The 143857-nt window shown below is 36.0% G+C and overlaps 10 protein-coding genes and 1 long non-coding RNA gene across 17 annotated transcripts; 8 read left to right on the top strand and 3 right to left on the bottom strand.

Moving 5' to 3' along the window:
* Window positions 1-2115: 2115 nt before the first annotated feature.
* LOC116114014 (heavy metal-associated isoprenylated plant protein 28-like) lies at window positions 2116-2663 on the top strand. Its single transcript, XM_031400161.1, has 2 exons — window positions 2116-2183; window positions 2304-2663. Exons 1-2 carry the CDS (start codon window positions 2117-2119, stop codon window positions 2645-2647), a joined length of 411 nt encoding a protein of 136 aa, XP_031256021.1. The 5' UTR covers window position 2116; the 3' UTR covers window positions 2648-2663.
* A 2771-nt stretch (window positions 2664-5434) lies between these two features.
* On the top strand, window positions 5435-7290 carry LOC116114023 (14-3-3-like protein D). Its single transcript, XM_031400174.1, has 5 exons — window positions 5435-5565; window positions 6159-6465; window positions 6551-6638; window positions 6813-6922; window positions 7027-7290. The coding sequence occupies exons 1-5, from the start codon at window positions 5493-5495 to the stop codon at window positions 7193-7195; spliced, it is 747 nt and encodes a 248-aa protein (XP_031256034.1). The 5' UTR covers window positions 5435-5492; the 3' UTR covers window positions 7196-7290.
* A 9323-nt stretch (window positions 7291-16613) lies between these two features.
* LOC116114022 lies at window positions 16614-17220 on the top strand. The gene is made up of 3 exons (XR_004125499.1): window positions 16614-16732; window positions 17014-17070; window positions 17152-17220. It is a non-coding gene; the product is annotated as an uncharacterized LOC116114022 (long non-coding RNA).
* A 17782-nt stretch (window positions 17221-35002) lies between these two features.
* On the bottom strand, window positions 35003-36031 carry LOC116114054. Its single transcript, XM_031400209.1, has 2 exons — window positions 35926-36031; window positions 35003-35454 (listed from the first exon to the last, which is right to left on the bottom strand). The coding sequence occupies exons 1-2, from the start codon at window positions 36029-36031 to the stop codon at window positions 35003-35005; spliced, it is 558 nt and encodes a 185-aa protein (XP_031256069.1).
* A 9520-nt stretch (window positions 36032-45551) lies between these two features.
* Window positions 45552-74721, top strand: LOC116114019 (brefeldin A-inhibited guanine nucleotide-exchange protein 5). Of its 4 annotated transcripts, none has more exons than XM_031400166.1 (34): window positions 45556-45722; window positions 45807-45951; window positions 46315-46381; window positions 47376-47586; window positions 47822-47943; window positions 48026-48084; window positions 60989-61046; window positions 61120-61204; window positions 61323-61520; window positions 61738-61796; window positions 61908-61977; window positions 62055-62123; window positions 62832-62954; window positions 63048-63101; window positions 63224-63312; window positions 63480-63576; window positions 63688-63786; window positions 63899-64099; window positions 64237-64347; window positions 64417-64601; window positions 65439-66056; window positions 66205-66622; window positions 67555-67794; window positions 67945-68068; window positions 68173-68321; window positions 69057-69413; window positions 69861-70027; window positions 70099-70328; window positions 70647-70822; window positions 72526-72642; window positions 73129-73265; window positions 73369-73702; window positions 73991-74086; window positions 74259-74721. In XM_031400166.1, the coding sequence occupies exons 2-34, from the start codon at window positions 45849-45851 to the stop codon at window positions 74319-74321; spliced, it is 5286 nt and encodes a 1761-aa protein (XP_031256026.1). In that variant the 5' UTR covers window positions 45556-45722; window positions 45807-45848; the 3' UTR covers window positions 74322-74721. The 4 variants fall into 4 exon arrangements, with proteins under 4 accessions (XP_031256028.1, XP_031256026.1, XP_031256025.1 ...); XM_031400165.1 differs by having other exon boundaries at window positions 47364-47586; XM_031400167.1 differs by lacking the exon at window positions 64237-64347 and having other exon boundaries at window positions 47364-47586.
* Window positions 74722-74853: 132 nt separating this feature from the next.
* LOC116114049 lies at window positions 74854-79607 on the bottom strand. Its single transcript, XM_031400204.1, has 11 exons — window positions 79433-79607; window positions 79269-79353; window positions 79011-79076; window positions 78229-78345; window positions 77963-78154; window positions 77206-77684; window positions 76909-77008; window positions 76661-76720; window positions 76475-76567; window positions 75875-75994; window positions 74854-75489 (listed from the first exon to the last, which is right to left on the bottom strand). Exons 1-11 carry the CDS (start codon window positions 79540-79542, stop codon window positions 75151-75153), a joined length of 1761 nt encoding a protein of 586 aa, XP_031256064.1. The 5' UTR covers window positions 79543-79607; the 3' UTR covers window positions 74854-75150.
* A 2007-nt stretch (window positions 79608-81614) lies between these two features.
* LOC116114051 (glucan endo-1,3-beta-glucosidase 5) lies at window positions 81615-83792 on the top strand. Its single transcript, XM_031400206.1, has 2 exons — window positions 81615-82063; window positions 82543-83792. Exons 1-2 carry the CDS (start codon window positions 81720-81722, stop codon window positions 83663-83665), a joined length of 1467 nt encoding a protein of 488 aa, XP_031256066.1. The 5' UTR covers window positions 81615-81719; the 3' UTR covers window positions 83666-83792.
* Window positions 83793-99108: 15316 nt separating this feature from the next.
* On the top strand, window positions 99109-102498 carry LOC116114037. Its single transcript, XM_031400191.1, has 6 exons — window positions 99109-99535; window positions 99925-100022; window positions 100850-100874; window positions 101528-101648; window positions 101732-101866; window positions 102086-102498. Exons 1-6 carry the CDS (start codon window positions 99184-99186, stop codon window positions 102288-102290), a joined length of 936 nt encoding a protein of 311 aa, XP_031256051.1. The 5' UTR covers window positions 99109-99183; the 3' UTR covers window positions 102291-102498.
* Window positions 102499-102940: 442 nt separating this feature from the next.
* On the bottom strand, window positions 102941-116102 carry LOC116114036 (alpha-aminoadipic semialdehyde synthase). Of its 4 annotated transcripts, XM_031400187.1 has the most exons (26): window positions 116088-116102; window positions 115861-115970; window positions 114677-114938; window positions 114509-114595; window positions 114304-114433; window positions 113661-113834; window positions 113431-113513; window positions 112673-112783; window positions 111908-111983; window positions 110970-111141; window positions 110314-110410; window positions 110039-110205; window positions 109734-109794; window positions 109399-109539; window positions 108773-109117; window positions 108237-108317; window positions 107819-107884; window positions 107337-107454; window positions 106363-106492; window positions 105671-105750; window positions 105155-105313; window positions 104673-104910; window positions 104441-104549; window positions 103808-103969; window positions 103659-103728; window positions 102941-103360 (listed from the first exon to the last, which is right to left on the bottom strand). In XM_031400187.1, the coding sequence occupies exons 3-26, from the start codon at window positions 114923-114925 to the stop codon at window positions 103308-103310; spliced, it is 3159 nt and encodes a 1052-aa protein (XP_031256047.1). In that variant the 5' UTR covers window positions 114926-114938; window positions 115861-115970; window positions 116088-116102; the 3' UTR covers window positions 102941-103307. The 4 variants fall into 4 exon arrangements, with proteins under 4 accessions (XP_031256047.1, XP_031256048.1, XP_031256049.1 ...); XM_031400188.1 differs by lacking the exons at window positions 115861-115970; window positions 116088-116102 and adding an exon at window positions 115633-115814; XM_031400189.1 differs by lacking the exons at window positions 115861-115970; window positions 116088-116102 and adding an exon at window positions 115315-115474.
* An 11438-nt stretch (window positions 116103-127540) lies between these two features.
* Window positions 127541-130784, top strand: LOC116114029 (pectinesterase-like). The gene is made up of 3 exons (XM_031400181.1): window positions 127541-128182; window positions 128256-128712; window positions 129831-130784. The coding sequence occupies exons 1-3, from the start codon at window positions 127610-127612 to the stop codon at window positions 130520-130522; spliced, it is 1722 nt and encodes a 573-aa protein (XP_031256041.1). The 5' UTR covers window positions 127541-127609; the 3' UTR covers window positions 130523-130784.
* Window positions 130785-133349: 2565 nt separating this feature from the next.
* On the top strand, window positions 133350-136905 carry LOC116114031 (pectinesterase-like). Its single transcript, XM_031400183.1, has 3 exons — window positions 133350-134111; window positions 134196-134652; window positions 136158-136905. The coding sequence occupies exons 1-3, from the start codon at window positions 133533-133535 to the stop codon at window positions 136847-136849; spliced, it is 1728 nt and encodes a 575-aa protein (XP_031256043.1). The 5' UTR covers window positions 133350-133532; the 3' UTR covers window positions 136850-136905.
* Window positions 136906-143857: the final 6952 nt, after the last annotated feature.

The raw sequence follows: 143857 nt of genomic DNA, 5'->3' as shown, positions 1-143857 counted from the left end.
AACCTAGCACAAGCTAGTCGCAGAGAACCCGAATGATCATTCAATCAATTCCCAGATAACTTCAGATCCCAGATATTATGGGAAAGATTAGATTAACAACAATCTTTGCGCAATCTTAGCGCCTAATCGCGAGAATATCAGAGTTGCAGTCCCAATCAATTGTAATCCCTTTATTTTCGCTTTTTCCTTTATGTAAATCTTGTATATATATCCCCTAAAACGATGAGAAGGGGGATACCAAATTCTAGTTTAGAAGTTCTATTGTAAGCTCTCACAACAAATAAGCAAAACACAGTGGATGTAGGCTGTTAAACTTCGCCGAACCACTTTAAAAGTCCTTCTTGCCATTTATTTTCTAGCATTTTTGTTTACTCATAACTGATTGCCCATAATCACGCACACATCCGTTCTGATCCCGACAAGGTCGATCGGATCTTGTTGGTTGGTAAAGATTTTTGTATCAACATCATGCTATTACGTCATTTAAAATTAAATTATGATGAAGAGGTGCTCTGGTTCATCTTATTAATAATTTAGGAGGTCGGCGGCTTGGAGTTGGAGATGGTAAAGATGAGATGTCAAAAAGCCATGTGAGCACATGTACCACAGTATCAGTGTTATTAATTTGGTACTTTTACTTATTTAGGCATAGCCGTCAACTTGAAGCCATGATCTGAAGTCTGAACAATAAGTAATCTCCATTTGCTTATAAAGATTACGTTTATACTACTAACTGCTCTTCTTGTTGGATTAAAGAAAAAGTCACATATTCTATTTGCTTATAAGTAATCTCTAATAATTGCTTCTGTTTGTACTAAATATTGTTCTTTTTTCCCAAACTGTCCGCGGAAAGATTAGGCATGATCCGATTATAGAGGGTTGCTACCATGTGCACTAATTCAGCTTTAACAAAGGGAGAACGGCATTTTTCCACCCAAGGTTACCCTTTAAGTTTCAAAATGACACTTTTTCACCCTTTATTAGGTTATGTTATGTCTTTTGTTAATATTTTATTGAAAAAATAAAAATACCTGAAATATTTAACTTTATAAATTTTTTATTATTTTTTAATTAGCTAAAAAGTTAAATATTAAAAAAAAAATTGTTAACCCTACCTAAAAAGTTAGAAGTAATTCTATAGAATTGTTTAAAATTAAATGACCTTAATATTTATTTTTTTATAATATCATCAATATCTCATAACTATTATTCAATAATCTACTAAATTTATAATATAATATTTTTTATTTTTACTAATTAACATAGAAAATTAATATTCTTAATTAATGAAATAAACAAAGGAAATAAGATATCTTTACATTTGAATTAAAAAATAATCGAGTAAAAACTTTGACTTAACTAAATTTTAATTTATAATAAACTAATTAAGAAATAAACTATTTTAGGGTATTTTTATCTTTTCAGTTAAATATTAATAAAAAATACTAACAGAACCTGACGCAGGATGTGAAAGTGTTATTTTGAAACTTGACAGGTGGGAAAGTGTCGCTTCGCCAAACCTTGGGTGGGAAAATGTTGTTCTCTCTTTAATTAATTAACTTAGTTTTGTATTCATGATCGTTGAGTGTTTTATTGTACAAGTCTAGAAAGTCAAGGTCCTCCTGTTGGGAATGTAACGTTATATCAAGTGCTACACGGTGGATGCCCATGCAAGGTATACCATGTGGCAGTCTTCTATTGGAGTATAACTGGGTCAACTACCATCCAAAGAAATTAATGTCCCCTTAAAGAAAACAGTCGGTGCCATAAATCATAAACTAACCAAACCACGATAAGGAAAAAAGGAAGAAGAAGGAAATTAACCCATGGAAAGGAGAAATAGACAGAGTGGACATACGCTTTAGAAGTAGTGTATATATATACAAACATTACCTTAAACGTCTCTCACATTTATACATCCATCCATCCCTCATTGTGAAATATATAGATCACACACAACACAACTTTGTAAACCTCCAAAAGGCAGTAAATTCTGTAAAGCACTTCCAGCCAGCAAGATGTCGACGGTAAGCAACATCTATCCTTGAATCAGTCTATAAGATTAGCTTATAAAATAGGGTTTAATTGAATTGCCTGTTTTACTCAGATCACAGAGATGAGAGTACACATGGACTGCGCCGGTTGCGAGAGCAAGGTCAGAAGTGCTCTTCAGAAACTAAAAGGTATACATATATATCGCCAATCAAACACAATATATATACGCCACACCGACATGCATATTATTCATCTTCATTGAGCTGCGTAAACTCTTTTTTTGAACTAATCATTTTATTTCTCCTCAGGCGTGGAAGACATAGACATAGACATGGCAATGCAAAAAGTGACGGTTACCGGATGGGCTGAGCAGAAGAAGGTTCTGAAAACAGTCCGGAAGACCGGCCGGAGAGCGGAGCTATGGCAGCTACCATACAATCCAGATAATAACAGTTTATTTAATCAACACGAATGTAATGGTCCAGTGAACCACTATGCCCCCCAGCCTTCTTCTTCTTACAACTACTACAAACATGGATATGATAGCCAGAATGCCGCCTATTACAATTATACTGCTCAGTCTTCCGTCTTCTCTCATCAAACAGGCGCATCGTTTAGTGATGAGAACCCCCATGCTTGTTCTATAATGTGATCCATCAACTATTCAAAAAGAGTGATAAGTTATATTGTACCCTTTTTTATATTTTCCCCCAAAATTGATCTTGATTGAAGAATTGATAACCGCTTACAATAATACTATGTATCTCCTTTCATCTTGATCGAATCATGAATTCAAAATAATATATGAGTTGCAGAGTCCAGAAGCTGGAATTTTATTGATTCCTTAGCTCACAATATAAATACTAATTAGATGTAGATCTAACATTTTTTTTTTTCAATTTAACTATAAGTTCTAAGATGTTGATGCTAGATTTTAACATCAATTATTCACACGTGTAAAACGCTAAACTGACTTAGAAATTACACGTGAATAAAAAATGCAATGAAGCAAATGGAAGATGATTTTTAAAATGGTTCAGATGTTTAAAGTGAATCCTATGTCCACTGTTCTTATATATATATATAAGGTTACAAGAGGTCGCGTATAATGAACAGCGAGTAGAGGTACAAATGACTGATTATTCAGAGAGAATATCAAGTCAATCTCTTTCTCGTAAGTTATCTATGTTCTGAGAATAAAATGTTACAATCAAAATGCATGTTTTTTTTATCAGAATCCCAAAAATGAGAGGGGGAACCTTCTATTTATAGTAAAAAGATTTCAGGGTAATGATTACAAATCTGCAAGTGGGCATGTGTAGTACAATTCTTACCGCACTTCCCATTGGTTGATTACATAGGAGATATCCTTAAATTGCGTAGGGCTTAGACATGTGGGCGACTCCTATCCACTCATAGACAAAACCTGAGTCCGCCAAGTTGATAACAACCATACTTTTTCTGTCTTTGAACGATGTGACAACTCCTAGACGGCAAAAAACCTTTTTGAACTCTGATTGACGTTTGTTAACGTAAGCTCGCATCGACTCTGATTTTTTAAGCATACATATATATATATATATATGCTGAAAAAATCACAAGTGAATCGATATAAGATGCACTCTTCTTACTTAGTTGAACCAATCATTCAATTTGTCTTAATTACTATTGTTTGTAACTTGTGTATATATATACATGTACATACATGATTTCACTAGTTATCCTTAAACCTAGGTCAATTTTTAATCTGACAACAATACTTTAATATTTTTCTCGTCTCAAGCAAGCCCTTGTATGACGGGCAAAAAAAGTTCTGAAAATAAAGATAAGAGAATGATGATTCCTTCATAAAATCCAAAACATATAATGATTTATGTACCTCGCACATAGAATCCGAGTCAGTGCTCAACACGGCCAAGAGAAAATGACCTTTTCCCACCCAAGGTTTGCCTATATAGCACTTTTTCACCCAAAAATTTTTAAAATACCACTTTCTCACCCAAAGTTAATATTCTGTTACTATCTAAAGCCGATTTTGACTTATTCCAATGGCAAAAATTCTCTCTGTCACCATCATTTAAACCTCCAATCTCCTCTCTATAAAACCTCTCTCATTTTGGTACCTGATTTTTCGCTGATTATCGGCCACCGCAAAGGTAAGGTTTCCTGATTTTCGATTGATTTCCAACTGATTCTAATAGAGAATATTCAATCGGTCACCACTATTCGATCCATTGGTCTCCACTCTACAAAACCTTTCTCACCCTGGCTCATGGTAACTCATCAAACGTCGACTGAGAAAGTGAAATGTATTTTATATATTTAATGGAATGTAAACTTTGGGTGGAAAAGTGGTATTTCAAAACATTTTCTGTGGAAAAATCGTTAAAGCAAACCTTGAGTGGGAAAAAGTAATTTACTCACACAGCAAATGGCCAATCACCTCACAAGTGGCCCAATTTATCATATCTGAAACCAATTTTTTTTCAAGCCACCTCATAATATTACCATTGACTCGTCGCTGCTCACTCACGGCACTAACACCCCAAATCAAACAAAATGTGGCCACCAAGGTTACGTCAAATCCTCCGCTCGTTTCAGAAGGTGCTATTATTAGATTTTTCATTTACAATAATACATTGTCCCAAGTATTCATACAGAAATTAAGTCCAGGATTAGTATACTATAGTTTTTTCATTTAATTTATATAATTATATGCACACATTTTCAAAGTGGGTACAACAGATGAAAAATTGAGTAGCTTTAGATGGGTGTGACACTGTAAAATACAATCCCTTTCATTCTTAAATACGAGTCTCATTATATTCAAGCGAATGTAATGACTCGGCACCTACCATGTTTGATCTCTTGTTTCACCTACCATTTTGTCCAAACAATCAATTTTCTATTATTTTCAATTTCAAAAGCCCACCTACCTTTATACCATATATTTTATTTATTCCCGAATTATCTTATCAACTGTTACTATTTTAATGTAATTATCATTTATCCAACTACTGCCCTTAAAAAGCAATAGAAAGTGCCTCTTTTTAATGCCATTTATTTATTTAAACCGATAATATAAAATACACTGAGAAATACAATTCAAAAACACTTTCAACCAACAATTCTAATAATGAATTTGTGAAGTGGAATTGGTCCACGGCTATCCCAACGAAGGAAAGAAATGATGATTGGACCATACCATATACTCGACGGTAAAAGTACAAATTATTATTTTAATTCAATACTGGTAACGAACAATGAACGTGCCATGTTGTGATTCGCTGATTCTTGTCCTAATCCGCAATTAAGCATCAACTTAAATTCAAATAATTGTACTAAACGAGTTAAAACCGGAAATTAATTATATAAGTAAACAAAATCTCGAACGTAAAGACTTATGCAACAACACTGGTTCTAGCAATAGCAAAGAAAGAGAGAAGAATCTCTAGAGACCTATATCAAAACCCTAATCTCTCTCTCAGAGATCGGCCATGGCTTCCTCTAAAGATCGCGAAAACTACGTCTACGTCGCCAAGCTCGCTGAACAGGCTGAGCGCTACGACGGTTAGAATTCACAGCACTTTTCTTGCTCTTTCTCTGTGTGTTTTATTTTTTTCGGCTGTTTAAAGTCAATATCGATTTTAGTTGCTTTGATTTTGATGAAGTTCAAGGAAGGGAAAGTTAGTTGAAATTTTGTGTTTGCGGTTTTTTTGCTTTTAATTGTTGAAAAACACTTACAAAAAACTTGAATGGATGTTATTGAGTGTATTTTGGAGTTATGCATGGATCAACTGTTATACCTTTGCCCGATTTGACAAGAGATATCGCCTGAAAATAGATTCTTTTTGAGGCTCCTTTTATCTGATGCATACTACACTATTCTTTATTAGGATCTGGATTAAAATAATTAATAACAAAAATTGTAGCCTCTTTTTTTTTTAATAGAAAATAGCTTCTGGAAAGTTTTTTTGCGTCGATGAATTTCACCTGTGTTTCCGTGTTATGCTATGGTGAATTGCTCTCTGCAGTAGAGTGATCTCTCATCTGAAGATAAAATCTGTTTATTTGCTATATGTCCATATCTATAAATTAGAGAATTAAATCTTGTTATTCTTTGATTTATTTGTACCTGTTTTTTTTCCTGGACAATTGGGCAGAAATGGTGGATGCAATGAAAAATGTTGCAAAGCTTGATGTTGAGTTGACCGTTGAAGAGCGCAACTTGCTCTCTGTTGGGTACAAGAATGTGATTGGTGCTCGAAGAGCATCATGGAGGATACTTTCATCAATTGAGCAAAAGGAAGAAGCAAAAGGAAATGAAGTGAATGCAAAGCGGATCAAGGAGTACAGACAGAAAGTTGAATCTGAGCTCACAAGCATTTGCAATGATATTATGACTGTCATTGATGAGCACCTCATCCCTTCAGCATCTGCTGGTGAAACATCTGTGTTCTTCTATAAGATGTGAGGGATCATACACTGCCAAGGTTTTGGTTGTGTAATGTGTATGTCTGTTTCCAGAGTTTGAGGATTTTGTTCATTGATGCAGGAAAGGAGATTATTACCGATATCTTGCTGAATTCAAGGTTGGTGATGAAAAGAAAGAGGTTGCTGCTAATTCAATGAAAGCATATGAGGTACTATTGAACTCTTAATAACTTTTTACAGTCATGGTTTGAGTGTGTAAATAAACTAATGGTCACTCCCTTCTCTTTTTCCTGATTTATTTTGAGTGAACTATAGTATTGCCGCATTGTATAATGTTTCTCCCATTTGAAGTAAAGTTTATTTCTATTTTTATCTATTTGCAGAAAGCTACAAGTGCTGCAGAGGCTGATTTGCCTCCTACACATCCTATCCGATTGGGTTTGGCATTGAATTTCTCAGTCTTCTATTATGAGATCATGAATTCCCCTGAAAGGTTTGTAAGAAGCTCTTCTCGCTGTAGTTAATATAGAATTCTGTTCTTGCATCTTTTTGTTCGACATAGAAGCTGATTTTTTAATTCTCCCCTTGTTTTCTCAGGGCTTGCCACCTTGCAAAGCAAGCTTTTGATGAAGCTATTTCAGAACTGGACACCCTGAATGAGGAGTCGTACAAAGATAGCACCTTAATTATGCAGCTTCTTAGGGACAACCTCACTTTATGGACTTCTGATATCCCAGAAGATGGAGGTGATTTGTTGAGGACTTAGTTGCAGTTAAACTTTAGTTCAGATGTGTGATTACTCTTTGATAGTTTCGTTGATGAAGTTTTATGTTTTCTGATAGTTGCATCTAGATTTGGCTCTCTTTTTTTTTTTTCAAGTATGATTTCTTCAAATGATTTCAAGCTTCATTTGTTTTGAGACTTCTTGCTTATACAGTTTTCTATATTTTTACCTTATTTGATTGTTTTAAGGTATATGGATTTTGTGTTGTTTGTTCTCATGCGTGTGATAATTTGTGGAGACTAGTGTTTTTTGTGTTATGACATATTTGCTATGTCATCTCACAAAGAGTAAAACTTGGATATGTGGACTGATTTAATAGAATGAGATGCAGAAGGTATACAAATTTGCTATCTGTGAACTTGATGGAGATGATTGATTTTTCAATGTGCTATATGTTTACGTGAGTTNTTTTTTGGGTATTCGAGGTGTTTAGACCAGTTTGCGAGCACCTCAATTAATCCCTCGAGACGTTGAAGTTAATGACCAAATAAACCTTCAATTATTATCTCTTATTAATAATCCTAGGATTCGAATTTAAAATAAACATTTCCCTATCTTTCCCAGCTATGAATCTTTTTCATTTATAACTATTAACTCTTCTTCATCTTTTTGGGCCCTGGCATATGGCCTTAACCCATTATGTTTTTGGATTTTGCCCCGTAGACCTTGCATAAGTTTTTGGGCTTTATTTATTTTATACCCAACATAACCCATCAACTTGTAAAACTTATTCAATACATTTTACTGTTGTAAAAGAAGAGGGTGTCCATCCACTGCCTTTGTTACTTTGAGGCGGTGAAAGTGGTAGGGCTGTGCAAAAAAATTCGATATCCAATCCTAATCCATTCCGCTCCAGAAAAATTGGATATCCAAAAATTCGGATCGGATACGGATCGTAATTTAAAAAAATCTGAATATTCGGATCGGGATTGTTAAAAAATCAGATATTCGTATCCGATCCGGATTTTGCTAAACTACGTCGTTTTGAGTTTTAAAAATTAAAATAACCCTAACACTAACAGTCTAACACAAATACACAATTAAGTCAACTCTCTCACTCTCTGTCTCTCTCGCTCGAACACGCAGTCACGCACAGCCTCAACCAGTCTCACTCTCTCAGACCAGATCTCGTCTCAGTCTCTCACTGTCTCTCTCGCTCAAACACGCATAGCCTCTCACTCTCTCAGACCATATCTCATCTCAATCTCTCACTCTGTCTCTCTCGCTCAACTCTCTGACTCTCTCGGTCTCTCTCGCTCGAACACTCACAGCGGCACAGACACAGACACATAGTCACTCAAAACTCTCTCAAACTCAGATCTCAGTCTCTCTCGCTCAACTCTCTCGGTGTCTCACTCTCTCTCGCTCGAACACTCTCAGATCTCAGTCTCTCTGACGATTGAAGCCCCAAATCGATTGTTGTCACAGCCTAGTGCGACTGCCGCCACACCGTAATAGCCTGGTGCGATTTCGTGGTTCTTATTTCTTTATTATTGTTGGTGATGGTTTGTTAATGGTACAATTTGATGGGTGTTTTTGTTTTTATGTTGGTTTGAGTTTGATGTTAATGGCACCGTAATATGGTGCCTTCTCTCTTTGTCCCGGTTACAAACCTTCTATTGTTCATTAGTATTGATTTGCGTTTTAAACCTATTACAAGGTTCATGGAGGCTGGGTTTGATTCAAACTGGCAGAGGATGCAGAGGTGGGTTATACTTGTTTCAAAGCAATAATTATTGTTGTTATTTTTCACTGTTTGACATAATATTTTTCCTTTTGTGCAGTGATGAATTGGAGCACCTTGGTCTTGCTACGTGTTTGGGTGGCAAGGGGCAAGACTTGATGGTCAATCTAGCATTTACTTAAAAAGTCCCCTTGTTTTTCGCTTGCTGTCTTTTTCTTTTTAAATTGCCATATTATGGTGTGGTTTATTGTTAGCATGATATGTCCAAACATGATGATTGGTCCTACTTGTACTCATCCACGCGTTTACTTACTGTGATGGCGAATGGAGTGTAGAGGCTTGGCCTGATTACTCTTAAGGTGTTTCCCTAATTTGATGTAAATGCCACAGGAGCATTTCTGCTCTTTGGGTTTCCTCTGTGCTGCTTATGTTTGAAGTTCATTGAAACTACTTGCATCTTGGATTATTATTATTGTTCACTTTGATGTTGTTCCTATGAAATGTGACACATTCTAACTGGTGACGGATTGCATATGTCCTTGCAATATGGCTTTGGAGCATTATTAGCCTTAAGGATTGAATTATTTGATTTTAATAAGAAAATCTTAAAATTCGGATCAATTTCGGATATCCGATTATCCGATTTGAATAATCGGATATCCGTAAAACCGGATATCCACATAATTCGGATCAGATTCGGATCAATATATAGCCTGATCCGAAAATTCGGATCGGATCAGGAAAAGCCCTATTCGGATCGGATATCTGGATTTCAACAGCCCTAGAAAGTGGGGAGTTGTGACGACTATAAATATTCCCTCAATCCCTTTCATTCCAATCAATACAATTCATTCTTTTCAATCCAAAACTTTTGAGGGATTACGCAATATCAATCACATTTTTCAATTCTCTCACTTTAGTCCTAGTTATAAATTTACTTTACTTTTCTTGAGTTATTACTAAATAGCACCACTAAAATTGCAACATGTTATCAACACGAAAAACTTAACAAATGTAATGTTGCACTTCTATTGAAAGTACGTACTTTGACCTTACATGTGTTCTTTAATCTTTGTTTTTGTCTTTATGTCTAGATTTATTTATTATTATTAAAATTTTGTCTTTCTGGTTGGATTTATTTATCATTGTTAAATTTTGTCTCTGTGGTCGAATCTATTTATTATTGTTAAATTTTGCCTCTATGATTGGATCTATTTATTATTGTTGAATACCGCCTTCATGGACGGATATGTTTATTCTTGTTGAATACAACCTTTATGGTTGGATATGCTTTTATTATATTTTCGATAACCAATGTTAGTAATTATACTTCCATCTTATTTACGATAAATGAACTTGAAGTTCAATAAATAAATATCGTTTTAAAAGTTGAAGTTCTAAATACTAATTACAAGCATGAAGTTTGTAAAACAGAGACAAAAAATGGACCTGAAGTTCCATATCATAAAGATAAAGTTCTGTAAACATCTTTACCAATGTAATTTGTTTTTAGATGGACTTTGAAACTGAGACATCGGTATCCGGTAATGATGGAGACATTTGTATAGTAGACAGTGCAACAAAGCACACCATCCTTCGGGATAGAAAATATTTCTCAGGTTTGACCTTAACTGAGGTTAAAATAAATACTATATCAGGATCTGCAAACATAATTGAGGGCTCTAGAAGAGCAACACTCATGTAACCAAGTAGAACTAAATTAAATATCTATGATGCTTTATATTCCAGCAAATCCAAAAGAAATTTGCTTAGTTTCAAAGATATACGGCTCAATGGATACCACATTGAAACTTTAAGTGAAAAGGATGGAGAGTTTTTATACATCATTGCTAATATTTCATGCTAAAAGCATGTATTAGAAAATATTGAAATTTATGCAGTCATAAATTAGAAGTTCACTAATCCTGAACTTTTTAAAATTTGGCATGACCATCTTGGTCACCCAGGATCTACAATGATGCGTAGGATCATAGAAAACTCACATAGACACCCATTAAAGAACTTGAAGATGTTGTCACCTAGTGAGAGTGCTTATATTGCTTGCTCACAAGGGAAATTGGCACTTAAGCAGTCCATCACTAAAGTTGGTCTAGAATGCCCATCATTTTTATAAAGAATTCAAGGGGACATATGTAGACCTATTCATCCACCAAGTGAACCTTTCCGCTATTTTATGGTATTGATTGACGCATCGGTATAATGGTCACATGCTTGTCTACTATTTACCCATAATGTTTCCTTTGCTAGATTGTTGGCACAAATTATCAAATTACGGGCACACTTTCTTGATTACCCAATGAAAGCAATCCGTTTGGACAATGCTGGTGAGTTTACTTTAAAGACATTTGATGACTATTGTACTGAAAGCTGGAATGCATGGAGAATGATACATGTGATACTATAATATGTATATTAGTATTTTGCCAAAAAAAAAAAAAAAAAAGTCAATCAAATTAAAAACAAGTAAGGTATAACTTGTTACCTTAAGTCCTTAGCAATCTTGGAGACTTTTAATTTTAAGAGAAATTAAACAAAAGAGTATCTACACTAAGGTAAAAGAAGAATTAAGCCAAGAGAGATATTTAGGGTTTTTAAAATTTTTTTTGATCTCTTTTATTAAAATTGATATATCATTTTCTTTATATACGTAGCCTTGTAAATAATTCAAAAATTATTTTTGGACTTCTTTAAACAATTCCATAATTGTTTTGGAGTTGTAAATAATTCCATAATTATTATGAAGTTATTAAACTTCTTTAAATAATAACATTTAATCACAATTAACAATTTAATTCTTAAATTGTTTACATAATAATTTAACCCTTAAATTGTTTATTTGTTTACAATTACAACCCTTTGTTAAATTCAATTTAATATAAAGAAAATGATTAATATAAATAACTTTATTATCCTTTGTAGGTGTTAGCCAACCTTGGATAATCAACTCTCTTTTATTATTTCTCTATTCTCCTTAGTTTTTATGTGTGACCTCTTAGGTTCACTGTGGCCTAGCCATGTGCCCAATATCATAGTCTATTCTGATATGTTTTGTCATAATTCTCTATGACCAAAACTCCCACGGATTATGGTAGGCATCTAGCAATGCTCTATAACCCCTAAGTCACAATGAAGATATACTCCAACGAACCATTTCATAATCATATGCGCGGTGTAATCAAATCCTTTCGTTGTTTAATCCCAATTAAGAATGGATTCATGTTATGTCAAAATCATTATCTTAATTTTATTTCAAATTGACAATCAATACATATGAAATGTGTCACCATGAAACAACATTTCAGGTAACATTTTATATACCTCGGCCGAAGATTTCCCTTTTCCAATGTATCTTGACATTTGTCTAGGAACTTGATATGAATATACACCAAGTCAATGGATCCCACCTTGACTATCACTTGTTTTCACACATAAACAACAAATGGCCAAATCGACTTATTAACACATGACATGATTAGCCTCGTGTTTATACACCATATGAACCATATGTGTCTATATAGAATCCAACTGTGATATCTCAGGTCTAAGGATTAATAATACACTAGTACGATTTTATGATGCATCATTGACTACATTTTAAATGTCTATGTGATTTATCATAAATGACCATATTTGATAAACAGTTCACTAACCGCTTATCCATGCTAATGCCCTAGTGATATAACTTTTATAATCACTCATACTAATACCATCACATGATATTTAGTAGAGGCATTCAGCATGCTTACTATGTAATATTATTGCCTAATTAACATTACCTATGTAGGGAATATTTTGATGATTTTGATCTTCTAAAGATTTGTATAATCTAGACATTTCACATGTAATACATATATATGAACGAAGCAATAAACCGCATGTAAAATAAGAACACTTTCTTTTATTAATAAGATAAAAATGTATATACAAAATATATACATTAATATATATATACAAAACATAATACATTGGAACCGACGACATGATTGGTTCCTAGGACATATACTAACAAAACTCCTACTTGCACTAGAGTCAATCGGTGTGGTATATAATACCCATTTTCTCAAGAAGATGATCTGATTGCTTCTGTGTTATTGATTTAGTAAGTGGGTCAGCTATATTATCCGCTGAAGGTGTTTTCTGCACCAAAATTTCTCCAGCTTCAACAAGCTCTATCAAAATATGATACTTACACTGAATATGTTTTGATTTCTGGTGTGCTCTTGGTTCCTTTGCTTGTGCAATAGCACTATTATTGTCGCAAAACAAGGTTATCGGATAACTCATGTTCGAAACTATATCAAGTTCAGCTACAAATTTGCGTATCCACACACCTTCTTTTACTGCTTCTGAAGCGACAATATATTCAGCTTCTGTAGTGGAGTCAGCAGTGGTCAATTTGCTTGGAAATTTTCCAACTAATTGCTCCTCCACATCTGAATGAAAATCAGAGTCTAAGTATCCCTGGATTTTCAATTTTGAACCTCCATAATTCAGTATTAAATCTTTTGTCCTTCTCAAGTACTTAAAAATTGTTTTAACTGCTAACCAATGTTTCTCTCATAGATTTCATTGATATCTGCTCGCAACACTTACAACATAGGCTATATGAGACCTTGTACATAGCATTGCATACATAAGACTACCTACGGCTGAAGCGTAGGGTATATTATGCAGCGACCGTTTTTGTCGCTACAGTGATGGAGTGCGGCTTGGATGGATTGTTTTAAAGCCTAGTCTGAATTTGACTTATTCGAGGCATTTAATTATTTACTGATTAACCTCCAAACCCTAGCACTATAATTAAGGGTCTTTAATTACTTTTTAGAGATTAAGAATAAGAGAGAGCGACTACTATTTTGGATTTCAGAATTCTTCAGTTTTTGTTCACCAATTAGAGAAGTTTTTTTATTTTCTTTCTTGAACTCATGTTATTGAATACAATGTTTGTTTTTAGTATGGAAAGTATGAACTAAATTTATTGTCTAGGGCTAAGATGTAGCCCAATTTTATGAATATGCATTGAATTAGTTGTTGTTAATTTTTATTAAGTTTTGTTCTAAGTTTTATTATTGCACTCAATACTTTCAATTTTTAAGGGCCTGAGAGTTGAATGATTTTATGAGTTAGGTTGAGATTGAGAGATGAAACCTAATTAGTCCATGGTAATAAAACCATAGATTGAGTGAACGCTAGAGATAGGTTACCATGATTGGTGAGGCTCTGGTAAATTCCATAGAACTTAATGATCTTTTAACTTCTAAATCCAACTTAGAGATATTTTGGATTGTTGCTTAAGGGTTAATTCACTAATTGTTCGAGAGAAAGTTAGTGAAATATTAGGGAATTTGACCTTTAGAATAAGCTTAATTAGGTTAACGATAATTATCAATGCATATGATTAAATTGGTGTGAAATTTGTACCCTAAGTTTAGTCATATTGATTTTTTTTACCAAAGTATTAACAAAATTCTGCTTTTGTTTAGTTTTTAGTTAGTTTTATTTTCCATTAAACCATTCTTAAAATCTGATTAATCAAATAGTAATAAGATAGGTTAGTTTGATACTTGGTAGTAGTAGTTCTCTTGGGATTCGACACTCGTTATTCCAACTTTATTAGCTATGCAATTTTATACACTTGCAAATAGCTTGTAAAAAAGACTTAGTTGTGAGTGAGGTGGTGGCTGGTGAAGAAACATACAATTTATATATAATTGTTTCATGTTTGTTTAAAGAAGTGCGAATGTTATGTTTGGTGAGAAAATGTGGTTAATTCTTTTTAGACAGAGATTAAAAAATTGGATTAGTAGAATCTTAGTTTCTTTTCATAAATTGAATATTCCTTAATAGCATGTGCTTAAAATTTTGCTTAATAATATCATCAATTCTTAGTTAAATGCATGTTAGGGTTCATAGTGCTTTCTTTTTCTCATTCTTAATATTATTAATTTGTTCTTGCATTTTATATAAAGTTTTAGTGGTAATTCTCTTGGCGTTATTTTGTCTTTCCTGATACTGTTCCTAATTTATACATACTATGGCTTTGGGCATGCAGCTATTGAATCGAACTCAGAGGGGCATGGTGACCTTAGGTATGATAAGCTGCATGATGATGCAGGTATGAAGAAAAGAAGGGAGAGCCGACAACTACATGACAACAAACGCTGACTAATAGACCCATTTTGGGATATTGCACATGATGAAAATGAAGTGGTGGCTAGGGCGGTGGCGACGACAGTGGTGATGGTGGCGGTGGTGTTGATAGTGACGATTATGATTACTTAATCAGATTAGGTGTTCCAAGTGACGTAAATAAATGATAAGAGTGAATATAAAAAAATTATCCAATAAAGGTCTAAGGATGTGTATTGTACATTATATGCAAATTTGAATCAAAATTTAATATATGATGAATAATCTTCGGTGGAATGATGCATGATCGGTCGAATCTGACCAGTCGTGCATCGATCTTGCCATTTTCAACTAGATCCACCATGATCTGGCCTGAAACGGCCAGATTTTAGCCGTCGTCGACGACTTCATTTTTGGAGGGTATTTTTGTTAATTTTTAAAGTTTCATTGTGAGGGTGTTTTTGTTGATTTTTAAACTTTTTTTTTGGGGGGGGGGGGGGGGTGTTAGCTAAATTAATAAATATAAGGGGTTACACAATAATCTAAATATTTTCAAAAAATGTACCAAACAACTATTGAGCAGTTTATCTAATATAATTTTTAAATATTATACCAAACACGTTCTTATAATCTCGTCATTTTATATTTAATCAAACTCAACTCAACTTAAAATAGTTTTTCTAAAATATCATATTTCAAATAATCTACCAAATAAGCTCATCATATTACTCTTACATTCATTTTCTATCATATCACTTTGTATAGAAATCTTTGTAAGATTTATTTGTACGTGTAGTATTACTATTATTTTAAATCATGATAATAGACGATACCATACTTAGAGTATCTTCAAAGGACTCTTTATATAACCTAAACTCTTTATTATAAAGAGTCTATCCATAAAAACAAAAGTCCAACATACTCTTTATCTTTAAAATATAAATTAGAGAGTGAGTTTGACTCTCCATATTTAGATAGTCAAATTTCACTCTCTATCCTAATTTTAATTAATAAACTACAAGTTTCTATGCATTTTATTTATTAATTCTCTCTCCCATTAAGTCTCTTTCTTAAAAATAAAGAGTATCTTCATTAAATTTAAAGAGTCTATTGGATTTGAATAAAAATTGTGTTATTTATATTTAAAAATTAATGAAGATACTCTTTATTTATATGAAAGATGTTCTTCAAAATAAAGAATACCATTAGAGATGCTCTTACAAGTTACAACCCAATCTCACAAACTTTCTCTCATTTCGTAATTGGTCAGCTCGTAAATGGGTCTCGCTTGTTTGATATAAGTTTTATTTGCTTATTTACGAATTAACCAATTACAATCTACTAAGTTAAGGTTACTATAGAAAGTTTGTAAAATTAAATTGCCCATAAATTTTGATTGTATGATAATTGGTGTTAAACCGGATCAGACATTCATATTTCATACTCGGGTCATCACCAATCTGGTCAGCCCGCAGATAATACTTGGACTTTAAAATTAAAAAATTAAAAAATAGTATAAAAATCTAAAAACCCCACCATTTGTTCGATCGTTCGCCCGGAATATATTGAAAACAACGAATCAGTGGCACGGTGGGACATCAGAAATGCCACCAGAGCCCCCTCCTTTCCAGGAAGCAGCACGCTGCGACGTTTGCAAATGCAGCTTCAACACTTTCCGGCGTCGGGTACTTTTTTTCTTTTTTCTTTTTTATCATTCCTTCAATTTAACCAGCTTTATAAATGCTTATTAAGTATTAGCCAATTTATGTTGATGGATCCGATAGATTTATTACGTTTGTACACAATCCAAATTTTAACATCCAAATAAAATTAGAACGTCTGGATTTATTAACAGATTGCTGTGAACTGTTGTGATCCCATAAATCTAAAGTAAACGTTGAATGGCTTTTGGATGCAATTCTATTGTACAATTGGGACTGAACTCTTACTCTTTTTTGTGTGGCAGCATCATTGTCGATGTTGTGGCAGGACATTGTGCCATGAACATTCTGCGAATCAAATGGTTTGAGTTTGGGAATTTAAGTGTATTTTTTGTTTCTGAAATTGAGCATATGTTTATTCTGCTTTCTGTGATTGAATTCAGGCTTTACCGCAATTTGGCATTCACACCGATGTGAGAGTTTGCGCTGATTGTTTTAATAATTCTTCTCGGTAAACCAATCCTGACAGACCTTGATAGTATTTCTATTAGTTGTTTTGTTGATTTTTTACATTGTGGTATATTTTCGGAAAACTTTCATGTCTTTAAAATAGGATAAGATACTTGATATAGAGCATGCCCGCATTTTCTTAGGCTCTTTTTGCCGATAAAGGGGAGAAGGAAATGATTAGTTACAGCTTTGAATTTGTTTTCCCTTTTGTATGTTCTCAATCCTAGTTAGTTTGACTGGAAAATGGCTTCTTATGGCTAGCAAAACTGGATCCCCTCCTAGTTGCAGGGAAGGAACTAGACAGCTTTTTACTAGGAAAGAATTTATACAATTAGTAGATACGAATAATATTATACAGTAAATTAATGCTTAAGTTTTATAAGCCTTCAATTACCATAATCACTCATGTATCATCATTATCTACTCAAAACAGCTTCAATTGTGTAAGTGTACAATGCATTTTAAGTTAATGCTTAATAAATTGAAATAGAGCAATGCAAACACGTGTGTGATCCAGAATTTATATAGGGCTTGGCTTTTTTTTCCCTTCTTTTGATAATGTTTGCTAGAAATTTCTTTCATCAAACTTCAACTATACTTGAAATTTTTTTAAAACTTATGAATCTAGGTTTGGAGAAAGAGGGAGAGAAACTTTTAGAAATTAAAGAATATACATGAAGGATATATAGATTGATGTATAATGAATTTAAAAAAAGGTATACTAAAGTAAAAGCCCAAAATCTCATGTGCAAACGCAACTTAACCATTCGAGAAAGACATGCAAATGAAGAAACGTACAATACACATATACTATTTAGATGATATGAAATTAAGTATCTATGTTCATCTAAATAATTACAAATTTCTTGGGCATATCTTATTTTAGTGTTGTAGAAATTGAGAACTGTTTTCCTCTCTTACTCATTTGAGGATTTTTTTTTTTTTTTTTTTTTTCTCTTTTTGCTTTATTTTATGCACCCTCTGTCTCTAATATCCTGTTTCCTTAAACCCTTAGGAATCTGGTAAAATTTTGCTTCTGCAGATTATTAATAACTAGGATTGAGTGTTTGGTTTACTTTGTTATGGTGTTTTAAGAAATATAAGATATCTGGAAGTAAGTTTTTCATTTTCACTAGATCACAGATGACCTCATCCTAAGGTTCGGAAGTTATTCATGAGTCAGCTCTTTCTTCTTCTTTGTTCTTTGAGATATGATGTTTGTAGCATTATTCTTCTGCTTTTTGACTCAAAATAAGTTTAGTGGCAGCATTAAAAACATGTAAGAAAAAGCAAAACTTAGTTGGAGTGTTTAGTCTTTGCTGGCAATCAATGATTTTGAAGCAAACTCTAAAGATTTAGGGGATGTGTTTGTTTGTTATGAAGGGATTTGCATCTCTGTGCTTCTGACTCCATTAATATACTTAGCTGATTTTTTGCAGCAAAGATAAGTCTGTTAAAATAAAAGCTACAACAATGACAGTCTTCCATAAAAAAGGGACAAGCTGTCCCAAAACCCCCAAGGTCCAATAATCTATACAAAATGGGAAAACATCTCTTGTTCCAAAATAATGAATGCTAAAAATAAAAAACCAATAATCAAATTTTGCAGAAAACTTCCAGCTTTTGTTTTTCATTCTGCTGTTACTCTGTTTTCTTGTTGTTACTGTTGACTTTGCTACCTCCTGCATGTTGGGTGCAATGAAGAACCTTTCTGTTGTCTCATAAGTTTTGATTTCTTGTACAAAACTAACAATTTGGTGGATTATTTTGCGAACAGAGCTGCGAATGATAACCTTCAGACTCTCCAGATGGAATTAATCCTGTAACAGATACATTCGCTAGATTAGACATAGGTGCTGATGGGGATGAAAAGATGGAGACAGTGGTGGAGCATACCCTGTTTCAGGCGTTGTAGAGTGCAAGTGTGGGATGCCGTTGTGCATTTGTGAAGCTCCAGCTCCAGCTCCAGCCCCAGCCCCAGCCCATCCACTGAGTGCACGTCCCCTGCCGGTATGATTCTACAATAATTTTATATTTGTTCGTGCTTCTTGCTACTCACAGAATATTATTTGATGCAGATGAAAAACGCTTCTAGCTCTACGGCTAGTCAAATCGAAGCCAAAAAAGACAGACACTGTTCAAGAAATAGAGGTTCCACCTCAAACAGCAAAGTTAGGTATGTATCTCTGGTTTTGAGTCATTTCTGTTCTTCCAGGACATGAATGAATGAGTTTTTGCAATAGATATTGTTCTCATAAGTAGTTTGTGAGCAGGTTAGAATCAAAGGTGAGTAGTTTAGTTATGAAACAAACAATCTGTTTTGAACCACAACATCATATAATCGGCATGACGTGAGAATCTGACTAGGGTCCATTGATTTCAATGTGATAGCAGAATGGTTACTCCGAAGTCATTATGGTGCATTATCATTCAAAAGTTCTGTGTATTCATTCCTGTAGAGTGCTTCTTTTTACCAATTCTGTTTCTGTTCAGTGCAAGCTAAAGTTCATTAAGTGGTGTCATGGGCTTTCGGTTTGAGGCATAACTGGAGTCCATGCATGCTAATCTCATGATTATCTTATGCTTTTCAAGTTCAAGTGGCCCATATTCTCAACTTTATTGCTTCAAGTGCAGAAATATAATTTTGTTTGCAATTGTTTTAGACCCAAGTTTTGAATATGAGTTTTCCTCTTCCTCACCAATTTACCATCTCAATTGATCATCTTGCTTAATGCTTTTCTTTACACCTCCAAAACAAACTCACTAATGTCCAACTTCATCTGTGGAGACCATCATTTCACTTCAGCATAGGCACTAGGATTTTCTCTGATGCAGCAGGAGAACTTGCCTCAAACTAGGATATTGGGCAATCTTCTTTGTATCTATTTCACTTTCAATGGATGAGTTTTTTCCTTCTTCTAACGCTCATTACTCCTTTCATATTCAGTACTTTCTTTCCTCTATTATTTATATGTAAAGCTATAATGTCTTTATTTTGTTTTACATTGTACTTTGTAATATGGAGTTCAATGTCAAATCTGCTCATAAAACCATGTGGCATTTTTAAGTGTGTAATTGACTTGTACAAACTTGGCAGTTCTGTTTTCAATCCTGGTCAGTGACGCATATTGCCATGGATACTCCTCAGATGGATTATGATGTCAAAGGAGAGGTAAAAACAAGATTTTGCCTTAGAGGTTCAACTTTGCTGAAGTATTTATTGGCTAGATCATTTTATTTATGCATTGTAATTGTAAATGCATGTACTGTCCTTAGGGTTTAAGAAGAAATAAAGAATGTAGATACTGCTGCTGTCAAGAAGCTACTGAGTGAGGTATTTGTTATTGTGTTTAGAACTGTCATTAAAAAATTACTTAAAGAGGTCAAGTCAGAAAATAAACTTAAAACATTGACAATGGTGGCAGGGCGGTGGATGCAAATTTTATTACAAACAAGGAATGTCTCTGCTACATCTAGTAATCACACTTCTCCCTTTTTCTTTCTCTTGGTGTTGCAGTGCATCACGTTGCATGTACATGTTTCAATGTGTAGCACTCTCAAGCATGAGTATGTTTGCATGATATTGATTCTTTACTTTAAAAAAGTGTATCCTGCAAATTGCTACGTGATTAATGTGGCAGGCGGCACTTTTTAATCGAACTGATATAGCTTTATCTCATGGAATGTGGGCAAGCATGGACTACAGGAATGCACAAGGTATTAATATCATTGCATTAGTATTGATTATATTGGGTTATTGATTTGTGGAGGTAATTACTAAAAACAGTCATGGCATGGCAATAATGGATGACTAGCTGAAATGTCAGTATGTCCACCCAAGAAGCCAGATATGTTTAATGTTCTTGACAGTACAAAACCGGCTAAAAATCCTCTACTGGACCAATCAAAATATTTGGGACTTTGGTTTGTTAGTCTAGTTTTTTCCTATAACACAATGTCACCTTCCATCTTTATACGAATACTTTTACAATTATTACTGCTAGATTATGGTTTAGTAGAGAACATGGCAGTGGTTCGCTTAAGTTGTGGTGTTGGCTGTCGTTGCTTTGGCTTTCTTCTCCAACTTCAACTCTTAACTAATTTCCTACTATTTCAGGGGAAACACCTCTGGATTGTGCTCCAGCCACTTTGCAGTACAAAATGCGTCAAAAGATCGAAGAGAAACAACTGTGAACAAGCCACAACAACATGAGAGAAATTGGTTACGCAAGTTGTCAGTTTCGCTCATGGAATCGTTGTATACAAGTTCTGCCTGGATTTTTATGATATACAGATACAGGCGCAACTCCTGGAGTGTGAATCAGAGTTCATTTCCAAGGTAATAAAAAAAAGTTATCAATATTCCTGCGGCAAAGGAGCAAATATTTGTGCATGACTTTAAGTGTGTAGTGGATGTGTGAAATAATTTTTTAAGCTTGACTTTGTATATACAGATAAGGTGGAACTTATATGAGGCTGACCGCCCCTTATCATTTATATTTTTGATATTATTCTATCCTTTAGAAAGTATCATCTTCATCTGGATGTGTGTTTGCCGAACTTTAGTCTTGTTTAGATTCGAAGCTTTCTTTAACCGGTGTGGTCATCCATATTTTTAATTTAGGGCTGCCTTTTTCATTCTTTTGCTAAGATCAAGAACATCATGGATAAGATCAGTCGATTCCCCACGTTTATATTTATTTGATATATAGCTGAAGCTGGTCAATGTAAATAAATGTCGGTGTATTTTCTTGACTAATGGAATCTGGGGAAAGTTTATGCCTAATCTGCTGGTATAGTCCTTATCCGAAACATATAAAAAAATTTAAATACTGTTGTTATTGTGATAGATATCTGAAATTAGAAAGTTTATGTCTAATGATCTAATCTGCTGGTTTAGTCCTTATCCGAATTATACAAATAAATGTAAATACTGTTGCATTTAGTTTTGCTGTTATTGTCATTCATACATAGATATTAGAAATTATGTTTCAAGCATGCATAATAGACGTGTTGTTGATGTTTTTAGTGCTTACTTTAGAGTCATAAAGATGGTGTTATCTTTAAAGCTAAGAAAACTAATTTGGTCATACGACTGAAGGGAAGGGTGTCAGCGTTATTAATTTACATATTATGACCTAAAAGTGAAAGAATTGATTAATGTGTTTACTTGGAATGCCCATTTGTTAAAAGAATGTGGAAAGTGGAATGACGATGCAGAACACGTAGGAACAATGTTGCTTACTTTGGATGGTTGGGTTATTAGAGTAATGAATGAATAAGTAAAAGCAGATTGGCTGGACTCATGATAATGTTAATGTGGGTTTCTTTCTTAATCTTAGGTGTGATTACTTTATAATTAAATTATGAAATGATTTGGTAAAGGGGCAACCGTGTATTGTAATTTAAAGCTTTTATTATTAACTTTTGGAAGTTAAGAGAGAGAGTTGGTGGGATGTGAGTAGGATGATGGTGTCATGACAGGACCCCTTTCGTTTGTTGATGTGTTGAATGTATTCCTATATTCCACACCTAATAAAATTTGATTTTTAATTAATTAATATTCATTGGAATGATGAAATTGAGGTGACCATTAAAGTCGATAGGAGGAAGAAACAGACATCCATGATGAAAAGGATCACATGATGTGATGTGATGTGATCAAAGTTTCTGTAGCCGACCACCCTTCTTCTTTCTATTTGGTGATTTAATAAACAATTGATCCATCACAGTTCACAACCTCCCTTTTATTATTTATTTCATTAATAATCTTTATTCTACAATCATAATGTAATAAAACAATGAGTTTGAACAATTAAATCAATAATTCTCATTTCTTAAAGTTGGAGTTAGAATGATTAAGGACTTAAATCATACAGAAAAGAAATTGATGTAATGTAATTGACATAGAATCAAATGGCCTGCTCCAGTTAGCTTTTAACTTTAACTTTAACCCGTCATATTCTCTTTATCTAAACAAACCAGTGGTCACTTTTGCTTTGGGTTGTCTTGTTTTGACATAATTAAGATAAATCCAACACCCAACTCACTAATACAAATATAAAGACACTCACACCACCCCCACTTGTGACTTCACCAATCCCCCACCACCACCCCCTCTCTTCCCATTTCTCTAGCAATAATGCTTGGGTTACCGATTAAACTACCGATTTAACATACTGACTCATGTGAATTGAGTTAAATTTTGAGATTTGGGTAATTGGGCAGGTGGGTCGGTATGTGAAAATCGATAGCTTGATCGGTAAGTGTAGTATTACTGTTTCTCTAGGGGTGTTCAAAAGCGGTTAACAGCTTTTTTGAACCGAACCGATTTTTCGGTTTGGAAAAATTCTCGAACCAAAACCAAATCAGTTTGGAGGGAAAATCGGTTCTTTGGTTTTTTTATTTTATTTTTATTTTTTCCTAAATTAAATTGTAAATATAAACAATACATATCCAAATAAAAATTAAATATTCATACCGATCCATTGACCACTATTAACAATATATTAAAAATATTATTATTTTTTATTTAATATATAATATATAATATTATTTTTTTTTTATTTAATATTTATATATATTTGTAAAACCGGTTTCGGTTAACCGCTTTTTATTTTTTCCCGAACCGAAAATCCGGTTTTTTAAATTTTTCGAACCGTAACCGAACCATTTTTTCTGTTCGATTCGGTTTTTTCATTTTTTTGAACACCCCTATATTTCCCCTTCTTCACAAATTTTGTACAATACAAATATGTACAATTTATGAATATAGAATCCACTTTTATGGTTTGTGTACATATAACATGCTTAGAGTCTTGTAATGTGTCATTCCATGGTATTAGGTAATGTATGTGAGTGACATGTGTGTCTTTTGTTAGCAAGTTTTTATTGGTTTGGGAGGGTGCAAAAATTGCTATATAAATTCCCCTCCTGTTTGTAATTTTCCAGAGAATCTTTAACAAGAAGCACTAGCTATTTTAAGCTATCAAACTTTTGTTTGATTTCAGTTTAGTCTCTCTTATTTTGTACTCTTACAATGTTCTAAAAGAGGGCAACTCAGCGTCCTAACAAGACCGTGCAAAAGCAACAATATTCCTTTGTCATCATATACACGAAGGATTGAGAAGTGAATATCCAGTTGAGTTGTGGAAACATTTGAAAGAACGATTTGATTATCATAAGTCGATAATGCTTCCTAGAGTACAATACGACTAGACAAATATGTGACTTCAAAACAATCAATGAGTATAATTAAATATTATTAAGGATTGTTTCTCTATTAAGGTTATGTGGAGAAACATTTTCAACTTTTCATCCCTCCAACATGCTCATGTATTAACAATATAGGGAATGTAATTTCAGAAGATATTCTGAATTAATATCATTCTTGCTTATTGTAGAGCAAAATAATAAACTCTTATTAAGGAACCATTAGACTTGTCCAACTAGTAGTGCTCCATTCCCTGAAGTGAATGCCACTAACAACGGTGGTACTTGTGGACAAGATCATGGTAAAGGGCGAGGATGGGGTTGGAATAATTCTCGACCTCAAGGTGGTTATACAAAGAAATTCCCACCAAGCCACCAATCAAATAGGCCTAAAATAGAACAAGAAAGGGGGAAATACTCACACAATAGATCATCAAAAAATGATGAAAATATATATGTTATAGACGTGGGGGTAAAGGAAACTAGTCTTATAACTGTTGTATGCCAAAACACCTAATGGATTTATACTAAACATATATAAAGAATAAAGAAAAGAATTTTGAGAGATCCAAATCTTGTTGATCTTAATTTTTTTACTTTTAATGAATAATTAAAAGGATTGTTGTTGATCTTTGTACTCAAAGGAATAGAGCAAAAGTAAAAGGGTTAGAATGTTATTTCTTTACTTTCTCTAGTAACCCAATCCGGGTGTAGTGGGTACAAATCAGAAGAATCAGAGTCTATTATAGGAGTTCTTGAGAACATGTGTCAAGCTTGACCATAACCTCTTATACAAGTGGTGGCTTTAGTGATGGAATAATCCACACATGTACTTTCTTTGAATTTTCACCCTTTATAGATAATTGCATTTGAAATTATTGGGAAAAAACCCAATGGAACAAAAACCTAAACAAAAAAACACAATTATTTGATGAACATTATAATGGTGCTACCCAACACAGCTCTAATAAATAATTTTGAGAATAAGTCAATGCATGACGGCCTGCCCATAAATCGGAAAATAAAATTAAAAAAGCAAAAAACAATAAAATATAATATACCTCTTAACTTAGATTATCAATTTCACCGACACGTGTCCATCTGACTCATTCTCTCTACTTAATTAAAAAACAAATAAATAATGAAAGCATTTTACCAGCTTTGCCTTTATAAACAGCCTGCTGCCATCTTTAAACTTCCCCCTTTCTCTTTTTCTCCTTCCTCCTCTTTACTCTTCTTCACTTTTTTTTTTTTTCTTGCCCCGTTCTTCCTAATTCCTTCTCCATTCTCACTTCCTTCTTCAAATGGGTTTCTTTCTAGACGACGTCGACGCAATAGTATCCCACGTTCTCTATCGAACTGCCGTTGCCATTACACTTCTCAGATGGCTCGTCACTTGGGCCATACGATTTCGCAACAGAAACCGAGACTCCTCGAATCAACTCCGTCCGTCGCTCACCTCAGAGACGGTAAAAGAAAACCTGGTTCTCGCGACTTTTGGCGACGTGCAATGGAGGGTTCCGGAAGTTTCCGAGACGTGTGCTGTGTGTTTGAGTCACATCGAGGAGGACGATCTAGTGCGTGAGCTGAGAAATTGTTGCCATTACTTCCATAAAGACTGTATTGATAAATGGGTGGATTACGATCGGCAAAAAACTTGCCCGCTTTGCCGCGCCCCGTTGTTGAATCACTCTCAGACGAGACGGCTGCCCAAGAACGAGCCCAGTTGGGCGGTGGAGAGATTTCTCTATCTTTTTGGCGACGATGTGCATATGCAAATGCGTAATAATTAGCTGAATTTTGAAGTAATTGATTAAAATTTAACGTGGTTAATTAATGATTAATTAGGATTTGGTGTTGGTTATATTATTAGGAATTAATATAATCTTGTTGGCGAAATGAAAATGCCAATTTTGTAATGTAAACAAAAAATATATGTGGCTCTTCACTTGTATATATGTATCAATATATCTTGTTCTATTATTCTTCATTGATGACAAGATTCTGGATTATATTTGGTTTTGCATAAGTATTTTGTTTTGTTTTGGTTTGGTTTTGTGGGAACAGAATCGTATGAAGTTTTGGTAAAGTTGTTATTGGAGTATAATGTCGGTTTCTTCAATAGAATAAAGGAAAAGTGGGAAAATAGTATATGGATTGACGTCAAATTTACAGGAGCTCAACCCATTTCAACCATTAAAATAATAAACTTTTATTAGATTAAATATCATATACAAAAGGAGTGAATATAACAAATGCATAAAATGTGACATTGTTGATGCAAAAATGCATGATGATCTGATCGACCTTGATGGGATAGGAACTGATGTGTGCGTGATTATGGGTAACCAGCAATATGTAAACAAAAATGTAGTAAAGTAAATGACAAGAAAGTTTCTAAAGTGGTTCGGCGAGTTATACTCTTAAGTCTACGTCCACAATTTTTGTTTTTGCTGTGAGAGCTTACAATGACAATCTTAGAATAATTTACTAACTCATTTCTCATCGTTGGAGGGGGTTTATATACAAGTTCTGTACAAAGGAAAAAACAAAAAATAAAGGGATTACAATTAAGATTGAAATGCAACTCCGATATTCTCGTGATTGAGCTTTGAGATTGCGTCAAAATTGTCGTCGATCTGATCCCTTCTGAGATATCTAGGAACTGGAGTTGTATGTGAGCTGGTTGAATAACTGTAAGGATTGGTCGCGACTAGCTTATGCTAGGTCGAGCTACAACTCGACGAGCTTATGTTGGGTCGGACAATTGGTTGAGGCGAGCTAGTTTTGGATCAAGCTATAACCTTGCAATTCTCCGAGCTTGAAGGAAAAATCACACACAACATCTGCCTCCTAGTGTTCGGTGCTCATTTCGAGCTTTCAAGACTATTGTTTGATTTGATATCAAGTTTGATATTCATCGGTAGGGCACTGAATACATATTCGGTCGAGCTTCATGAGTCAGACTTATCCCCAGTCGACGTACTTAACACTTGACATTTTCTCTTCTGTGATATTCTTGACAAACCAAATTCGAAAAGAAAGGGTATTTGTATAAATTCCATGCGGTCATGTCGCATTAAATGTAGCAGCCTTTGGCAGTTACTTTTCGTCACGCGTGGGCAACTACAACTATCTACTCAAAAAGTTGAGGCGATGTGCGGCTACAGTTATGATTATGGCCGCCTAACGGTTGATCGCCCCTCGTGGATGATTGACGCGTGACCATGTCCAAGGGCCGAGATTGCTCGACGGATGGAGGGTCGAGATTCGCTGTAGATCGACGGTTACGATCGAACCCCGCCCTTTCGTCTCCCATGCAAACCACTATAAAAACAGGCGAACTTGTCAGCCTTCACACTTTGCAAAAGTTCTCAGGCTTTCTTGCTTATTCTGTCGCTGCTTCCTCGTCTTCACGGTGCTTTTTCGGCTAGTTCATTCCATCTTTCAATTCAGTAAGACTTATTTTCCCTCATTTACTTGCTTTTGCAACATTTTGTGGTTGAGGGTGGCCATTGCCATGGCCACATTGGGCTTTTTAGGGCTTTGCTAGGGTTTTTTAGTGTGTCTCTGGCGGTCCTGGGTTTAAGAAGGGTTTGTGGTGGTGGCTGCCAGAATCTTGGTAAGTCGTGTAAGCTTGTTGTCTGACGCGAGCTACTATAGGTGCCTAAACTGGAAGCAAAGTGTTAATTGGTCGTCGAGTACTTTTCGATCTCTAACATATGTTCCCTTCTGTTTTAGGTACCTAGAGGCGATAGGGTTATGCAAAATTACCCGCTACTCGAGCCAAACACGGTAACCAAATCGATTTTTTCGAGTACCTAAAAATTTGGGTAGGGTTCGGGTAGTGCTTCATAAGGTACCCAAATATTCAATTCGGATACCAGGTTATATTTAAAAATCAATTTGGGTACTTGAAACCTGGTTTATTATTTAAAAAAAAAGGAGTAAAAGCGTAAAACTAAAAGTCAACACGATTTTTCTTTACTTCACTCAAAACAAAAAAGCCCCAAATTCACTGACTCCACTCAACTTTAGTTCGTAATTGCATCTTCTTCTTCTATCTTATTCCTCCACTCCACTCTAATTCGCAATTGCATCTTCTTCTTCAACTCTTCACTGTCGTCCGTCGTTCTCATTCCAGCTGGCAGCCTGCAGTCAGTCGTCGATAGTCCTCTATCCTCAAGGTCTCACAACAGCCGACAGCCACACATTGACGTCGTCAGTCCTCTGTCCTTAAGGTATGTTTGTTAGTCTTATTCTCTCAAGACTCAAGCTCTCTGTTACCCAAATATGACGTGACATTAGAGGAAAGTTGGGAGTTGATATTTTGATGGAATTCAATTCCAGAAGAAAAGGGAACACTAGTTGGGTGAAATATAAAGGTTTTTCAAAGTTCATGAACGATGAACCAACTTGGACCTTTCCTTCCTTCAATATGTTAATGTTCAGGTGGGTAAATTATTTAATTTAAAATGTGTGAAAATGGGTATAAACTATGCAACCTCAATGATTGTATAGAGAGTGTTGATTTTGGGTTTTGGAAAACGAAGAGTGTGAAACTTTTCGCCCTTCAGAATTTTCTAAATAGATGGCAAGAAAGAAAGCAATTGGGATTAGTTTATTCTTTGGCCAAATTAGGAAGTATTAGCAAATTCAGGTCATCAACCAGGTAACCGAAAATCGACCCGAATATTCAGGTACCCGAAAATCTGGTTCGATTTTTGGGTATCCTTTTAGGGGTACCCGAATATTCGATTACCCGATTAAAATGGCAAAACCAGTTCCAGTACCCGATTTTGCACAGCCCTAAGAGGCGAGCTATAGTCATGTCTTCGTCAAGCAACCATACCATTGATCGCATGTTCGACTCCCCAACGGGCTCGGCAGTCCTTAAGGGCATAATCGTTGAGGTTTTTGAGGATATCGTTGCATAGAGTTCGGACCCCAATGAGACGGGCTATTTTGACCATGCCTCTGCGGAGGTCGCTCAGCCAAAGAAGTCTCCGGCTTAAAGGCCATGCAAGGAACCACAATCCTCGATTGATGTCGAGGATCTTAAGCGCATAAATGAGACTTATGCACCTCAACTCAATTTGAGGGTTCCAGGACGTTTCTCCCGGAAGAATCCCCCCATAGGCTGCGTGGCAGTCTCTAAGTCTTTTATGAGGTGCAGATTGTCTATCCCTGCCTATCATTTCATCGATAGCGTTTTGAGACGGTTCGACATCGTCCCTCTCCAGTTGTCTGCGAATTCATACATCATAATCGTAGGTCTGTACATATCATACCAAATAGCTGAGCTGGGTGAGCCATCTATTGAGGAGCTCGTCCATTTGTATAGATTAAAGAAAGGTCAAGACCAGACGTACCACCTTTCCAAGGTAAGGAAGGTACACTTTAACGGTTTGGTCGACGTTTCAAAAAAGGTCCCACATTAGGACTCTCAGTTTTTCTTTCATGTCGGGGAGACCAATGTTTTTGTTTCGGAAGCTAGTAAGACTTCGACTCCTAGTGTGTGCGAAGAGTGTTTTCAAGCTCGACTGTCGGGCTGATTGAATTTCTTTATTTTGCAATAAACGTCGAGCATAATTTTCTCCCCGCGACAAGCTTACAGAGGCTTCAGCGCTTTAGCAATCTCTCCAATAGGGAGCACAACGTTAACGAGATTATCTCACTTCCTCGGTTGAGGGCATACGACTTTTGCACGAACAACACCAATTTCAACACCATCCTTGAAAAATATAGTGTTTATTTGCTTGCATTTTTTTTTTTTTTTTTTTTGTTTGCGTAGGGCATTGATTGTTTGCTTCTCCTTTCTTAGAAATGAGGGCTGAGAAACCAAAAGGCTTGAAGAAGAAAACGACAACGCCTGGGGCTACCATGAAACCACCGGTTGCTTTAGCGAAGAAGTAGCCTACAAATGCTATTGGCATGGTCGGGCAGGGTGCGTCGCACCCGACCCTTAAATGAAGCGATGGTGAGCTTGGGGAAGGCCCAAGTGCCAAAAAGCCTAAGACTGCCTCCAAGGCAGTTGGAGGGAAAGGTGCCCTCGAGCCCCAAAAGGGGCCGACGAAGAAGACTTACAAGCCAATTTGAGGCTTGCAGAAACAGAAGGCGCTTGAACAGCATGATAGCTCCGGCAAGAAAAAGTCAACCGAGCCGCAGAGGGGCACTGGAAAACAAAAAGTTGCTGAGCAACAAGGTGGCTTGGGCAAAGAGGTCGCTAGGCAAGCTAGTGACCCAAAGAAGTTCGCGGCCAAGGACTCAACCAAGAAGAAATCTGTTCCCACGAGCGAAGCTGTCATTTCCGTGTGAAACAACTCAAGCTCGCTTTAGCAAGGAGGCAAAGTTATGGACGAGGTAGCTTAAGCTGTGCTCGACGCACTGATCGACCAACTCCCTGAGCGTATTGACGTCGGGACCTCGGCGGTCAGGGGCACCATCACCCCGCAAACCTACGCAAGCATTAGGGATTCGTCTCTTCCACAGCTGCTGGCTTGGGTATGTAGCTACATGACTAAGGTATCAGTAGTTCGCCCCCCTCTCCCTTTTTTATATACGCTTTTCTTTATTCCTCACTGACTTTCATTTTTTCTTTTTTAGGCCTGCGTGGCGAGCAGGCTTCTTTATGATGAGTGTTACCCCACATTGGAAGGCACTCACAAGGGATGGTAGGAAGCATAAATGCTCAAGGAGGATGACTTGGCTAGGGCCAAGGTAGTAGAGAGGAGAAGGACTCGAAACAGGTCGAGCTTGAATGGCTTAAAGAAGAAATGGCAGCCTTCGATGTCAAGGAAAGGGAATTCCTTGACAAGATTCAGGCGAGTAAGACCGCTCGGGCAAAGGTTGATGCCAAAGAGATCGAGGTGCAAACAATAAGCTAAACTCCGAGCTCACCTCGGCTAAAAAAACTATCTCAAATTGGGAAGCAAAGTTCAAATAGGTCTCACTCGATCTTTCCCAAGAGGCGGAAGGTCGACAAAAGGTCGAGGCTGAAACTGAGCAGCTTAGGCTCGAAGTCGATGAGCTAAACGAGGCCATCACGAACCGAGCTTGGGAGTCATCGGTCTTTCTTGTGCAGAAGTTGTAGGTGTTAGAGTAGGTGCCTTAGAGCCAATCAATTACTGTAGAATTGACTCTCTAAAATAATGTTTATTAATCAATAAAAGACAACTTTCTTCTATATCATATAAATTATTATTGTGTGTATTGATATATGTCGATATATGTCCTTACGATGGAAGAACCGTGATGAGGGTATCAAGTGTTTCAAATCTTGATAGTGAGAACCCTATGATAACATATGGTGGCCATTCTAGAAATGTCCGTAGCCCCAGTATTATTCCGACCAATGACATAGATAATACGGTAAGGCTATCATAGTGTTGAATGACCCTGTTGAAAGATAGTGACTGATTTTACTTGTCAAGGTTATTTACCGACAACCTGGTGTGACACATAGGTGCTTGCTGTAGGTAAGTTTACTGGACAGACCCATCAGAGGATTCCATATGGATGAAAGGGTATTTTGGTAATCTCACAGTGCAATTAAATTTACTGAGGTTGTTGCCTATATTTAAATTCATATTGAAATTAAAATTAGTGAGATTATGTATTTAAATATATTCATATATTTAAATATTTAAATATAAATATATATTATTTAATATTAATATTTGATGATATTAATATTAGTGAAGATAATGTATATGAAATATGAAATATGAAATTCATATCTGAATTTAAATATATATTCAATATTAATATTTGATGATATTAATAAAGATAATATATGGATATGAAAATCATATTTGAATTTGAATAAGATGTCATGTGGATTATTACCTTGTTTGGTAATGAGGATTTACTATTCTAGTCATGGAATAAATTTATTCCTAACTAGATTAGGGTTTTAATTTTTGTTGCATATAAAAGGCAACTTAAAAATAAAAATAAAAATGAGAGAACACATTAATAAAATCCAAGCCACTCACCTCACTCTTTCTCACGTTTTTCACTTGGTGGAGAAGAGAATTTTTCTTGAAGAAAAATTATGCATCCTTTTTGCTTGTGTGTCTTGCTAGTACTTGAGACCGCAAGTCGATCGCCATCCTGTCTTTGTGTCGATACCGAGAGTTCACTCTTATCTTAAAGTGGGAGCAATTCGTATCGATTGAAGGAGTCTCCAAACGCTGGTATGAAATCTGAAAATTTTATATTCAATATCATTTCATATGTAAATAATGTAAATCGGGTATAAGGTTCTTAGGTTCAATGTTGTTGTTGATGATTTTATTTTGGTTTTCCACTGCATAAACCCCATTAGCGACCAATAGTAGGAAGCTCATCCCTGGATCGATTTCTCCTTTCTTCTGTGGGCTTATCAGAAAAAGGTCGACAAGATGAGGACCGAGGCTCAAGGGATGACCTATGTTTACTTGGACGACTCCGAGCCCGAATGTGAGGGCAAGGAGGAAGTCAATGAGGGAGAAGACGATGCAGGCGTTAAGTAGGAGGTCAAAGATCTGGCTCCCCTGGCTATGCTCCCGCCTATTGCTGTCGACCTTCCTCCGGTCAAGGCTCCGAAGGATGTCCCAGCTTTCAACCTTGAAAAGGCTGCCAAGACTCCTGCCATTGACAATCCCTCTACCCAGATTGGCAATGATCTCCCTGATCCTATTGGCAATGATGCCCTCGCTCCTCCAACTGTTTATAAATCTTTTTTTTTTTTTTTTTTTTTTTTTCTCTTTTCTTTTTCTAATTTAGTTTGTAACTAAACTTTACAATTAATGAAAGACATTTTTTGCATATATCTGTCAAACAATTTTTAATTTCTGCAGAGTCGCTTTGATTGTCCTAATTAGACTTATCATGAATAATTCGAATTTGCTCCAAGTTACACATAGCTCACTTTTTGAGGAACTTTTTCAAATGCATACAAGAAAATTTTGAGTGACAACTCTGAGTTTGGATTGATTGCCTGTCTCGAGTCTTAGCTGCTGGCTTATGACAATTTTCCTTCGATGTGTTTTACTTGAATTTTTCCAAGTGTAACTTCGTCAATTAGGGAAATTTCACCCTTAATGAGTTGGATTTTGGTGTGGCTTACCAAGCTAAACTGCATTTTTTTCAAACTCTTGACTCGGGTTTTTGGATGTGATTGCGTAGGTTGCGATTTTTGAAACTAAAAATAATGAGCGATGGATAGGACATTAATAAACAAAGAATGCCGAACAAAGTAAAGTTCATTAATAATGCCTCTTTTTATTGATAGCATTTTGACCAGAAACAACCTTACACTAAATAATAGTGAGAAAATAAAGCATGATTAGAACCTGAGTTGCTTATTGGTAATACCTTCGTAAATGCTCAGCATTCCATGCTCGCAGTACAGTTTCACCGTTGAGGTGTTCGAAGTGGAAGGTTCCTAGTGCGAGCTTTTCAAAGATTTTGAATGGACCGTCCCATTTGGACCCAAGTGCCCCCAAATTCGGGTTTTAGGTACCCTGGATGACGTTTCTGAGGACTAGGTCGCCCACTTCAAGTCCCTGTTCCTGACCTTGGAATTGAAGCATGTCTGGCTCACTACTGGTATGAGGCAAGCCTTAGCTGAGATTTGACTCGATGTTCTTCGATTAGGTCTAGCCTCAGTGGGAGAAGATCTTCGTTTGTTTCTTCGTTGAAGACTTTCCTCCAAAACAAACTAATCCCTACTTCAACTGGGGCCATTGCTTCACACCCGTACCATAGAGAGAATGGAGTTTCACCTATCAAGCTTCTGGTCGTCATTCTTTAAGACCATAAGGCCTCGGGCAATTCCTCAACCCATCTTCCTATCAAGGCGTCGAGCTTCTTCTTAATTGTGTGCTTGATCACTTTGTTCACAACCTCTAATTGACTGCTAGCTTGAGGTCGATAAACAGTGGTGAAATTTTTCTTAATTCCAAGTCGTTCATAGAAAGATCTGAAATCCTCACTATCGAACCGTCTCTCATTGCCAGTTATTATTGTATGGGGAATTCTGAATCTACAAATGATATTCCTGTAGACGAAATCCTTCAACTTGTTCAATGTGATGGCAGCCAAAGGCTTGGCTTTTACCCACAGTAGCCACTGCGAACTTAACTCCCTTTTTTCCTTGAGGCAAATGGCCTATCAGGTCAATGCCCCAAATTGTAAACGACTAGGGGCTTGTCAACGTAGTTAACTCTTAGGTAGAGCTCGCGAAACATCTGCGAATCTCAGGCATTTGTCGCATCTACACACATAGTCAGCTGCATCATAAAAAATTGTTGGCCAGTAATAGCCCTAACGAAGTACCTTGTATACTAGAGATATGTCCCCTGCATAGTTTCCACGGTTGCCTTCATGGATCTCTCTCAAAACATAGTCTGTGTCTTCATGGTCAACACACCGCAAGAGCAGTGAATTGTACCCACGCTTATACAGTTTGTCATTGATGAGCATGTATCGAGCTGATTTTGCTTGGAGTGTTTTGGCTTCATTTCTTCCTTTAGGCACTATTCCATCTCTTAGGTAGACAATTATTGCATCCATCTAGTTGTATCTTTACCCTGTTACTAAGACTAGTTCCTGTGGAGCGAGGATGTTTGGACTTGGGAGGAATTTAATAAGTATCAAATCAATCTTCTCTTGGCTCATTGCAGATGCTAGGTGAGCTAGAGCGTTGGCCACTGAATTCTTTTCCTTTGGGATTTGAAGAATAATAAAGGACTTGAGCTGCTCAAGCTCGGATTTTACTTGTCGGAGATAGGATGCCATTTTGTCCTTTTTTGCTTGATATTCCTCGGTAATCTGATGGACTATGAGTTGGGAGTTGCTATAAATCTTAATGGACTCAGCCCCTGTTTTCTTAACGAGGTGGATCCATATGAGCAATGCCTTGTACTCAGCCTTATTGTTGGAGGCGGCAAACCTGAATTTGACTGCGGCTTTGGGTTTCCTTTGGGACTTTCGAGCAAAGACCCTAGCTCCTGCCCCCTTTTCATTTGAGGACCCATCTACATACATAGTTCATTGCCATAGACTGTCAAGCTTTGGTTTTTGCTGTTCGCTTACTTCTGAGGTGCTTGCCCTTGGTGGGCTTACTTCTCCCTCGGGCTAATAGGAGAATTCTGAAATAAAGTCCGCCAAAGCTTGACCTTTTATTGATGTTCTCGAGATGTATTTGATATCATGCTGACTCATTTCCATCATCTATTGAATCAATCTGCCTGATGACTCGAGCTTCTGCCCGATGCCTCGGGTTTCTGCATTATCTTCCACAATAGAAAGTTTGTTAGCACATGCATGGAGTGCTTCTAAAAATAAGGCCGCAGCTTCCGAGCGGTGATGACAAGTGCATAAGCAAGCTTCTCCATCTCAAGGTATCTTGTCTTTAAGTCGAGCAACCTCTTGCTCACATAATACATTGGCCACTACACTCCCCCTTCTTCACGTACCACAGTTGCACTGATCGTGAACTTAGATACCGATAAATATAGCAGCAGCGGCTCGCCCTGGACAGACATTGACAAAAGAGGGTGCCCCAGATGTTTCTTCAATTCCTGGAAGGCTTTCTCGCACTCCCCAATCCATTTGAAAGCCTTTTTCCCCTTTAGGGTCTTAAAGAATGGTAAACACATGTGTGTGGCTTGGGAAACAAACCTGCTAAGTGTGGCCACACGCCCTATCAAGCTTTGAACCTGCTTTATGTTGGTCGGACTTTTCATGTCCAGAAAAGCTTGAATCTTTTCTGGGTTGGCTTCGACATCTCGCTGATTGACCAAGAAACCTAGAAACTTTCCCGAGCTTACTCTAAAAGCACACTTAAGAGGATTGAGTTTTATTTTGTATTTTTCTGAGGATGTTGAACATTTCTCCCAAGTGCTCAACGTGGCTTTCGGCGACCTTCGATTTAACGAGCATGTCATCGATGCACACCTCCATTGTCTTGTCGATTTGGTCGATGAACATCTTGTTCACCAAACGCTGGTAGGTCGCTTTAGCGTTCTTCAAGTCGAATGGCATAACCCTCTAACAATAAATAGCCCGGTCAGTAATAAATGAGGTGTGTTCTTCATTGGGCTGATACATCGGGATTTGGTTGTATCCCGAGTATGCATCAATGAAGTTGAGTAGTGGGTTCCCAGTTGTCGCATCTACTAATTGGTCGATCCGAGGCAGTGAAAAGCTGTCTTTGGGACAGACTTTATTCAAATATGTGAAGTCAATGCAAGTCTGCCACTTACCATTCGACTTTTTCGCCAAGATTAGGTTGGCAAGCTAGGCTGGGTATTTCACTTCCCTGATGAAGTTGATGTTCAGAAGCTTGTCAACTTCATCTTTGAGCGCTTTAGACTGTTCTGCATCCATAGATCTCCTTTTCTACCTGATCTTCTAGGTTGACATTCAATCAGTGGCACCTTACCTCGGGGCTGATCCCTACCATATCCGCATGTACCCATGCGAATACGTTGAGTTTTTTCTTTAAGAACCCTACTAGATGATTTGCTAGCTCGTCGGTCAGACTGCTGCTAATTTTCAGCACGCGATTTGGGTTTTGCTTCTTGACAGATACTTCTTGCAGCTCTTCTGTTGGTCCTGCTACAGGCTCTTCCTTGTGAATGTGAGGATATATGGTGTCCTCCGGGGGTCCGGGGTTTGGCTCGGACTCTGCAATGACCATGGTTCTTGGGAGTGACCATTTTAATGTAGCATTAATGGCCCGGTTGTAACATTCCCGAGATTCTTTTATGTAGCTTTTGATCATCGCGACCCCGCCTGGAGTCGAGAACCTCATTGCTTGGCAACGCACTGAAGTGACTGCGTTCAGATCATTCATGATCGATCTTCCAATGATGACATTGTAAGTGGTCAGGTAGTTCACCACTAAGAATTCTGCCATCATTATTCTAATCTTGGGTTCTGTCGCCAGATTCACGAGCAAGTCAATCGTTCCCTTGGGGACTAGGCTATCCATGGTGAATCCATAAAGCGGCGATGGACACGCCTTTAAGTCTCTCTCCATGAACCTCATTTCTTGGAAATCCCCCAAGAAAATGATGTTTATTGCACTGCCATTGTTGACCATCACCCTTATTACTCAGGCGTTGCCAATCCTGGCTGTGATTATAATTGCATTATGATTGTGATGAGGAGATTCTTCACATTCTTCCACTGTGAATCCTATCACCTCGCTCTTTTGTCTAGGTTGCTTTGGAGGCTTCTGTTCACAACTCATTACTCGGGGGACCAAATCTGTTATGGCCTCTCAAGCATATTGCTTGCATGAGCGTCCTGAGCTCCCTACAATTTCGGGACCCCCGTAAATCATTCCTACCAAAACTTCATTGTTGGCGTTTGTCGGGGCTTGTTGGATTTGATTATTCTGCTCACCAGTATTTTCGCGAGTTGATGCCTCCTTAACAAATTCTTTTACGTGGCCTCTTCGGATCAGATATTCAATGGCGTCCTTTAAAGCCTAGCATTCATTGGTGTTGTGCCCAATGTCCCCGGTGGTATTGACAATACTTATGCTGATCTTTTTTGCCCAGAGACCTCCTTATCCTTTTTGGAGCGGGCAGTCTCTTAGCCTCACGAGAGACTTCATTTATATGAGTTGTATCTTGAGTGAGGGGGTGTATTCTACATATCGCGGGAAAGGCTGCCTATCCCCGCGGTTATCTGTTCTCTATCTTTTTTGGGACCTGTTTTGGTCCTTGTCATTGCGGTCTTGGCCCTTCCGCTTGCCTGTTGGGTGATCCTGCCGTTTGTGTGGGGCTCTTCTTAGCAAGCTTCTAGCTAAGGTGGCTAGAGCTTTCTACTTGCTGATGTTTTGTAGCCATTTGGTAAAACTTTGCCAAGCTCACATGATCTTCACTTTGGAGCTTTTTCCACAGCTTCGTTTGAAGCCTGATGCCTACGATTAGCAAAGTCCAGATTGACTCTTCAGTGCATCCACAACCTTTGCTTGCTCATTTTGAAACCTCGTTAGATACGAGGTCAGTGTTTCGTCTTTCTCTTAACGAATATTGCTCAAGTAGTTGAGCGACATTGCAAACTGTCTCCTCGCTTGGAATTGTTGTAAGTATAGCGAGGAGAATTGTTGACAATAACTAATGGAGTTTGCCTTAAGCCTTTTGTACCACCTCTTAGCATCCCCTACCAATATGACTGCGAAGCAATGACACTTTGCCAAGTCACAGACCTGGTGCAGCTCCATCAGGTCGTTGAAAGTGTCGAGGTGGTCTCTAGGATCTGTTTTCCCATCGAACTTACTTTCTAGTGCCCTGAATCCCTAGGGAAACGGGGCCTGGCGAACTTCCTTTGTGAAGGGAGAGCTCACTATTTCTTTCGCTACATTGTTCTGGCCGGCTTTTAGATCATCGAGCATTTTCTGCACTAGATTCAAGTCTTCATTGTGATGGTTGCCCTGGCTGGCTCTGTTCAGCCGTACCTCGAGCAGGTGAGTTCGCTAATTTATTGCTTGTGAGCCCCCTCCATTATGCACATTGATACGTGAGGTTGAGTCATGATGGTTGGGTTGGTCGGTGCTATCATGCTCATCATTATGTTGCTCGTGACGTTGGTTATAACCGGAACGTCGGTCATTGCCAGATTGACGCACATGACTTTTCTCGCTAGCTTCAAGGATTAAGCCTGTCTTGGGCATGTGTTAAAACCAGCACGCTGATGTTGGGATACCGCCGAGCAGGTCGGGTATCCCTCTGGCGACCATTGTCTTTGTCTTCTTCTATTGGCTGTTTGCTCGGTCGCCTCCCAAGGTTAGTATGCTCGTGGGACTCTCTTTCTTGTGTAGAAGGTTCTCGGCGGTGCCAGGGTTGTCTATCGTGATTTGGTGCCGACGAACCAAATTGGTCGTCGATTGAGTGTCGTCCTGTTGGAGTGACATCTGTGAAGCGCGGTCAGTCAGGATCCTGGGGGGCTAGTTTTTGCTTTCTCAGCTCGGCCACATTCTATTGCACAACTTGTGCGACCCGTTCTGATCATCTCCACCAATTGGATATTCTCGGGATTTGATGTCCCTGCCCTCAGTTGGTTTGTGCCTTGCTGCACTAACGGCATTGGTGGTCGATGCCCAGTGACATCTTGATGCACCTCCTGGTGTGTGGTTTCCACGTTGTCGTGGTTTCTGGTGCTGATTTTCGACCTTGTACGCACCATTATGGGCCTAGAGTGATCGGGTCAGGTCACTGGAATTACTTGTCGAAAATTCTGAGATTTTGGCAGAGGCTCTCCTTCTAGCACCAAAATGTTGATGCAAAAATGCACCAACTAGGGTGATCCGATCGATCTTAACGGGATCAGAACTTATGTGTGCGTGATTACAGGTAACCAGCAATATGTAAATAGAAAATGCAGTAAAGTAAATGACAAGAAAGTTTCAAAGTGGTTCGGCGAGTTATACTCTTGAGCCTACGTCCACTATTTTTGTATTTGTTGTGAGAGCTTACAATGACAATCCTTGAATAATTTGCTAACCCCTTTCTCATCGTTGGAGGGGGTTTATATACAAGTTTTGTATAAAGGAAAGAACGAAAATAAAGGGATTACAATTAAGATTGAAATGCAACTCCGATATTCTTGCAATTGGGCGTTGAGATTGCGTCAAGATTGTTGTCAATTTAATCCCTTCCGAGATATCCAGGATCTGGAGTTATCGTGAGCTGGTTGAACAACTGTAAGGATTGGTTGTGACTAGTTTGTGCTAGGTCGAGCTACAACTCGACGAGCTTATGTTGGGTTGAGCAATCTGTTGAGTCGAACTGGTTCTAGATTGAACTATAACCTTGCAATTCTCTGAGTTTGAAGAAAAAATCACTCACAACAAACATTACATAAGAGGAATGAAAGAATAAATTTACAGATCAGTTTTATTAATAAATAAGGTAAATAATGTCTTAGTTGATTGCATCGAAAACATCGGTGTAATATAATTTGTCTAAAAACTAAGCCAATAAAATGGACTTTTTCTTATACAAACAAAGTTCATCATATAAATCAAAAGTAATATTTAGGGGAAGTGTTATTAATTTAGGTCATTTTTTCAAAAACCTAGATTAATAAAAAAAAAAAAAAAAAAAACTCTTTACGGACTTGAACTAGTTATCAAGCTATTGAAGAAAACATTCAACAAGTAACCCGTCTTCAAATTGACATATCGTCACTCTATTTATTGTACATCTAAACCATAAATCAATTTGTGATTGTTTTACATGATCTGAACTGTAAATCAAATAAACAAACCTAAATTCGTCATGCTACCACAATATATCAATACAATTTGTGTTTGAAAAGAAGAATATATAACACGAATGAAGTTTGTTAAGGGATGATTAATGATTATTGTGCTTTAAGATCGAGTATGTCAATTTTTTTTTCTTTTTTTTTTTTTTTTTTCAAATAATATACTACTCTAATTTTTATTTCAATCCATATTAATTTGTGCCATATATTTTCTCTCTTCTACGTGGGTTTTAACATTTGTTTTTAAGACAAACTTGATTTACGTGGTTTAGGGTTTAAAAAAAAAAATTCCTTGCGATCCATAATTATATGCTTCTTAAAGAGTATCATATCGAAAAACAAACTCCTCCAATAAAATAATTTACCATAAAGTTTCATTCGTTATAAGGTTGACTATTGAACGGCGACAATAAAAGAATTGAAAAAAAAAAAAAAAACAACATTGAGTAGAAACTACTCCCAAAGGAGTGCCATTTGCCCATCTCATTTTTCTTCCGGAGATGTTCTGTTGAATACTGATACATCATATAAAAGCATAGTCATAATCTTTTATTTTTATTTTTAGGTTATACAAAAGTATATGAAAAAAAGAAATAAACAAACTTAGGTTATACAAAAGTATATGAAAAAAAGAAATAAACAAACTTATCTTTATTGTAATACTAGAATCCTTACATGGATAGTTGTATTCTCTGATTATGCTTTATTTCCACTTTGTCAATTGCTAATGTGCTTAGATTTAGATGAATAAGACCTTAAAGGCCCATACATCTATCGGTCTCCAAGCCCAATTTATTCTTAAAACTTGATCCTTATTTGTATAAAAGGGTACCTTTCCAATAGTCCAAGCATTATTTTATTCTGTTTGTTAAATAAATTATGAATAATGTTACAGTTATCGAAGAGTGTATATCGAATGACGTGATAAAATTCTTAACCGTTGATTCATTATAAGTTAATATTAATTAACAGTCAGGATTTTATCACGTCACTCGGTACATAAATTCGGTGTGTAACTTTCAGTAACTCTATCATTTTCCATAAATTATATGACTGTGTTTGGTTTCCTATATAGAATAGTATTCTATTACCTACTTGTCAAAAAGTAAACGTGAACATTTGTTTTAAAACAATTTTCAAAATACTATTTTATTATTATTATTATTTTCACCATTGTCTCTCTCATCTTTTATCTGTTCTATTTGACAACTATCTTCCTTCTTCTTCTTTCTACATGCATTTACGACCTAGGCAAACGTCTTCAGATATATATTAATAGGGTGTTCTAACATGTTGTATTAATACTTGAAATTAATATGGAGAATTTGTTTTTAGTGATTAAAAAATTACCAAACAAATATTTAATATTATTAAAATGTAAATTGAAAAGTTTTAAGCTATAATAATAAATTATTTTAATAAAGTGCACCAAAATATTCTAGCAATAAATCCTTTATAAAAAAAAAATACACCAAACAATTATTCAACTTTAACATAATATTAAAAAAATTTACCAAATACATTTTCATATTCAGCTCCTATTCTCGTAGTAACAATCCAACTCAACTCAACTTTTAATAAAAATACTATTCTAAATATTCTACCAAACACAGCGGTAGGGTGCATTTGGTTTAGGAAAAATTGTATTACTGGGAATGTTATATAAATACAAAGTTAGATTACCTCGAAGATTATTGAGAATGTTTAGATAAATGTATTTGATTAGGTTTAAATAAATTGGTAGGTATATTATAAAGATTACTAAATTACTCTCCTTTTTAAATATTAATATAATATTATTTTTATTATTATTTTCTGAATCGTTTCTTTTAAACCCCTACGTTTGAGATATTGCTAAAACACCTAAGCAACAAAAAAAGTTTAAAACTTAACAAAAACACCCCCATTCACCCTAAGCCACTGTTTGTCGCCTGCCACTACCATCGGCCACGTCGAAAGTGGGCATAATGGCGTACGACTGGCTAGATCTAGTCATCCGTGCGTTGATATGGCCATTTCCGGTTAGATCCATTATGGATCTACTACAGCCAGAATTGGCCAATGACAGCCAGAGATCTGGCCATCGTTAACGTCCAGAAATCTTAGATCTAGCCGAAAACGGCCAGAATTGATCTGGCCATCAATATGGTTGAAAACGTCCATATTGGAGCACGATGGTCATTTCCAGCTACTCTAGGCGACAATTGGTAGTGGTTGGTCAACTGCCAACGGTGGTGGTCCTAGGTGGCCTACAATTTATTTTAAATATAAATGCATTATTGTCCAAAAACTTAATTAAATAGGGGTAAAATTGTAATGGTAGATTAATTAAATTAATTTCAAGATAAGGGCATTATTGTCCAAATTTTTTATTAATAAGGGATAAAATTGTAACAAAAATAAGATTACCAAGTAATCTTAAAATACCTAAGAAACTTGAGATAATTATATTACTTCTTATATTACCAACAATAACTACTTTTGGTTTTAGAAGATTATCGGAATTTTTTATTACTTGACAACCAAACGTGGTAATCAAATAATAAAATATGATATTACTTTAGTAATTGGGGATTACCCCCAACCAAACACGCCCTTATACAATCTTTTTGAAATTTTAATTATTTGAATGATAATTCATTTTATATGTCACTTTTTGTTTTTGATTACCAATCTCTTTAAACTTTTAAGATTAAAATAAATCCTAAGTTTAATATTGATGGCAACGATTTTTTTTTTTTTTTTTTTTAATGACTGGGGTGTCTGGGCCAGCTTACGGACACCTCAACAAATCCCCTCAGATCCCAAAACTACTGGTTGGGTAAGAGTTCCAATGACTACCCTTATTAGTAACTAGAGAAAGTCGAACTTCAGACCTCTTAAATAATACACTCAAAAGTCTCTATCGAATCACTAGATCACTCAGAGGTAATTGACGGCAATGATTTATCACCATTTAATATATGTTTATTTTAATGCAAGTTTTACCGCTCAATTTGGACTTACTATGAATGGATCACAATTCACAAACTGAAATTCCTCTAAATAGCGAAATGAACGTGGTACATGCCAATATCGAGTAAAATGGCTTTAACCGTAAACGTGATTTTTATCCCATTTCCTAATATTAGACTTTACAAAATACTGTCAATTTATTTTTTTAAACTGTTTTACAACTGGATATGACACAGTGTATTATTATGATGAGTTTTTTTGTTTATTTGATATACAGACCCCATTAAATAATTAGTTATTTTTTAAATAATATTTACAAAGGTTCATAACAAATGAGATTTCGGGCGTTTGATTTAGGGTTATATGAGATTATTAGGGTTATATCATTTTATATTACATGATTACCACGTTTGATTGTCAACTAATATAAAATTTCGGTAATCTTCAAATATCAATAGTAGTTACTATTGGTAATATTGGAGGTAATCTGATAACCTTTATTTTCTTAAGTATTGTAAGATTACTAAGGTAATTTTATTTTTGTTATAAATCTATCCCTTATTAGCAAAATTTTAGGACAATAATACCCTGATTTTTAAATTTATTTAGATGAATCTGGCTTTTACTATTTTATTCCAATTAATTAACTTTTGGATAAAATTACCCTTGAAATCAAAACAAATTGCAGCTCACCCAAGTCATCACCCCCCACCCACCTGGCGCCAGCCAAACCGCCATCGACCGCAACCGTAAGTCGTTGGAAGTCGCCTGAAATAACCATGAGTAGCTGAGAGACACCAGGAAGCTACGATATGGTCGAAAAGGCCATATCGGAGTAGATCTGGCCCGAAATGGCCAGATCCACGACCTTTATCGGCCATATCTGGATAAGATATGGCTGTTAACGACCAGATCTATTCTGGTCTCCATCTTCTCTACGTCGATCTCCGCCGTTGCTCTATCACCTCTCCTCTACGTCGATCTACTCTTCGCCGTCGACAAAGAGCCCAAGGTTGCTCGATCTAAACGATGCGTTTTCCAATTTCTTTCGACGACTTTCGGCAGTGGGTAGTGGCTTGGGATGGTGGGGGTGATTTTGTTATAAATTAAAGTTTTGTGTAAGCAGGGGTGTTTTAGCTAAATTTGAAATGTTGGGGGTTAAAAAAACTGTTTAAAAATTAATAATAAAAATAATATTATATTAATATTTAAAAAGAGGGCAATTTAGTAATTTAAAGGACATACCCATCAATTCATTCCTCCCAACCAAATATATTAATATAACTTATCCACCAATTTATTCTAACTAACCAAACACATTTTCCTAAAGATTTCAGAATCTTCAAGATAATTTAACTTTATAGTAATCCAACACTCTCTGAACCAAACGCACCTTTAGAGAAGTTTCTTTTTCTTATTATTAGGCCGAATAAAATTTGACCTCTAATATATTGTGAAAAGAATTTCCCCTTGGTTTCAGAAACACCCGTAATACCTTCATTTTTTGAATTTAGACATTAAAACTTAATCGTGAAAGAACAATATTTATAAGTTCTCACATATATAACGTTATGGAGATAGAAAACGTAATCTAACATTTTGAATCAACAAAATTTCCCCTTTCACAGTTAAGCTTTAACACCTAGTTTCTAAAGTTGGGGTAACATGAGTGTTTCCAAAATTAAGGGGAAAATATGTGTTTTTTAAATTCTTTTTGTGATAGATTGAGGGTAAAAATGTCATTAAGCGTTATTATATTATTATTATAAATATTGACGATGTTATGGGGAACAAAAGAATTAGACTTAAAATGAGGGATTATATAAAATAATACCTTGCGTTTCAATTGGACCTGTGTTTTTTGAATTCATATTAACCACTTGCAATGAAACCCAGGCATCGTCCGGGCTCATCGCAAATAACCCAGTAGCACATGCACATACCAAAACCAAAAACATATACACACAGTGAGAGATCAATAGATCTACTCGCTTCTCTATCTAGATCTTGAATACTCCACTTAATCACGCACACATTTCTCCTCTTCATCACTGCTCAAATTAAGGTTTAATCATCACATTTATCTACTCCTTAATCTCAGATCTCATGCGATCTTCGTATCTTCTTACTGTTTTTCTTTTATTCGCAGGCGGGAGAGAGAGTGTGGCGTTGTGTAATTAAATAGAGAGAAATGGCGGCCGGTGGATTCATGAGCCGAGCGTTCGAGTCTATGCTCAAAGAGTGTTCCGGCAAGAAGTATCCTGATCTTCAAAAAGCTATTCAAGCTTATCTAGGTCTGATTTTGTATTACATTTCTCCTTGAAATTTTATAATTGTGTAATTCTCTTCTTGAATTGTAAATGTCGAGTGATTGTACTGCGTTTAAGTTAGTTAGTGTTTGTTTAGTGCTATTAAGTGATACGCCAATGCATATGAGGATTGTTTGTATGTAGGGATTGGAAGGTAGTGTTACGAGTGGAATAAAAGAATATTATTCTTCTTTTCATTAGTGATTATTCGACCAAGCCTTTCCGATCTTTAATTGTTTTTTCTTTAACTTGATTTCTTGTTGTGCGGTGGTAATCTCGTTGCTTGTTAGTTTTCATCTAAGCTATACGTTCATTATGTTTATCTTTTTCTTTTTGATGATTCTTCAGATGGTGCAAAAGAGGTGAAACAACCCAGCGAAACAAATCAAGCAGCTTCTCCAGCTGGAGACGGAAGGTTTTTATCTGTTTTTCTATTTTGCTATTTGCTACTCCTTGTAGTTGCAATTAGAAGTGGTTTTAATGATTCTAGTTAAGGTTGTAGACAATTCTTCTTTGGGAAACTTTGAGTGTCATTCTTGGTTTGAAGTCAATGTGTTGTGTTCGTGGCACTACACAGGCCTTTATAAGCAGCCAAGTACTCATGTCCTGTTAAGGACTTGATAATATTTGTGGTGTTTGCCTGGTAAAACGATTGGATCTTTAATAACTTTTTAGTCTTTATACGATAGGTAGTTACTTAAGTATAGGTGTCTAGGGGAAGTTTTGCCTTAGATGTTCTATAAAATAGTTACTTCTCCCATGTCTTGTGCTAGAGTCATTCCCCTCTATCAGGAAAAGTAATGAGCCTTTACTCTCTTGTTATATGTAATCATTTGTTTGTCTCTGAATTTTATTTAAATTATATCTCTTAGGTTCCTAGTAGAGTGTTAGCAGCTATCTCTCCTCAATTCAAGTGCGTTTTGTTGTTTATTCCCTTGCGCTCCTGTCACATTCTTTAATTCTCAATGAAGTTTCTTATTTCATTGGAGGATGTGTTAAAACTATTTTTTATTCTTAATTTTAATTATAAAAGATATTAAGTATGTAGTACTAGTGAGACCACACCGTGAATTTGCAAATTGCAGCATCCCAATCAGGGTTTTTTTAATTTTATTTTGTAATTATGACCCCACCCAACCCTCTTTATATATGTTCACTAGTTAACTAGCTACCATTTTGAAGATTGCATGCTAATTAGGGCTTTTTATTTATAAATTTAAAAAAAAATTATATTGTAATTGGGCTATTCTGAAAATACTGCTGAGTCAGTGCTTTGCTTCTTCTTCTTCTTCTTCTTCTTTTTAGTGTTGGGTTAAGTTCGTAATTTATACTTGAAAAGTCAAAATCTCAATTATTTTCGTTTTCATGTATCTGTTTGTTTCTTTTCTTACTTGTAGTTCACTTGATAGTGAAGGTGGAGCTGCAAACACTGCCACAGAAGCTGCAGTGGAGGCAGAACATGTTGGTAGGAAAGCAGGCAGTGGAAGCTTTGCAACTACCTTAGCGAATGCTGGTTCCACCTTGGAAGGAGCTGATGTAGAGCTTGTTTTGAATCCTCTTCGACTTGCATTTGAGACTAAGAACTTGAAAATCCTGGAATCTGCTTTGGATTGTCTTCATGTATGTGCTTCCTTTGTTTTGTTGTCTAATTTTAGCAGGCTTCTGTTTCTGGAGAGTGGTTTTCTATGATGTGTGTAAAATAGTTCCAGGAAAGCTTGAGTCCAAGTCCTTATTAGATGTCATTATTTATTTTCTACAGCTGGCTCCCCGTTTTGCAACATGCTTTGGTTATTTATTATGCAAGCGCCTGCTTGTTGTAATTGCTAGCTTCATTTGTTTAAACTACAAATTGCAGAAACTCATTGCATATGATCATTTAGAGGGAGATCCTGGCTTAGAGGGTGGTAAAAATGTTCCATTGTTTACAGACACTCTGAACATGGTTTGCGGTTGTATTGATAATTCATCACCTGATAGGTATGTTTCCTTGAATTTTGAAACCTCTTTGCTTATATATGTTGGTTGGTATGTCTATTTAATTTTGATGAATAACATGCAGTACGACACTGCAAGTGTTGAAGGTACTCCTTACAGCAGTGGCATCCACAAAGTTCCGAGGTATGCCTTTAGGGATAAAATGTTGTTCTTTTGTATTTTAATTCTGGTTATAAATTATTTGTGTTTAACTGTTTATTGATGTTTCTAGCTATATATGCTTTAGTATTAGGGAGGTGGATTTTTTTAATTAGTGGATTATAATGTGTCTCAAGATATAGTGTACTGGTATAGGACAAAGTATTACTCTTGCGGCATGCTTTACTCTTTGGATGTGCAACTAAGTTTTCTTGATGGGATACTCCATATTTTTGTGAGGTTGAATTTTGCTTTGATTGTGGATTAGTTTGGTAAATCGTAATGGACTGCATTTGGGCGGTCTGGTGTGCTGGACAGTTTGTAATTTAGGTGGGTGTCCCTTTGATGGTCTTGGGAGTGTGAGTTATTCAAGGCCTCAGATAAGTGACTTGTGAGTTGCATGTGTGAGGTGATGGTTGGTTAGGACAATAACTGGGAACTAAAGTTTGAGTTACCTTACAAATTTGTGTGAAAACATTGTGTGACCATAAAGTGCTATAGTTGATTGAGGTGCAGTTACTACAAAATTTGGAGTGCACCATTTGGTTGATCAGCCGCCAAATTATGAGTGAAGCATACTATCATCAGAGCTACTATGCAACATTTAGATCTCTATTATAGTAAGTAAATGGTCTTTTATGGTTCATCAGAGGAACTATGCAACATGTACATGTGGTGTGTCACTGTAAGGGTTGATTTTGATGACCTTCTGATTTAGTGCAGAGGAGGAATTCATTACTACAATCACTGTCACCATTTCCTTAAGGTGTGATGTGCACATAGCTTTGTGAATTAACTTCCTTGCTTACATGGCAGTTGAGTTTTATTCAAGCTTGATATTGTAATAGTTCTTGCCACAAGGTTTTTGTTGAGATTGTTGTCTTAGGAAAATAGGATTTACTGGAAGGGTTTCCATAATAGAGGGTATAACTGTAATATATTCTCTAGCTAGTAATTCTTTGAGAGATATATGATAAAATCCACTAAATATTTCTTAGAAAACATATATATATATATGATGTAAAAACCAAAAACACTTAACTTTAATTTATATATCTCTACACAAAACAACTAATATACATCAGCAAGTACAAAATATCCTTGGACAGTGCTACCAAACTCCTCTGCCTATTGATGTCCCATCCAACTGTATTTCACCTAGTACCTGCAAAAAAAAAAAAAAAAAAAAAGTAAAATAACGGAGTGAGCATTAATTGCTTAGTAAGTAAATCAAACTACACTACTGTTTTTCCTTCGTTACTCATTTTCTGGCTTTCCTTTCTCACTTCATTCTTTTCTATTATTCTTCATTCTCATACTCAATTTGCTACCTCTCAAATTTCTCTTCTGTCCCTTCAGATTCTGTCCCATACTAATTTGCTACTTATCAACATGCAAGAACAATTAATATAAATGAATATAGTCGGGCACATATAAAATTCTTATTAATGCAAGTAGCATAATACATATGCAAAATAAATAAACTTTTTCTAAGAAACAAATTTTCTTTTCTGTTTTTTGTCTCTTATTTTGTTTCTCTTTCTTTTTCTTTATTCTATTATGGTTTACCGATCAGACTAGGCTGAGACATAGATTTGAAACCCTGGCCGTGTGAGTGTATTATGAAATTCTTTATGGGTACAGTCCTCATTTACATGCACTTCTAACGGACTGTACAAATTCTGTTTTTCTATTCTGAGGCCGCTCACTGATGGTGGCGTGCATGTAGGAACTTTCTGCATTTCTGTCACTCACGGGTTCCCCATTGCAACAACCTTCTAACATAACATTCTATACACATTTCTAAATATATTTCCAAGTTATGGAAATTCTACAATTATATTCTTTAATAAATAGGAAAATATACATATTTACATGTTAGCTTAAAATAAATTTACAAAGCAATTTTCTTTTCTTTCTTTCTCTCACTTTCTGCTAACATTCTCCTTAATATTCTCACTTGCCAAATCAAGTATATATGGATGATATGTACAAAATATGTATGGCCAAGCCCATTCTTTGATATTCTTTCCAAATTCAAGTACACAAACTTGAGAATTTATTATGGCATATTGATATGGCATGACATAATCCACCATTCTCTACTATCAACAATGCCATATCAAAGTAACAATTTAACATACAAATCCCTCTAGTATTTTCCTAAAGTCATAAGTTTCACAATTTCTAGTTCAATAACTAAATACAATGTGCTATTCAAAGAAATATTAAAGGTTCAAGTAACTTGAACCATGCACTAAAAGTCATTTATCTCATTGAATTAACATGACCAAGTGATATTCTAAATTTTGGCATAACAAAATGCACTATTGAATACTAAAACTTACACTTGGTTAAGCCTAACAAAACCTTTCAACTCCAATTCTTTCCTTTCTCAAACAATTTCTTCAATAAGATTTAACAAACTCATGCATGTATTTCTCTTTGAATTTTCATCAAACAATTCACATGCACATGCAAATACTTGGTTGGCCACACTTCCATATCTCTCCAAATCCACTAAAATTGGAGTAGAAGCTCACCAAAACTTAACTTCAAATCTGGCCAAATTCAGCACTTCAAAATTCCATCAACAATTCTTCCATATTTCATCCATAATTCCACCAAATCACCACATACACATGAACTACTCTTCATGGCTGGAATTTTACACATCATTCAAACATTAAAACAGCCAATAATTCCCACCATACATCACGTAAAAACACACAAGAATCAATCTACACAATTATTGCTCAAATCAAAACTAAAATTGGATTTACTTACCTTGAATTTGTACAACACTAGTGATATAACCTCCCTTTGCTAAAATTCTCTTTCTTTTGGACCTTTGGATGCTTTAGGATTGAAAATCTACAAAAATTTAAGCTAAACCCTATGAATTCTCTTTGAAATTTGATGAAGAAGCTTGAGAGACAATGGATGAGAGGTGGCATGTTCAAGGGATGAGAATGACTAGGGTTTTGTCAATTGAAGCCTTATAACTAATAAAATATATATACATTCCCATTTTGCCCTTGCACTTTCTATGAAATTTCATTTATGTCCTTTAGTCATTTACCTAATTACCCTCATTTGTATCATCTTCTTTACATTATTTTGCTTCCTTTTACTCCTTACTTTTTCATCTAAGTATGAGTGAAAATACCATTTTACCCCTAATGAAGTTTTAAAGCTTTTCTTTATATTTTTCTAAGATAAACTTCAGAGAAATGCACTTTCTAAGAAGTTCCATATTTCAACCCTAAAGGAATTGGGGTATGAATAAAATTACGTACCTTGATGTGAGTGTTACTATTCTCCCCCCTTAAAAGAATTTCGTCCTCGAAATTCAGATGAACAATTTAGGATAGTGGTTACGCATGTCTGGCTCTACTTCTCATGTAGTTTCTTTTACTTTATGATCCCTCCATAGAACTTTTACTAATAGAATACTCTTGTTTCGGAGCTTCTTAACCTTTTTGTCCAATATCTGAACTGGGCGCTCTTTATAAACAAGATTCTCCTTTAATTCCACTTTTTCTACTTTTAATATATGGGAGGGATCGCTGACATGCCTTCAAAGCATTGAGACATGGAAAACATTGTGCATCCTATCCATATTTGGTGGCAGCGCCAACTTGTAAGCTACCTTTCCTACTCGTTGCAATATTTCAAAGGGGCCAATGTATCTAGGAGCAAGTTTTCATTTTTTGCCAAAACGCAGTACCTACTTCTAAGGGGAAATTTTAATAAACACTTTATCACCCATTTCAAATTCTACATCTTTTCTCTTTAAATCCGCATAGCTCTTTTGTCTGTCTTGAGCTTGTTTCATTCTATTTCTGATCAACTTAATGTCTTCTATCATTTTCTGAGTTATCTCCGGTCCAAGAGCTGCATTCAAAGCATCTTTCTCTCCTACTTCATTCCGGTGCAGTGGGGATCTACATTGTCTAGCATATAGGGCTTCATAAGAAGCCATCTTAATTGTAGACTGATAACTGTTGTAAGCAAACTCTATCAATGGTATCATCTCATGTCAGGTTATTTTATAGTCCATACAACACGCTCTCAGCATGTCCTTAAGCACCTGATTGGTTCTCTCAGTTTGACCATCTGTCTGTGGGTGGTAAGCTGTACTAAATGCTAACCTGGTACCCAAGTTTCTCTGTAGACTAGTCTAGAAAGCTGAAACAAATTTGGAATCTCTATCTGATACTATTGTCTTAGGCACCCTATGCAGTCTAACTATCTCTCTGATGTAGATCTGAGCCAACTGATCTGAGGTGGTATTGTCTTTTACTAGAAGAAAATGCGTTGATTTGGTTAATCTGTCTACTATCACCCATAGCGCATTATAACCCTTTTGAACTCTTGGAAGGTCTAAAATGAAATCCATTGATATATCTTCCCATTTCCATTCAGGAATATTGAGTGGCTGAAGCAGTCTTGATGGCCTCTGATGCTCTGCTTTAACTTGTTAACAGACCATACATTTTGGTACATAGTCTCCAATATCCTTCTTCATACCTGGCCACCAATAACTCTTCTTTAAATCTTGATACATTTTGGCTCCTTTAGAATGAGCTGTGTACGGTGTGTCATGAGCCTCCATAAGAATCTTCTTTCTCAATTCAGCATCTTGAGGAATGCATATGCGATTCCTGAAGCGGAGGACATCTGAAATTTGATACTCTGATATCTTGTCTTAAAGCACTTGTTGACTCATTTTCTGACACCACTCGTCGATAGCTTGTCTCTTTTTAATCTCTTCTAGTAAAGTAAATTGAATTTCCAACCTGACAATTCTTCCTAGTATCATCTCTAACTGCTCCGTGATATAGTCTTCTAGTAATTCTTTCTGCACTGTGAGCTGAGACAAAAAGGATTTTCTACTCAAAACATCAGCTACCACATTGGCTTTTCCAGGTTGATACTTGTCTCTGAAGTGAGGCATCAGTATATATATCATAATCTACCCTACTATGGTAACACCAGAATAGGAACTGTGATTAGCCTTCTTTTTAACTCTTGGAAACTCTTTTCACATGCATCTGACCATATAAAAGGAGTTCCCTGCTTGGTAAGAGCTGTAAGCGGCTTAGCTAATTGAGTAAATCTTACTACAAATCGCCTGTAATAGTCTGCTAGCCCCAAGAAACTTCTAACCTCTTTTACTGTGTTTAGCCTCCGCCACTCAAGGATTGCCTCTATCATACTGGGATCTACTGATACACCCTCTTTTGAGACAATGTGACCCAAGAAAATAACTTGATCCAGCTAGAACTCACATTTAGAAAATTTGGCAAACAACTTCTTATCTCTCAATCGTCGCAACACAAATCTCAGATGTTCTTCATGCTCTTCTCTTGTCTTAGAATAAACCAGGATGTCATCAATAAACACCACTATAAATCGATCAAGACAGTCATGAAACACCCGATTCATCAAATCCATAAAGACTGCTGGTGCATTAGTTAACCCGAAAGGCATCATTACAAACTCGTAATGCCCATATCTAGTCCGAAATGCAGTCTTGGCAATATCTTGCTCTACAACTCTTACTTGATAATAACCCGACCTCAAATCAATCTTTGAAAACACTGTTGCTCTTTTAAGCTGATCAAATAAATCATCTATGCGAGGTAACGGGTATTTATTCTTCACTCTCACTTTATTCAACTCTATGTAATCTATGCACATCCGTAGCGACCCATCTTACTTCTTCACAAATAAAATCGAATCACTCTAAAGAGAATGGCTGGGTCGAATAAAACCCTTGTCTAGGAGTTCTTGGAGCTGCTTCTTCAATTCCTGGAGCTTGGCTGGGGCCATACGATAAGGGGTTTTAGAAATCGATGTTGTCCCTGGTGCCAACTCAATGCTAAACTCCATTTCTCTCTCTGGAGGTAAACTTGGTAAATCGTCCGGAAATACATTTACAAACTCCCAGACTATAGGCACCTCTTGGATCTCTGGTCGAGGAACATCACTACTCTGCATCACATGGGCAATATACCCGGAGCACCCTTTTCATTAACATTTTTCTAGCCTTCACACTATTGATTAACATGCTAAGTTGATGGCCCTCTCCGAAAATGAATTTATCACTGTTATCGAGATTAAATCTCGCTTTCTTCTTTGGACAACCAATCTCCACTCCATGTCTCCCTAGAAAGTCCATGCCCAAAATAATATCAAAGTCGGGCATATCAAATACAATCAAATCTACTGCTAATATCCTTCCATGGATCACTACAGACTCCCTTAGAAACATCTCTTGAGCTACCACACTATCACCGTCTTATAGTTCTATCTTAATGGGCTGATCCACTGTAATAGGTTTCAAACCTAATCTCTCTATAATCCCATGTGTAATAAATGAGTGTGTGGCTTCAAAATCAACTAATGCATAAAAGAAGACTGAATGAAATAATAACTGACCAGTAACTGCAGATGGGCTGACCTCGACTTCACTCTGTGTAATTGTAAATACCCGAGCATTAGTACCTCTGGATGTTTGTGCTGCAGGTGCAAGAGGGGTCTTGCATTCTTTCATCATATGTCTCAATTGTCGACATCTATAACACACATTTCGGCCCGAATCTTTGAGACATTCTCTCGGATGATATTTCCTACATTTTTGACATTGGGGAAACTCAATAGTCCTCGGCCTTTTATTCTTCCAGTCCCTCTTGTTCTTCTTTGGCTGAAATCTTTTCTTATTCTTTGCTTCTCTATTGTTGGGGGCATCAAATCTGTCTCTCTATGGAGCGGGAGGTGGAGTATTGGGCGTTGCTGCTGATGGAGTCGATGGAGTTAACTTATTCACAAATACTTCAGCTTGTAAAGCTCGCTCCAAGGCCTCACTGTAAGTCTGAGGGGGCTGGGCACCTGCTATCACATCTCGAGCTATTTCTGGATTCAGCCCATGAACAAACTTATTCATCCTTAATTCTGGTGTGCTCACTCTACCTGGTGCAAACCTCGCCAAGGAATTAAATTTGGAGTATTCTTTCACTGAACTGGTTCCCTGTCGCAAGTGAATAAATTCTTGCGTCTTTTCATGAACTCTATCAGTTGTCTTGTATTCTGCCTCAAAAAGTCGTATGAAATCTCCTCAGGTCATAGTGGTTACATCATGAGTATCCTCCATCAACTCCCACCATATCCGGGCATCATTCATAAACAGAAAACTGGCATACCGGATCTTCTCCTAATCTAGCATGGGAAAAAGTGTCGTCGTACGCTTTACAGATCTAATCCATTCTTTTGCCACTAATGGGTCAGTTGTACCTTTGAATTCTGGCGACTGATGCTGACTAGGTAACCCATAAATAGTCTCAAGACGGCTCTGTACTATTAGGGGTACCGACCTTTCTCTCTCATCTCTGGTGGTCGCTACAACAACTGGTGTTTCAACTCTCTCCGATATAGGTCTCCCCTGACTCTCCTCCAATACTTGCTGAATGATGTTACGAATCCTTGTTTCATCGAGAACAAGAGGAGTAGATCCTGACGGGTTGGGTGGCTCACTTGTACTCGATGCATTCTTATTACCAGATCTAGTGGTACGTCTCATCTAGAACACATAGTAACAATACTATTAGTTAACTAAATTAACTCATCTAGCACAAGAAAAAAAATAACTTACAACGATCGGTTATGGTATGTCAACGCGGTGGGAGAGGCACACTGTCAATTCTGATAAAAAGACCTTGCTTTTCCCAAAACCGTTTGCTCTGATACAAAAAATGTAATATATTCTCTAGCTAGTAATTTTTTGAGAGATATATGATAAAATCCACTAAATATTTCTTAGAAAGAGATGTTATTGTAATATATTCTCCAACTAGTAATTCTTTGAGAGATACATGATAAAATCCACTTAATATTTCTTAGAAAACTTATATATATATTACAATAACATCCTCCTTAATGTACCTTGCTACTGAAGGGAGCACGTAAAAGTAAATTTTTGAGAAGCTGAAGGCACATTTGTTATTTTTTTAAGAAAATATTTTCTGATTTACAAATCCAAAAACCGACACATATGTTTTCCGTATGAGAAAGCAATAATTAGAAAGCATACAAATTTGATCTACTTATTCAAAATGCTAATTTCAGATGTGTTTTATTAGAAAATCAGTTTTCAAAGTAAGCTACCAAACATGTATCTGAACTTGAAAATGCAAAATCCAATTTCATATTTCCATTTTGTGAAATGATTTTTCAGAATAATATTGTTGGAAGTTACTGACCAGACCCTAAAATTTTGATTATATGAAAAACTTTGTCCTTAATAATGTTTGATGTTTAAGTGGGATTCGAATAGTATTAATCATTTTATTTATTTATTATCTTGGTTCTCTATATTTGTGGATTTTTTTTAAGTTGCAAATTCATGTTTTGTTTTCGATTGCTTATGGAGAGATTTGATGCATTTGAGGGAGTCGAGGAGGTGAAGCTCTTGTGGAATTGTATTGTGAGGATAACCTTTTGGGTTATTTGGTTGGAAGATTGATAGGAACCCACTCCAATAATTCAACAAGTTGGGCTGGGCTTGGGTAGAACTTTTCTTGGAAAACCGGCTTGCTAAGGGAGAGTGCCCAAGCCTTTATAACCCACATGACCACCCTTTTCCCTTTCTATATGGGATCCTAACATTCCACCACGCTTCAAGACCCAACGCCCTCGTTGGTCTTCTTTCTAAAGAGTGCCCGCCCTTATCGGCTACCCCGCCCTCATCGGCCTTTACTGCCTTCCCTTTGGGTCTTACTTCACCTAGAAGTCTGTCAGACCCTAGAAGCCTGTTAGCAACTCTCCTTCTCGACCCCTCGAGGGGCCCACTGGGCCCTGCTGTGTGGGCTCCACGTTGGCCTCTTTACCCCTTGGGCGACTTCGTGAATCCCCTTTCCTTGGGGTAGCAGCCCGGGCTCAAGGTCAGCTTGTCATGCCTGCGCAGGATCATGCTATGATACCAGTTGATAGGAATCCACTCCAATAACTCAACAATTTCGGTTGGGCTATGGGTCTTTCATGGGCTTGGGTAGAACTCTCCTTGGAAAACCGGCTTGCAAAGGGAGGGTGCTCAAACCTTTATAACCCACATGCCCACCCTTTTCCTTTTCAATATGGGATCCTAACATTCCCCCACGCTTCGAGACCCAACGCACTCGTTGGTCTTCTTTCCAAAGAGCGCCCACCCTTATCGGCTACCCCACCCTCATCGGCCTTTACTGCTCTCCGTTTGGGTCTTACTTCGCCTAGAAGCCTGTTAGGCTCTAGAAGCCTGTTAGCAACTCTCCTTCTCGACCCCTCGGGGCACTGGGCCCTGCTGCGTGGGCTCCATGTCGGTCTCTTTACCCCTTGGGTGACTTCGTAGATCCCCTTTCCTTGGGGTAGCAGCCCGAGCCCAAGGTCAGCCTACAACGTGTGCGCAAGATCATGTTTTGATACCAATTGATAGGAACCCACTCCAATAACTCAACAATTTGGGCTGAGCTATGGGTCTTTCATGGGCTTGGGTAAAACTCTCCTTGGAAAATCGGCTTACCAAAGGAGGGTGTCCAAGCCTTTATAACCCACATGCCCACCCTTTTCCCTTTCAATATGGGATCCTAACAGAGGTAATAGAAGAATTTTTGATCATGTGACGAAGGAAGATGGTGTTTTACGGGATAAGCTCCATTTTGTTGCTTCTCTTTAGGCGTTGATCTCTAATGAGTTTAATGGCATTCAATTTTGTTTTATCCTGGAAAATTTTGAGGCTNACATATATATATATTACAATAACATCCTCCTTAATGTACCTTGCTACTGAAGGGAGCACGTAAAAGTAAATTTCTGAGAAGCTAAAGGCACATTTGTTATTTTTTTAAGAAAATATTTTCTGATTTACAAATCCAAAAATCGACACATATATTTTCCGTATGAGACAGCAGTAATTAGAAAGCACACAAATTTGATCTACTTATTCAAAATGCTAATTTCAGATGTGTTTGATTAGAAAATCAGTTTTCAAAGTAAGCTACCAAACATGTATTTGAACTTGAAAATGCAAAATCCAATTTCATGTTTCCATTTTGTGAAATGATTTTTCAGAATAATATTGCTGAAAGTTACTGACCAGACCCTAAAATTTTGATTACATGAAAAACTTTGTCCTTAATAATGTGTGATGTTTAAGTGGGATTCGAAGAGTATTAAATCATTTTATTTATTTATTATCTTGGTTCTCTATATTTGTGGATTGTTTTTAAGTTGCAAATTCATGTTTTGTTTTCGATTGCTTATGGAGAGATTTGATGCATTTGAGGGAGTCAAGGAGGTGAAGCTCTTGTGGAATTGTTTTGTGATGATAACCTTTTGGGTTATTTGGTTGGAAGATTGATAGGAACCCACTCCAATAACTCAACAATTTGGACTGGGCTTGGGTCTTTCATGGGCTTGGGTCTTTCATGGGCTTGGGTATAACTCTCATTGGAAAACCGGCTTGCAAGGGAGGGTGTCCAAGCCTTTATAACCCACATGCCTACCCTTTCCCCTTTCAATATGGGATCCTAACAAAGGTAATAGAAGAATTTTTGATCTTGTGACGAAGGAAGACGGTGTTTTATGGGATAAGCTCCATTTTGTTGCTTCTCTTTAGGCGTTGATCTCTAATGAGTTTAATGGCATTCAATTTTGTTTTATCCTGGAAAATTTTGAGGCTGTAGTTAGCTGATGTTGGGTTTGATTTTCGTTTTTATCCGCAATGGATTCCTTTTCTGGTGGACCCTATTTTTATTCGTATTTATAAATTTTATGTTTCTTAGAAAAACCAGGAAAAAAAAATAACAGCATTCTTAAGCTGTAAATCTAAGAGTGCATTTATTTTCCTAATTCTTAGCTTATGGTAAATTTCAGAGTTATTGCATCATTATTGCTTGTGATAATGTCACTGTACATGATTTGAGAAGGCTGTTTGGTGCTGCTCTTCAGAATTGTTTTTGGTTTTCTGTGTACCATTTTTCTGAAAATGTAGATTTAATCCAAATTCCTAAAATTCAACAGATGCTCTTAAGCTGAGTGTCTCTTCTATCCCCTAAACCAGTAGCTCTCATTTCCTTTGGTCTAACAGATTGTCCCCTTCACTGAGTTTACAAAGAAGAGTGTGACCATCAAAAACAGTCTGGCAGAAGCAAGATGGAGCCCCAGAATACCATAGGAAGTTGACTAGCAACTTGACCAAAAAAGGAGTGTAAGATGGTATGTGGCAGACATGAAGAATGTTGAAGATAGTAGGTGGGGATAAAGGTGCCATGAGTGAGGGAGCAGGAGAGAGGACTGAGTCATTGAGCTGATCAAGTTGAATGAATTTTTGTACTTAAACTTTCTGTTGGGTCCATTGAGGGAGAGTTAGAGACTTATAGCATCAGAATCTTGAGATTGAAGATTTCCAGAAATGGTTTACCAGGAATATATACGACTGTGTGGTGGTTGTATAATAGATTGGAAGAGAGATTGGGTGCAGGCACTTTTCTTTTCTGGTTAGTGATTGGGTTTGAGAATTGAAGGAGGTTCTGTATTTGAGAATTTTTTAGATGAAGATTGTAACTACTGGAGGTTTAAGGGAATGACAGGCTAGTATATTACTGTCTAATTAGAGGACTGTTAGACTATTGGACTTCCAAGTTTCTTAATTGTGATAATTCTTGGTTGTTGGCGTCGCTGATTTTGGACTTCTGGTTTGGTTGAAATTTTAGAAGATTCTTTTGCTATCGTTGCTGATTGCTATGTAGCTTACACTGTCAAGTTTACCCATTATTCTTACTTCACATATGAGTTTGAGATTTAAAATCTGATTGATAGAAGATACGCTTTCGAATATATATTAATTGGCCTAATAAACAATTAGTGTGTTACTTGTTTGGTTATATAATAACAGTTGGGCGAGACTAATTTATCAAAATATTTTTAGTGGACATATTCATTTTTTTTTTCCTATTTCTAGATTTTAATGACAGACGCCCTTTCCTTACTTTTTTTTTCGTGAAATTGTTATCAAAATATGTTAAAGTTATTGTAACTCCCAAGAACAAACAGTTTGTGAAGCTATTGCACAGGCTCATGATACTCTTTGTAAAGCTCTAGCCCCTTTTTAGATGGGTTATTTTTGTAGTAGTGGATTCCTGATCCACTACCTAAGTTTTTTTACATTAATATACATATCTAGGTTCCTATAAAAATAAAAAACTCTCAAGAACCTACACTCCTGAGGTATAGCATAGAGTGCTCCAGATGGATGAAGTGAGGTCGGGTTCAAAATCTCACACTGCTAAGTTAGAGAGGGTCATCGAGCTATATATGTAAGAAAGTCCCTCCCATTTGTATCAGGCCTTTTGGGTTATTTTAAAGACAAAACCATATGGGATAGTCCCAAAGTGGACAATATCATTCTATGTGGGATGATCATTACATATATATCATTGGATCTTAAAAACAAAAAATTCTTTAGAATAGTTTTCCAGAAACAAAATCTAATGGGTCCTAAATGTATCAAAATTTAGACTTTATTCATGTAATAATGATGATTCATGTGAATTCTGACTGTGGGCTAGGTATCTGAATCCAAGTATTAGTTATTTTTGTTGTTGAGAATGAAGCCATTAAATATGCTTTGGTGTTTTCCTGAGCTTATATTTTTGCACAATTATGCCAGCAAAAGTCTGAATGCCACTAATAGTCATTTTTGGTTTTTATTTTAAATATCTTTTTGTTTTCTGGAAGTTGTCTTTAATATTTGAAACGCAGTTTTCTCGGTCAATTTTTCTTGTATTTTCTCTCAAATGCTTTAAGTTTATCTTGGTAGTCTTCTTTCATGATATGCTTGTTTCAATTACAGTGCATGGAGAACCTCTGCTTGGAGTTATCAGAGTATGCTATAATATTGCGCTTAACAGGTAGTCTTTTGTACTTATTAATGAGAAGATTAATAAATCCAGAAAAGTCATCATTCATAGTTTGGATGTGTAGCAAGAGTCCCATAAACCAAGCGACGTCGAAGGCAATGTTGACACAGATGGTCAGTATTGTGGTCAGAAGGATGGAGAACGATCAGGTTTGAAAATTAGAAAGTTTTTTGTTTGAAATGTTTCTGTTTTTCAACTGTGGCATGAAAGGAGGAAACAATTGAGTTGCTTACACTAGAAAATCATAACATTTTGTGGGGAATCCAGGCCTCGACCTCATCTGGATCTTCTGGGCATACAGAAACTTCATCAGCAGATAATTCAAGCCCCAAAAAAGAAGAGACAACCTTGAGTGACCAAAATGAGAATGGAATGACTTTAGGAGATGCCCTTAACCAGGCCAAAGACACATCTCTTGCCTCTGTTGAGGAACTTCATAATCTTGCAGGTGGTGCTGATATCAAGGTGTGTCTATTTATCTATAAATTCATCAATTCATTTTGTGCTGTAGGGATAGTCAAGTGCTTTTCTTTACAATCATGAATGTTGCCAGACATTTCTCTCTTTCCATTCCAAGCATTCATGCATGGATAATGCCACCTTTAGAGGTGTTCTTTCTTCTTTCTCTTTTCCTTTCATTGGTAGTATTCACTGTCACCAGATGAACTTTTTACATGTATAGGGTTTAGAGGCGGTTCTGGACAAAGCAGTGCATACTGAAGATGGGAAAAAGATCACAAGGTATGGACACGCAGTACTTTAGATACTACTTTTAATATTTCTTGGTCAGAATGATAATTGTTTTTGGATTTCCTTGTATGCTTGGTACATTATGTATTTAATAAATTTTAGAGGGATTGACCTTGAGAGCATGAGTATTGGACAACGTGATGCTTTACTGGTATTCCGCACGCTTTGCAAGGTTGGTATTTTTGATATTGTCCACATTGTTGTTAGGATTCTATGACTCTTTTTGATTTCTTGAATGTACCATCGCAGATGGGGATGAAGGAAGACAACGATGACCTCACAACCAAAACACGGATTCTTTCTCTTGAGCTTCTGCAGGTTAGTTATATGAATTTATTGGTGCATTAGTTTGCATGCCTTGGTTGGTAAACTCTTAGCATAAAGTAATTATCCCTATCCTAACTACTTGTATTCTGCTTATCAATTGTTTGATTCCACTTTCTCTAATGAAAGGCTGCCGGATGTGGTCTTTATTCTCTTGTTTGTTGAACTTATTTAAAATCCTTGCTGTGGTTCTGCTTTGAACTACTGGAAGTTTGAAATGTTAGAGCCAAGAACCATGCAATAATCAGGTTATTTGGTGTGAAAGGAATAAAATAATTTTGAAGATTCAAGGGAAGAGGCTTTGAATTTGCTTTGGGATTCATGTTATTGCTTCTTTTTTGGGCTTCGGTTACAAAAAAATTTAAGGGGATTTCTTTATTCGGAAGGATTGGAAAATTGTAGTGACTTGATTTTCTTTATTCTTTTCCTTTTTCTATTAGCTTTGGTGGGACCTTTGACTACGAGGTATTTTCTTTGATTAATGAAAATTTCTTCTTTTTCTTATAAGAAAAAAATTCCCACAAAAGAACTTGCAATATCATTTTGAATAAAATGATTGAGAAAGATCTTATTATAATGTTGTATATGAAATTATTTATTGTTTTAGAAATTGATTTCTATCTTGGTACTTGCCTTTACTAATTGATTTAGTTCCTTAGCTTCACATTTATACAGATGATGACTTATAATATGGTGATGTAGGGTTTGTTGGAAGGGGTTAGCCATTCATTTACAAAGAACTTTCATTTCATTGACTCTGTAAAAGCATATCTTTCCTATGCTTTGTTGAGGGCTTCAGTTTCACAATCCCCTGTCATATTTCAGGTTTACCTCTCACAGTTTTTCTTTTATTCATACTGTTTGACAGCTCTCTGTTAGATTTTTATTAATATTTGAGTATGCATTTTTTGTTGGCAGTATGCAGCTGGAATTTTCTCAGTGCTTTTATTGCGATTCAGAGAGAGTCTTAAAGTATGAGATCTTGACAGATCATCTGAGCTACTCTTTTTTAGGGTTGAACTGCTTGCTTTGTTTATACCCTTGTTTTTTAATGCTTATACCCTTGCTTTTTTATGTTTACATTTTTTGCCTAGGGTGAGATTGGCATCTTCTTTCCCTTGATAATTCTACGATCATTGGATGGAGCTGAATTTCCTGTCAACCAAAAAACAAGTGTTCTTCGGTACAATATTCATTCTGAACAAGATGTTGAAATAAATATGCACACATTGCATCTGGGTGTCTTTTATCTTTTTATTTGTGCATGCACTCATGCAAATTTTGGCATATTGTCATTATACTAGTTCAGATATATCCTCTGTATCATCTGATTAAGTTTAGTTTTGGCAGGATGCTTGATAAAGTTTGTAAAGATCCTCAGATGCTTGTTGATGTGTATGTTAACTATGATTGTGATCTTGAGGCACCAAACTTGTTTGAACGCATGGTATAGTTTCTCTTATTACTCAAATATTTGTTGAGTTATATATTTTCTTCAGTTTGAAAGTATCCGTTGTGCATGTAATGGATCTGCATTGTCTTCTGACATACTATATAGGTGACCACTTTATCCAAAATAGCTCAAGGGACACAAAATGCAGATCCCAATTCTGTTGCTGTATCCCAGACAACTTCTATTAGAGGTTCATCACTTCAGGTAGGTGCTTTGTGTCTACTTCCTAGAAATTAGCCAGTTTATTGATGTTCATGTATATAAGATGGTAGCAGGAGTTGCTGATGAATCTTCCTTGATCACTGTACCACTGTAGTGTCTTGTGAATGTGCTTAAATCTCTGGTTGATTGGGAGAAGTCACGAAGAGAATCTGAAGAGAACAGTCCAAATAGCCATTCCCTGGCAGAAGAGGTTAATGCTAAAGAATCTGTTCAGATAAAAAGCAGGGAAGATATGTCTGATAACTTTGAGAAGGCAAAGGCTCATAAATCTACCATGGAAGCTGCCATCTCTGAGGTAATTGATGGGGCTTTATGTTAACAAGAGAAGCGTGGGGATGTAATATTTGAACCGTATTTAGTCCTTAATCTTGTTTTTTCCTTTTCTAGTGCTTATGCCATGGTCAGGGACTTATAGTTGCAAATTTATTGCAGTTTAATAGGAAACCTGTAAAGGGTATAGAGTATCTGATATCAAATAAGTTGGTGGAAAATAATCCTACTTCAGTTGCCCAGTTTCTAAGAAACACTACCAGTTTGGACAAGGTAGAGTCTCTAATGTAACTTTGATTCCATTCTTGGTGCAGAATTGTGTAATGTTCTTTGGTTTTGCAGGCTATGATTGGTGATTACTTGGGTCAACATGAGGAGTTTCCCCTTGCTGTCATGCATGCTTTTGTAGATTCAATGAAATTTTCAGGGACGAAGTTTGATACTGCAATCCGTGAATTCCTTAAAGGATTCCGACTTCCAGGAGAAGCTCAAAAGATAGACCGCATTATGGAAAAGTTTGCTGAACGGTATGAGGAGTCTGCACATGTGTATTTGTGCATGATAAATGCCTGTGTTGGCACTTGAAACTTCTTCTGTTCTAAAATATTCTCTAGAATGTTATGCATGACAGACCTAAAACGTAGTTTAAGGCCTGCTTGTATTAAAGACTTGACAGTTCAAATGGATATAGTCTTTCTATTTGTTGTAGGGACGACACTAGTAATCTGGTTTGATCATGCGCCATTCTTTTCTATTTGATATTCTTCTCCCTTTGTGCCTTGAAACCCTAGTGGGTGCAGTGAAAGTTTTAAGCCCTCTGTGAAAGTTACAGCCAGGGGGCTCATTCTAGAGATTGTGCAAGAATACTTTATTCATGAAAGCCCATGATTCAAATCCCATGTCATGCATCAATTCATGCGATATGCATAATATATCATGCCAAAATTCAATAATCTGTGGTTAGCATTTAGATTTATGGCACCTTTTTTTAAAGGTAGGTGCTGCAGTTATTGTCTATATGGAATTAGTTTTGTAAATTAGATTTAGAGACTTACTGTTCATGACAGATGGAGAGAAATTTTACATGGGTACAAGGGAATCTCTATTGATGTTCAGTGCTATTTTATTATAATGCTTGAAGATAAGAGTGTTTTATCTGAGTTTTACAATTTTGTTCTATACAATGAAAGGAGAAAGAAACATAGTGAGCATTTACCTATTATCATTTTTTTGTATTGATGTTTGATAATAAGTATAGTTCGGATGGTAGAACATGTTATGCAGACATTCACATAATACATAGATCTGATTCCCCTATGTATTGCTTGGTGGTGATAGTCTTTCATATGTTGTGGCTCTGGCAGATATTGTGCAGATAATCCTGGTCTTTTCAAGAACGCAGATACTGCTTATATTCTTGCATATTCAGTTATAATGTTGAATACTGACGCACATAACCCTATGGTCTGGCCTAAAATGTCGAAGTCTGATTTTGTACGTATGAATGCTGTGAATGATGCTGAAGAATGTGCCCCTACAGAACTCCTGGAGGAGATCTATGATTCTATTGTTAAAGAAGAGATAAAAATGAAAGATGACTTGACTAAAAGCAACAGACAGAAGCCAGAAGGTGTAGAGAGAGGAGGCCTTGTCAGTATTCTTAATCTTGCGCTCCCAAAACAGACGTCTTCGACTGATACTAAGTCCGAAAGTGAAGCTGTCATCAAGCAAACGCAGGCTATATTCCGGAATCAAGGAATAAAAAGAGGAGTTTTTTATACTTCTCAGAGGATTGAACTTGTAAGGCCCATGGTGGAGGCTGTAGGATGGCCTTTGCTTGCTGCTTTCTCTGTTACAATGGAGGAAGGTGAGAATAAACCTCGGGTTGTTCTTTGCATGGAAGGTTTTAAAGCTGGGATACATATTACACATGTTCTTGGAATGGATACCATGCGTTATGCTTTCTTAACATCTCTGGTCAGGTAAAAAAGTAGCATCATTATTTTCTTTTAAATGTTATGTGCTATGCAATTATGATTGCCCTTTAGTTCATTGAAAAATTTGTCTGATTTGCTCTTGATCACGGGGAAGAACTTGAGTGTTGTAATTTTGCTTTTAAATCTGTTTCAGATTTACTTTCTTGCATGCACCAAAGGAAATGCGTAGTAAAAATGTGGAAGCATTGCGAACTTTGCTGGCTCTGTGTGAAGCACATCCTGACTCCCTTCAGGATACATGGAATGCAGTGTTGGAATGTGTTTCTCGGCTTGAATTCATCACGTCAACTCCAGCTATTGCTGCAACTGTCATGCTTGGATCAAATCAGATTTCCAGAGATGCTGTTGTTCAAAGCCTAAAAGAGTTGGCTGGGAAACCTGCTGAACAAGTTTTTGTGAATACTGTTAAATTGCCCAGTGATTCAATCGTGGAGTTCTTCAATGCGCTGTGTGGTGTGTCAGCTGAAGAATTGAAGCAAACTCCAGCTCGTGTCTTCAGCCTGCAAAAACTTGTTGAGATCAGCTATTACAATATGGCTCGTATACGCATGGTATTTCCTTCTTACTGACACCAATGCCATATTTTGGGCTTGTTTGAATCAATATTAGTTGAGGAATGATGGGTGGTCATAGAATTCACTTTGGTGGATTGGCCCTTGTCCATTAACCGTTGCTGCTCTTGAACAGAAATTAAGGTTGTCAAACACGAATTGGCTGATTAAAAGTTGATCTTATCTGGCTGAAAAAAAAAATAGCTTGTGCCCATTTAATTCCTGCTGGTCTTGAAGTAATGGAGAATATCTAACAGAAATAAGTTGGCAGATTATAGTTTATCTTATCTAGCTGGAAAAACTTTAGTTCATTGGCCTGTTTCCATTAATTTTTGCTGCTCTTGAACTGGAATAGAGAATGTCTAACAGAAATAAGTTAGTAGAATAAAGTTTATCTTGTCGGGCTAAAAAAAATAGTAGGGGTATTAATGATAGTGCTCTTGCTTAAGGTGTTTCTGTCATGCTCAGATTAGAGCTTTACTCTTCCACTATTCAAGACGCCTTTTAACTTGCTCAAAAGTTAAATTGAGAGAGAACTAAATACTAGGAAAGAAAAAAAAAAAGGATGAAGAAGATAGAAATTTTGACTCTTTACATTTTATTTATGGAAATAAATGAATATTTGGACGTTAGTTTCCTTTCTATGGACTCTTGTAATCGGTTTTCAGTGTTGTATTGCCTTTGTGCTTTGCTTTTATTCAACACAGTTGACAATACTATAAGGCTCATTGAGAAACTTGAGAAGTAAATTAAAGTTATTGTAGCCGATAGTTCTATGTTTACTGTTAATGGAATTGTTTCATGTTTCTTATAATAATAAAAAAAAATGTTTAGCTGGTCTAAATGCACTACTTAAGGCAAAGTTATATTTGATATCTCCTGCCAATTTTATTGTAGTTACATTTTAAAATTGGTACTGATGTGTCGTATAGGTATGGGCTAGAATATGGTCTGTCCTAGCAAACCATTTTATTGCTGCTGGAAGTCATCCTGAGGAGAAAATTGCTATGTATGCCATTGATTCTCTGAGACAGCTTGGAATGAAGTATTTGGAGCGTGCTGAACTCACAAATTTCACTTTCCAAAATGACATTCTTAAACCATTTGTTGTTCTTATACGGATTAGTCGAAGTGAAAAAATAAGGAGCTTGATTGTTGACTGCATTGTTCAAGTATGTTCAGCTTTCTTCCTAAATGCTTATTTTTTCCTAAGTATGTTCAGCTTTCTTCCTAATGCTTATTTTTTGTTTCTTTTTTCTCCACATTTTTATTAGTAATGGCTATATCATGATGCAATTGGCTAATGCTGGTGTGCACTGCAGATGATAAAATCTAAAGTTGGAAGCATAAAATCTGGGTGGCGTAGTGTTTTTATGGTTTTCACAGCTGCTGCTGATGATGAATTGGAATCAATTGTTGAAAGTGCATTTGAAAATGTTGAGCAGGGTAAAAATTATCTGAGTTGTTGCTGTAATACTTGACATGACTTGTTGATGCTTTTCATTCATTTTTGCCAATTTTAGTTGATCTAACGCCAAGGGTATTTGCAGTTATATTGGAACACTTTGATCAGGTGGTTGGAGATTGTTTCATGGACTGCGTCAACTGTCTTATCAGGTTTGCCAATAACAAAAGTTCTCATCGAATAAGTTTGAAGGCTATTGCACTACTCCGTATATGTGAAGATCGTTTAGCAGAGGTTTGTTTTCTATTCATCATCTTCATATATAATTTAGCCTATTTCGTCTTCTTCCTTTTACTTTTAAGATAGGGTGCACATTTATCTTTTCTGAAGCTTTTATCATTTGTTGTAGTACATATATCTTCTTCTTCCTGTTGGATACTTTATCTTTTTGTAAATCTTTTAAATCAGCATCTGGAATTGAAAATTAGCTGAGTTTACCTTTTTTACATCAATTTTAATAACTATGCAAGCTTCATAAGCTCTGTTCCTTCCTTAAGGTATTGGTTATTATGATACTCAAAAGAAATCTTATAATTTCAGCTCTATGACAGAATGGGGTCTCTATATGATTAGTCTGTAATTCCCTTAAAGTCAACACCTTGGGTTTGAGATCTCTGATTTGAACGTTCTAATCAGAACTTTCTAACCATTTATGTTTAGTCAAACTGTTATTTTCCTAGGGCACAAGTCTCAACGCAACGCTATATAGAAGAAGACAAAATTTTTGGACAGATCTGTGTCCATATGAAGGAGAGAAGCTAGAATACTAATGTAGATTCGTATAGTGTGTATGGCTAATGCGGTCTGGTGACTTTATTTCTTCGGTTCAAAAGGATACTTACGTGCTATGGTTGCTGCATCCTATATACATCGTTTTTGTGTAGATCTATCATGTTTTATCATCTTCTACTGCATTGATTGCTTTTTGAAGTAAATTGCCTGGCATAATTTACATGCTCTTTGATTTAGGGGCTTGTACCTGGTGGGGATTTGAAGCCCATTGATGTTAGTGTGGATGCAACTCTTGATGTGACTGAGCATTATTGGTTCCCAATGCTGGCTGGTTTATCTGATCTGACATCAGATCCTAGACCAGAGGTCAGGAGCTGTGCACTTGAAGTTTTGTTTGATTTGTTGAATGAGAGAGGTAGCAAGTTCTCATCATCATTCTGGGAGAGCATTTTTCATCGCGTCTTGTTTCCTATTTTTGATCATGTGAGACATGCTGGAAAGGAAAGCTTAATTTCAACTGAGGATGAGTGGTTTCGTGAAACCAGCATTCATTCCCTTCAGTTGCTTTGCAACCTTTTCAACACTTTCTACAAGGTATTGATAAGCTTAGTGTTGGTATTTTTGAATTGTTTTAGTTTGTACCTGCTTGATCAAGCATCAGAAATATCAAGGGAGGGAAAATACGGTTCTGTAAATCTCAGAATTGGTATTGCAATGTTGCATTGAGTTGTTGAGGATGTCCAACAATTTTTTTGGATATTATGTATATTTTAATAAAAAAATTATTGGATGTTATCCTCCTAATAAAGAGAGTAACTTATTGGTCCTTTCAACTTGATTGAGAGAGAAGGGGACAGATAAAATTTTAGATTATTTGTTAAACATTTAATTCATTGAAAAACTTACCTGTAAGGACCATTCATGCAGAGTATGATTGTACGATATTAACTTGTTGATCCTTTCAGCTCTATTTTTATGCTTGTCATTAGATTTCTGATATTTTTGGTGATGAGAAGTTTCTTTGCATTCCTTTCCATGCAGGAGGTGTGTTTTATGCTGCCACCACTGCTGAGTTTGCTGTTGGATTGTGCCAAAAAGCCAGATCAGTCGGTTGTTTCAATTTCTCTTGGTGCACTTGTGCATCTCATAGAAGTTGGAGGACACCAATTTAGTGAAAGTGACTGGGATACATTGTTAAAAAGCATAAGGTGCCTATCTTGATAATTTGGTAAAGTTTAGTTTCTATTTTCTGTCTAACTACATTTATTTTGATTTACAGAGATGCATCATACACTACTCAACCACTTGAGCTGCTCAATGCTTTGGGATTTGAGAATACAAAAAACCTTACAGTGGTCATTGGAGATTCTGAGGTCAATGCAGGTGAAGTGGATAGCCAGCCACTTGCTTCCCCAAGTATTGGTGGTGATGGCATTGCAAGGACTCCTAATGCATCAGTCTCACTGGATCATAATCAAGCATTGGGGCTACATTTGGATGGATCAGAAGGTTTGCATTCCAATTACTTTTCAGAAGTATATGTTCATTAGAGAACTTTTAGACTACTGAAACAGTATAGTTATGCAAGTTGCTTTTTATCTTATTCATTTGATAGGAAGGTTGCTTTTATAGAAACTAAGTTCATTGAAAAATGTGATTAACGGTAGATGCAGTTCAATCACGCAGTAGCCCACAAAGTCAGCTCCTTCCCTACACTTTGGATGAATAGGCTAACTTCTTTACACTGGAGTAGAAACAGCCCAAAGCAGACATTAAAGTGCTGTGTTCAGGGGCCAACTTTAAGTGTGAAAATTTTTGTTCTTGTAGGTGTTCCATCACCATCAGGAAGAGCTCAGAAATCTTTTGAAGCGGAGTTCCTTCAACAGAATCAGAGCTTAGGCCAAAAGATCATGGGAAATATGATGGATAACCGTTTTCTTAGGAGTTTTACCTCTAGAAAGACTCCTGTACCAGATGCTTCAGTACCATCTTCTCCACATAAGGTACTATACTAGGAGATTCTTAAAGTTACAGATTATGAATTTGAGGTTTATCATAAAGATAGGCATTGTGTTTCTTTTGTCTTTTCCGCTTCTTTTCTTTCAGCGTTGTTGTTGCTTTCAATACACTTGTGTTGATAACTATGTTTAAACCTTGAACTGTTAATTTGTGTTATTAAGCTCCTTTGTGAAATTTAGGTTTTGCCTGGTGTTATTGGCATGAAATATCCTTTGACCATTGGTTGTTTGAACTGCTAATATGCTACTTATGGTTCTGGTGCTTTGTTGGTCTGTGTTATGTCAATGATTTTAAAAGAAATCAGTTTATGTTTTGTGGAACATAGCACAAATACACATTTATGCGCAAATATAGGTTGCATATCCCTTTGTTCTTTGTTTCTTCCAACAAATGCATATTTCATATATATATTATTTCAACGATACACATAACTACGCCTTGAATGTTTTGGGAAATTTGATGTGGATATATAGTATTACATTTGATGGACTTTCCATTGTCTCTTCAGACTTTGGAGCCAGGAAACAAACTCTAAGAACATTGGGGTCCTCGGCCTTGTCTATTTCTCACAATTTTGAGCATACGCAGATATTGACAGCCCGGAATCTTTGAACTGGATGTGGCACAAGGCTTGTTGGGCAATTTTAATTGGCTTGGGGAAAGACATAGGGAAGGGCTGAGGTTTTTCATAGGGTTTATAAATTTTCGGCTAGGTGACAAGAGAATATTTTACTTAAAGCACGATTCGGTTTGCTAAGGAGCCTTTGGAATGTGCTTTCCTAAATATTTTTTTCATGGTAGTAAGGGTTTCTCTGGTTGTGAGTTACTTTGGGGGATTGCTAGTACCCTAGGTTTAATGGACATTGTTGTGATTTTGTCAGATGACAAGGTACTAAGTGTAAAGGACAAGAACATGATGAATTGGAGACTGTATAGGTCTTCCAAGTTTGAACAAGTTTTTCTTATATCATTCTCATTGCTTCTGGGTGATAGGTAGTGTTGTTGAAAATAGATTTGGCATTACTGTAATATCCCAAGTACAGTACTTAGCTGAACTTTTGAGTTACTTGAGGTATGAATAAGTGATAGGATTTCTAAGTTTTTCTTAGTTGATTGGTTCTTGCAGTTTTTGTGCTATTGAGATGCGAGTTGTTTTGGTAGTTTACTGTATGGTTTAAAAGAAAAGAGAGTATATTTTCTATCCTTATAGAATAAATTTTTAGTACCTTACTTTTTACATATTCATTTGCCTTTAGATTTTTTGCATTTAAATATATTTTGAATCAAGATATCTTCTTGTCTCAAGCTTTTTTACATATCTATTTTAGTTTATGAGAGTATTTAAGTCTCTGAAATGCTTTATTTACAAGCTATTGCAGTAATATAACAGTTTCCAACATTTTCAAGCACTCTAGCAATTCAGAATTTTGCACTATTTTTGCTGCACTTCATATTCGTCCAGAATTTCCTAAATTTATGGTTTTGTTTTGTAATATATCTAACATCAAATGCTTTTTATTGTTCTTGTTTTCTTGATGCCAACTGTGGCTTCCTAGTGCTGTTATCCTAAAATTTTGCAGTGCCTCCTTTGGATTCAAGTTTTTGATGCTTGTGCCTTAATTTGTAATGTATCCAATGTTAAATGCTTTTTGTTTTTCCTGTTTTCTTGGTTTGATGCCAACTACAGCTTCCTGATGCTGTGGAGCCTGATACCAAAGATGAGGAAGAAAGTCCACTGTGGGGAACAATTAGGGGCAAATGCATCACTCAGTTATTGCTTCTTGGTGCCATAGATAGTATTCAGGTATGGTTATGATTCTTTTACATGTTTATATCACCGTATACCGCTGAGTCTGTTAGTGCTATTTAGTTTGAAACAGATTTATATTATTTTTGTATGGACCTTGATAAATTTTCATATAATTTGATGGGTGTAGAAGTAGAGATTTTCTTCACAAAATGCTTCCATTGTCTTTTTTGAAGCTGACCTCATCTGTTAGGTTTTAAGAAAATTTGACTTGACAGTGGAAAGCATACACTTCCCATCTGTTAGGTTTGGGCACTGGTTTATGTTCTATTGATTGTGATCTCTTTTAGGATTTTTTTTGATTTAATACTTTTGTATAGTGAATGACCTCTCTCAGGTCTATATGGAAGGCTACACTACCTTCTATGGTTAGCTTGTACATCTTTTTTGTATCTTCTGTTAGTGTTATTACAATTCTTTAGTTTTTATATAATATGGGAGAATTTAGCTGTTTTAGTCACTGAATGTCTTGAAAATTTGCAGAGAAAGTACTGGAACAAGTTGAAAACACCGCAAAAGATTGCAATAATGGATATTTTGTTTTCCTTGCTTGAATTTGCTGCTTCATATAATTCATATTCCAACCTCAGGGTGCGGATGCACCAAATTCCTGCTGAAAGGTCAAAATCCCACTGAAATTTGCTTCGTTCTTACTTTTCGTCTCATTGTTGTTTAAACTTGAAGCGGAAGCACTGTATCACATAGTAATTTTTCTTTGAACAGGCCTCCATTGAATCTTCTTCGTCAGGAATTAGCAGGGACTTCCGTATATTTGGATATCTTACAGAAAACAACTTCAGGTTTTGATGCCAGTGGGGAGCAACAACCCAAATCTAATGGTTCTCAAGATGTAGATACTGCTTCAGATAACAATGAGTCAAGCTTTACTGAACAGTCTAATGTGAAAGGGAAGCTAGAAGGGGTAGCAGAGGAGAAACTGGTGTCTTTCTGTGAGCAGATACTCAGGGAAGCATCTGATCTTCAGTCCAATGTAGGGGAAACTACAAACATGTCTATTCACCGTGTTCTGGAGTTACGCTCCCCAATCATTGTTAAGGTATGGATGCGATATGTAGGGTGTGTTTGATTCTTTAGTAGGTGTATGTAATGCCATGCATTTCATTTCTTGGCTTGAAGACCTTGAAGAACTTCTAATTCTTTGGATTGGTACATTGTCATATTTTGAGATCTTATCTTTAATTTCATATTCCCATGCGTCTATTCTTTTCACCTTCTTGTCATTGTCTGAACAGACATTACATTTGACTTGATTATCTTATTCGTTCCATCCACTTGTTTTATTTGCAATGGTTATGTAGATTTCTGTACTTTTTTGCCTTTTCAGGTGCTTAAAGGCATGTGCTATATGAACAATCAGATTTTCAGAAGTCATCTGCGTGATTTCTATCCTTTGCTTACAAAACTTGTCTGCTGCGAGCAGGTTAATCTTTTCTGCCAGACTATTTAGATTTACCGCAGCATGCACAAAGTCTTGACATTTCATTAATAAAAATTTTAATGGTCCACTTGAAAGGAACTTCATTTCTTTTCCTTTTATAATGCGTAAGTTAGTAACCCGGTTGAAAAAACTGATTTTATCTTGATTTGTTCAGATGGATATTCGTGGAGCGCTTGGTGATCTTTTCAGGATGCAGTTGAAAGCTCTCTTACCTTAGTGTATAATTGCCACTTTGCCAAGTTCCTCGGAAGGAATGATTTTCAGCGTTGCTGCACATTCCATTTCCATAGCTGATCGGCACATTGTTTTGCTAATTTGTTACTACACATCCCATTTGGTAGAAAGAGTAGCTATGTAATTTCTTTACATTATCCTTGTCCTTCAAGGACACTATTCAAAAGCAGTTATCATGTTTTGGGGAGGACTGGGGAAACAACTTTCGATGTTGGCCTGTTGTTTCTTGTAATCTCCATTTTTTGGTTAGTGGTACAAGTTATAAAGAAAGCTGTATCAGAAATGATCCGAATTTGAATTGTCGGAGGTTGCTCAGAATAATTGTTTTAATACTAAACTTTATATAGGCACAGAAAGCTCTATAATTTCTTCCAGGTTTTTAATGGACTGTCCGATGACTGGTAGAGGTAGACATTAGACAATGTTAATAGTGTTTTATTTTCTGACAAAAGAAGATTGATGATAACTTAGATTTTTAGCAATTATTGTTTTGATTCCCAAATAGAATCTCACTCATCTATTCAATAACGGATTCAAACCCGCAAATCAGAAAGTTTAATTAATACAAATTAGTAAATTACTGCTGTAAAATGCCCCTCAGAAGAAGTCAGAACATGAAAGCAAATATATTCAATAATCAACAATGAACAATATTATACAGGCAAAAAGGTAAACATACTCTGCTATGGCATCGTTGGATTGCTGCCTTCATGACGGATATCAGAATGCCTCAATCTACTGGTCAATATGTAACTTTTTGGAAGGGTTGGATGCTCCGCCAATGGTGATTTGAACCATCTATTTGATCAATTTTACATTTCTGAGGCGAAGCTGTTGCAGTCTCCGTCTTCCATTAGAAAAAGATAGCGAAATCTTGAATCAAAAGGTAGGACTGAGAAGCTTCGAGCACCAGGAAGCCTCCACTTCTGATGGCATGAACACTTTCTAACCATGGCAGCATGCTCTTCAGAGAGGAATTGACAGATCCAATCAGGTAGTGATGAGTCCTCTACCAAGCCTTTGGCAAAACAATGCAACAATTTTGGCACCAACAGTTTCCCTTTATTGCTAATACCAACAGACGCTTGCACGTAATCTCTCAACGACTCTTTCAGCAACTCGGTAACATTTTCGGGCTGATAGATTCTCACCTGATTTAAAAAGAGAAAGGAACAGCAAAGAAGATTCTTTGAGAATAGTTAAACAACCACATGGTATGATATCAGTAACAAATTTCAAGATTCTTGTAGGTGCATTACTTGGCAGCAAGAAAAAGTTTCCAAACATTTTTTGTCCATTATTCTCAATTCTACTACCACATAATTTTCCCCAAGTGCTAAATCCTAGTTATCAAGCTAGCTATTGCAGAACATATCGTTATATTCAAAATGAAATTATTCAAGCAGGCATTATCAACTGGTTGATTAAATCCTATGGAAGATTCAGAGAACAAAGAATATGATTTTTTTTGTTTTTTTGTTTTAAGGTAGCAGTTTCATTAGTACAGGAGGAATAAAGAAAATAATGAACTCTTACGGCAGGTGAAGAATGCATCCCAGAGCTCAGAGCAAAAGGTAGGAGTGGCTCGTGATGATCTATTGAATATTTTTTCAACTCCTCAGATGCCTTGAATTTCTGAAGAGCAAGAACCAGGGCCTGACACAAAATAATAAGAGCATATTATCTGTTAAATGACATTGCCAAGAAAGATTCAAAATGTTCTACATGAATGACAAGAAACTCCACATGTAACAAGAGCACAAGAGTTAGTGTAAATCACTTATTTCCTCTCCCTGAGACAATTCTTAAGACCTCCTATTTGAAGAAAAATAGGAAGAAATATAACGCTAAAATTCGTAGTTCACTAAAATGCTTGAGAATAAAGCTTCCCCCAATCATTGATCAAGAGCATCCACTGCTCGGCCAATTCGATTGCCTGCCGACCTGATAGGTGAAAAGCCCACAATTTGGCAGCAGGTCTTCTTATAGACCATACCCTATTATTGACTATCAATCATCGTATAAAAAATAGGATTACTGAGTCACCATCCCTCATCTAGAACTGCGAGGCTGAAGAATCTTTTTACAAGAAGTAGGTGGGAGGGGAAATTCATGAATATGATTAAGGACACATACTATTTGTGGGCGATGAGCTGGAGGTTTCATCTTCAGAATGATAAATTCAATGTCAGCTGCAGTGAATGAGTGCCCTCCAACAGTATAAGCGGCCTGCAAGCCATTATGTCATTTTGTTCACATTAGTTCACAAGTAGCAAAGAAAATATACGAGCAGTCTATTTAAGAAAAGCTAAACCATCAGACCTTCTGAATTAATGAAAATAATTTCATTTCACTTGTTGGAACTCCATATGCTAAATATGCCTGAGAAAACAGACACAAGAAAGGCAAGTCAAAACAATACGGATTTTTGAATCAGGAAATATCATAAATAACTTGACCCGGTTAAAAGATAATAGCTATCAACAGGATCGTCATGCTAAGGCACAAAATGGAGGGGAGCCAAGGTCAAGAATAATTAATTCCTGTCAAAAGAATAAAAACAGACTTACATGCATAATCAAAGCATTATATAAGTTGATCCAAAATGCCAGCTTCTCATTGCAAGTCATGCAATATAGATCTACTCTGGCTAAATGCTCAAGGAACAACCTGTATGGAAAACAAACAGGGAAAACAAAAGCAATAGCATGTCAAATTTCTCATCCAAGGCAATACAAAATAACAAAATCCAATCGCTGAGGTCATCAGAAATGCTAATCTATCATTTCTAAAGAAGGTCCTCAATGAAAGTTCAGTCAGAAGGCTGACAGAAAGGGGAATGATTATTTCAAACAGAGATAGCCAACCTAAATCTTTTGAGAGCCGTAGCAGCATATTCAAGTTCTTTCTTCCCAACAGACAACCAAGAGACTTCAACCGCCATACTGTAGTTTCCAATATTTCTTGTCCAGTCCACCTTTCTGGGAACCCCGTAAGGATCAAATGAGCGATCTCTTGCAAAGATATCAGGATCATTTTCCATATCAACTGAGGGACTCCTTGCAATAATGGGTGATTCTGAGAAAGATGTCATTGAAGAATAGGAAAGGTGGCCCTGAGGTGAAGATGGTGAAGCTATACACTCAGAAGAAGTTAGCTTGGACGAATTTGCTAAGAACAGAAATATATCCCTCATACACCGGACCATTTCTTCAGACAGTCGGCAAGGGTAGTGCCAAAGATTATCCTCAGAGTCATTGTAATTTTGCTCTTCAATCGAATTTGGCAGTGCTTGCATTTCTTTCATTTCTCCTTCTACACTTTTCTCACAACGAGGTCTTGTGATCTGTCATAAAATATTGACTATTAACTCTTAAATCTTTTCTTAGATAGACAGTAGCAGAGCCCTTCAAATACACTAAAAGTTCATAGGATGTACCCTAGATCTGACATTCTAAATAAGCAGATCCAAGAGTCTTGACACTGGAAAACTTAGAAGATAAAAAAACTAGACCAGATACCTATTTAGATTGGTTATAAACAATATATTGAACTAACTGTCAACTAATCATCTAAAATCCAGATATCCACTTGGAGTATTCAGGTAAAATCTAAATCAAATACCAATTGTGGCAAGTGAGCTTGAGAACTGTCGAATGAGGATAACTCGGTACTGGACGTATGGCTTAAACGATACTCAGCAAGACGACGTTCATTCCTCTCCTGACTAAGCTGGTATTGCAAGGAAACTGTTTCTTGTTCAAGCTTTGATACAGTGATTTCCAGAACAGCTATGCTATCCAAAAGATCTTGGGCCTACAATCCATGAAGAACCTAAGAAAAGAAAACAGATATACCACAGACAAGAATCCAAATAGAGAGAGATTGACCTTATCAGGAAGCTGGCAGGGGGAATTTGACAAGGTTGGATCTGAGTGTTCAACAGCACTTGCTAGAGCTAAATGCAAGTCAATCTCTTCTTGTAATTGTTGTCGCAATTTCTTAATCTGTAACATCCATGCGGTAGTAAATACTGAAGCTCATTTAATGGCACTCATCCAAATTTTTAAATCTAGCAGTTTAACACTTAACAAGCAAGAATATGATATCAACCTAGATACAGTTGCGTACAAAGGCTAGCATTTTTGATGCCCTGGTAGAATCAGTTCAACAGGAGAAATGAATTCACAACATCAAAATAATTATATTAAAAATGTTATGCTATCATTCTTTACTCCAGAGTAAACTAGATTAATTTGGTACTAAACTCCCAGTCACATTAGCAATTTAATACTTAATCACCACATTGTAACTATACTCCTACAAAACTTTTGTTCACTCATCTCTGTCTAATTCTCTAGGTACGTCCCGAGTAGTGTGATCCAAGACATCAGAAATATAAACCAAAAGACGTACTTGAAAACACTAAGAGACTGAAGAATTCCCCCCTATTAAAGCCTTCAGACTAATCTGTACTCACATATACATCTTTTCCTCTATTTCTAGAGATATTGTGCAAGCTGCTATGAAAAATGAAAACACACCCACATGCACACATAAAAGCACAAGCTACAGACAAATCTCAATACAAAGATCATCTATCAACTTGAAGGAAAAAAAAAAGAAAAAAAAAAAAAAGTAGAAAATAATGAATGGAAATGTATCCACTTACATCTTGCTCAAGCTGGTATTTGTAAAGACATTTTTCCCCTCTTGTTTTATTCGGCAGCTTAGACACCTGAACTCTTGGTTCGAAGCATCATTCAAAATTTATCTCATAAATTTACCAAAAAAAAAAAACAAATAAATAAATAAAAAAAAAAATTATAAACTTCTCAAACACGTTAATTTAATCAGTAATATTCCCAGCATTGCCAGTAGTAAAGGGTCCAAATAAATGGCTCAAATAATCAAGAACCAGCAACAATACCTCGAAATCGGACGGACAAAGGGACCCATCTCCAGCAGAAAAAGACCAACCCTTTTTCCACAAATATCTATGAATGGAACTTCCCCTGTAACCAAATTCAATGCACATTAACACAAAATGAGCCCAAAAATTAGTAAAAGAGATTGTTCAGAGTCTTCACTCACAAATTAATTGGAAGAACGAAACCACTGTTGTTGATAGTACTAGGAGAAGAAGGCTGATTGTGTTGGAGGCAGTCTTGTTCATCCAGAACTTCTGCTTTCAGACAAAGCATCTCGAGTTAAGTTGCGTTGAGTTTAGAATATTTGTTGTAGTAAAATTTTATATTAAGAGGGAATATTTGAAGGGAAGAGTGAGTGAAAGAAATAATAGGAGAAGTTGGTGGGGTTAGTGTTAGTGATGAGACTGGGGTCAATCGATTCATGGATTTTCTGAGTGAGTCAGTCGCTTTCGAGCGGGAGTCGCATTCACCGACAGAACCCACTTTCAGATTCAGTTTATTTATGTATTTTCTTACTTTTTAACTTTTTGGTATTTGTAAACAGTAATCCACCAGTGCCTTGTGCTTGCCATGATACAATTTCTTTTTGTTAAAAGGAGGACTTCAAGATTCATATCTGTATTGGGCATGGATTAAGAACCCTTTTCTCTTTTATACAAATTACGATATTTTTTATTTTTATTAGATTCATACTTTTAAAACGATTTAATTATATTTCATATTTATGATAAGGAAATTATATTAAATAATACTAAATAAAACCATGACGTAAGTTAATGCAATTTACTCAATATTAATTTTAAACAAGTAGACATTGTTAATTAATTTAATATTTATAAATTTAAATTTGTAATGCTTGATCAAACTATAGTCAACAGTAGTCAATGACGTTGACCATCATTGATTGACATTGACTGTTGTTGACCATCGTCTGATCGATGTTGACTAATGTTTCACCGCTATTTTGACTTTCATTGACTACTAATCAGTCCAGCTTTTGATTCTTTTTTTCAATTTTTAGTTAAATAATAATTCAAAAATATACTAATTTTTAATAAATAATATTATGCAATGTAATTCATAAACGAAAATACAACATACTATAAAAATAATACAATACAATGTTTCGCCAAACATTATATAACATTTAACATAACATTATATAATACAACGCAATATTATACTAAGCTATATAATATGTTTAATGCTATGTTATGTCGCGTGCTAAATATTCCATCGGTTCATTGTTGGGCCTAAGTTTTTATTGTTTCAAATTACTTTCAGTTTTTTGGATTTGTAAAATCGTATTGACATAATTTAACAACTATGCGCTGTAAAATTGAATAAAACAAAATTAAGTATGATAAAGTTAAAAGAATTTCTTTTGTTTTAATTAAGAAGAGTCAACAAGCTGGACCCGGCAGGACGATGGTGTTGACCCATAAAATTTTGAGGTTGGACCGAGCAAATCTAAACCTCTAGCTTTGAGCCATGCATTGGGAATAATGGTGACATCAATGTGACCCAAATTGAGTCGTGACTCACATGAGTTTAAAACTATTTCGGGCTTCAAAAAGTAAACAGTTTGTCCTTGGCATTTTCAACAAATAACAATTTCACCCGAACGAAGGGCAAATTAGACATTTACCCTTCTTTAAGGTGAAATCGTTACTTGTTGAACATGTCAAGGTAAGAATTGTCACTTTTTTAAACCTGTGGGGTAAATTATAATTTGTCCAAACCTGGAGTTCCAAAACCTTGACTAGATCTTTGGGGTCTAAACAAAAGAGTTGGTATGACTTTAAGGAGACTTGTTCTATTCCTTGAGTTTTCGGTTTTAAACTTTGAAACCATATATCATAATAATATTATGACTTATTTGATCATTTGAGTTTGCAAAGTGTTCAATAGACTTCGAAGATTAATTAAGATGTCCGTAAGTTAGCCCGAACACTCCGATTACCTAAAAAAAAAAAACTCTAATAGTGCTTCATGACCAAAACCCACCTAGGATTATTAATACATAACAATATCCAGTTTAAGTTTTTTTTTTTTTTTTTTTTTAAACTATATATTTGAGAATAATAAAGATACTTTAACCATGCAATTACTTTTTAATTTTATTTAAAGACAAAGAAAATATCCGAGTTGGAAAAGGTGCATTCCTTGTAAATGGGTTTTGGGTAAGCAAGAAATGATGTTCAACAAGTTCACTTCATTCCTTTCTTATATTATTCCCTCTCTCTCTAACACGTATCATATCAAATTAAGATAAGGCGTTAGTTGATCAAACGGGTTACCACTTAGAATCTAGTTCCTTGTTGAATCTTTAGTGCAACTTTCCTTTCTTTTCAATTCAATAAAGCACATTTTCTCTCACCTTTTGACGCCAAACTCATCCTATTAATTACCCCCGACAAACCTCTGCACTCTTCACAATATAACATAACATGGGAAAGGGCAACGGCTACATGTTATGTTTGTTTTTGGTATTCTTTTTAGGTGAAGGCCTATCAAAGGGCGTTCAAGGCCTGGCTTGCAACTGGGGATTGCAATCGACTCACCCGTTGCAGCCGAGCATAGTCGTGAAGCTCATGAAAGACAATGGATTCAATAAAGTGAAGCTGTTTGAAGCTGATCCCGGGGCTCTAAGGGCTCTGGCAAACTCTGGTATTCAAGTTATGGTTGGCATTCCCAATGAGCTATTGGCGCCTCTTGCTAGCAACGTCAATAATGCTATCAATTATGTTAAACAAAACATTTCCACTTATGTCTCCAAAGGTGTCGATATAAGGTGATGTTTTTGTCATACATTACTGGAACTATAACTTGATTTTCATTGTCTTTTCTTTTGCCCTGCATAGGAGTGCTAGTGACAGTCACGGATGCAATAGTTGTTAGCCTTCTCGCAACATGTGTCCAAAACATATATTTTATTTTGTTCAAAATAAATACTATGTTACGAGAAGAGTTAGCAATTGTCACTAGCACTCCTTTGTGAATAATTCATCTTTGACAAGATATCCAAATTTAGTAGAAGAAGAAGGTTAATCTTTTCGCATGGGAAAAGGTTAAACTATCTTTTAATTTCATTTCATCTAATGCATTTCTTGATTTGTATTTCAATATTCCAGATGGGTTTGGGGTGTTATCTTACTCTGCATTATGATCCTCTTTTAACCGTAGGGATTGGTTTAATTTTTAGGAGCGGTTAATTTTCAGCTAAACTTTATCACTTGATTGAAATTAAACTGAGTTGTAATGGTGTTTTAGGTATGTAGCTGTGGCGAATGAACCTTTCCTCAAGACCTACAAAGACACTTTTCTGCATACAACATTTCCAGCCCTGCAGAATATTCAAGCAGCCCTGATAAAAGCCGGCTTAGGCAAGCAAGTTAAGGTCACCATTCCGCTGAATGCAGATGTCTATGAGAGTGAAAGTGGCCTGCCTTCCAGTGGCGACTTTCGGCCTGACATCCATGGCCTCATGATGTCTATTATTAAGTTTCTAAGCGACAATCGCGGTGTCCTCACCATCAACATTTATCCCTTTCTCAGCCTCTATGCCGATCCCAATTTCCCCGTTGATTACGCCTTCTTCAATGGCAGCGCTGCCCCTGTTGTTGATGGTTCCATATCTTACACCAATGTGTTTGATGCCAATTTTGACACCCTCATTTCAGCTCTTGAAAAGAATGGTTTCGGATCAATGCCTGTCATGATTGGTGAAGTTGGTTGGCCTACTGATGGTGATCCTAATGCCAACATTGAGTATGCCCGTAGGTTCAATCAAGGACTACTCGACCGGATAATTCGAGGCCAGGGGACCCCAAAACGCAGCACCCCACCAGAAGTTTACTTGTTTTCTCTCATTGATGAGGATAACAAGAGCGTTCAGCCTGGAAATTTTGAGAGGCACTGGGGAGTTTTTTATTATGATGGAGCCATTAAGTACCAATTGAATATGGGGAATGGAAGAGGTCTAATTCCAGCAAAAGGTGTGAAATATTTGGCGAGGCAGTGGTGTGTAATGTCACCTGGAGCAAGCACTTCAGACCCCAATTTCCAAAATAGCATTAACTATGCCTGCACTTATGCAGATTGCACAAGTCTTGGATACGGATCATCTTGTGGAAATCTGGATGCCAAGAGCAATGCTTCTTATGCGTTTAACATGTACTACCAGACCATGAATCAAAGAAAAGATTCATGTTCATTCTCTAATTTATCAACTATCACCACCGTCAATCCTTCGCGAGGCACTTGCCGATATGAGATCATGATTGATCTGGGAAAACATGAGCGGCCTTCTAATCATGCACCTTCAGCAGCTGGAAGGAAGCAACACTACCCGCTGATTATGGCTCTCGTATTAGTTTTGACATTGATTGTTTGAGGTGTTTCCTGAGTTGATTACTCAACTGATTATTTAACTGGATTCATCAAAATAAAATTTTCATGGTTTATTCAATTGTAAACTGTATATAGTCTCTGTAAAAGAGTTGAATATATTTCAGATTTAGTAAAAGTTGATGGTTTTTAATTGGCTGATTTTCCTTTTTTCTTGGTGTTAATTTCAATTCATTTCATTCTTCAAGGAAGCATTAATTACAACTCTAGCTGCTTGTGTGGCTTACTAAATAAACTTGAAAACAAGAGAAGATCCGAAGAAGAAAGTGAAATAAAATATATACAGATACAACATCAATATTACTACATGCATTTGGTTGTTGAACTTAACTTCTGCTATTAGAGAAGTCCTTTGGTTACTATCTGGTTAACAGCTGAAATTAAATTAAGTTATAAAAATAATAATAACAATTATTAGTAATAGTAGTACTAATGCAATATTAAAATTTATTTAAGAAGGAAAAAGAAATTCATAAGAATAGTGGGAGTAAAACCCAAAGGGTTATCCTGACAGTCACGAATGTTTGCTCTATTATTTGAGTTTTTGATTTCAAACTTTGGGACTATCTACTACAATAACATTGTAGCTTACCTGGTCTTTTGGACTTGTAGAATATTCAATAAACTTTACTTTATTGAATTCTTGAGTTCAAACCTTGGGGTTACTTATCAAAAAAAGGGTTACATAAAAAACATGGATTGAGACGACCTCTACAATAATATACAAACAAATTTTATATGTATTCAATGAACTTTAACGATTAATTAAGGTGCGCCCGAAAAAAAAAAAAAAAAAGGGTTCACATCCAAAACATGGATATATTGGGACGCCTCAACAATAAAGTACAAACTAATTTTGCACGTTTTAAGGGATATTTATCATTTTCATGAGACAACCGACAATCAACCACATAATACCTCTAAATTTTCATTACAATTTTAATCAGACTACTTTTTTTTTTTTTTTTTCTTTTGTATCAAAATTTTAGGTATAATAAAATGAGGAAATTTAACTCCCCAAACATCCCAAGTTTGGATTTTAAAAGATAACTCTAAAAATCGGAGGCTTTTTTTTTTTTTTTTTAAATTTAAAAATCTGACATGGCACACTTAATTGTAACTAAACATGCAAAAACAAAAGGGTTAGAGTGAAAGGATTGAAACGTATATGGGTAATAGTATAATTAATGGAAATTTGTTTAAATTTTAAAAATTAAAAAACGACCCCCTCCCTTCAAAATCGCTTAATCGAGCAGTATACCCAAAAAAGGACCAACGAAACACCTTCCATTTCTCTACGATTTCTGGTGATAAAAGTTTCCTATTTCCGACCAATATTCGATCTTAAAGCTTTGTTACATAAAATCATGGCTGATATTCACAAAGAGGAGGAAAACCCAACCCCACTCCAAATCCTAGACTTCAGCGGCGACGGCTGTTCAAAGGTTGTCAAAGAAGACGTTCTGGTGGATCATCTGATGAGTGAAGGTGGTCTAGTGGCAGAGGAGACAATGGTGGCACAAGAACATAGAGGAGAATAGAAAAATGGTTCTGAAGAGGAGCATACTGGCGAGAATTCAGGCTAGAAGGAGGACGCTGGTGAACAAAATGTACGTTTTTTATTGGAGGTTTTGAATTTGATGAAAAAATTGATTGGTTTGTGTGAATTTGGGGGATATGTAGTTGGTTTTGATTATTATGGTGGTTATGGCGTTTTGTCGAGCAGTTGGTGGGCATTAGGGGAGTGGCTTTGTTTGGGTTCCAGAGGATGGGGGAAGGCAAGGGAGACTGTAGGGAGGTTGTTTGTGGGAGGTTGGAAAGCTGGGGATGGTAGAAGGTGGTGGTAGAATAGGGAGGCTGAAGGGTTGCCCTACATATTGTAAGGCTGGCCACGGGTAGTGTACGCGTGCAGTATTGCAGGGCAGCCCCCAGCCCCCCTATTCCACCCCCTCATGCCATCTTCAACCATCTCCAATCATGGAACCTACCACAACAACCTCTGTAGGACCTGCATTGACTTCCCCGGTCCTCTCGAAGCCAAAAACACCTACTCCCTAATGCCCTCGAAGCTCATATCCCCCAAATTGGTAGCTTATTGGTTGTTTTGGTTTCTTTTTTTTGCTCATATTTAGTTTATATTGATTGTGCAGATTTTCCGAAACGTAAATTATAAAGATTATGGGTTGGAGGTTGTAAGCGATAAGATACTGTACTTCCCTGTAAGAGTGACAGTTAGGTTGAGTTGACAAGATGAGAATAAAGGAGATTTTAGAGGAACAAAAGAAGGGTATGGAACAATTCAAAGATAGTTGTTTTGGTCATTTTGCGGACATAGGAGAAAATTGGAAGAAGGCATTTTGGGGGCAGAGCATTATATGTTGTTGCAATCAGTTAAAAGCCAAAAAAAAAAAAAAAAAAAAAAAAAAAAAGAAATGTGGTTTGTGGTGGATGGGAAGCCATTATGTTTTGGGGTGATGGAATTTGCCCTGATGACAGGCTTAAGATGTGGGGCATTTCCAAATGCGGAAGAGCAAAAGAGAATATAGAGGACGTCTATCACAGGACGTTATTTAGAGGAGAGGTTAGGAGAAGATGTATATACCTCTTCGGAGAAGTTTAAGATGTGTCTAGTATGGTTCATGCATTCGATCCTAATGGCTTTTGACTCAACAAAAGCTGTTAATATGGATTGGGTGAAGTTTGCAAGCAACATGGACTTCTTTAAGGCTTATCCATGGGGATAGTTATTATTTCAACTAACCATTGAGTCCTTGCGCGGAAAAGGCATGGTAATAAAGCATCGCCAAGCTGTCGAGAAGGATAGACCAAACACGTACAATTTGTTTGGCTTCCCATGGGCAATGTAGGTAAATATTAATAGCTTTTTGTTATATTTTTTGTATTATATGTGTTTTAATTATAATATGGACTGTTTTTTTTTACAATGTAGACTTGGATGTATAAGGCCGTCCTTGTCCTGGCTAAGCCGGGGGATGGAGAGTGGGGCAGAAGACTTCGGATAAGCGACCGTAATTTCCTAGGATATTGTGGTGGCACACCGAGAAGTGCGCCCATTGAGATTACGACAAAATAGAAATGGAAATTCAAGCGGCTCGAGTAAGATTAAAGTATTAATCTTTTGAATATGCACTTGCTTTTAAATGTAGCTTAAATTTGATTGATTTTTTTTCTTATTACAGGGAGTCGTCTGTCCCTTCCTCACCCCTACTAAGGGTGAAGTGGGAGAGGAGTATGTTACATCGTTCACAACACTAGACGATATAGTAGATGAGGGGATAGACTGCCTAATGCGAGACCTAGAAAGGGTCAAGCATGTGAGTGCAGCTACAGGGCCACTGTTTGAGAATGTGTTTGAGGCCGAGGAGGATGAAGCTCCTATCAACGGGACAGAGGTTGAGGAGGAGGATGAAGAGGTTAGTACACCTCTACCCAATTGGCAAACCGGTATAACAAGTATCGATTTTCTAAGGTGTCAAGGTCGGGAGAATGAGGTGGTTGACCTCATAAACAGTGTGGCAAAGAAAGTTGGTAGGATGGAGGAGGAAGTTGGTGGGGTATTGAAAGTGGTTGAAGTGCAACTTGAGCATAAAAGAGAGAGCCGAAAGAGTAAGTACATAAAATCTCCTTACACGGTAGTAATGTATGGAAATAAGAGGAAAACGAAGAAAAAAATGAGGAAGTCCGTGAAAGTGGAGAAGCAAAAAATGGAGGAGGGTAACAAGGAAGGTAGAGGAAGTGGGGAAGTGAAAATGGAGGGGGGCGAGGAGGAAGGCGAAGGAAGTGGGCAAGTGAAAACGGAGGAGTTAAAGGTCGATTTGTATAGGCCAATAGATGAAGAAAAGAAAAAATTCTTCTATGCCTATTACAATGATTCTGGAAGTGATGGGCGTGTGAAGGGAAAGACCGGGGATTATCCTTGGGAGTGGTTTGAAAAGATGTTGACAATGGGTAAGTGACTCGACGACTCGGTGAGTTGTTTTCTCATATTTTTCCTTATTTTTGCTTATGTTTTCCATGAGGTATTATATATTGAATTGTTTAAGCGATTTTTTTTTAATTTTTTGAGGGGGTCACTTAAGTGATCTCTTAAAACAAAACAGATCACCTAAGGAAAAATTGTTGATGAGGTATTTGAATAGACACTTATCATGTTATTTTTATTTGATGCAGCACATTGATGAGGTATTGACACTTATGAGGTTGCGACTGAGTAGTAATGGTGATATTTTGTATCCGCATTGTGCCATCACCAATGTGACCTTTGGCCAAAGCCTAGTAACTACATAACACGTTAATGAAAAAGGCCAATGGTGGAGGTGCAACAAGGGAGGCAAGCAAAAAAGAATGGCCACAGAGGACTTCAATGATGTCCTTGATGATTTTCGATTTGATGAGAGGATGATGCAGTATGTATGGGGGGAAAGACCCAAATATGACAATAATTAGACAAATGTTAAAAGAGTATATTACATCGTGAACATCAAGGATATACATTGGATAACCGTTGTTTGGCTACTAGAGGAGGGCTTGTTGCAGATCCTTGATTGCAACCTGAGTATTTGTTGAGAGAGGCAGTTGGAGACGGAGTTGCAACTGCTGTGTACATTGTTCCCGCGATTGTTGCACGACAGCAGGATGTTTCAGCACTTGAGTGATGAACTACTGACTGACTCGAGGTAAATTTTGTATAAAACCTACATAATACAATTGTTCTATAAGTTGATTATAATGCTAATGTCTTCCTCCTATTGTAGTGTTGATTGTGGGGCATATGCACTAAAATTTATTGAGTTCGACATGACCAACACCCCAATGCACAGGTTGAATGACAATACAATAAGCAACTTTCGAGAGCGTTTGGCTGTTGAGTGCTTCCATGGGCATATGGATCCCTTTTGACTGACCAGAACCCAATCCTAGTTATTGTTGATGCTGTCATCAAAAGGTATGGAAGTTGGACTTAGAGTTTTATAGTTTATGTGAAATGCATTTCTTATTGGGTTGTCTTGAATAATTGGATTGTCTTGAATTAGATCAGCTAGTGTTGTTAGACGTTAGGATGTTGATACTTAGGTTATGATGTTATGTATGCTTTATGGCCAAGGCCAAGGTTGGATAATGTTAGAAGGGGTGCTGTAGAAGAAAACGAAGAGGCTGTTGATGTTGAAGATATGCTGGATAATTTTGGAGGATGGGGAAGTGGCTGAAGACAATGATGTAGAGGGAGGATGGAGGTTGTCAGTTCTGCTTTTATTTTGGGTGTATATAGGACATTTATTTGTTGTTTATAATGTTGTAGTTTAATGTAATTGACACATTTTAGATTTGTACAAAAGCAATTCAATATTTCTTTCCCTCTTTTCACTTTGAGTTTATTTAGTATTCTTGTTAAATGGAATTTGTATGTGTTGACGCAAATAAGTTGTCAAATTGAGGAGAAAATATGACATTAATGTGTTGATGCAACTAGGTTGTCAAATTAATGAGAAAAGATGGAAATAATATGTGTTGGTGATTTTAGTTTGTCAAAATTGAGGAGAAAAGCTAGCTGGAAATAATATGTGTTGCCCATGAACGCTTAAGCGATTACATATGTTGCTTAAGAGATCAAGGGTTTCCTATACAGGATCACTTAAGCGAAACCTTAAATCGCTTAAGTGATGGTGCACTTGGGGTGATCTTGATTCTGCCTTAAACTCGATCACTTAAGCGATCCAACATCGCTTAAGCGACCAAGGCTAAAGGTGAAAAATCGCTTAAGCGATACTTAAATCACTTAAGCAATCGTGCACTTGGGATGATCTTGATTCTGCCTCGGACTTGATCACTTAAGCGATCCAGCATCGCTTAAGTGACCAAGGCTAAAAGTGAAGAATCACTTAAGCGATTGTGCACCTAAGATGATCTTGATTTTGCCTTAGACTTGATCGCTTAAGTGATCCAATATCACTTAAGCGACTAAGGCTAAAAGTGAAGAATCGTTTAATCGATGCTTAAATCGCTTAAGCGATCGTGCACTTGGGGTGATCTTGATTCTGCCTTGGACTTGATCGCTTAAGTGATCCAACATCGCTTCGCTTAAGCGATCAAGGCTAAAAGTGAAGAATTACTTAAGCGATCGTGTACTTGGGGTGATCTTGATTATGGCTTGGACATGATCACTTAAACAATCCAACATCACTTAAACAACCAAGACTAAAAGTGAAGAATCGCTTAAGCGATCGTGCACCTAGGATGATCTTGATTCCGCCTTGCACTTGATCGCTTAAATGATCCAACATCGCTTAAGCGACCAAGACTACAAGCGAAAAGTCGCTCAAGTGATACTTAAATCGCTTAAGCGATCATACACCTGGGATGATCTTGATTTTGCATTGCACTTGATCACTTAAGTGACCAAGGCTAAAAGTGAAAAATTGCTTAAGTGATCTTGATTCTGCTTTAGACTTGACTGCTTAAGCGATCATGCATCACTTAAGCGACCAAGGCTAAAAGTGAAGAATCACTTAAATGATCTTGATTCTGCCTTGCACATGATCGCTTAAGCGACTAAGGCTAAATATACTAGATCGCTTAAGCGAGACCTAAAATCACTTAAGCGATCCAGTATATTCGGATGATCTTTATTTTGCCTTTGACAAGATCGCTTAAGTGATATATTTTATCGTTTAAGTGATGAAGGCTTATAAACACTAGATCACGTAAGTGATAAACCAATCGCTTAAACGATCCCTTTTTTTTTTTTTTTTTTTTTTTTTTTGGAATAGGTTGTCAATCCCATATTAAGTGACGTTATGTGAACTTCGGAAGTTACAACATCATAAGATTATTAATGTTAATGTTAAGCGACATCAGTTTTTAACACATATTAAGGCCAATTAAGAAGGATTATTTGTAACCTAATTCCATTAACGCATATTAAGGCCATGTAAGAAGATTATTAACATTAAATTACACCTTGGGTGTTCACAACATCAAAATATAACAACTACGATATGTGGCATACAACCGTATGATATATGGATGAATGTTATAGCACACTTGTGTGACACGTTAGTAGAAACGTATCTCATTTCACAAATATGGATGATGTATTTGAGAATGATAATTGTGTCCTTTTTACTAAACAAAATGCAGTCAAATCTTGTACGATGTGGGGGGACTAGATTGAAATAGGCTTGAATTTTGACTGTATGATTAGTTTAGTGGACCATGATTTGTCTTGTGTCAATTGATTTGATTATTTATATCACTTAATCGATTTTTTTTTTATAATTATATTTTAATTAAACTAATTTTTTTATGTGTGTAGATAAACATGGAAAAGAAATATTAAGGTATAGAACAATTCTATATAATACAAATTTTAATGTTTTTAAAGTACTAAAGTAAATTAGCCTTAATCGCTTAAGTGATGTATGATCTTGAGCGATCCTGTATATTTAGCCTTGGTCTCTTAGGCGATGCATGTTATTGCTTAAGCGATCTTGTCAAAGGCAGAATAAAGATCATCCGAATATACTAGATCGCTTACGCGATTTCAGGTCTCGCTTACGCGATCCAGTATATTTAGCCTTAGTCGCTTAAACAATGTACAGTCACTTAAGCGATGTACAGTCGCTTAAGCGATCACGTATAAGGTAGAATCAAGATCACTTAAGCAATTCTTTACTTTTAGCCTTAGTCGTTTAAGCGATGTAGGATCGCTTAAGCGACCAAGTTCATGGCAGAATCAAGATCACCTTAGGTGCACGATCGCTTAAGCGATTTAAGGTTTCTTTTAAGCGATTCTTCACTTTTACCTGTGGTCACTTAAGTGATGTTTGATCGCTTAAGCGATCAAGTCCAAGGCAAAATCAAGATCACTTAAGCGATTCTTCATTTTTAGCCTTGGTCGCTTAAGCGATACATGATCGCTTAAGCAACCAAGACCATTTTGCTTCTTATCTCCTCGATCCCTTGATATTGTGTACGTTTGAGTGAGAAATTATATTCTATATTGTGGGTTAGCTCTATATTCAATCATAACCATCCATATTTGTAAAATGAGGTACGTTTCTACTAACGTGTCTCACTCGTGACTAATTCAATAAATTGATTGATTGATTGACTTGACACGACAATTATATTGATAATATTTATTTTGCCTGTCTGACTTCTTTAGGTAGCAGTCAGTGTCTTACAGAGGTAATATGAGAAATTTTACTTACTCAAACCCTTTTTTAAAATGGATGAAAATGAAAAATAATTAATTTTATTTAATATGATATAAAGGATGATTTATTCAAGATAACAATTAAATTTAAAACATAAAAAATTGAAAACAGCAAGTCTTCAATGGTTGGCCTTGGAATCTCTCTCGGTTTCATCATTCTTCTTGATGACATAACTGGAAATACAAGGACATAAAATTAGTTTAATGCACCACAAAAGAGAAACATAATAACTTCGTTAGATCGCTTAAGCAATCTTCGGCCGCTTAAGTGATCTACTAGTCAGATTTGCATATAAGAAGCTCACTTAAGTGATCTATCGCTTAAGAGATCTGGTGTTCACCAGATCTGATCAGAGCAGCAGATTGCTTAAGTGACCAAGAATTGCTTAAGCGATCTGGTGTTAACCAAATCTGATCTGAGCAGCAGATCGTTTACGCAATCTTAGGCCGCTTAAGCGATCTGCTGTTCAGAGCTACAGATAAAAGCAGATCGCTTAAGGTCCAAGGATCGCTTAAGCGATCTGATCTTATATGCAAATCTTACGGCAGGTTGCTTGCTTTCTTGCTTCTGATTGATTTGAACCTAATTTTCTGGATCTGCAGGTGATCGATTCTAGCAACTGCTTCTCTTGTGGTTAGGTTGCTTGCAAATTGAGTACTTATTCATCTTTTGGGGAACCTCACAAGCTAATTGAATAAGCTTAACTAATTTTCTCCCATTTTTTGTCTTCTTGAATGACAAATGGATGATAATGTTAACAAACTCTGACAGCACCACCCATTGGTCTTCTAGAAGAACTAGATAGATCGTTTCTGAATAAGCCACCATGTAGTGGTTTGCCATATAGAAAGGGAAGCAAAGTTTCATGTAAATTCTTGAACCAAAATATGGCTTCCGTTACTGTTTCAATGCTACTAGTGCATGAGGACAAGGTAAACGTTAAATGTCAAGCACTTTACAACTGCAAGTTTTACTAAGAAGGTTAACTAGGGCATCCGAACCATAGTTACGCATGGTGAACTTTTGAGCATTGAGAGGATATGCAAACATTGCATTTGACAGTTCCATACGTTCTCACAATAATTTTTCAGCTGACAGAACAAGGGTTGTGGTAAAATTATCTAATTCCGTACGACGCTCATGGAACCACAGTGACAATGTCTTCTGGATTGCATAAAAAAGGACAACAATTGGAAACTCTCCTTTTACTAACAATTTTGAATTTATGGACTCGGCTATGTTCGTGGTCATGACATCATATTCTTCTTCCAAAAAAGTAAGCTCTACTTTGTCGCTTGAAACTAGCATTATACTCAAGATACTTAGCAATTTTATCATCCTTGATTCGGATTTGCCAGAAGTGCTCCTCAAACTCATCAACTCGATAAGCTTTTGTTGTCATGTAGTATGTCTAAAGGAGGCCAACACACTTAAACTTTTTTTTTATGTTCTTGCCAAAGTGCCTCATACAGAATCCGTAACGTGCTTGAAGGTAAATAGTGGCAATCCCCTTCTTTATAAAGTTGTGCCAATCAAATATTATGCACAACTCGTCACTGTCAGGCACTGTCATAAGTAATTGCTGGAAAAACCAAGTCCGTGACTTGTCGTTCTCAAAGTCAACCACACACCATGCAACGGGATACGTGTGATTCTCGCTGTCTTATGCAATGGTCACCAACATGTACCTCCATACTTTCCCATTAAAAAGCAACCATCAACAGTCAACACCTTTCTCATATTTACAAAACACCTTATAGCAGCATCATAAGCAACAAAAAAATATTTAAACTTCATATTCTTGTCTCACTTCAAAGCCGTCTTGCTACCACTATTTTAAAAAACTAGACCAGACCGATCAGTCCAACCGGTTGGACCGTAAACCGGTCACGTGTCCGGTTCAGTTCACTCTTAAAACCATTATATGTATTGAAATGTTTTAAACCGGTTAAAAACCGGATAATATCAGTAAACCGCTGGTCCAATCAGACTGGCAGAAAAACTGGTCCACATATTAACAATCCCTAAATCCTAAACGCGACGCATTCTCACGCCCCTTTCTTGTCTTCTTCAATCTTCAGTTCTTCTCTTTCAATCTTTCTCTGTTTTTCTCACGAAAATTTCGAAGCAAACACTCTGTTCTCTGCAAAAATTGTCACGATTTCTGCTTTACCTTCTGTTCTCTCTGAAATCCCACCCAAATCGCATTTGAACTCTCTGAAATCGACGACGTCTTTCTCCCTCGCCGAAAATCAACGATGACAGCTCTGTTCCTCGTTGGAAATCGACGGCGACAGCTTCATTCGTTGACGATAGCTCCATTCCTCGATCCAGGTATGCCATTCCTCGATCCAGGTACGCCATTCCTCGCTCCCTTTACATTTAAGTTAACACCCTTTACATTTTTCAATCTAACGGCAAACCATAGCTAGAAGGTGTACAGCTATCAGGTTTTTTAGTCTAAAATTGTTAGGGTTCTTGTGTGTTGAATAAGCAATTGATTTGGGGCTTTTTGCTAGGGTCTTTCTCGTTGTAATCTGGGCAGATTTGTGAGAGGGTTGCATTTCCTTCTTGAGGCTAGGATAGGTCTCTGATTTCTTACAGGTTATAGAGAGTTATTGAGTGATTAGGCTTGGGTTAAAGCATTGCTCTGTTTCTGTAGATTGAGTGTGTAATTCTTGGTGTTTGATTTCTTTGAATCTTGTTTGTGTTGGATTGATTTATGTGTTGGATTGACAGGTTAATTAAAAATAAAATTTAAATAAATTTATTTTAAAAAGTGGCACAGGTTCAATCCAAGTGATTCTGGTTTTATTTGTGATCATGCACAAACGTTGTATTCGTGCATCATTTGCTTTTTAAGTAGGAAACTCTCTCCCCTGAACCTGACAAAATGGTGATGGTTTTTCTCTCTTCTTTGTGATTGCATTTCTTTATTTCAATCAAAAAGGTAATATTAATCATTTTACATGTTAATTTCTTTTCTTATTTGCTGTTGCTAAAACATTGCAGCCTGTTGGGATGATATAAACCCATTGCCAAGTTACAAGATTTAGTTTTTTTATTTGATCTAAAAAACTTATCAGATCAAATAAAAAATATAAATCTTGACATCCTTGCAAGGTGCTTTTTCCATCAATGGTATCTTCTAATCTTTTAGAACCCTTCTATTTTCATTGCTTTTAAATCTTCCCTACCGTCAACTATAGTCAGTTGTATTCTATTATTTAATGCTTGATAAAATCTCTTTTACTATATTTCTTTATTTTGCTTCAGTCCTTTGACTATTCTGCTTCATCTTTATCAATATATTTCAGCTAGTACATATTCACTTAGTTCTGTTGGTTACAATCTTGGAACTGTGAGTGTTTAATTTACTGGATGTGTGATTAAAACCCAGGTCTGTATCATTGTCGAAGTATTAATGAAGGTTATACCTAGAATGACTTTGGACAATGCAGTTAATATCATGTAAAGAACACACTACAATGGATTGTCTGTTGTGATTATTTGTTCTCAAACGGATGCAGAGGATCATTGCATGCAACTAAGAGGTAATGGGCTACTGAGTTCTATTGAACCTGCAAGTGGTGGTGGTTGCTGAAGATGTAGCCCTAGTGAAAAATCCCCTGGGTTTATTCTTCCCACAAAGTCATATAAATCTGTATCAACAGTTCAATCTAATATTTTATTTTTGATTTTATTTGTAATAGGTTTTTTGTGTTATTTGTTTTGGAGTTTATTGGTGTAAGCACAATGTTGATTTTGTTATAAGGTTTGGAGTAGCTAGTCAATATTATAACATTATAGCAAACATGGATTTGGACTTTGAATTGTTATTAAATACTTAAATTATGTTAGGATTGTTGTTGAATTTGAACTTTGAATCATATTGGACAGTAATTAAGTTGTTATTGTCTTATTGAAAAATAGAAATCTAAAAAAAAAATTGTTTTTTTAAAAATGTGCTGACGTCATCATGATGTGTGATGATGTCACCGGTCCAATCAGCGGTCCAACCGGTTGGACTGGTTGAACCGTGACCCGACCATCAAAGCGGTTTGCCCTCTGGTCTGGTTTTTAAAACAATGCTTGCTACCTTGGTTTGTCAACTTAAGCATATAACAGTATGCTTCTAATATTGCGTCCGGGTGTTCAGTTCCGGGTACCCTGCATTTTTTTAAGAAACCGGAACCGGAACCGACGATTCCTTGAAATTGGAACCAGAACCAGAATCGGAACCGTTACTTGTGGTAACGGTTCTGGTTCTGGGTATCCTATAAAATTGCAATGACCCCCCAAAAGTTTTTAAAATAGAAAAAAAAACCCTTAAAACCACCCCCCCAGGCACTTATTAACAAAAATAAAATTACAAACTCCATTACTTTGTAAAGGTAAATTCTCAAAAGTCAAACTAACTTATTTTAAATGTTATGAAATATAAATATAAATGTATTCACATTACTTTTTCTACAAAAGTTTTTATTTACCCCCCTAATCTTTAATTTTATTTTATATTAGTCTCGGTTCCTGGTTCTGGTTCTTGTTCCGATTCCTAACTATAGGAACCGGATCAGGAACCGCACAGTAACGGTTCCAAAAATTTGGAACTAGAACCTACCTGTTGACGGTCGGTTCTGGGTAGGAACCAAAAGCAAACCCTGGGTACTCACCGGTTCCGGTTCCAATAGGTTCTTTTGAACACCCCTAATACTGCGTACCCATGATCTGGCGTGCCCCTCACAAAATCTTGTGCATGTTGTCTCCCTTTCCAGCATTTCTAGTAACTAACATCGCATTCTAACTTTGTGCGCGCAAGTCTATGAATGTCCTTAGGAGATGGACATTTCCCTTCAACAAACTGACTTTTGACAAATTGTCCAATAACATCAGCGGAGGCTTGTCGATACTTGCCTGAAATATGTCCCAACCCACATGTGTGCTCATGAGTATATGTGCTCGCAATAAATTTTTCTGACTCTGCCAACCTTCTACAATAAACCCCCCACTTGCACTTTCGGTCACGACATGCAACCGTCACTATCGATGAATTAGACTTTTTGCTGATGAACTCAAAATAACCTTTTACAAGAACAAGTTTTAGCTTCCTTACCACTTCCTCCTTGTTGTCCAATAAATAACCTATGCGCAAGTTCGATCCATCAGTAAAAACGTGAGGTGATTCACTACTACCCGCAATTGTCGCCTCTGAACTTGCATAAATGACCATAGTGTTCTCTTCCTCACAAACTACACCTTCTGCATAATTTGTATTTATAGGAATTTCTACATCTGCAAGAACATGTATGGGGTCCTCCTCGTCCACGTTTTCATTTTGCCCCACATGACCAACCTCTTCTACAGTGTCCTTCTCACCACCGAATTCATCGCTTACTCTTAATTTTTCAACAAAGAAATCAATACCCTCGTAGTTAAAATAAAAACCGTATTCTCCCCACCCAAATCACCGTTTACTCTTGAACCAACTTCCAAAGCTTTATCCACAACCAAAACCGTTAAAATCGGTCTCGAACCATTATCGCCCACATCAAGCATAAATAACTTCACATCTTCATCAGACATTAATACAAATAAGGGGGTACCTTAAAATTTGCAGGAGCTCTGCTTAAAACATACTTCACAACTATATCACTACGTGAGCAACTCAACCCACCTCTTCTAATGATTTAATCAATCAACTCATCAAAACTAACTTCTGTACTCACAACAATTGCTTTAACTTGTTTGCTCTTCCCAATCCACTTCCAACAACTTTCCTCTTCCACCCACTCACCAAAATATTCAACACCCAAAACCACTTGTCTCATGTCTAATAATAGCCAAGTACCTATAATGTAAGAAAACAAAAATTATTAACCGATATATTAAGGGTTGACAGATTTTAAAAAGCATATCCAAATTCGCTTAAACGATGTGGTGTATCACTTAAGCGATCTGGTATGTCACTTATTGAATCACTTAAGCGATCTGGTATGTCACTTATTGGATCGCTTAAGTGATCTAGTATAAATAAGTTTGATCGCTTAAGCGATTTACTGTCATATACTAGATTTATAGCAGATCGCTTAAGTGATCTTCTACCATATACATGATCGCTTAAGTGATCTGTCATCTGCTGCATTATATCAGACATACCAAATCACTTAAGTGATACACTAGATCGCTTAACCAATCCATCAGATCCAGAACACATTTTTCATCATCTCCACCTACAATTGGTGCTACAACCCCTAGCTACTCACAATACAAGAAAATATTCAACAAATTTCACTCTTTTCAACTTGTATTACATCAAACACAACTCAACAACCTAAACAACTAAATCAAAATCATAACCCAAATCTAATCCATCATTGAATCTTTGTAAATCGAAATTTAAAATGCAAAGAGGAGATACACATACCTAGACGAAATGTTAAGAGGAGGAGGAGACAGATTTTTGGCAGAGAAGATGTTAATGGCAGAGGAAGAAGAAAGTGTTAATGGCGGAGGAAGAAGAAGACGTAGACGAAGCTTAGAAGAAACAACAATTAAAGAAGGTGCGTTAATGGCGGGAGGAAGAAGAAGAAGGTATTTGGGTTTGTTTGCAAGAATTTCGGTTTTTTGGGGACATAGATAATTTTTAAAAGATTACATAATACTTCGTTAATCCTAATTAACTACTAATTATGTTTAATTAACTATTTACTTTAACGCTTTAAAATTATGTAACCTTTTAATTAAATTTAAACTTTATTTATTAAAATTTAAAACGCCCCATAATAAACTGGGGGGAATTAGTTTAGGACAAAATGAAGAAGGAAAGAGAAAGAGGGATTGCATGAAAAAACAAAAAACGCGCCTAAACCAATGATTAATGGATCTTATTTGCAGAATCTTCCCTTCTTTCTCTCTTTAATTTAGAAAGGACTCACCGTACAAACCGTCCGCCGACCACTGACTGCGCTTCATTATTTCTTTCTAACACTAAATCTTCCTTTTTCTTTATATCCATTCGTTTACGATTCTTATTCAATTTCTTTTTCTTTTTATTTCTTCTCACTAATCATTTGTTTTTGTCACTGATTTATCTAGGGTTTTCTTTAATTCTTGTTTACTGAGTTAGTGTTCCCAAATCATTCACTTTTTTCTCTGATTTGGGTGGAATGTTAAGTATTTGCTCGTTATGTTAAGAAAACAAAAGCAGATTCGTTTGATCTTGAACCAATTTTCTAATTCGTTGAACTTGTATCATAACAATCTTGATATGATGTCTTATGCCATCCGGAGCGAGCCCTTTTGCAAGGGGTTTCACTGTCGCCCACAATCTTCTCCTCTCGAGGGTAATATTTGTGGTGGTAGTAATGTTAATCCTTTTAGAATAAAAACTAGCAAAGCTAATGGCTTGATTTTGCGGGGTTGTTTTGATTCTAACAAACCAACGGCGGCTGATAAAAAAGCTGGCGCCTTTGCTCGCCAAAGGTTGCGTTATATTGAAGAGGTTTGTTCGGATGCTAGCTTGTTTAATGGTCGTGGCTCCAATCAAAGAGGAAACCCTCTTGGCTTTATTGACCATACTTTGCCTGAAAAGATTGCTGTTGCTGTTGACGTCGATGAGGGTATGAAACATCATTGTTTTTTTGTTTGTTTTGGGTTTTTGTCAATGTTAAAGTTTGAGCTATGTTTTCGTTTTTTTAAATTTATATTGCTTTGACAATGCTTATGTTTGTTATTTAACTGATATGACATGGTCAATGTCACGGAAAATTAATCAAAAGCTGAGAATTTTTGGTATGCCTTTTTCTATTGGGTACATTGTTTCTATTTCGGGGGTGTGATGATATTTGAAGGTTCTTGTTTTGTGATCATCGGCAAATGATTTTGTATTTGTTTCAATAGTAGTTCATTTCAGTTCTGTAATCTTTTTGACAATAAACATTACACAGATTGTTTCAGTTCTCTATTCTGATGCACATACTTTTTATTTTCTTTGTTTTGTGATAAGCAGTTCTGGGAAACTTTGTGTCGGCTCTGAATAGATTTATTGCAGATCGATATTCTTCGAATCATTCAGTTTCGGAATACCATGTGTATGAGTTCTTCAAGGTAATATCTGATATTTTCTATTGCATAAAGTGGTAGAAGGTCATTAGAAATTTGTACTATTAGTAAATAGCACAATATATGATCTGGTTTCTACAGTGCACTGCATCGATCCCTGGTTTCTTTTGGCTCAATTCTGGCTGTTACAACTGTTTACATTTAGCTGGAGATGGACAATATTTTGCTGCATGTTTTTATTATAGATCTGGGCAAGTTCAGTTGGACTTAACATGAGCAAAATTGGATCATTGGGAACTTCTGAAAATAGGCTTTTTAACTCTATGGTGTATCTTAGAAATGATTATTGGATTTATGCTATTCAAAATGGATCTCTAGAAGCAATTGCTTAGTGAGGCATCAGGTCTCTATGCTTGGTTGAGACAGTGTTTAGTTACTGTAGCTGATCTCTTTGTCCTAATATTTGGGAAACTACGAATTCCTGTGTGGATTTCTGCTGGTGCATATGGGACTTCTGTGATTTTGTTACTTATTATGTGCCCAGAACATTCCTTCCAATTAACTAAGACTTCAATGTATCAGTGCAGTGTTATATAAATATCAATTTTTATCATCTCACACAACCTGATCAAAACCAGTTTTGAAGTTGAGATGCTTTCCTTACATTCAAGTCTATATGCCTTAGATTTTACTACATTAACCAAAAAAAAAAAAATTCCATGTGAATAGTTTAGATTACCAATCAGGGGTACCATTATATCACTGACTTGTTTAATATAACCTCGTCCTCCTTCTTTCAATCAATTCTATTAGGGAAATTCTGAATATCTCTTATATGTATTCTGATGTGTCCTTTTCTTTCTGAACTGCAGATATGGAACTGTTCACGTGATGAAGGTACTGCTAGGGATATCAATTGCTTTAGCTGGTTTGCAATTTAGGGCTTTTTAATTTCAGTATTATTTGACAAAACATTAATTTAGTATCTTAAATGAGCAATTGGTTACGAAATTTTTGAAGTTTGACTAATGAAATTCCTAGTATATAATTTGACTGGTCTCTTTGACTTTTCCTAAGTTCACTGGCTACCGTGTTACCTTAAGTAGTTGTGTACTAGCTTTAACTACCAAATTTAGTTGGAGTTTTATGGAATGTTCTTTGATGTTTTAACTGTCTGTAAATAGATCACAAGATCTCTTAGATGGATGCTTGTTTATTGAAAATGGCAAATGTGATTTGGAAATGTTATAAATCTGTTCTTTTTCATTTCCTGATGTTTTACAATTTTCATATCAATCTTATTGAGTTTGATTTTTTTTTTCCCCTATCCTTTCAATCTTTTTTGAATATTTTAAAAATATTATGTACCATCTGTGAGAATGCTTTCCAGATAATACTATATGTTCAAACTTAATTTCACAGTATAACAGTGATTGCCTCATTGTTTTCCTTCAAGTGCAGCATTGACTGCACTATGTTTCTTATATGAGAGATATTTCAATCATAAAATCAATTGATTTTTGAAAATATCTACTTTCATGTTGTGACAGCTGATATCCGAGTCCATGAATTCTTTAAGACACCATATTTCAAGACAGGCATCCACCCAATCCCCGGTGCACAAAAGGCACTTCATAACTTATCAAGATTCTGTAACCTATCAGTTGTGACGTATGTATGATTCTTATAATTTTTCAGTACCTATAATGAGTTAGGCCAAGTGTTAACTGGATCTCCTAATAATGTATGATTAGGTCTCGGCAAAATGTGATCAAGGACCACACTATTGAATGGATTGAGAAGCATTATCCAGGATTGTTTGAGGAGATTCACTTTGGAAACCACTTTGCTCTAGATGGAACATCTAGACCTAAGTCAGAAATATGCAGGTATGCTATTGGTAAATGCATTTGGAACTCGTAGCTTTGAAACTGGAAATTCCATGATTAAGATGTAATTTGAAGTGAAAGTGTATCGTATTATCTTGTTTTACTGTGACTTACCAGCTTGTTGGGTTGTGAGTATTGTTATGTCAACAAGCCTAATTTGCCAAGACCTACTGGATTGAATTGCTGACCATTTTGGGCTTGATGAATTGTTTCTACCAGGTACTTGGGGGCCAAAATTCTCATTGATGATAACCCAAAGTATGCAATTGAGTGTGCTGATGCTGGAATGAGGGTTCTACTTTTTGATTATGAGAATTCGTATCCCTGGTGCAAGACACAGGCAATCGATCAACATCCTTTGGTGACTAAAGTTAATAATTGGGAAGAAGTGGAGCAACAAATAGTTTCCTCGATTGTTTCTTAGTATCGTAATCCTATAATAAGGTTTGATCAAGACCACCATTCTATCAAGATTTTTATGAACCGATTCTAATGCTGCTGAATAACGTCAGCGTATTCATATAGTAAATTTTGGGGGAGCTCTGGTCGAGTCCACCCAAGTAGGGTTATGATATACAATCTGAAGTAGAGGAACAATGGAATTGGATCAATCAATACATTGTTTTTATGTTTCTTCCTGTTTGAGGGATAATGACGGAAAAAAGGGGTTTCAGATATAGAAATTGTGGAATTCCATGTAATTATAGAGATAACGTTATTATTATTGTAAAAGTCATGCTTTTTGTCCTGTAGTTCGAAATGAACTGACCAGGTTAGCACTGGATTTGTGTTCTTGTTCTGCTTAATTTGTGTAATCCACGGGGAGATCTGTATTTTGGAACCAGATCTATATATACAGTGAAACCATTAACATAATCAAAATGTTGAAATTACAAGAATGCTTCCTGTGTCACTGTAAAGTGTTTTGTTCTGACTGCGTTTCTTAAGCTAGCCAATCCGGCTCTATATTCTCATGGTTTATTGAGTTCCAATTCGAAATCTAAATTAACCCAGTATTTATCTTCAGCTCAGGGCTATTCTTATATAAAACAAAGTCCAGAGACATTGTGATCACTGAAGGTTTGCATATCAATTTAAAGTGGCTGAATTTCAAGGCCCTTGCAGCTCATCATAATTTCAAGCACGAAATGGTCACAGTATTGTTGTGAGGTATGTGATAAATATTACTTAAAACAAGCACTGATATTTATTTAACAGGAAAGCCCACGTATGGTTACATTCACAAAGCCTTCCAATTGAGTGCTTGTCAGGTACTTTGTGATGCCTTCGCCATCCACAGGCCCCAAGTGATTCTGGCTTTGCTTTGGTCAACTATACTATTCACTTGCAATTACTTTTAACAACATAGCATAGCTTGATTCTGGTTTTGGAAGTCTCTATCTGTAGGGGTTAAAAGTGACAAAGGTAGTCTAAAAAATTGTCAGTCAGTCTTCTCCCCCAAATCGATTCCATAAGCTTGCAAAATATCCAATGCTGCAGCATCAAAAAAAAAAGAAAAACGGTTAATCATTTGATTATATGCCTTCGGGTTTAAGTAAAAGGTATTGTAATGCCATGCAGCTGCCGTTTACTGCTGATAATATTGATTTACAGACGTTTAAATTCAGGTGCAAGCAAACTAGGAAAACCTGGAAGTGGCATGTGGATGTTCATTATTTGTTAACCCTTATCAAGGCAGCTTTGGCTAATTGTTGGTGACAATTTAAGTTGTTAACGGAAGCCAGAATGCATAAACAGTAAGAGTGAAATCAGTTTTTTGATGTGACATTACCTGGGACATATACTTCTGGTTCAAGGGGTCGCAGGACACCTCTTGTTTTTATCTTGTTTACGAGTAGGAGCTGCAGCAATAAAAGAAAATAAATTCAAAGTATTCTTCCTTGATCAAAAAGAGGTGCATAAAGATGTTGCGACAAGTACCAGAGCTGCTACGGCTGCTGGAATACCAACAGTTCGGGCCATGGCAGAAATCATTTTCCCATTCTTTGTTTTCCCAAATTCCAATAAAGTGGCCCTATGCTTCTCCGTTGCCTTGCCATCTGGAAATTCTACCTCTACTTCATGATGTAAAAGCACCATATCCTGTCCACAAATCACATTAAATGAAAAGATGCTCAAAATTTCACAGAAGGAATTCGTCATAAATTAATATATTATGCAGAATATGCTATACATATGCAATTACGTACGCTTGTTTAACATAACTATTGGAAGATGCGGATGGCCATATGGATATCACACCAATGTGTACACATACTACATATGTATTGTAGATTCAGTTATGAAAGGGTTGCTTAACCCTGAGGAGAATGTGCTCCTTTCCAAGATTATGCTCAGAAAGCATTGAGATCTTGCAACATATATTTCTGACTTGATTTTTGCCTCTTGATGCAGATATATTTGGAAAGTAAGGATGATATATTCTTAAAACAGTATGTACAGCCAAAAATAAAAAAAAAATAAAAAGGCATCCAAGTGCCTGTCTTATATTCCAATTTGGGGGTATTCAGAAGCGCTTTTTTTTTTTTTTTTTCATTTATTGATAAGATATACCTCCTCTGTGTTAGAATAGGCTAGTCTTTCTTCCATGCGAAGACAGCTGACATCAAATGCACTCTGACAGGATTCAGGAATATCTGTCTGCTCATTAAGCCCCAGAAATCTAATAGACATGAAAGGAACAATTCAAACTACTAAATTATCACACTGTTTCTGAGTAAGAAAAAATAATGACATTGTCGCCAATTGGCCAGTTAAAAAATCTATGCCAAATGAAAATCCTCACACTATAGTTTTGGCTGCACTTGTTGCTGTTTCCTGCTCTTTGCAAAATCCAAGTGAGAGAATCCTTTCCGATATGCCCTTCTCTTCTTTTAAAGTTTCATCCATATTTTTACTATCAACTTTTAGAATTTCACATAGGAACATTCTGAATGTTGGCCGCTTTCCATTTTTAAGAATTGGATGAGCTTCAGCACTAAAAAGACCAATTCTTGCAAGTGTCCCCATAATTTTGCCAAATCCTGCACAAATCATTTAAAGGATAAATGTCGAAAACACATAAACTAATAGAAGATTATGTTGATTAAATCTCAATGAGAACCTATATCAGAATTTACTATTGACCCTAATTTTTGTTTCCAGCCATTAGTTTTTATCTTTAATAATTTGAATACCCTCAATAATCTTATATATTCAAGTTAATTAATCAGGTTCTTAACTCTATTGGCCTTAAAAACATAATCAAAAGCCAACTTCATGTCATACCTTCATACCGAAATGTTCCTCGAAAGATGGTTGACGCTTCATTTGCTATGCCATACAAATCTCCATAAACTAAAGAGTTACGATTAGGAAGTAACTCCAATGCAAAAGCTGGAAGATCTGGAACCCGAAATCTGACTGCTGAATCATAAAGATTGTCCCCTGCAAGTTTGCACCAAAAACTACAACAGTTAGAGAGGGGGCGGGGGAACCGGAAAACTTAAACTTTTTAGAGACAGAAAAATGTTAGAGCCTTGATCTATAAGAGAATTATTGCATTCTTCCAACATGTTCATGCCAGTGACTCATTGGTTAACATGAGATAAACATAAAGCCCTCTAAGCTTACTGCAACAAATTATGAACATTTTGTAAATAGTCATTAAGATAGAGACACTATTTTATATTTATACCATAGATGGGCAAATGCTCATTGGAAAATAAAAAGAAACATAAAGGGTATGCACATAATTTACTGGCTTCTTCTATTTATCAAACTTTTGGATTGCACACAGCTTACCATCAACATTTAGAATTTCACCCTGAGATTTATATGTGGCAGGGTTGCGCCCAGCTCGTATTGCTCCTGCAGGACTCCAACTGAATGTTTGATACCACAGTTAGTAATGCCATCATATAGCCATAATGCTCTAAGTGAAATATAACAATCAGAATGATAAGTAGGGATGCTTGAATCAATCAGATCAAATGCATGGTAAAAGAACAGCAAGAAATTCCTAGTCTAGAAGTTTGATTCAGAACTCCCATAACTTCAATTTGATTGATCTAGGAATCAAGGGTGACAATGAAACAGCAATTAGAGAAAAAAAAAAAAATTGAGGGACCCTCTGAAATTTTTTTGTTACACTAATCTGAAATTAATTTTGATAATGGGCACCTATTACATGATAGAAGCACAAGCATATATTGATCTTTAATAGAGAATTATATTTCATGGGTAGCAGAAAAGCATAAAATATTTTAGTTTATCTCCACAGAAATATAATCAGTGTCTCTAGCTGATTCAAAATCCGTGGATTTGTAAAACACACAACTAAGCACAAAAGTAACTCTTTGGCAAAGCAATTACTGTAATATAATAAGCATTTTCCAAGCATTTTGCTACTTCGAACCTTCGTCAGCCAAAAAGCAAATCTATTCTATGATGGTAATTCTTAATCTCCTCAAAGTTCTTGTGGTTAGTAACAATACCTGAATTTGTATGCTAGTGGATTATTAGCAGCTGCTGGAGATGGAAGGCCCCCACAGAAAGAAGTGAAGGACTTAATTTTTCCTTTTCGAGCACGTGCTTCGTTGATCATCTTCATTGCCAACATATGATCTGAAGCATTTTGTAAGTATTGATCAAAATAAAACTAAATAAATCATCTTTTATTATATTACGGCCTAAAACGTTTTATACATATCGATCAACATAAAACTAAAGTCACGAAACTGGCATATATATTCTTTCAGATCCTGGTTCAATCATTATGAAGATTCTAGGGGGCGGGGACCTTAGGATATAAATAGGAAAATAAATATGACCTAAACACTTTAACACAATAATAAGAAAAGTTTTTATTACAATGTAATCACATGAAGGTCATCTTACACTCTCCCTAGACTGTTTTTATGTTTCTCAAATCAATAATTTAAAAGGATGAGGCCTAATGGCTATGGAAACGGTAAATCTTTATTGGTGTTTTTAGCTTGACAGGATCTGAGGTTAACAACACTTCATTGGTTGTACAGACAGGAGTTACCCAGAACAATTAAATAAAAACTTAAGGACACTTCGGCCGGTTCGTCAAACAAAATTTCAACGGACACATCAAATAATTCGTCAAACAAAATTTCAACGGACACATCAAATAAGACGAAAATAAGTAGACAAAAAGACTTCTCAGCAAATTGAATTTCATGTATACGTTTTCTGTTCCTAAAATGTTTGAATTGAAGCTTGTCTCCAGAGTCCAGAAAACAAAAATATATTCTGCCCGGCAAGTCACATATTTTTCAGAAAAGCTTATTTTATTTTATTCTATTACATGGCTGGATATCAAAAGGAAAATTATTTTCTCAGTATCATTCATACATCCAGGTTTAAAAAGTGAAAGCTACTGTTATTTGCCAAAGACAATATTTTTTAGTAACAAAGCAGCATGGCTTAGGATGTTAATTACCTATCCCTGGGTCCAAGCCCATCTCACCAAGAATTGTTATACCGGCACTCTTGGCCTTCTCATTTAGCTTTGACATGGAATCATCAACATAGCTAGCAGTGACAAGATGTTTTTTAAGCTGCAAAACGAGATATAATCATGTTCTTAGCTAAAGGAAGAGTAAAATCAAAAGCAATTAATACTTTTATATCCTATAATCAACATTTTACTGCAAATGTTTGATAAGATGGTATCTATACAGCAGTTTGAAGTAAACATGTAATAAAATTATCTTTTAATCACTTGAAAAATAGTCTTTAACTTGTTCCATTGGAGTATATAATTCCCCTTCCATGCACAACTTGAGAGCCCTCAACATTTCTGAAGGCTGATAATTAACTATTGCCACTATGATCCTTCTGTTCCTTTCTTTAACACTGTTGCCAAACTCTTGATGCGACTACTAGACAGGATACAGAAAGTACTAAGAAAGTATATATTACCTCAATGCACGCATTTGCTACGTGAATGTGGAAACTTGCAGGCAGCAAACTTATAACAATCTCAACCTGCAGAAGGCTGAAACTTATTAATGATAGAAGTGATCAAGGTCCTATTATTTAGAAAATCATTCTACAAAAGAGAAAAACATAAGAGGTTACCGAGTAATAAAATTATAGATATTTGAAACCTTTTCTGTTTCTTTGGGTGCACCAATACATTATAGGTAAGTATTGATTAGCATTTATATTTTCTGAGGTCCTGTTGAATACCAGCTTGTATCTCATTGTTTCTATTGCCGAAAATTGATATGCTTTAAGGATGGCTAGGAAGTGGTTTGAAGCAATATTGTTGATGACTGTTTATATATCTACCAAATCTACTTAAGATGTATTATGTAAAAAAAAAAAAAAAATTTACCTCTGAGATGTACTTGTGAAGACTTTCACGATTCATCACGTCAAGCTGTATTGCTACCGCATTTGGAATACCTTCAACAATCTAATTCATATCTATTAATATCATAACAGAACATTCACCCCTGAACAAATAACATACACGTAAAGAAAAATATATATGTACATATGACTCTCGTATGCAGTATACAATATATGCATGTTTTTAGAGTTAAAAAACAAGTATTAGGTCCTAACTTAAGCTTTTAGGTAATAAATGTATTATGGTAATTTATATTTGTGGTTGTAGTTCTTATGGTTGTGTTTAGTCCAAGTGCAATGTTTGAGTTTATATATTATTGTAGGACATTCATCTATCAGGTTAAAATTTTAGATCAAGCAGTGATTCAACTCACATGTGCATGAAGATTCTTGTTTGTGTGTATGGACGTTGAAAACATTTCACAAAGAGAAAAGATGCAAAATTTTGATGATCAACATAACCTAATGGAGCTAAAAGTCTACAATGAAGCCAAAACAAAGGATTTTACTCAATTATACCTCTTCTGCATCCTTACGGAAGAGAGATCCAACAAGAACTTGAATACAATGCCCTTCAAAATTATTTTCCATGCACGTTTTAAGCCATTGACGAGACAAAATGCTTCCAACTGATGCCAACAGTTCGGCAGCTGGTTGGCATACACGGCCTGCACCAATAATCAGAACTGCACTCGTACTTTTTGTCTCAGATTCCTTCTTAAGGCCACTCTCCTGAACCTTAGAAACCTTTAGGGATATCCCATTTCCTTTCTTACTTTGGATTCCATTATTTTCTTTTGGATTAGCCAGAGAGGTTAAAGAATCAATAATTTGATCCAGAACTGCTCCATCATCTGCTCCAACCTGTCCAAAAAATAAGATGAATATGAAAATGAATTCAACCTAGGAATCCAAGTCTCATTACACAAAAAACCATACGAAAAAATGATATAGAATGAGATAAATGTAAAATGAAGTAAACCAGACTTCAATTTTTATGCATCTCAGCCATGCAATGTCAAAGCCATGTAAAATAAGAAAAACTAGACTTCAGAATGAATATGGTTCAAGTGTGACATGAGCATGATTATAAATTTTACTCTTAAAAAGTTAAAAAAAAAAAAAAAAAAAAAAAGACAGCTTACTTCGAGTTCCGAGTATGATGTAGCACCAATACTCTGACCCAATTGGCACTTAACCAAGTGGAAGGAGCCACCCGCATCTTCAATAATATCCAAAGCCTCATTTATTAGAAATTGATCAAATAAGTGACCACTCAGAGATACCTGTCAATTGTAATGTTAATTAACAATGTTTGACAGGAAACAAAACATTGTGATGGCTACAATGAACAAAATGATTTGCAGTAATGAAAATATTTCTCATCGTACAAAAAAATTCTATAAATTTGAATCATGTACAGTCCTATATTTGGTAAGGAAGAATAGAACCAACACCTAAAGCAAAACTGATAACCTACCAATATATTGTAATTCTTCTTTTTCTTTGACGGGCTGTTTCCATGATTATCCACTGTATCTCTGCAAATAGATAGCATGCGTTCTTTACTAAAGATGATACAACAAGTGAGTTAACTGGATGACTGCTTTCAGAACTAAACCTTTGAGTATATGTATCCACCCCTTGGATTCTTATAAAAAAATATTACCAAGTCTATATAATTAAATCTGATAGAACTCGAAGTTGGAAGAAATTGGCTGTTATTATATTAAGAAGCTCACTGAAAGAAAAACAGAAATGCAGCCAAATGAACTCAAAGCTTACTCAGAATCAGAATTTCGCATACGTCGAATATATTCGTATAAGGATGCAAGTGCTCCCCTGTGGACAATGCATGCTCGGCTTAAGTGTGAAGGCAACTTTTTGATGTCTATTGTAGAAGCTAAACTGCCGATAAATTCAGACAGTATGTCTCCAAAATGTTGGGAAGCCTTTCCACAATTAAAAGGCACGTTAGGTAAGATCATAAAATTGCAGTACATAGAGAAATACAATTGTAACATAAATAATTATGGAAATGCATGGTAAGAGTACCTCACCTCTTTCGCAAACTCTGTTGGAAGAATATCAACAGCTAAGCATATCACACCATTGCCCTCCATATCATGATGGTATGAATTATTCAGATGATCATATCTAAAAGATAATGATTGAGCAACTTATCAACACAGATGGAAAGATACAACTGTAATATTACTAGTTAGAGAATCTGTTGAAGATCAACAATTAAATGCCAACAAGGAGGGATAGTATGAAACGAGATGCAAACTATAAGTTCCAGAAAGTACAATTGTAGCCAGAAAATATCCAACTTATAGATTTCTTGAAGTTATTCATCAACTTCTGCACGAACTGATGACAACAACCATACTGGGATAGTAAGTTTAGATAATCTAGGTCTAGTCAGGGGCAGATATCTATATGGGGGACCATGGGATGAAAATAAATCTCTCAATGAATTGTTTTATACTTTGGCCCCCCAATTAAGATTTGTACACTGCCAAAATGCAAACTTTTGGATCCGACATTGGGTCAAGTAACAAAAATAGAAAACTATAGTTAAGTATAGCAACTGTACAGTATAGACTATCATGCCTAAGTTTAGACAGCCAAAAAGGTAAATTAGAGAACAGAACTCCAAAATAGTTAAATATAATGTAATTGGCAAAATGGCATGAGGTTACCAAATTAATACCTGAAAAAAGGTGAATCGATTGATGTGGATTGGTCGACAAACTCTATTGAGCCCCCTATATCACAAGTTATATCAGAAATTCCAACAAGTGGACATCCTTGCCTCATTAGATCTTGAAGCTGCTGGGTACTCAACAAGCGAGGAAATCTTTTCTCCCAGTACATGCAATTGACTGGTACATAGTGAATTTGAAAAGTGAGATATTCCTCACAAAAAGATTCCAGCAAAAATGAATATACAATCATATGGAGTAAGAAAAATATTCAATGACACAAAACACAAGGGGCCTGTGGCCTTCAGGTACTAAATGTGCAAATGGAAATGTAAACATTGTAATATTGACACAAAGTACAAACGAACATCATAATAAGAAATTGATCATATGATCGCATATACATCTTAAAGTGATGAGCTTACAGGGAAAAATCATGTAAGAAATAAATATTGACACGCATGGGTATCAAGTTGACAGGAAAAAGGAAAAAACAGAGAAATTATTGTTCAAGCAATAAAGGTTGTAGCATCTGTTTTTCAAACTTGCTATCTCAAGCCCTGTTATAACTTCCTTGGTTTGAAAATATTCTGATGCAACAGGCATCAGAAGATCTAAGTATGACTCAATTAAGATAAGTAAAAAGCACTTAAAGCAATCTCAATGGTTAAAACTGATAAATAATCATACAATTCGGGATTTCTATATAAGATGTTTGGTTAACCTACATGATGCAGAAAATGAGGGTCATAAATATGCAAGTTTATTGGTGATTTTCTTTTTCCATATGAGATCTACCAGCTTATGAAAGGTGGAATATGTTGAATGTCTCCATATTACAAAGATAAATAGCCTCAATTGAATTACAAACAACTATAACAGCTGAATGACATGAAAAGACATGGTTTGCCAGAAAAATGTGTTTCCAAGAAAGAGTATAACATACCAATAACAGATGCATACGGTGCTATCTTTTTATGGAAAACGGGGTTGTAGTGTTCTGGATGTGCATAATAATCTGCCTGAAATGGAGCAGAAAAAAGAAGTATTTAAGGTTAGCTACTTTTCAAAAAATTAGGCTCAATCTCAATCATGTGAAAGATTTTGATATCTCAACTACAACTGAAGACAAAATGATTTCAATCACAGACAAAATTATCATCAGCAGAAACATTACAACCATCAAACCATGCATGTACTTCACTTTACCTGTAAGCATGGGCTTGAAACTTACATAACTGCAAATCAAAATAGCCCGTCATTCAAGTGATTTTTTACCAAACTTTTTAAAAACAGCCTGAAGATAATAAGATCAACCTATGAAATTTGCAGATGGTGATTTTCCTGCTGATTATGTTTTAGTTATAACACTGCAGGACCTCAAATGCCAAGATGTATACTTTAAATCTAAATGTCACACCTTTCTGTCTTCCCTGGTTTGAGAAAGTTTCCTCGTGACCATCATATGTAGTCTTCTTGTGTGTTTAATTGTCTAAGCCTAGCTTTATTTATTTAGATATTGTTCTGTATTTTCCAAAATGTCCTGTCTGATTGGTCCAGACAGGAGATGTGTACTGTATTATATGAACTTTACAAACTATCCAGTGTCCAAGAAATTGGGCAGACATAATTTGATAAGTAGAAAAAGAAGAAATTCTAAGGCACTGTCTCTCATCAGAATAACATAAGACAGAAAATTGGAATTACTTACTTTGTCAAATCTTTTTGCTGGATCTTTATGTTCGACCATGTCTTCACTAGTCACAAAACAACCATATACTTGGAAGATTCTCTTTGATTTAGGTTGAGAGGAATCGTTAGCCTGAAAACAGTACGAGAGAAATAGAACATCAATGACATTAGTTCCTAAACAATTCGGCATGATGTAACTTGTTAAACTCACATTAAAGTACTACATCTAAATGACATTTAATCAAACAACAAGAATTCATGTCAAATATTCTGGACAGGAGGCACTGGAACCCAGCATTTATGAGCCCCACCTAAGCCTTCCAAGTTCCAAATGAAAATCACCTAGTTGGTAGTATTTCCTACCTTTCTGTTTTAATTACTTTTTGGTCAGGATTAGCAATCATATTAAAAATTGATTTTTCGAAAAAAAAAAAAAAAAGTTTTTGTATTTCAGTCATATAAAACAAGAATGGGACAACAAATCCTTGAGAACAAAAATCAGGCTGTTTCTTGAGCAGAGTGGTTTCCTCACTCTTGCATCTAAGCGGCCAGAATGGAATCTGACCTCTCATTAAGTCTGTTTCTTGAGGATATGAGGATTCCACGAAATCATGCAATTGCCTCCCTCTTAGGATAAACATAGAAATGGGAGAAGCAAACTCTCAAATGTAACAAATTAACCAAAAGTTTGAATCAGTGAGCCCAATATAAATCGTAATACATAAGTCCTATAGCTAGATAACCAAGAGAATAAGTGAAAACTCAACTGAAACTCACCTTTGCAAATATTTCAGGAAGTTTGCTTGGTTCAACAAAAACATGAGGAAGCAGCTTAAATAATTCTTGTGCACCAAGAGAGACTGCAGGCAATCATAAATTGCTATTCTCAGTTTCCAAGTGAAAATATCAAAACAACTATAGTCTATATCTAATTGGCCATATTTGTTGACTGTGCAATCAAGAGATTATATGTAATCAACAAAACTAGCACAGGATTGTTATAATACCATTTCCTGAACCAGTGAATATAAAGACTAGAGGACAGATTCCTGATGGCAATCCCAAAGTTGCTATCTCTTCACCCACAGAAATTACTGCAGACTTTGCAGCAGCCAAGGAAGTATACATATGTGAGGCGCCTAGCGAGAGGAAAGGTGTCGAATATCCAAGACCTAAATACCCTGTAATGATAGGAAAAAAACAGAACAGAGAGAAAATAACTTAGCAGAGTTTTCATAGAAAGGAACTCACCGCAGATGCATCCCAAGTAGAAACAAGAGAGGAAACATAACTAATCAAAATTGAGCTGTATGTAAGGAGACATGCACTACTTGAAGCTCTGTAATGAATATAGATAAGCAGTCCTATAAAATTAGACCACAAAATTAAACAATAACGGGTTGCTTTTGTTAACCCATTGAAACTAACTACTTTGGCAGATTTCAGAACACATTGACAAAACCTTAATAGCATCCATAAGATATTGAAAAACATGAAAGAATTATGTCAACATAGATCATATGTGAATGAGAAAAGATACCCCTGCCCAAACACAATATAAATAAAGTAAAATTTTATCAACATGAAGAAAACTGAATAAATTCCAATAAAGCGATATAAGAAAAAGGAGTTCAGAGGTGATGAGCATACGCTGTCCTAGTCCAGACAGAAAGTCAGTCATGCCTGCTCTACCAGCAAATTTACCAAATGAAAGCAGTCTTCTCCCGTGGTCTCCAACAATAAGCTCATAGTCATACAGGGAACACTTCTCTGCTAAGATCTATATAAAGCATAGAAAATGAGACTCAGGCGAAATCAAAGTCATATACTCGATAACAACGTAAACAAGGGATACCTTATCTAACAATGGCATGTTTTCTTTCTGAGCCTTGTGGGTATGAGAAAAAAAGGCATAAGCTCTATCAGGAAAAATCATCTCTATCTGCATCGAAACCAAACAATCAAATCAAATTTCCTGAGCTTGTTGCTACATTGAAAGCAAAGCACAGCACAGAGGACTTACCTTTGGTTGCTTAACACCCACAATAAGACCACATTCTGACAAATCCTCTGATATTTCACAACCAACATCCTCATATAGTGCATCATGATGGATTCGTTTTGTCGATGGCTGCACAATTATGCGGGCCACCCCAGTTTTATCCTTGCCTCCATTTAGAAGCCGAGCACAGTGTGATGGGGTTAAAGGTACCCTTCTTTCCCACTTATTCACAGACTCGGAGAGGATCCCAACAACTCCATTTCCAAGCATAGTGTACTTTCACCTGTTATACACAAATGATGATCAAACAAAATACCAATTTCTTGCAAATTTCAATACCTAGAATTTCAAACCATCTACTCTGTGATGGAACACAAGAAAGTCATTCACTTTAATCAATGTTGTCTGATAGCCATCGCAATCCTAAGCTGGATATTCATTGTGTTTAAATTATATTAAAAGGAAATACTGTTTCTTTCAAATTTTTCAACAAATCTTCTTGACAAATCAAGAAGTTTGTGATCATTGACCAAGCTTTAAAAGTTCCAGATTCTATATTGTGTTGCGGTTCAAAAATCATCCAAATAAGTTACGAGGTTGAACATTTTATAATCATGGTTTAAAGCAAGGTGAACAAAACAAAAGAGTCGAATTGAAACCTCGAGATATGAAAAATTAAATGCTTTCTTGGTTTCTTCCCCAGATTATACTGTGACAAAGTGATATCCAGAGAATGTATGACGCCCAACAATGAAAACTCTCGCTCAATTAATCATAAGTAACACCAGAAATTTCAGGAAAAGTTTAAAAATTCAACTACTAAAAGGCCAAGCTGCATTATGTTTGTCTCTGTTTAAAAAAAATCAAAAAAAATAAAAACACTTTCGGGTTTCAAATTTTGCTCAAGCAAATATAAAAAGATCAGAAGATCACAAACAGAGATAGAACAAGAGTTTAACACAGAACAATGAACTCACAAAGTGATCAGTGCACAGTACATTACTTAGTCTTATTGATCAAAGAACTCAACAATGATAATCAACCCACATAAACTAACAATTATCAACCGAAAATAATATCATTATAACATCAAATCAAAACACTTAAAGCGACCAGACACTTTTTCAACGATGTGTCAACTAAAAAAGACAAGACAAATTAAATCAAATCTCCTGACTCTGTCAGTTCAGAAAGCAAACACGTACAGGTTTAAAATTGAGTAAATGTCCTTCAAGTTTGACAAAGAAACGATAATTCTCTCATGCAGCCTCTTATATCACGTAATCAATAACCAGAAAATGAACCTTCAACCACTCTGAAAAAACAAAACAAATGTTAACCGTGCTCTGCAATGTTAAATTGTTTTGTGTTTTAATCGTGCTGTGTGCTGTGTGTGGAGCAATCATCCAAAATCATGAGCGTAAATAAATACTGTTCATGAGAGCGCTATAGATAAGGATCTGACGCAACAGTGTAGGCATCCACTTGCGTCGTCTGCATTCACTTAGTCTCGATCCAATTATACACGCACACGCGTCTTCCATTAAAAGCTTCGATCAAGCAACCGTCGAGTGTTTGCAGGTGGGACAAGTTATCGTGCATTTTGTCTTTGTGGCCATCATCAATGCATCAAAACATGCGTATAAGTAGTGATAAATTAATAAGTTATCACTTGCTGTCGAAAGTTCAGGCAAATCACTTTACGTTACGTCTCTCGTGTCAGAACTCACAACCCCATTATTGTTATTATTTTTATTCATAAAAATTTGTCCAATCTTACCTGATTTTGTCACATCTGACCATTATCAAAAACTGTGTGGCTATCATTTCTCCTTTTTTAATCAACAAGGAGATCTCCAATTCAGGATTTGGATTTCTGTTGTGGGAAAGGTCTAAAAAATGATGTTAAAAAAGGAAAATGAAGAAGAAGAAGCTCATTGTATTCTTATACTTTCTAGTTTGGAATGGTAAGAAATTTTTCATGCATAACTTGAAAAGGCAGTAATTGATTCTAGAAGCTAATTTACGAAAAGAAGTGCATATTGCAAGTTATAGCTCAAATGATTGAGAGAAGATGAATCGGATTTTATTTTATAGAAAGGTTTACCGGGTTTATAACAATTTCATCCTCAGGGTTTGATAAAAACTAACACACCCAAGGGTTTTGCAAAGTAACAAATGCACCCGAAAGATTGATTACTTTACCATATAAAGACTATATTACACTTTCTCTAATTATAAAACCTAAATTTAATATAATTACGTACTAAAAAATGAATCAAATAAAATGAAAGAGTGAAGCATAAGAAGATAAATAATACTAAAGTCTTTTCAAAACAAAGTTTCAATTACTTTCCAGTTTTTATTTTTTCAATTTTTTTGTTAATATATAAAAGTTTAAGAAATAAAAATTGAAAAGAAAAAATAATTAGACAAACGGTATTATAGTCCTTATATGGTAAGGGAATCAATTTTTTTGGGTCCATTGTTACTTTCCGAATCCCTTAGGAGGAAATGGTAATAAACCCAAGGATTACCAAAACTTTGGGTTTCAAGCGTTTGTGGTTGGTTGTATTAAACAATTACTTGTCAAAGATTGTAGAAAATTATTTCTTAAAAGAAGACAATGACATTATTGCCAAATTGATGTTTATCCATAATTGTATCTAAAAGTTTAAGGTTTTAAAGCCAAATTATTTTGTTATCCTTTTTGTTCAGCAATCTTATAGGGTAAACATTGTAATTGTCATTTAATTGTAAATAATGGTGAAAATATTAAACAAATCTACGCAATAAAATTTAAATTTCCCTAGGTATAAAAAGATATAGATTCTAATATCTTCAAAGATAATTAATTGACCAATATTCTAAGATACCTCAAAGATAATATTTAGGATGTGTTTGGTTTGGAGTGATCACTTGTTACTCTATTAATATCATTTTATATTATTGTCATTACTATGTTTGGTTGTTAAGCAATAAAAGATTATATAAGAGTAATCAGAATACCACCTCTTTCTTAAGTATTTTAAGATTATTTGATAATCTTAATTTTGTTACAGTTTTAGCCCTAATTAATAATATAATTATTATATTATATTATTAATAATATTAATAACTAAAGAATAATACTACACTTACAAAGAAATTTTACAAAGATCTTCATACAAAGTGATGTGGAAAAAAATGAATGGAATAGTGAATTCAATAAGTTTGACTTTTTTTTTCATTCTTCCATTCATTTTTTGTCACCTCACTTTGTATGGAAATCTTTGTAAGTATAGTATTATTGATAACTAAAATATCGTCCATCTCTACCCAAGATCCGAACATCAAAATTCCATTTTTGCCTAAATTGCAGAGAAAACGGGCTTCTAGATGTGGGATTTCATTAGTGATCCTTCTGGGACATTGACTTGTCACATGAGTCTGAATTTCATATCTCCGTATGTGAAAGTAGTATAAATATCTTCATATATCAGACGTTCGCTAATAAGTACCTCATCCTCAAAATTAAAACATTCCCATGGCATATAAGCTACTGATACGTTTTTCTCCAAAGCGAATTTGCCGCCAATTGTAGCAACACCATTCGCTAAAGCTTGTCCCTTTTTAATGATTTACCCCATCCAAGAATAATAATAATAATAAAGTGGCAATTCAGTAAGAGGCTTTTCCCAGAATTTTTTTAACCAAACATATTAATTATCTGTTCCTACCAATTTATTCCAATCTAACCAAACATATTTAATATAACATTGTGGATCCGTTTGGTTTGGGGTAATATTAGATAACTAGGGTAATATTTTTTAAATTGAGTAAATGATGATGTTTGGTTGTTAAGTAAAATAAGATTACCGTAAACAAATTTTACAAATAGTACTTTTGGAGGATAAATAAGGGGGAATTAGAATACCTAGGGGGAGGGTGTTATTAAAACCTTCCCCCCCGTTAAAACCTTTTGTTTCCAGATCTGTGGCCGTGAAACACCGACCATTTCACGGCCACGTCTTTAGCCGTGAAACGGCTAGATCTGGCTTCACGACCAGATCTAGCTGTTTCCAGCCATGGATAGATCCATGGTCGAAAATGGCCTCACCAGTGCACGATCGACCAAATTTGGTCGGTCGTGCACCACTACGATTAGTTCCAGCGGTGGCTGGCGGCCAACAGTGGCTTGGGGTGGGTAAGGGTGATTTTATTACAAAATAAAGTTTTTTTCAATTGTAGTGGGGTTAAAATAAATGATTCAAAAAATAATACTATATTAATATTTAAAATGGAGGGCAATTTAGTAATCTATATAACATACCTGTCAATTTATCCTCCCAACTAAACATATCAATATAATATACCTACCAATTTATCAAACACATTTCCTAAATATTGTCAGTAATCTTTAAGGTGATCTATCTTTCCATTAATATAACATCCTCTATAATAAAACATTATACGATCCAAGTTCCTCGTACCAGTAATCTTCAAAGTAGTCTATCTTCCCATTAATATAACATTTCTAGTAATACAATATTCCCTAAACCAAAAGACCCCTTATATTAATTTATGTAACCTCCCTACTCATTGGGCCAAACCCAATTTTATATTTTCAGTCTAGTTCCAATAATATATACAATGATTTTTTTTTTTATTTTTTTTGTAAAACAATGGGCATGTTTGACATGTGATGTAGCATAGCATTAGAGACATTGTATAACGCTAAATAATGCAATAAAGTGTTTGGTGACAACAATGTTTTAAAAACCGACCCGGGACAAAACCTGGCAAGGTGACCGAGTCCCGAGTTGACCGGTTCAATCGGTGACGTCAGCAAAATTACTGTTCACAGAATGCAAATTTCCAGAATTTGGCTCTAAATCATAAACTCCAGAATAAAAAGTCCTTAGCAAAACATCAACAAACATCATTACATCAATAATACAACAAATTACAAATCAAAATAATAAAATGAAGGAAGAAAAATCGCATAATAGTTGTTTCAACTTTCAAGTCAACACTTCAACATTCTAACAAAAAATGATCTTCACCCAATGGTTTTCAATCAATCATTCCATCCTCAATTAAAATTCACAATTCACACACCACCTGACAGATGATCGTCATTATTATTAACATCGACGACATCATCTACAAAAAATTCTAGAAAAAAAGTAAAACCATAAGTTAAATCTTCCCATTTAAACTAATTGAATATAAACTAGCTACTATCAAATTGAAATTGCTTAAAAAATTGTAAACAACCTTCTGAAGCATCTGTTGAGCCATAATAAGAAGGGTGATCCTCAAGATATATGATATGTAAGAACAACTTAATCAAACACATGGAGATAATAAGGCTTTTGCAGATTAGTAATGATAAAGAGGAAACTATAAAGCTTCAATAATTTTATATAAAACCAAGTAGGTAGGCACAAACTAACCATAAATGTTTCACCTATAACCAAAAGGTAACTTGAAATCACAATTTCTCTTCTAATCAAGCACTAAATGACCCTAATCCTTACTTGCTTAGCTTAACCCAAAAAAATTAATTTTTTTGTTCTACAATTTCTTGGCAAACAAACAGAGACCAAGCCATCACATTAAAAAATGCAAATACAAATCAATGTGAAAAAATGGTTACCTGGTTCTGGTGAAGATGAGCTACCGTTGACTGCCGGAGAGGTGGAGCTCAATTGTGACGGATGAACAGAGCAGACGACGAGAACGAAGAAGAGATCGCGACTGGTGACAATTCCTGAGCAAGAAGAAGACGAGAATGACAGTGTAGCTCCCAGATCGACGATGATAGATGAACAGAGTAGACCGGTGGTGAAGAAGAGTGAAGAGAGGACAGAGAAGAGATCGCGAAATGGGAGGAGATTCGTTGTACCCCAGCTGACGACGAACTATGCAGTTGACGATGAAGGTTGAAGTGACAAGATTCGACGGTGAAGGAGAGACTCCAGTGGATGATGAAATCTTTCAGACCAAAAGTGAGGGAAGTGGCGTGAAAATGGGGGGGAAATCGTTGATAACTTGATATTTGCTTTGGGATGGGGGGTTTAATGTTTAATTTTTATATAATATGGTTTTAATTAATATTTTTACTTTTAAAATTTTTAAATTTAGCATTTTAGCTGACTCAGTTTCTATAAAAATAATGGTTGAACCGACGGATGCTACATTACATCGGTTCAACCGCGAGTGAAACTAGACAGACTAATTATGTTGGGTTTAAGGCTCACCCGGCCTAGCTGGCTGGCTAAGTCCGGATTCAACCGATCGACCGATTCGAGTCTTAAAACATTGGATGACAACACTGCATAGCATTTAATAATGTCTTAAAGTAATGCAATAAATTTCACATTAAATAATGTCAAGTAAAAGTGTAAAACCATTGCATTAATTAATGCAATTTACTCAACATTAATTTTAAACAAATAAACAATGCCAATTAATTTTAATATTTATTAATTTAAATATGCCGTGATTAATCAACGACATTAACCGGCGTTGACCATATGCGTCCACTGTTTTGACTTCCCATGACCGATGTTGACCACTAGCCAATTTAAGTTTTGATTTTTTTTTTTAATTTACTAGTTGAATAATAATTGAAATAATAAATGAATTTTTATTAGAAAAAAAAATAATATTCTAACAAAAATAATAAAATGCAATGTTTTACCAAATATTATGTTTTACCAAATATTATATAGAATAAAGATAGGTTGACAAACACTTCTTAAAAACTTCTCTCACTAACGCTGACGTGATAACTCGTAATTAGTCAACTCGCATTTGGTCAGGCAGAATCCATTGCGAACTAACCAATTACAGGTTGATACATTACGTTTGTGAGAGAAAAAGTTAGTGAAAAGAGTTTATGAGTGTAGTATTACTGTATTATATAACGTTTCGTATGGTATTATATAACACTATACAATTTGCTTAATGTTATACTATGTTACATGTCAATTATACCCTAACAATAAAATTATTGTCTTGAATAAAATTGATTTTTGTACTACTTTTGTTTATTAGCTTTTAAAGGGTATTATTAATGAGGTACAAAATTTCCAGAAAATTTCATTAAAAATTATAAAATTAATATTTTAATCTCCAAAAGCTTATTATCTTTTTTTTTTTTTTTTATTCTAGATTTCTTCAATTTCAACCAAATAAGGCAAATGAGGGTATAAATAGATATTTTTCGTCAAAATCATTAATAGATAGGGATGGCAATGGGGCGGTTCAGGGACGAGAAGACTCCTCCAATCCCCACCCCACTTAGGATTTTAGTACACATTCCCCAAATTATTCAAGCGGGGCGGGGATGGAGTCTTTTCCCAAATGGGGATTGCCTTCCTCAAACGGGCCAAACAGCCCAAAGCCCCAAACCCACTCCATTCCCAAACTATTAAATATAAATTATAAAACAATCACATTAAAAATAATAGCATGAAAATCAAATAAAAATTAATCATAACATATTACAACAATATTATAGAGTAAGAGGTTGTTTCATTCCTATAAAATATGAACTAAAAATATATATATTAACTAGGTGTAAAGGCCATGCGTCACGCGGGGTATGTTTGTTGCTTGTATTTCAAATATTTAAGTTTACCAATAAGATACAAAGACTTACTTTACATTTTGAATCGCATAGAAAATACTATTTATCTCAGAAAAGTCTAGTGAAACTTATGGAAAAACGCCAACGTTGCTATTGCATTTGTGAAAGCAAAATAGAGTACGTTATACAGAATTAATTAGTCAGTTGAATATTCGACAATCAATAAATCGTTAATTTGAAATACAATTTTGAAATATTTGATTTATTAGATTTTGGAGTGAATTTTATTTAATATATTTTAATTATAAAGAAAATGTGTACACTGTTTTATCTTTTTCTCAAGTTCTATTAAATGGTGTAAATGGAGGTTCTTTGCTCTTCTCCTCACGATTTTTCAGTTCCTCTTCATTTGTAGCACCCAAATACTCCCGTGTATTTAGATTAGAAATCCCTCCACATTCACAGATTTCAATAATACAACATATCAATCTCTTCATATTCAAATAAATATCTCTAACCCTTCACATTAATTCACATAAACAATGCTACATATAACACATACAACATATCAATCCCTTTACATTCACATAAATATATCTCTCTCTATATATAAATATTTAATTTAATATGAATGTTAAGCATTTGTATTTATGTAAATCTGAAGGGATTAAACACATCCACCAAACATTTTTTTTTTTTTTTTTGGTTGGATAAGGTAAGAATTAAATAGATGAGACAAAATCAATGTACAAAGATACAAGGGGCATACCCCAAGCGAAGACACAAAATCTCAATTAGAACATGGAAACATCTACAAAAGTCACAAACAACACAAAAAGAGCACACGGGCTCCTCACAAAAAACTAATCAGGCAAGTGCCATATCGAACAAAGTTGGGTCGAGATCTCATACTTGGGCGTTAAACCCAAAACCTTGGCCTGAACTAGATTGCATATAGCCAACACAATATCTCTGCGAGAGTTGTAATGCTGATGGAACACATGATTATTCCGTTTATACTATAGTAGAAAGGACTAACTGCGAAAGAAGGTGTCCGAAGTCCCCTTTGCGCTTGAGATGCAAGCTAGCCCCTAGGAACAAAAAGAACCAAGAGAAAGACGGCCAAGCAATGAGCGGCCTAGCAGTAACCTCTTGCCAAACATAAGAAGAGAAGTAACAACTAAAGAACAAATGCTCATGAGTCTCTTCAGTAGACCTGCACAAAAGGCACATAAAAGATGCAATGACACTGTGAGAGCTAAGATGATCCATGGTGTGAAGCCGACCAAGAGAAGCGAGCCATAAAATAAAGGAGTGGCGTGGAACATGCCCTGGAAACCGCAAAAGATGATGAATCGAGTTCACAGCTCGTCTGTCTCGTAACACATTCTAAGCCGAGTTAATGGAAAATCTGCCAGAAGAATGACCTTTCTAGACAAAATGGTCAGGAAGACCCACTAAAGGTTGCACCGTAACAGAATCTCAAATATGTGAAGATCTGCATTACTTGAAGGAAAAACCCATGAGCCATCTCAAACGATATTCGAAACCCAAGCACCCCAAGGCAAACCAATAGAAGTCAAAGTCCTAAAAAGAAACAAATCATATAGACGCACCTACGGTAGCCAATGATCCTGCCATAAAGAGGTATCTCTGCCATCACCTATACAAGTCACAATAAGACCATGACACCAATCTCTGTTGAGAAAGATCTTCCTCTAGGACCATGCAGCCCCAGAGATAACCTAAACCTATCATAATGATCAACCACGGAGGAGAACCAAATGAACCCAAAAGGACCAAATAGAGGAGCGATCACTAAGAAGTCTTTAGACATGCTTAAGAATATCTGCCTTATTCCAATCCTGAATCATTTTAATGCCCAGACCACCATCCCTCAAAGGATAGCAAACAGATGACCATGCAACCTTGGCACCTGAAGAGGACAAAGAAGTATCCTTCCAATGAAAAGATGCCAAAATACTCTCAATCTGCCTAATAGTAGCTATCAGAAGAAGAAACATAGAAGACCAATAAACTTCAATGGAAAAGAGTACCGACTTGATTAATTGAAGCTGACTTGCAGCGGTCAAAGATGTCAAAGTGCATAACCTAATCCAAAACAAAATTTGCTCCAACAAAGGCCTATAATCAGAATGCCAAAGCTGGGTAAAGATCAAAGAAACTGCCAAATATCTGACCGGTAACACCCCCAATTGGAATCCTAAAAGAGATTGCAACCCAACTCTCTTATCATCTGTAACTCTAGAAAGAAAAAAACTAGCACTTCTTTGAATTAGTGACCAAACCAGAAATCCTAGCAAAAGAATCCAAGGACAATTTAATCAAACTAACAGAGGAAACATCTACATGACAAAACACCATCAAATCATCCATAAAACGCAATTGAGTAACAACTGTCTGACTACATCTCCAATGATAATGGAACCCAGGGCTCTAAGGGTCTTGAAGAATACCAACCAACCCCTCGATAGCCAAAACAAAAAAGAAAAGAAGAAAGAAGATCACCTTGCTGAACACCTCGAGAGGACTGCAAAAAACCATGGAGCTCTCCATTCAGGGTAATAGAGAAAACCGGTGTAGAAATACATGTCATAATTCACCTCACCATACACTTAAGAATCCCAATAGTGTGTAACCCCAATAAAATGAAATCTTAGCTCACAATGTCAAAAGCTTTCTGAATATCAACTTTAAGAGCACATCAAGGTGAAGTAGCCCCAAGATGATAATTCTACAAAAGCTCATAAGTCAACAAAATGTTATCAAAAATTTGCCGCGTTAGAACAAAAGCAAATTGAGAACTTCTAATGACATCCGGAAGAACTACTTTAAACTGATTCACAATCACCTTAGTAATGAACTTGTACAATATATTACAACAAGATATTCGTCTAAAGTCAATCATACGACTCGGGTTCTACACCTTAGGAACTAAGGCAATCTTGGTAGCATTAACACATCTAGGCATCTCATTAGTAGCAAAGAAATTCCCCACTACGTCTCTGAAATCAAAACCAATAAAATCCCAAGCCCTCTTAAAAAACAGAGAAGTATACCCATTCGGATTCGGAGCTTTATCATCCAGGATGTAAAATAAAGCAATCCAAATCTCATCATCTGTGACAGGAACAGTCATAGGGGATATCATATCAGAAGAGACACAACCAGAAAAGTACTTGGAAGCCTCCTCAACCTGAGGCTGCGAAGGGGTAAAAAGTAGACCTTGAAAAATCCTCATCGCCAACTGCCCTAAATCCCGATAGCTAGTAATATAAGTACCATCCTCATCAGTCAAACTGTGGGTACAATTCCAAACCTGCCTATGAATCAGCGACTTATGAAAGAACTTAGTATTTTGATCCCCTAAATTCAACCACTGAATACGAGATGCTGCTTAAAGGAAGCCTTCTCATCTCTGCAAAGACAGAAATACCGATTGGCAAGGTCCCTTTCCTAATAGATACACTTAATAGAAAAAGGGTTCTTGTCTAGATTAGCTTGGGTTGTCGCCCACTAAGCCTAAGCCTTAATCACCTTGCTAGAAATATGGCTATAATCTCATAAATGTAAAGATTTGAGCTCCCGTTTCAACAACCCCAATTTCTGTGTAAGCCGGAACATAGGATCGCCTGCCATAGGCCCATCCCATGCTACCTGAACAATATCAATAAAATTTGTGCGATCAGCCCAAAATTTGAGAAATTTAAAAGGGGTGGGTACCTTTCCTTGGATAGAACCAAAACGAACAACCATAGCACTTTGATACTGTGGTCGGTCGATCAGGAAAGATATGCAAAGACCCAATCAAGCTTTCGTAAAATAATCTCATCACCATGCTAACCATTATGCCATGTATACTGAAGCCCAGTATAAGGAACCCCAATCAACTCAACATCATGAACACAATGACCGAAATCATCCATGTAGCCATACCACTCAGAATCACCACCCACTTTATCTAAAGCCCCCATAATAGCACTAAAATCACACAATACAAGCCATGGCAAAGCCGTCGAATCAAACTCCGCAGCTTGAACCCTAAGGAAATCCCACAGATCATGGCGATTACTAGGGTCGTTAGAACCATACACAAAAGTGACTCCAAAAGAGAAACCCTCAAAAATGTGAGTAACCCTACAAGTAACCTCCTGAAAAGATACATGAAGGCTATTTACAGAACAAAGAGAAGAATCCCAACATACCAGAACTCGGAAAGCAATAGAATATTTCGCATTTAACAAAAATTGGCAAGAAGGACAAACTGTCAAAACCATAGACTACAAACGAGACTGCTCAACCTTAGTCTCCAACAAACCAATCAAACCCAAAGAAGAATTGGATATCCAATTCCTCACTACATGCTGTTTCGAGAAGTTGTTAAGGCCCCTAACATATATTTTATAATATATATATATATATATTTAATATATATATATATGTGTGTGTGTTGTGTGTGTGTGTGTGTGTGTGTGTGTGTGTTGTGTGTGTGTGAATTTTTAATAGAGTTCTATTAAATTTGATAAAGGTTTGCTAAATCCCAAACCGTTCAATGCCATGACATAAGGTAGTAATATAAAACCAACAGTTACATTTGAAGGATACAAGATAGAATCCAAATCAATGAGCAACAATAACTATGAAATTGTGAATGAAGGGAGATTTTATTTTTCTCTCCAATATCCTAGTATAACAACCCACTTAAGCCATTATGTAGAATTCTAATTATTAACAAATAATATTAACTATGAATTTTCTAACTCTTTGAAGTTTCTTGTAACTTTTTTCGATTTCTCTAATTCTTCCAATCATTTAAAATTAGAAAATCAAAGAAGATAGTCTTGCATCTTTATACCAATTCTTCTTCTTCTTCTTCTTCTTTTTCCTCATTCAAAACAAAGTTAAAAACATAAATCTCTTCAGGTTTGATATAACACATAAATCTCTTTGAGATTTCATAAAATCAAAAATTATTTTATTATTAATAAACCATTAATGAGTTATTAAAACATACTCTATTATGAGTTTATAAATGTTTATTCAATTACTCTCATACAATTTATTTTAACAACACAAACTTCGACGGTCGAGAAAACTTTATCATTTTAAAAACTTCATTGATTTTTTTTTTTTTTTTTTTTAATCAAATCTACTGCTATGCCCATGTTTTCGTATCTAGAGTTGTTGCCTTTTGAAATCGACAATGGTGGGCTAGTAATTAAATGTAGTGTGGGCCGTTGACAAAAACAACATCAATCTATCTACTCCCTGCATTCACCTCACCATAAATCAGTCCAGAGTCCAGCCATTTTACTTCATCCATCGCAAACATCGAACACCCTTGTCTAGCCAAAATGTCACCTGGCAAACAAGCTGCCACGTCCAACACCAGAAAAAAACTCTTTTTAGCCCTCTTTGCTTCACTCTTAATAGTCACAGCCATAGTTACCACTGTTGCCGCCGTATCCAGGAACAAATCCACCAACATCATCACCGACCAAATAGCTACTCATCCTGTCGTCAAGTCCTCCTGTAGCCTTACATTCTACCCGCAACTATGCTTCTCAGCTCTCTCTACAGTTCCAGACGCCGCATCAAAGATCACCTCTCCAAAAGATGTGATAGCTATGTCACTTAACATAACTATAATTGCAGTCCAGAAGAATTACTTCAGTATCAAGAAGCTCACTATCACTCGTAAGAGCAGCCTCACAAAGCGTGAAAAGGCTGCTCTGCATGATTGTCTTGAATTGGTGGATGAAACTCTTGACGAGCTCCACAAAATTGAAGATGAACTCCAGGAGTACCCGGCCGTAAACAAGTCTATATCCCAACAAGCTGATGAACTCAAAATCTTGTTGAGTGGCGCTATGACCAACCAAGAAACTTGCCTTGATGGCTTCTCTCATGATAAGGCTGATAAAAAGGTTAATTATTTACCGGCTTTATTAATTCCAAGCATCTTCGTAATACTAACTACACTCTTTTTAATGTTTAAAGGTTCGTAAGGCATTGATGAAGGGTCAAATGCAAGTGTTCAAAATGTGCAGCAACGCACTGGCGATGATCAAGAACTTGACTGACACTGATATGGCGAATGAGGTTGAGACTTCAGGGAGGCATCTTGAGGAGGTAGAAAATGAAAAGGGGTGGCCTGAATGGTTATCAGCTGGAGACAGGAGGCTGCTGCAGGCCACAACAGTGACTCCTGACGTTACTGTGGCCGCTGATGGTACCGGAAATTACCGGACGGTGTCGGAAGCGGTGGCGGCTGCACCAGAGGGGAGTACCAAGAGATACATTATAAAGATTAATGCTGGGATTTACAGAGAAAGTGTGGATGTACCCAAGAAGAAAACTAACTTGATGTTTGTAGGAGATGGGAGGACTACCACCATTATTACTGCTAGCAAGAATGTGGTTGATGGTAGCACCACGTTCAACTCAGCGACTGTCGGTGAGTGAGTTAATCACTAGTTCATCGTGATATTATTTAATTTCTTTATTGTTCATTTCATGTTAAGCATAGTTTCTCTAGAATTGCAATTAAATGATCTAATCTCACTGAGGTTTAAATAATTTAGGAAGTATCTGTTTGGGAATGTGATCATGTTCTACCTAACTTTTAAATGCAGGAAATATATATTTATTTGGGCTTAATAACTTTCTGATGAAGTAGTCAGTTTTCAATAGGGACGACAGGATAAGTTAATCAATATGGATCTATATGATTAATTTGTCGTGTCTTGGGAAATATGGGTTTTTAAATTTTAGTGTTAATTAATCAACGATATCCATTATGGTGTACTGTAGAAAGCCTGAGGTTTGAGCTCATTCTTATGAATCATTTAAGATATTTGTCGGTGAGTGTTGACTATAATTTTGGGTTCTGTAGCAATTAAATTTGATCTTGTGGACTAGCTGTTGACGCATGTGCGCTTTCTAATTTCTATGCTAGCTGTCTGATAGAAACGCTTCGTAGAAATGAAGCCAAAGGACCCCATTTGTATAATTTATATCTATCTGAGTCACCCTAGAAACTCGAGCTGTATATGTAGGCCACATTCAGTGGATAGACATTGGATCTTCTTATATTGCTTTGGGAGGCATCTGAATGAGTTTCAGTGCATTAAAGTTCAAGTGTCAAAGACTAGATGAGGATAAGACAGCAGCTTTTAATTTGTTTTTACTTTTTGATCTGGGCCGAAGTACTTGGATTCAGAGATTATTACATAAATTTTTAAAGGGAAAACGTGATACTCTTGGTGAAAATTAAACCCTCTAAACACACAGGGTTTAGTTTACTATAAAAATAACCTCTTATCTTAATATAAACTGAATATGTGTAATTCTATTCAAAATTCTTATGACAAACTTTCAAGTAAGTTCGTTTATGGTCCCAAATACCTGGGTTAAGAGATTATTTCATATATTTTAAAATGACTTCATTCTATTTCACACCATAAACATTAAAAAATCACAATGCTGGACAGGACAACTATGTACAAAATGCATATCGACTCTTAGGCAATTTTGCATCTGGGTTGCTAATAATAAGAATGTTATATGTTGCAGCTGTAGTTGGAACTGGGTTCTTGGCGAGGGACATAACCTTTCAAAACCATGCTGGACCATCAAAGCACCAAGCAGTGGCACTGCGTGTAGGCGCAGATTTTTCAGCATTTTACAGATGTGACATGTTAGCATACCAGGACACCCTCTATGTCCACTCACTTCGCCAATATTATGTGAGTTGCATTATATCAGGCACAGTGGACTTCATATTTGGAAATGCAGCAGCTGTGTTTCAAGACTGTGACATTCATGCTCGCCGCCCGAATGCCGGGCAAAAGAACATGGTCACAGCACAAGGGCGAGACGACCCTAATCAAAACACAGGCATAGTGATCCAAAAATGCAGAATTGGTGCAACTTCAGATTTACAACCTGTAATCAGCAGCTTTCCAACATATTTGGGCAGACCATGGAAGGAGTTCTCAAGAACCGTTATAATGCAAACTGATATTAGTAATGTGATAAATCCAGCTGGGTGGTTTGAGTGGGATGGCAATTTTGCACTTGATACATTGTTCTATGCAGAGTATGCAAACACTGGTGCTGGTGCTGACACATCAAATAGAGTGACATGGAAAGGATACAGGGTGATTACAAGTGCAAGTGAGGTCCAAATGTTTACAGCTGGGAATTTTATTTCAGGGGACAGTTGGTTAAGCGCCACTGGTTTCCCTTTCTCCCTTGGTCTTTGAGGTCGTATCATAGCTTAGCTGTGGCCTTTCTCCTATGTGTTAAATAATGATTTGGGCTTAACATGAAAATTGATATTTGTTAAATTGTCTTCCAGACATTTTGAACATTTTTGTTGTGTAAGGTCCCCTCAAGTTTGATATATCTCTTCAGGGATTATCGAGAAAATTTAATGCATTGCTCTCTAAAGATATTCCATCTGATGAGCAAAATCTGCCATAGATGAAACAGTCCAGGGTGTATATCCAGCAATAAGTAAAAATGAGAATATGGTTTGAAAAAAAACTTGCCTCTGAAAGTTGGTGGATCTTCTCAGCACTAGAATTGCTATTAACATGAATATCATTATTCCGTGGCCTCTGAAAGTTGGAAGGATTATTATTCACTTCACACAGGATATATTTTACAAATGGAACACGGGCAGTATTTATAGGAAACCAAACTGCCAAGAAATCCCATCTGCTTGACACCTCAAGCACACTAGTCCCAGTACTGCTTCACTTTGCCATTTCTGATCAACTTAAAAATTCACTCACTAGTGGATGAAGAGTGTTGGAATATTCACTCTCTTCAAATGTTACAAAATTTGGAAGGATTATTATAACTACAGAATTTGTAGCATTGACATCATACATAACATGAATGATTGATGAATTTGTTGATAGAAATTCCTATGTGGCTCAAACTTATGCCTCTTGTATCTATTTATTGTAATAGTGAAGCAATTTTGTCAAATTGGTAACAGTAAGTTAAGCTACGACTAGTTATCTGAGACAAATGCTTACTGATGGGGTAGTCACAATCACTCATGAAATCATGCCAAAACTTGCCATACACCTAACTAAACGCCTTCCAAGGAATTTAATGTAAAAGACGTCAAGGGGATGGGATTGAAGCCAACAGAATATAATCACCAATGATAGTTACTCTACTCAATAATTCAAATAGATATAGGCAAAAAGCCTGGGCCCAAAAACTGGTCCCTGGACCGGGCCCTAGGGAGGGTGACTGGTCCCAGGCCCGGGCTCAATTAATTTTAAAAACCCCCTAATGCAGTTACCAAAACCCCTCTGACGAATTACCAAAACCTCTATAATATATATATGAAATGCATAATAAATTTAGGGATTAAAAATAATTTTATAATTATAGGGTAAATTGAAAGTTTTAGCCCCATAGGACCGGTCCTTGGACTGGCCCTAAACAGGTCAGGACTGGTCCTAGCTAATTTTGGCCCGATCCCTCAAGGATAGAGCCCAAATTGGGACCAGTCCTAGTTGGGATCAGGCCTAGGACAGTCGGGCACAACTTTTGCTCACCTCTAAATTGAAACATCAGGATCTTTGGTTTTCTGAAGTAAAGTATACTTCACACTTAATACGAGAGATTGGAAGCACCGTAATATTATGTACTATGTAGTGCGTCCCAAAGATGAAAGTGTTTGGTACCTGTAATTGGGAAAAGGTTATGCTTAAAGCTATTAATAGATTTATAACAGATTTTTATTATAATGTTTAGTTACAGGAATATTCCTTATAAGATGGACCTATATGAGTGTAAGAGTGTTGTCGTTTCTCATGCAACTTGACTGGTTACAGTCACAGAGTGTATAAAAAACAAAATATAAACACGGGGCAAATTCATGTGTCGGATCTTTACTTATATGAGTGATAGCAAGGGTGTTCAATATTAGACATTTGGGAATAGGTTCGTTTATGTTTGGAAGGATAATCAATCAACTTCAACAAGATATCCAGCATTCAAAACGTAATGTAAAGCAAACCAAGGGATTTTTACATAGTTCGACTAAAATCATCCATAAGACCAAAATCCCAGCTCAATCAAATCAACTAGCATCAAGCGAAAATGTCAATACAAGATAGAAATCAAATACATCAAAAAGTAAACATCCATGTTTATAAATTTAACTTCACTCTCTTGATTGAACACACACTCAACCACGATCTGATTGGACCCAAACAACCTCTTGGATGACCCAAGCTCCACTCGAACTTGGACAACTGAAATCACTTTTCAGCTCACTGCTTGCAACTTCCTTCTAGCTTCACCAATGGAACCACGTTCCAACAAATACTCAACAACAAGATAAGATCATCAAAATATTGAGCAATAAACAATAAAAGGAACTTGACCAAATGAACAAATTCTATAAGAATTTTAGAAAACAAAACAATGGAATATTCAGGTTCAAAAACGCAAGGAAGAAGATGATGAAAATATGTAATTCTTGCTTAATTAACCAATCTCATCAGTACACGTAGCAAACAAACTCTACCAATCTTTGTTGGACCACTGACAATTTCTAACAATCTTTGTTGGACCACTTTAAGACAAACAGACACTAAAAATGTCACATGTATTGAGAGATCAGATCAAGAAAATGTATACACAATTGAGAAAAATGTGCAGACATATTTACAATATGTCAAGATCAAGGAAACGTGTATACATATTTGCAATATGTAAGGACATGTGTAGACTACGTACATGATTATGCTTAAACTACTTAATATGCTAACATTGAAATAAATGTAAACACATATCTGACAAATACTCTTCCAGTTCGGTACCTGTAATTGGGAAGGTTAAGCTTAAAGCTATTAATAGATTTTTAATAGATTTTTATTAAAATGCTTAGTTATAGGAATATTCCTTATAAGGTGGACCTATATGAGTGTAAGAGTGGAGTGTTTATAAAAAACGAAATATAAACACGCGGCAAATCTGTATACAACATTTTGTACTTATTAAAGTTTCAATTTCACTTCTCTACATATTTTCTCCGCGTATTTCTCTAATAATAAACAATAGTAATTTTCATTTCTATATCGGTTGCCTTCTGAAATCTACGATGAGCTACTACAATTAAATGTCCTGTAGGCCAACTGAAAACAACAATGACATCAATCTATCTTCTCACTACTCTCGGCTCTCTATAAATCACTCGTCCTGCCTTTCTACAATGCTCATTACAAGCCTTATCTAGTAAAAATGTCACCTTCCGGCACACAGGTTGCCACATCCAAGATCAGGAAAAAAATCTACTTTGCTCTCTTTGCTTCACTCTTAATAGTCACAGCCATAGTTACCATTGTTGCCGCCGTTATCTCCAGGAACAAATCTACCAACAACATCGATTACAAAATAGCTGCTCACCCCGTCGTCAGGTCCTCCTGCAGCCTCACATTTTACCCGCAACTATGCTTCTCAGCGCTCTCTAAAGTTCCAGACGCCGCATCAAAGATCACCTCTCCAAAAGATGTGATAGCAATGTCACTTAACGTCACTATAACTGCAGTCCAGAAAAATTACTTCAGTATCAAGAAGCTCACTAGCGCTCGTTCGGGCGGCCGCACAAAACGTGATAAGGCTGCTCTGCATGATTGTCTTGAAATGGTGGATGAAACTCTTGACGAGCTCCACAAAATTAAACAAGAACTCCAGGAGTATCCGGCCGTTAACAAGTCTATATCCCAACAAGCCGATGAACTCAAAATCCTGTTGAGTGCCTCAATGACCAACCAAGAAACTTGCCTTGATGGCTTCTCTCATGATAAGGCTGATAAAAAGGTTATTTTAACTAGTTTTACTTTTTAATTTTTCTAATATAACATCTTTGTAATACTAACAGAACTCTTTTTAATATGTTTGAAGGTTCGTAAAACATTGATTAAGGGTCAAATATATGTATTTAAGATGTGTAGCAATGCATTGGCCATGATCAAGAACTTGACTGACACTGATATGGCCAACGAGGTTCAGACCTCAAGAAGGCATCTTGGGGAGCTAGAAAATGAAAAGGGGTGGCCTGAATGGTTATCAGCTGGAGACAGGAGGCTGCTGCAGTCCACAACAGTGACTCCTGACGTTACGGTGGCTGCTGATGGGACCGGCAACTACCTGACGGTGTCGGAGGCTGTGGCTGCTGCACCAGCGAGCAGTAGCACTAGATACATTATAAAGATTAAAGAGGGGGTTTACAGAGAAGTTGTGGATGTACCGAAGAGCAAAACTAATTTGATGTTTGTAGGAGATGGGAGGGCCAACACTATTATTACTGCTAGTAATAATGTGGTTGATGGGCGCACCACATTCAACTCAGCCACTGTCGGTGAGTAAATTCATTATTAAATACTTGATGATATTATTTCAACTTTTACCCATGTTTGCTACACTTTTCAAACTCATATTTGTTTTAATATTAACCATTCAATTTAAAATTCAATCTTATTCTATCCAACTCATAACATTTAATAATTATTTTTCTCAATAAAAGTTTATAAATTAACAAAAACACTCATACCCACCTAACTAATTACCGACAACCGACCATCACTGTTGGACAGTGGCCGAAAGTTGCTGTAATGGCGCACAACCAAATGAATCTGCCTATCATGTGTCAATCTGGCCGTTTCTAACCAGATCTACCATGGATCTGATCAGAAATAGTCTGATCTATGACCAAAGATCTGGCTATTGACAACGGCCAAATCTTTGCCATTGCGATGACAGTCGATCACCACCCGACAGTGGTGATCGACTATCGACAATCAATTAGGTAAGTAGAGGTGTTTTTGTTAATTTATAAACTTTGATTGTTGAAGATGTTTATCTAAATTAACAAATGTAAGAGGTTAAAAAATACTCTAAATATTTTTCAAAAATATACCAACAACATTCTCATAATCGTATTCTATACTATTCGGAATAGAATACTATTTTAAAAAAGTTAAACAAATGGATTACCTTTTTTTAAATTGATTTCCTGTTTAAGTATAGTTTGGTATGTAATGGAGAACGTGATCTTGATATTCCTCACGTTTAAATATGTAAAAGGTCAGTTTTTAATAGGACTAAGAAGAAGATACATTAATTGATACGATTAATTTGTCATGTCTTGGGAAGTATGGATTCTTCAATCAATAATGCTATGTTTATTCATGAATTTACTAACTATCTTACTAATATTTATAAATATAAAATATAGTAAGAGTATCATAAGTATAATATAGATACCATATATAATTTTAATAAAGATGAATAAAATAATTAGTAAGTTGGTGATTATAGCATAAGATGACTCTTCTTCAATTATAGTGCACTTCTCTCTCCCAAACCCAAATTAAAGGGCCCAAGACACGTGTTGCTGAGTATTGCTATACTTTTGGGGCCTTTTAGCAATTAAATTTTATCCCTGTGGACCTTGTTTCAAACGCTTTCAGTTTTCACACGCAACCTGTTTGATAGAAACACATGGCAAAAATGAAAACATAGGTCCCCATTTGTGTAATTTATTTATGAGTGAACCTAGAAGAGCCAGCTGTAAATGTGGGCACCGACTATTCTTCTATTGTTTTGGGAGGCATTTGGATGAGGTCACTGCATTAAAGTTAAATTCTCAAGATACAATCTGGGTTCAGAGATTATTTCAATGTTTTTTTATCTTATCACTACAACACTCCTGCACATGGACTTAAAATGTTTTTGTATTTACCAAGCTTTGGAAATGGCTTCAGTCTATTTCTACTCTATAAACTTTAAGAAATCACAATGCATATTGAAACTTTTAGCAAGTTTGATTTGGGTTCCTAATAACAAGACTCTCATATGTTGCAGCTGTAGTTGGGACCGGGTTCTTGGCGAGGGACATAACCATTCAGAATGCTGCCGGACCATCAAAGCATCAAGCAGTGGCATTGCGTGTAGGCGCAGATTTTTCGGCATTTTACAGGTGTGGCTTTATAGCCTACCAGGACACCCTCTATGTGCACTCACTTCGCCAATTTTTTGTGAATTGCTATATAGCAGGCTCAGTGGACTTCATATTTGGAAATTCAGCAGTTGTTATTCAAAACACTGACATTCATGCTCGCCGCCCCGGTGATAAACAAAAGAACATGGTCACAGCACAAGGGCGCGATGACCCTAATCAAAACACAGGCATAGTGATTCAAAAATGCAGAATTGGTGCAACTTCAGATTTACTACCTGTAATTGACGAATTTCCAACATATTTGGGCAGACCATGGAAGCAGTATTCGAGAACAGTAGTAATGCAGACTGAAATCAGTGATGTGATAAATCCAGCTGGGTGGTTTGAGTGGGATGGCGATTTTGCGCTTGATACATTGTTCTATGCAGAGTATGCAAACACAGGCCCTGGTGCTGATACATCAAATAGAGTGACGTGGAAAGGGTACAGGGTGATTACTGATGCAAGTGAGGTCGAAATGTTTACAGCTGAGAATTTTATTTCTGGGGGAAGTTGGTTAAGTTCTACTGGTTTCCCTTACACTCTTGGTCTCTGAAGTCATATTATAGCTTAATTAGCAGCCTATCTCTCGTTTGTAATAAATAATGGTTTGGCCTTCGGAGGATAATTGAACTTGGTTTACTTGTCTATAAATTTGAATATTTTTATTGGGTAAAATCCCCTCAAGTTTCACTTTTTCCTTTAAGGATTTTTTCGTTGGTTTAAAATATGAAACAAGTTTTCTGGAGATGAAATTTGTTAGATATGGTTCATACTTTGCATGGATTTGTTATTGATTTATTAATATTTGGGCCTGAGTCGGATTAGATTCGAATAAGTCCAAATGGGGTAGGGTTTTTTCTATTATATAATGTAATATTAGTCAGAAACCTAGGGTTACAAGAAAATAGAGAGAGTGAGTTACCGTCATTATTGATTTGTAATTGCTATAGAGTTCTGAAACTCAATAAAATCTCTATTTGAATGCTGGATGTAGTTTCTTAATTGGAACTATTCGATTTCAATCAGAGAAGAACATTCAAGAAACAGGGGAGAACATTTACGAAGAGTAAAGCTTATTATTTAGCTTCACTAACTGCATTGTGAGCAGTACAAAGTCTTTTATTACATTTTGTTAACTATAGTTAATTAGTTAACTGTAGTTCAATTAACTAACTCGCAAACACTAACTACTACTCCTCCTCTTGCATTACACTAACAACAGTACATCATATAACCATATAACAATCTACAAAATTGAATAATCCAAAACCCCCCCCCCCCCCCCCCCCCCAAAAAAAATGTTGGTGGGTGATGAATGTCAATCACTCCCAACTTGGATAGTAAATGGCGATGCACAGGACCAGAAAGAGCTTTAGTAAACAGATTCGTTGGCCGGTCATGAGTAGGAACATGAGAAGGAACAATCAACCCTTCCTTGATCTTGGTACGCACAATGTGGCAGTTAATATCAATATGTTTCGTACGCTCATGAAACATTTGATTGGAAGCAATATGAATTGTTGACTGATTATCAATAAGACACGAAGCCCAATCCGAATCACAAAAGACCTGTAACTGAAGTGAACCATAGGCAGGAGAGTTTCTAACATACCTCACAACCTTTAAAGCAACTTGAAGGTGAGATTCCTTAGGCTGGTGCATAAATTGACTAAGAAGATTCACAGAAAAACTAAGGTCAGGTATGGTCAAACATAAGTAAAGCAACTTTCCAATGAGTTTTTGATATTTGGATGGATTTGACAAGATAGAATCTGGTTGACCAGGAAAATGCTCATCATATTCTACAGTAGTAAATTTCAGATTTGGATCAAGGGGAACCAAAGAAGGTTTGGCAGTAGCCAACCCTAACTCAACAATTAACTCCAAAGCATATTTCCTTTGGCAAAGACTAATTCCCTTAGAAGATCTTGCAACCTCAAATCCTAAAAAGTATCTAAGTGCTCCCAAATCCTTCAACTTAAAATGGGAATGCAGTAGATCTTTAGTAGCTTGAATAAGGGAGGAATCACTACCGGTAAGAACTAAGTCATCAACATAAATGAGTAAAATGACAATATGACCATTAACCTTTTGAAAGAAGAAGGAATGATCTGATGGTGATTGCTGGAATCCTCCTTACATTAGGGCAGTAGTAAGCTTGGTATTCCAAGCTCTAGAGGCTTGCTTCAAGCCATACAAAGACTTGTGTAGCTTATAAACCAAAGTGGTATCATGTTGTTTAGGAAACCTTGAGGTAAATGCATGTATATTTCCTCTTGTAAATCTCCTTGAAGAAATACATTATCAACACCCATGTGATAAAGCGGCCAATTTTTCATAGAAGTAATGACCAAAACAAGCCTAACAGTAACTATTTTTACCATAGGAGAAAAAGTCTCCCCATAGTCAATCCCAACTTGTTGTGTAAATCCCTTGGCAACTAACCTTGCCTTGTACTTTTCTACGGTGTCATCTGCCTTATATTTCAATTTATATACCCATTTACAACTGATTGGTACTTTGCCAGAAGGCAAGGGAACAAAAGACCAAGTCTCAGTTCTTTCCAAGGCTTCAATTTCCTATTGCATTGCAGCAATCTAATGGGAATCTTTGGATGCTTTGGTGAAGGAGGTAGGCTCTGTAAGAACTAAAATACTAGATAGACATTTTTTATAAGTGGGGGACAAGTGTTTATAGGATATATAGTTGTGTATGGGGTAAGGAATGGTAGTAGTCAAATTGGACTGAGGCAAAGTTACGTTGGACAGACAAAATCTGCTGTCCAAATAGGTGGCCTAGTTTTTCTACTGGATCTTCTAGGTTGAACAAATGAATTAAGGACAGAATCAGTTTGTGAAGGTAAAGCATTAGTATGATTTGGGGGCAAAGAATCTGTTGGTTTTGTGTCTTGCAGGAGACTTGTATTTTCAGGACAAGAAGTTAAAACTGTATCAGAAATATCATAATCTTATGCCATAAGAGAATCTAAGAAAAAGGGCTTGTTAGAAGGATGCCATGTGAAAGGGAAAATTTGTTCATGAAAGACTAGATCTCTATTAATGCAGATGGATTTAGTATGCAAATCATATAAGATGTAACCGTTTTTTGTAGGAAAATAACCAAGGAAAACACAAGGTGTGGATCTCGGAGTGAACTTATCATAAAGAACTAAATTAGTAGCATATGCCAGGTAGCCAAAAACCCTTAAATGGTTTAATCTAGGTTTAATCCCATAGATTTTTTCATATGGTGAAAGACCATCTAAGACTCTTGTAGGTAACCTATTAATGATGTATACTGCAGCCTTGATAACATAACCCCATAAGTAATTTGGGATGCCAGACTGGAATTTAAAAGCTCTAGCTATGTTTAGTATGTGCATATGCTTTCTCTCTACCACTCTATACTGTTGTGGAGTATATACACATGTGCTTTGGTGAATGATACCTAAACTAGCAAGCAGCTTATGACATTGATGATTAAAGATCTCCAACCCATTGTCAGTCCTTATACATTTAGGTGTTTGGTTAAATTGATTTCTAATCATATGAATAAAGTCTTTCAATGTTTGGAATACATCTGACTTGAATTGCATCAGAAATAGTCAAGTAATCCTAGAGAAATCATCTACTATAGTAAGGAAAAATCTAGCATTTCCTTGTGTAGGTATCCTATAGGGCCCCCAAACATCTAATTGCAACAATTTGAAAACATGTGAGGAATTTGTCTCACTTAATGCAAAAGGCAACCTAGTCTGTCTAGCTAATGGACAAACATCACAATGGAAATCATGTTGTTCAGGTAAAGTATTATTTATCCTTTTAAGGACTGAAAATGGCACATGTCCTAATCTTTTGTGCCAAAGAACAGTATCCTTACATGTAATGCAATGGACTTTATTAAAGAAGCAATAGGTACATTCGATTGTTTACTAACATTTGTTTCAAGTCCTAAACTAGAAGGATGCTTATACACAACTTCCCCTTTTTCTAAAACAGAATTAAACAGTTTTATTTGTGAACTAGGAACAAAATGGTATAACCCTTGGCATTGCTTACCAATCCCCTTTAGTTTGCCACTCCATAGATCCTAAATAACACAGAAATCAGGATAGAATGTAACAAAACATCGACATGAAAAAGTCAATTTTGACACTGACAGTAGATTGTATTTAAAATCTGGCAAGAACTAAACCTTATCAAGACACAAGTTTTCCTGTAATCTCAGAGAACCTACATGTTTAATGGGAGTCTTTGTACCATTGGGAAGACCTACATAGTTTACTATGGATGGTTTGCTAGCAACAGTAGATTCAAAACTTTGGAAATTATGGTTCATATGATCCGTAGCCCCTGAATCTAGTATCCAATCCGTATTATTAGAACTAGAGTATAGAGAAATAGTGTTACCTGCTAAATTGGTAGATGGAGTTGAGATGTTCTCTTTGCCCAGCAATTGCAACAATTGTGCATATTGTTCCAGTGTCAACATATTTCCAAGATTAGTTCTAGACTTTGGATTCATGACTTGTGTCTGTGGAACTGATTCCTGCACAGATTGAGCTTCATTAGCCTTAGCCTTTTTTCCCTTGGTGAATTGGTAATTCACTGGATATCCATGTAGCTTATAGCAATTTTCCCTCTTATGTCCTAGAGCATGACAATAATCACACTCAATATAAGGTTTTTTCCCCTTATATCTTGTGTTCTGGTTTTGACTCTTCTGACTCCCCTGAGAATATAAAGTTGTAGTCACTTCTATGCTATGATTGAAATCAATAAGAACCTTTTGACTCTCATCTTGGCTAACTATAGAGTATGCTTGTTTCACTGAGGGTAGAGGAGCCATTAGAAAAATTTGACTTCTTACTTAAGCGTATGAATCATTAAGCCCAATCAAAAACTGCAGCAGCTTCTACTGATTCAAATGAGCTAAGTAAGCTTTGGCAGATTCATTGTCTGGTGTTAGGAGACTAACCAACGAACTCAATTCATCCCATAGGGTTTTGATTTTATTGTAATACACTGCAACTGAGTTGGTTCCTGCACCAAATTCACAATTTCTCTGTGCATCCCAAACACTCTCATGCCATTAGCCTTGTTATACTGTTTTTGCAGATCCTACCACACTTTATGTGCGCTGCTTGAATATATGATGCTATTGAATATATCCTTAAAGATTGTGTTAAAGATCCATGCTAACACCATGGAGTTACATCGCTCACATTGTGCATGTAATGATTGATTAAAACTTGATTTTTGACAAGAACCATCCACAAACCCTAGCTTGTTCTTCGCTCTTAAGGACACGGTCAGAGCTCTACTCCAGATTCCATAGTTCTCTATTCTAGTGAGTTGCTCGGAGATCAAAACAGAACTAGGAGTATCCGAATGATGGATGTAAAGAGACGAGCTTGAATCTGTTGCCATTTCGCTTGCTTTAAATCACTTCTTCAATCGATTTACAGAGAGCTGGCCAAATGTTGACCAATTGTTGAATTCCTCAATCGATTTACAGAGAACTGACCTAATTTTTGAACAATTGTCAAATCAAATCAAATGATCGATACTCAACTATACGATCTCTTATTTCAGCGCTAGCTAAATTATGGGCAAAAAACAACGATCTCGCAGCTTGATAGTTGCTCTGATACCATATTCGATTTTAATTAGGGAAGAACATTCAAGAAACAAGGGAGAACATTTACGAAGAGTAAAGCTTATTATTCAGCTTCACTAACTGTATTATGAACAATACAAAGTCTTTTATTACATTTTGTTAACTGTAGTTAATTAGTTAACTATAGTTCAATTAACTAACTCACAAACACTAACTACTACTACTACTACTCCTTTTGCATTACACTAACAACAGTACATCATAGATCTACACTAAATGTACATCATATAACCATATAACAATCTACAAAATTGAATAATCCAATAGAAAAGAACCAGGGTAAATCAAGTGTCATTTTTTACTTTTATTTTTTTTATTTTATTTCGTGTGTTTGGCTGTGGTTTCAATAAAATTGACAGGAAAAGCAATTGTCATTTTTGCCTTTAAAGGTTTTTTCATTGCTTTAAAATATGAAAAATGTTTTCTAGAGATGAAATTGACATGCAAAGCAAATCATTGAGAAAGAAAAATTTTAGGTGTGAATGTTAGTTGTCCCACATGAGTAGAAAATATCTTCAAGTGAGTGGCAATTTCGAGAAAGATAATATGATAAAACAAATTGAGTCAACATCTTGAAGTTAGCAGCAAATAGAGCTCCATAGCCATTAACAAAAAAAAAAAAAAAAAAAATTTCCCGTGCAGTTGTAAGGTAAAAGAAAATTAATCAAAGATTAGGATTGACAATCCAATCAGTAAATTTGTTGGATTAGAGTCCATTAAAATATTACATTTATTAAATCACCTGAAGTTTCCGGAGTTGCCAATAACATGGCAGAACTGTACATTTTATTTTCTTCTTTATTTGGTCCTAGAGTTTCGCATACTTGAGATATATTTATATAGGGGAGTTGGCATTCCTCCGTGAGCTATACAAGCTTTTCTCAGATTTGCATTGCAGGTAACTATGTGATGTCAGTTGTAGAAGCCAAATCGCCAATAAACTGGGACAGTAGGCCTCCAAAATGTTGGGAAGCCTTTTCACATTAATGAAATGGCATCTGTTACATGTTCATCATGAACCTTAACAAAATGTTTCTCAATCTTATGATAAAGTAGTGCATGAAGTAGAATGATACCTCTTTTACAAATTATGTTGGAAGATTGTCGAAAACCGAACATATAACTCCATCTCCCTCCATGTCATGTATTTTAAAAGTTAACCTCTTCATTTTACCTAGAAAAAAATATGCTTGAAAAAAGACATGAATCTATACCAGTAAAATACTTGAAGAAGGGTGAATCAATTATGGTGCATTGATTAATGAGTTCTATTGAACCTCTCATGTCACAAGTTAAATCAAAGATTCCAACAAGTGGACATCCTTTCCTTGCTAGATCTTGAAGCTACTGGGTGCTCAGCAACCGGAAAATTGTTTTTTCCAATAAATGCAATTAACTGCCGCAGATAAAATTTAATTTGTGACATATCATGTTATGCCTAAAAAATCAAGGTTGACATAAGCCTACATTAGTGAGCATCAATCAGAGTTCAGGAAGGTTTTGCGCCATCTAGGATCTATCATGTCGCCCCAAGATAGAGAGAATACAGTTGTCACCAACCCAACAGGTTTAGGTTTTGTCTATGAATGAATGAGGTCCTCACATATGTACAAGCCCCATATAATTTAAGGATATTTCCTAAATTATCAACCAATGGGAAGCAAGGAATGACTTGCACGGCACCTACCCACTTGCAGACTTGTAATCATTACCTTGAACTCAACAGCTATAAATAGAGGACTCCCCCTCATAAAATCGGGATCTCTGGTTTTCATAACAATCAATAGCAAAGACAACCTACGAGAAAGAGACTGGCTTAATATTCTCTCTGAATACCAAATCCCTGTACCTTTGTTCATTGTTCCCGACTTCTTGTAACTTG

Source organism: Pistacia vera, unplaced genomic scaffold (genome assembly GCF_008641045.1).
Source record: "Pistacia vera cultivar Batoury unplaced genomic scaffold, PisVer_v2 Contig7, whole genome shotgun sequence".
Lineage (NCBI taxonomy): Eukaryota > Viridiplantae > Streptophyta > Magnoliopsida > Sapindales > Anacardiaceae > Pistacia > Pistacia vera.
This window is presented reverse-complemented; position numbering and strand designations above follow the sequence as displayed.

Coding starts and splice junctions, on each gene's coding strand:
- LOC116114014 (XM_031400161.1), top strand. CDS start 2,117: ATGAGAGTACACATGGACTGCGCCGGTTGCGAGAGCAAGGTCAGAAGT. Junction 2,184..2,303: donor TGCTCTTCAGAAACTAAAAG/GTATACATATAT, acceptor ATTTCTCCTCAG/GCGTGGAAGACATAGACATA.
- LOC116114023 (XM_031400174.1), top strand. CDS start 5,493: ATGGCTTCCTCTAAAGATCGCGAAAACTACGTCTACGTCGCCAAGCTC. Junction 5,566..6,158: donor ACAGGCTGAGCGCTACGACG/GTTAGAATTCAC, acceptor ACAATTGGGCAG/AAATGGTGGATGCAATGAAA. Junction 6,466..6,550: donor TCTGTGTTCTTCTATAAGAT/GTGAGGGATCAT, acceptor TCATTGATGCAG/GAAAGGAGATTATTACCGAT.
- LOC116114054 (XM_031400209.1), bottom strand. CDS start 36,031: ATGGATTGGGGAGTGCGAGAAAGCCTTCCAGGAATTGAAGAAACATCT. Junction 35,455..35,925: donor CGCTGCTGCTATATTTATCG/GTATCTAAGTTC, acceptor CTATGTATGTAG/ATGGGTCCTCAAATGAAAAG.
- LOC116114019 (XM_031400165.1), top strand. CDS start 45,849: ATGGCGGCCGGTGGATTCATGAGCCGAGCGTTCGAGTCTATGCTCAAA. Junction 68,069..68,172: donor ATTTGAAAATGTTGAGCAGG/GTAAAAATTATC, acceptor GGGTATTTGCAG/TTATATTGGAACACTTTGAT. Junction 70,823..72,525: donor TACCATCTTCTCCACATAAG/GTACTATACTAG, acceptor TGCCAACTACAG/CTTCCTGATGCTGTGGAGCC.
- LOC116114049 (XM_031400204.1), bottom strand. CDS start 79,542: ATGCTTTGTCTGAAAGCAGAAGTTCTGGATGAACAAGACTGCCTCCAA. Junction 76,721..76,908: donor ATAATGCTTTGATTATGCAT/GTAAGTCTGTTT, acceptor CTGTTTTCTCAG/GCATATTTAGCATATGGAGT. Junction 75,995..76,474: donor CAGCTCATCGCCCACAAATA/GTATGTGTCCTT, acceptor ATTTTGTGTCAG/GCCCTGGTTCTTGCTCTTCA.
- LOC116114051 (XM_031400206.1), top strand. CDS start 81,720: ATGGGAAAGGGCAACGGCTACATGTTATGTTTGTTTTTGGTATTCTTT. Junction 82,064..82,542: donor TCCAAAGGTGTCGATATAAG/GTGATGTTTTTG, acceptor ATGGTGTTTTAG/GTATGTAGCTGTGGCGAATG.
- LOC116114037 (XM_031400191.1), top strand. CDS start 99,184: ATGATGTCTTATGCCATCCGGAGCGAGCCCTTTTGCAAGGGGTTTCAC. Junction 100,875..101,527: donor GAACTGTTCACGTGATGAAG/GTACTGCTAGGG, acceptor ATGTTGTGACAG/CTGATATCCGAGTCCATGAA. Junction 101,867..102,085: donor CCTAAGTCAGAAATATGCAG/GTATGCTATTGG, acceptor TGTTTCTACCAG/GTACTTGGGGGCCAAAATTC.
- LOC116114036 (XM_031400187.1), bottom strand. CDS start 114,925: ATGCTTGGAAATGGAGTTGTTGGGATCCTCTCCGAGTCTGTGAATAAG. Junction 110,206..110,313: donor CAACAGAGTTTGCGAAAGAG/GTGAGGTACTCT, acceptor AATTGTGGAAAG/GCTTCCCAACATTTTGGAGA. Junction 109,795..110,038: donor ATGCGAAATTCTGATTCTGA/GTAAGCTTTGAG, acceptor ATCTATTTGCAG/AGATACAGTGGATAATCATG.
- LOC116114029 (XM_031400181.1), top strand. CDS start 127,610: ATGTCACCTGGCAAACAAGCTGCCACGTCCAACACCAGAAAAAAACTC. Junction 128,183..128,255: donor ATGATAAGGCTGATAAAAAG/GTTAATTATTTA, acceptor TAATGTTTAAAG/GTTCGTAAGGCATTGATGAA. Junction 128,713..129,830: donor GTTCAACTCAGCGACTGTCG/GTGAGTGAGTTA, acceptor TATATGTTGCAG/CTGTAGTTGGAACTGGGTTC.
- LOC116114031 (XM_031400183.1), top strand. CDS start 133,533: ATGTCACCTTCCGGCACACAGGTTGCCACATCCAAGATCAGGAAAAAA. Junction 134,112..134,195: donor ATGATAAGGCTGATAAAAAG/GTTATTTTAACT, acceptor ATATGTTTGAAG/GTTCGTAAAACATTGATTAA. Junction 134,653..136,157: donor ATTCAACTCAGCCACTGTCG/GTGAGTAAATTC, acceptor CATATGTTGCAG/CTGTAGTTGGGACCGGGTTC.